Source organism: Oratosquilla oratoria, chromosome 2, assembly GCF_046742065.1.
Source record: "Oratosquilla oratoria isolate Oo_2021 chromosome 2, ASM4674206v1, whole genome shotgun sequence".
NCBI lineage: Eukaryota > Metazoa > Arthropoda > Malacostraca > Stomatopoda > Squillidae > Oratosquilla > Oratosquilla oratoria.
In genome coordinates, this window is record NC_134778.1 from 58905574 (window position 1) to 59049752 (window position 144179).

At 38.7% G+C, this 144179-nt stretch overlaps 6 protein-coding genes across 26 annotated transcripts; 1 reads left to right on the forward strand and 5 right to left on the reverse strand.

Moving 5' to 3' along the window:
* Positions 1-22559: 22559 nt before the first annotated feature.
* LOC143038885 (3-oxoacyl-[acyl-carrier-protein] reductase FabG-like) lies at positions 22560-42616 on the reverse strand. The gene is made up of 6 exons (XM_076208573.1): positions 42426-42616; positions 36864-37003; positions 36230-36335; positions 34417-34583; positions 24291-24461; positions 22560-24146 (listed from the first exon to the last, which is right to left on the reverse strand). The coding sequence occupies exons 1-6, from the start codon at positions 42466-42468 to the stop codon at positions 23988-23990; spliced, it is 786 nt and encodes a 261-aa protein (XP_076064688.1). The 5' UTR covers positions 42469-42616; the 3' UTR covers positions 22560-23987.
* Positions 42617-43339: 723 nt separating this feature from the next.
* On the reverse strand, positions 43340-44122 carry LOC143036051 (uncharacterized). The gene has a single exon (XM_076203309.1). The coding sequence runs from the start codon at positions 44120-44122 to the stop codon at positions 43340-43342; it is 783 nt and encodes a 260-aa protein (XP_076059424.1).
* Positions 44123-49437: 5315 nt separating this feature from the next.
* Positions 49438-62618, reverse strand: LOC143038890 (acid ceramidase-like). Of its 2 annotated transcripts, none has more exons than XM_076208587.1 (10): positions 62450-62617; positions 60066-60106; positions 59245-59329; positions 58988-59077; positions 58490-58683; positions 56836-56980; positions 54473-54567; positions 52852-52981; positions 50959-51192; positions 49438-50312 (listed from the first exon to the last, which is right to left on the reverse strand). In XM_076208587.1, the coding sequence occupies exons 1-10, from the start codon at positions 62525-62527 to the stop codon at positions 50220-50222; spliced, it is 1185 nt and encodes a 394-aa protein (XP_076064702.1). In that variant the 5' UTR covers positions 62528-62617; the 3' UTR covers positions 49438-50219. The 2 variants fall into 2 exon arrangements, 1 of the variants encoding a protein (XP_076064702.1); XR_012967617.1 differs by lacking the exon at positions 49438-50312 and adding an exon at positions 52218-52361 and having other exon boundaries at positions 51054-51192; positions 62450-62618.
* A 5328-nt stretch (positions 62619-67946) lies between these two features.
* Positions 67947-90747, reverse strand: LOC143038893 (eukaryotic translation initiation factor 4E type 2-like). 11 transcript variants are annotated; one of them, XM_076208661.1, is made up of 8 exons: positions 90578-90747; positions 86113-86163; positions 78797-78875; positions 77504-77631; positions 76778-76892; positions 76076-76228; positions 69506-69642; positions 67947-69166 (listed from the first exon to the last, which is right to left on the reverse strand). In XM_076208661.1, exons 1-8 carry the CDS (start codon positions 90604-90606, stop codon positions 69079-69081), a joined length of 780 nt encoding a protein of 259 aa, XP_076064776.1. In that variant the 5' UTR covers positions 90607-90747; the 3' UTR covers positions 67947-69078. The 11 variants fall into 11 exon arrangements, with proteins under 11 accessions (XP_076064776.1, XP_076064785.1, XP_076064748.1 ...); XM_076208670.1 differs by having other exon boundaries at positions 90587-90746; XM_076208633.1 differs by lacking the exon at positions 90578-90747 and adding an exon at positions 89923-89966.
* Positions 90748-102242: 11495 nt separating this feature from the next.
* LOC143038931 (AN1-type zinc finger protein 1-like) lies at positions 102243-114568 on the reverse strand. 7 transcript variants are annotated; one of them, XM_076208768.1, is made up of 6 exons: positions 114443-114568; positions 108679-109102; positions 107813-107932; positions 107552-107701; positions 106428-106604; positions 102243-105425 (listed from the first exon to the last, which is right to left on the reverse strand). In XM_076208768.1, exons 2-6 carry the CDS (start codon positions 108838-108840, stop codon positions 105225-105227), a joined length of 810 nt encoding a protein of 269 aa, XP_076064883.1. In that variant the 5' UTR covers positions 108841-109102; positions 114443-114568; the 3' UTR covers positions 102243-105224. The 7 variants fall into 7 exon arrangements, with proteins under 7 accessions (XP_076064883.1, XP_076064828.1, XP_076064838.1 ...); XM_076208713.1 differs by lacking the exon at positions 114443-114568 and adding an exon at positions 113681-113806; XM_076208723.1 differs by lacking the exon at positions 114443-114568 and adding an exon at positions 113258-113380.
* LOC143038959 (acyl-coenzyme A thioesterase 13-like) lies at positions 111321-139311 on the forward strand. Of its 4 annotated transcripts, none has more exons than XM_076208782.1 (4): positions 111321-111457; positions 135286-135401; positions 136152-136336; positions 138984-139311. In XM_076208782.1, the coding sequence occupies exons 2-4, from the start codon at positions 135318-135320 to the stop codon at positions 139135-139137; spliced, it is 423 nt and encodes a 140-aa protein (XP_076064897.1). In that variant the 5' UTR covers positions 111321-111457; positions 135286-135317; the 3' UTR covers positions 139138-139311. The 4 variants fall into 4 exon arrangements, with proteins under 4 accessions (XP_076064897.1, XP_076064927.1, XP_076064917.1 ...); XM_076208812.1 differs by lacking the exon at positions 111321-111457 and adding an exon at positions 111903-111927; XM_076208802.1 differs by lacking the exon at positions 111321-111457 and adding an exon at positions 113085-113236.
* The last annotated feature ends 4868 nt before the right edge of the window (positions 139312-144179 follow it).

The window sequence follows — 144179 nt, forward strand, 5'->3', positions numbered from 1 at the left end:
TGTTCCAAGGATCTGTTTACTGTGTGTGATGCAGCAGGCTGCCTTGTAGGGCCTTACATTTTAAGACAGGAAGAAGACAAAGAACTATACAATTATTGTAATCACAATTCTTGAATTTTTTTCTTCAAAATTTCAAAGAAAAGTTTTGTGTGAAGACAAGATATTGGGTAATTCATGCAAGTTTTGTTGGTAGAAAAATACTTGTTGGCAGAAAAGAAATACTTGTGACCTAACTCTACACAGATAAATATCAGTCTAGATTCTTCAGTATTGAAAGTTCAAGTAAAAAATAGTCATCCGGTTTGGCTTGTTAAGTCAGGTTGGATATGACTTGGGTGAATGGGTGGATGGATGGACATGAAAGAAACTTTTGTAGTGAGGACTGATGAAATTAAGTGAATTGCAATTGACTTAAAATTAACTTGTTACTTTGATCTAAATCATCTTCACAATTTTTTCCCATTTCTCCTTATCTTCATCTTTTTCCATCTCCTCTCTTCTTTCCTCACAAAATACCTCGCCTCCAACTGAGGATTCCTTGGCCATGTGTTCTCCATGTTTCCTTTCCCCTAACTAAGACAGCATGTAAGTTGTGGTGTATAGTGTCCCGTTACAGGCATGTTGAACTTTCAGGAAAATAAATCTGACATTTCCTAATCATAATCTTTTTCTTGCCTTTCAATTATGCTGCTTTTCCCATCATTTTTTGTGTGTGGGAAGAGGAGGATGAGTGACAAAAGAAGGAAGGACAGTGAAAAGTGGAATCAAAAGGTGAATGTGTTGGTGGTGGAAAATAGGTGTGCATTCAAGGAAAGAAGAAACATGAAAAGCACCAAGCAAAGAGGATGGAGGAAACCCAAAATGAAGGAGGATGGGTGAGAAAAGAAGGAAGGACAGTGAAAAGTGGAATCAAAAGGTGATTGTGTTGGTGGTGGAAAATAGGTGTGCATTCAAGGAAAGAAGAAACAAGGAAACATGAAAAGCACCAACCAAAGAGGATGGAGGAAACACAAAATGAAGAAAACCAAGTGAAAAGCAGACATGAGATATATTAGTTATTTGAGATTCTAACGAGTAAAAAGATGGTTAAAAATGAATGAAAAGAGTGAGGTAAGTCAGAGAGGAGGGTAAAACAAACAGTGGAATAATTATTAATGAAAGAGAAGTCTGTGAAAGGAGGATAGGGAAGCTGTAGTTAAAACAGAAATGGGTAGGAGAATATGATGGGAAAGAGGAATAAATAATAATAAAAATCTTTATTAGTCATGTAAATTACATGAAATTTGTCTTGTGTGTTTTCATAAGAAATCAAGGGCAATCATATATAGATAAGCTACTACAATCTTAGTGGTTATCAAAATCTCATTTACACAAAAGCTAGAAAAATACAAAAATTACCATCTGAGTTGGCTACAGCAAAAGAGGAGATGTAATTAACATTCAAAGACAAAAAATGGAAAGCCAATGGGCTAGAGGTCTCGTTTTTCTGCACAGACACCAGCTAGCAAATACCTGTGAAATTTATATCTCCAAATAGTGTTAAATGATTGTGTTGTGTTTTTGTAATTGTATACATATAGCGCTATACAGTTACAGATATAAGATAAAGTGTAAGGTTCTATTTAAATTCAAAACGGTGTTCTGTTACTGTACTCCAAAAGTAGGAGAAATAGTATAAGGTAAGCAGAGTAAGCTTCAAGTATTTAGTTTATTAAAGACCGCTTTGTTTTTTTGTTGTTGATTTGTATTTTCTCTTTGCCATTTGTATTGCTGAAGGAGGAGCAAAATGGCTTGTGAAGGTTGTGAGGAGGAAATTCATCTTCTCAGGAGTGTGCTCTGTGAGAAAAGTGAACCCTCCCCACAATCCAAAGAGCATTGCACTTCTTCCCCTTCTGTCACTGCCGTGAGCGAGTGGCACTCCGCGGGGTCCCGTTTGTCGAGCCCGCGTTCAGTAGGCGTGTGCCCTGTGGAGCAACCGCTGGCTCTAGCCAATCGTTTTGCTCTGCTGGAGGATGAAGTGGCTGAAAACCAGGAGTTCTTGGTGGTGGAGGACTCCATGGTGCGAGGCTATGACAACATCCTGCAGCAAAAGACTAAGCAACATTGCAAGCTTGTATGTCAACCGGGCCGTGGGATTGCCAATTATACCCAGTCCATCAGGAAGCAAGGACGGACAAACACAGTTACGATTGTTCATACGGGAAGTAACGATGTAGGTAGGTTGAGATCAGAGGAACTTGTTCGGAATTACAGGGTCCTCCTTCAAGAGATGAAGGAGCGTGGGAGCCATCATGCAGTCTGTGGGATTCTCCCGAGGATCTACGCAGGCTTGTGTCGGAACAGTAGAGCCATAGGGATCAATGATAGGATATTGCAATTGTGCACACAATTGGGATACCACTTTCTTGATCCTTGGTATCTCTTTTCCAGGCGTCATGACTTTTATGCTTCTGATGGGATCCACCTTACCCGCAGAGGCAAAGATGTTCTTACAAACCTCATTGTGGGAGTTTGTAATGAACTAGTTCCTTTTTTGGGGTAGAAGCCCAAAGGGAAGGGGAAATAGAGTGTATGTGGGAAAACAGAGTAGAGTATAGCATTAATGTAGAACAATATGCCAGTATAGGACAAAATATAATTTTAGGATATAATGTCGGTAGAGGACGAAATGTTAGATTAGGATGTAATGTCAAAGGACAAAATGTCACAATAGGATGAAATGACAGTGGAGGACAAAGGACCACTATGGGATGTAATGATAGTGGAGGGCAAAATATCACGATGGGATGTAATGATATTGGAGGAGAAAATATCACAGTAGGATATAATGTCAGTGGAGGACAAAATATAATTTTAGAAAGGGATGCCGGACAGAATGTCAATGAAGGCCAAAATATCACGATGGGATATAATGACAGTGGAAGACAAAAAATCATAATGGGATGTAATTATAGTGGAGGAAAAAATATCATGGTAGGATATAATGTCACTGGAGAACAAAATATAATTTTAGGAAGGGATGCCGGGCAGAATGTCAATGAACGACGGGAGGCCAGTGTGAATCACGGTGACATAGGGGGACAAAGTGTACAAAAGAGATCGGATGACCATGATCGACCAGATGTCCGTGATGGGGGAAATGTTAATTTTGATGGGAGAAATGTTAATGAGGCATTGAATGTCAATGAAGGGCCAAATAATAATATAGAGCAATGTATGAATAAAAAAAAATGATAATGTAAGACATGATATTGAAACTCAAAATGTGTCAAAAAGAAATAATCACGAGTTTCTTAAAACCATGTACTTTAATGCTTAGTATTAGGAACAAATTTCATGAAATACAGGCATATGTCAAAAGCAAAAATCTCATTATGATAGGAATAACCGAGACATGGTTAAATGGTACAGAGTTCAAAGCTGAATCTAATATTGCGGGATTTCAACACTTTCATCAGGACAGAAACCACAAGAAAGGTGGGGGTGTTCTGTTGTATGTTAAAAACAATGTTCATGATTGTGTTTTAGAGAAAGTGAAACAGGATGCATATGATAGTTTGTGGGTTGAGTTAACCCAAACAAATGGACAAAAAATGAAAGTAGGTGTAATATATAGGCCAAAGACATTATCATTAGCAGATGACAAACTGTTATTTCAAGAACTGTCTAGTTTCTGCAACCAGGATTTATTGATAATGGATGATTTTAATTTTACCGATTGATTTTCTTGGTGACAATTACTTAATTAAGCAGGTAAAAGAGCCCACAAGATATGGAAACTTACTCGATCTATTGAATGTAGAAGTCGGTGACTGTTGCATATAGCGATCACAACTTAGATTCAAACTCCTAAAATTTTTTAGAATAGATACTTGTGTTTCTAAAATACCCAATTTCAGTAAAGCTCAGTTCATAGGACTATGTCAGGAGCTTCATCTTACAGATTGGGAGGTAAAATTAAGCGAAAGACCTGTAGATCAGATGTGGGAAATATTTAAAAAATACGCTCACTAAGATGATTCATACTTACATTCCTTTTAAGGACAGACGTTCCCCAAATCAGGCTCGCCCAAAGTGGCTCGACAAAGAAACTGAAAAAAGTATTGCTAAAAAGAGACAGGCTTATAAGAAATATAAGTGTTCGGGTGCATCTAATGACTATGAAAATTATGCATCAATACAGAGAGATTTAAAAAAGACAATAAAAAAAGAAAACAACAATACGAAATGAACATCGCTGATAAATCCAAAGAGAATCACAAAGAATTCTATAGTTACATTAGAGATAAAAAGGTTGTTAGGAATCACATTGGTCCACTATTATCTGCTGATGGTCAACTTGAATTCAGGTAGTCGTCGACTTACGACCGAGTTCGGTTCCGACAGACAGGTCGTAAGTCGATCTGGACGCAAGTCGGTCTATATATATATACAGTATATATTACCCTTTATATAATATATATATATATATATATATATATATATATATATATATATATATTGTATATTTAGCATACTGAAATAATCTTAGCATCTTTGAACTATGTTGTATAGTATTTTTAACCTTTTTAATTTCATCTAATTTTCTTTGGGAAACGTAGCCTAGGCCCAAGCATATTGAATAAAACCCTATCATCTTTGGCCTATGATATTTAATACTGTATTTGTTAACCTTTGTATTATTTTACCATCAGACTTTCTTTAGGAAACGTATGCATACTGAATAAAATCTTATTATCTTTGAGCTACGTTGTTTAATATTCATTAACTTTTTATCATTTTCGTTAGGAAACGTAGCCTAGGCCTACACATACTGAATAAAGTCCTGCCATCTTTGACCTACAAATAATTTTTTGTTGGTTACATTAAAATCATTGTAAAGCAAAATTAGGAAAAAAATATTTCGAAACACATTCTTTTCGTTTACGTACTGTACCGAAAATATTGTTATCGACAACAGACTAGGCATAAACAAAGTTTACTGTTACATTTTATTAATCGCAAAACATAAAAATACAAAATGCTGTGCCGAACATTTTGTCATCGACAACAGACTAGGCATAAAAAATACTGTTACATTTTATTAATTACAAAACATAAAAATACAAAATGTAAGGCAAAATTAGGATTTTTATTTTATTTCAACAAACCATTCTTTTCGTTAGTACTGTACCGAACATATTGTTATCGACAACAAACTAGCCTAGGCATAAAAAGTTTGTTATATTTTATTAATTGCAAAACATAGAAAAATACAAAATGCAATGCAAAATTAGGAAACATTTTACTTCAAACATACAAAATGAGAGAATATTTAGCTGGCTGGGATGCAGACGCTGCCGGCAGCCTGCGAAAACTATCGTACTCGCGTCTCGCAGCGTGCGGAGTAATGTACTGCACTGCCAGGCATAACATTCCAATTCTATTACTCTATTAAATGTTAGATATTATTGCACCATCTCGTGGTCGTAAAGTCGATCAGTCGTAAGTAGCATAGGTCGTAAGTCGACGACTACCTGTATTCAAATGAAGGAATGTGTAATATTTTAAACGATTATTTTAGCTCGGTATTTGTAAACGAAACACCTCAAAGTGAACTCCAAACTGAAACCTGTGAAAAGTCTAGGGTAAACTTACTACGGTAAATATAACAAAAGAAAAAATTAAAAGGTGTATAGATAAACTCAAAGTTAATAAAACGCCAGGGCCTGACGGTTGGCATCCAAGAATCTTAAAGGAAATGAAAAATGAGATCGTTGTTCCATTTGAAATTATTTTCAAGAAATCCATCACATCCAGAGATGTCCCAAGAGAATGGAAGCTAGCTAACGTTACTCCCATATTCAAAAAAGGTGACAAAAAGAAGCCAAATAACTATAGGCCTATAAGTTTGACTTCAATCGTAGGAAAAATAATGGAAACTATCATCAGAGATGCTATCGAACATCATTTAGAAAGTAACCGTTTGATAAATGATAGCCAGCATGGTTTCAGACGGAAACGTTCTTGCGTGATTATCTTACTCGAATTCTACAACACAGTTATCTCGAATTATGACAAAAGAAACAATATAGATTTAATATATCTAGACTTTGCAAAAGCTTTTGATACTGTCCTCCACGCAAGACTACTTACTAAATTAGCTTCGCACGGAATAAGTGGTAGCCTATTAAGTTGGACTAGTAATGGGACCTTTCGCAGTGAGCGATTTGATACCGGACACCGCCAGATTTGGTAATTCTTGCCGGAAAATAAATATTTTTTGGGGCAAGTTTTATAAGCTAACAGAGGTGTATCGTTGTACATTATTGTGTCTGAAATTTAAGTCAATTAATTTCATGATTGCAAATGGCATATAGCATTGTTTGAACCTCTATTTATAATTACAGATATTCGTAAAACAGCCTATAATTGTATCAAGCCAAGCCATTTGTAATTTTCTACCGACTTCAATGGACGTATACTCATATATACTTTCATTTGAATGCACCAAGCAATAGGCAAATCCATGTAATGTATAGAAAATATAATTTCGCATCGAAGACTTAATTTTTCCGGTACAATTAACATTTGTCTTTCTCTTACTTTTTCTTGAATCTAACATGCAGTCTGCCACAGCACACGTAAAATTAGTCATATTTGTTTGAAAATAGCTCCCAGCAGATCTAAGAGGCTATTCTTTACACAAACGTCGTTCACTTCATACGTCCGCCACCACTGTTATTTTTTATCTCACTGATTATCTTCATATACAGGACGTGACAGTGATATCAATTATTTTTCAACACTCTTAGATAAAATGCACAAACCAAAATCAACACCCTCTTATCTTTACTGCTCATACTTCAGTAAAAATAATTACCTATTTTTAGTTTTACCTTATAATTAAATTAACAAAGCCTTATCACACACCAGTAAGTAAAAATTATAACATTAAGAGTCATCTTTTTAATTTTAAATACATTTATGCAGCAATTTATGTCATAACTTTTTTTAAATATCGGTTTCCAAATTAGCTAAGTCACCCCTTTGCCTCGTGAAATCCGAGAAAATTTAAAATTCTACCGCTAATACGAATCTACGAGCCTGACTGCGAAAGGTCCCATTGGTTGAATGATCGAAAACAGAGTTGTTTTAAATGGAAAAACTTCTAGATAGAAAAATATTACAAGTGGAGTCCCTCAGGGTCCCGTTCTTGGGCCACTTCTATTCATAGTATATATAAATGACCATGGACTAAAATATACTGTTTCCAAATTCGCTCATGATACAAAACTGTGCGGAATAGCAAATGATACCTTAAACCAATTAGATATTCAAGAAGATTTAGATAAATTACAGCAATGGTCTGAAAAGTGGCTAATGAAATTTAACACAAGTAAATGCAAGGTAATGCACATAGGTAAAAATAACAGTATGCACGATTACAAGTTATTTGAAAATTCGTTAAAAGTGACTAGTGAAAAAGATCTCTGCGTAATTATCAGTAACGATCTCAAATCATCCAAGCAGTGTATTTCAGCCTCTGAGAAAGCAAATAAGATTCTAGGACTGATTGCGCGATCTTTTGACTTCAAAAGTCCATCACTCATTAACAAGCTATATAAATCGTTAGTTCATCCACATTTGGAATATCCTGTTTCCGTATGGTCACCGAATCCCATTAAAGACATTGACAGACTGGAAAAAGTACAACGGCGAGCCACAAAACTGATTCCAAATATCAAAAATAAATCATACGAAAATCGACTAAAACATATTAATCTGTTTTCCCTAAAAAAGCGTAGACTCAGAGGTGACTTGATACAGATCTTTAAAATTCTAAAGGGAATTGACATCAAAAGTGACAACATTTTCACATTGAATGAATCAGACAAGAAACAATGGTCTCAAACTGTCCGGTGTGGCGACGCGCCAGACTGACCACGACGCATCCCGACCTAAGCTTTTATATGACCCATAATGGGCAAGCATAGTCAGCAAGAACGTCCGAGGGGGGCAAAGGCAACTGACCAATCAGAAGCCCGGAAAACTCGCCAGAGTCCGGTCGGCATAGTGTGTGTGTATAATTTGGGAGAGAGGCTCCCACGGGCTTTAGGTGTGAGCCCGTTTGGTGGGTGATTGTACATACGAGTGTGTGTGGGCCCAGCCACACACACTCATACATTCACAAGATGTGCACACGCATAAGAATGCGCATGCACATCTCCGTGAATGCACCCTTCTCAATATAACTGAATATGATGGTAGGTGGTGACATCTTGGTGTATATAATGTAAGAAAGGGGGGGGGTGATCCAATGTATGAGTGTGTGTGACCTTGGCCACACACACTCGTACATACATTAGATGTGCATACGTATGCAATATACGTATGCACATCACCATGAATACACCCTTCCGGACAATAAGCATATATATTGAAATTAAAGGGGGGGGTGATTCAATGTATGAGCGTGAGTGGCCTTGGTCACACACACTCATACATACATTATATGTGCATACGTATGCAATGTACGTATGCACATCGTTATGAATTCACCCTTCCGAACAGAGACATGTATATATAATAATTAAAGGGGGGTGCTGACACTCCACCAGCCGACGCAGTTCAAACGGACTTAAGTGGCTGCATAGGCGGCGCACAAGACCCTCAGATGTTGTCGGAGGCCCTCTCCTCAGAAAAGCAGTTGCGGGGCAATGCTTGAGGTAGTGGTCAAGGGTGGCTTCAGGGTGGCGGCAATGATGGCATCTTCTTTCTTCTGATGTGGGGTTGGTCTTGATTTGCCAGAAACAACGGTCCTCCAGCCGCAGACGGAAGAGCAGAGTTTCCATTTTTCTAGGTGTGGAGCGAGGAAGTACAAGGGGCTCGTAGTCTGTGACTGCCCTGTACCACCTCGCCCTCTCTGACACCTCTGCCTCCAGTCTGTGCTCGAGGAACCGTTGTACCTGGTTAAGAGCCCTGGTGCTTAGGCGCAACTGATTTCTGCTGAGAGGGACGACAACATCGACTTCAGGTCTTTTGCGCGCCGCTTCTGCTGCGGCGTCGGCTAACTCATTACCTGGGACACCTACGTGGCTTGGCACCCAGTTGAGCGTAACACTCCTGCCTTGCTGATGCAGCTTCAGCAGGAGTGCTAGGATGGAGGTCAGTAGGCGTACATTGTCGCTGGGCTGTATCGATTCTAAGCTGCCTAGCAAAGACTGTGAATCCGTGTGGATTACCACAGGACCAGCTCGAGATATTAGAGCATGCTCTAACGCTCCTTGGACCGCTATGGCCTCAGCTTGGAGAGTGGACGCATGATCAGATACTCTCCTGTCGTAGGTCAGACCATCCGTCACAAAAGCAGCCCCCGCACTGCGAGGCCTGTTGGGGTCTACGGAGCCATCCGTGTAATAGACCGCCGTTCCAGGTCTCGACAGTGCGCGGACGCCTTGTAGGGCCTGCGCTCGTACTCTTTCCTGGTCACATAACTTCTTCTTACTGGGAAGCTTTGTGACAACGAAAGTTGTAGGTATCGACAGCCATGGTGGTGGGGGCTTGAACTCTGGATGTGGAGAGTCCCTACTTTTCTCAAGGAGAGTGCTGGTGAGCTTGAAGGAGTCCAGGATCCCTGCCGCCTGTGCCAGCCAGGTATCGGAGTGGATAAAAGTACCCAACCGTCCCAGAGCTGTCACAAGGCTCTGACTCAGCTCAGTTATCCTGGGGCTCTGGACCAACTTGGCAAGAAAGTCGACCTCCAGCCTTCTGACCCTTGATGTTAATGAAGGCAACGAAGCCTCCATTCGGAGGTTAACGATCTTAGTCCAAGGTTGAGCTCCTAGGATAATCCTTGCTGCGGCATTTTGGCAAGGCTCCAGGTCTTTAAGCTTGGCAGTCGCCACATTTATGAGAGCTGGGGCAGCGTAGTCCACCAGACTGCGGACTGCGTGCACATAGAATGTGCGAAGGACCCGATGCGTGGCACCGAGTGCCTTCCCCGTCATTGCTCTCATAACTGTGGTTCTTGCCTTCAGTCTCTCCTTGAGATAGGTAAGTTCCCTCTGAAAGGTGAGCCTCTCATCAATCCAGACCCCCAGGTACTGATACTGGTGAACCCAGTCCAGCCTAAGGTCCTGGATGGTGAGGTGCTTCCCTTCTGTCCTGAGTCTCAGTGCCATAGCTTTCGACTTTGTAGGGGAGATATTTAACCCTAACCTGCTACATTCCGTTGCCACAGTGCTTAAACAGCGCTGAGCCCTGTTGAAGCACTGCCGTTTCCCAGTAATTAAGAGCGCAATGTCATCTGCATAGCAGATGACCTTGCACCCCTGTGGTAGAGGTAGTTCCAGAATGTTGGAGACGAGCACATTGAACAGAGTGGGGCTGAGGACACCCCCCCCCCTGTGGAGTGCCATTCTCCAACATTCTGGCCTCTGATATGTGACCTTGAAAGCGTACTTTCGCAGACCGGTGACTGAGATAGTCAGCAATCCAAGAAAGCAGCTTGCCTTTTACGCCCTTGCGAGCAAGGGTGTCTAATATCACAAGTGGACTGGCCAGCTCAAACGCCTTTTCCAAATCCAAAAAGACCACAATGGACGGTGTTCCACTGACAGCATTGAGGAGTGTTGCTATACTGTTTGCTGTGCCAGTGCCCTTGCAGTAAGCATGGATATGCTCATGCAATGGGCCCAGTTTCCACAGCAGCCTGTTTAGCACCATCCTCTCCGCTGTCTTTCCCATGCAGCTTGTCAGGCTGATGGGGCGGTAAGCACTAGGTTCCTTTGGCTTTGGAATTGGCGTTATGATTGCCGTCTTCCAGGCTGTTGGTAGCTTGCCAGTCCTCCAAGACGCGTTTATCACCCTTAGAAGTGCCTCGTCACCCGTTGGCCCAAGGTGGGCCAGCATGGAATAGGTGATGAGGTCCTCTCCAGGTGCCGTGTCTGAGCTGGTCTTGTGCGTGACCCGTAGCTCCTGAAGCGTAAAGCTAGCGTCAGTATCATCCGTCCGACTCACCATGTCCTCAACACCATGGCGCCTCACTCCTTGGAGGTCCTGCAATGTGTCTTGAACACACTGCGGGAGTGAGGTGCTGCTGGAGCGAGAGACAAACTCCTGCACCAGCCGCTTCGCCTCAGCATCAGGGGCATGATGAGTGCGTCGTGGTTGAGTCCTGCCAGTAGCCCTACGGAGCTTAGTCCACAGCTCTGCTAGGGAGGTGTGAGCAGTAAAGCCCTCACACCATTCAAGAAATTTAGCTCTTCTGGCATCTGCAGCTATGACGTGAGCGTCATGTACTGCAGCGCGCAAGTTGGCCAAATTGGTCTGAGTTCGGTGCCGTCGGAAAACACGCCTAAGCATGTTCACCCGATGGTTGGCCTCTCTCACCTCGGGGGTATAATACCAGCTGTTCTTATGTTCTCTGGGGGACTGGCGAGTCTTTGGGATGGCTCTGTTGGCAGCCACCTGAATGGCTGCAGAAAGGTCAGCTTCCAACGTTTCCACGTCCTGTGGTGGGACGTAGGACGCTGCCCATTCTTCAACAGACTTCTCAAACACTGGCCAGTTTGCTAAAGCTGTCTTCCACCTGGGAACAGGTAATACAGCTGGTATGGGTGGTGAATCCCGTATGTGCACAGAGACACCGAAGTGATCGCTAGTGACAATAGGACGCACCTCCCAGGTTACTCATCATAGGAGGGGACTTCAACGGTCGGCATACGAATCGACTTAGGCCTACGTTCCCGCTAGCTATAGTTGGCAAAGATAGTTAGCAAGAGCGTCTCCACCGAAAATGAACGGACCAATCAGAACCTAGGACAGTTCGCCTGGGTCCACACCAGCCTCCTTTATAAGGAGGGGGATCAAGCCGAAGCAGCAGTTCGTAGACGCAAAACGATGCAGGGAGCGTTACACGTAATGCAAATCATCCAAGACGGGGCACACGTGTGGGAGCAACAGTGGCGCATTAAGACCAACGCGTCGAAATGCAAAGCTGTATACTTCTGCTGCAAGCGAACCAACAGAACAATCACAAACACTCCTCTTAAACTAAACAACACAAACATCCCAGTGAAAGACCATAACTGTGTGCTGGGTAGCACATTTGATAGTGGCCTTACCTGGACCCCACACTTCCGCAAACAGGGAGCGAAGGCTAGGGCTGTGCTGGGAAGGCTAAGACGCTTCAAAACTGCAACACTGACCACCAAACATCGATTGTACCTAGCCCTCGTCAGACTGATTCTGTGCCAATCCTCGGGACTAAGCCAGCTGACATGTCCCACTAATAACTATGACCATCAGAAGGTTCAGAATGCCGCTGTCAAGTTCATCACGGGTTCGCGATGGAGCGACTTCAGAACCGCTGAGTCTCTACACCGAATTTCCAACATACGTCCACTCAACCAACACAAACACAAACTTTACACAAGACACCTAGAAAAACTGCACGACAGACACAAACACCTGATACAACACATTACACCTAGACCACACCGTACAGACTATCTGTCAGCTGCGTCCGTTCCACGTGCAGTGTACACGATGAGACGTGTATAACCGTACTTATCAATAATGCACCCCTTCACCAGCTTTGACTGGTGATAGCAATAATAATAATATTAATAATAATAATGATAATATTATTATTATTATTATTAATAATAATAATAATAATAATAATGATAATAATAATAATAAAATTCCATGTAGCCCATTGACAGGCTATAAGCATACCCGTTGGAGGCATCAACCCGCTATGTGTAGAATACACACAAATCCATACTGCAAACAAAACTAACACAACTACATAAACTTTCTCTTCTACTGAAATTATTTTCATTTCCAACTTTCTCTCCTACTACATCTTCTCATTTCAGTTTACCTACCACTAAAATTATTTCCAATTTCTCTATCTTTCCCTAAAACCAAGCCCCCTACTCATTTTCTAACTTTGTTGGATGAGGATAAGAAGAATAGATATTCCATGTAACCTCACGGTTACACATCAATCACAGTCTCCAACCCATACCTCCAAAGCTACGACGCCGCGGAATAAATATCCCTATACGCCCAGTGGCAAAAGCACTCTTTTATACACTATCTTTTCATTTTCTTACAGACCTCCCCTCCCACAAAAACCGATTCCGCGCAAGCGGGTGGTCTTACCTAGCAAATCGCAAATTGTTCACTCCAGGACACGACATCTTCAAGCAGCTCTTCCCATCAAGCAGCTCTTCTCTACAAGCAGCTCTCCTCTTGAAGCAGTACTCCTCTCCAAACAACAGTCATCTCCAAGCTTCAAGTTCTCTTCTGCTCTCAAGCTCATCCCTTTATGAGTTTAGAGTTAAATAAAAACCAAGTGCGTAGTGTTACCGTGAGTTTCATTTTCCTGGCTTGTCCGAACCATATCACAGCACCGGAAATAGATTCAGTTTGGAAGTAGGTAGAAACAACTTTGCCAACCATGTAGTTAATGAATGGAATAAACTTCCTGCACAGGTAGTGCAATGTAGTTAAGTTTGAAGCTTTAAGAATCATTTAGATAAACACCTAAGATGCTATAATGATTATAATTTTTTTTATTATTTGTTTTATCATTTGTCTGCTTGATTCTCATTTATTATTAGTTATATGTCAATTATTATTTACTATTTACCTATTTGTTTATTATTTAACTATACCTATGCATTTATTTATTTTATTTGTTATTTACATTATTATAGTTTTTATTTATTCATTTATTATTATTATTATTTTTTTCACATCTGACCTAGATATAGACCAAAAGGTCTCCACTCGACCTGTGGTTGAGATGGTGGGTAAATCGGAGTGGGTCACCAAAATGACCCCCAAAAACCTGCAAAATAGATTTTGGCCAAAATCAGCAGGTGCCTGATTTGCCCCAAATTTAGCCCAGAGGGAGAGAGTCAGCCACAGTGGACAGCGAAGTAGACGCAAGAAGCCTGGGCCCAATGGCATGGTAGTGGCACCCCTCCAAAATTGGGGGCTAGGGCTTTTCCCCCACTTTTCACTTTTGGGGTTTTGGTGCCTGTACTGTTGGCCTGAGTGGTGTCCAAGTGGACCCCACAGAAGACCTGGCCCCACTCGACCTGTGGGTGAGATGGTGGGTAAATCGGAGCAGGTGAACAAAAATACCCCCAAAAATCGGCAGATAACCGATTTGTCCCAAACTTAGGCCAGAAGGGGAGAGTCGGCCACAGTGGACAGCGAGGTAGACACAAGAAGTGTAGGCCCAAGGGTGTGGCAGTGGCACCCCTCCAAAATTGGGGCCGAGGGAGGGCTTTTCCCCCGCTTTTTGCTTTTGGGCCTCTGGCACCGTACTGTTGGCCTGAGTGGTGTCCAAGCAGACCCCACAGAGGCCCTAGCCCCACTCGACCTGTGGGTGAGATGGTGGGTAAATCGGAGCAGGTGACCAAATTGAGCCCTAAAATCGGTAGGTGACCGATTTGTCCCAAACTTAGCCCAGAGGGGAAGAGTCGGCCACAGAGGACAGCGAGGTAGATGCAATAAGCCTGGGCCCAAGGGCATGGTGGTGGCACCCCTCCAAATTTGGGGGCGAGGGCTTTTCCCCACTTTTCGCTTCTGGACCTCTGGTGCCCGTAATGTTGGCCTGAGTGGTGTTCAAGTGGACCCCACAGAAACCCTGGCCCCACTTGACCTGTGGGTGAGATGGTGGGTAAATCGGAGCAGGTGACCAAAATGACACCCAAAAATTCGCAAGGGCTATCTGAAAAAGTGTGGAGCACCTAATGATGTTCAATGTGTGTCTAAGGAAAGGAAGTACTGTATACTGGTGAACTGGAGGCATGCATGTACATATCTATAATACAAAGGAAGGAAAGAAGTATGAATGCAGTGGTTTAGAGGGATCAGTCAGGTAACCAGCAACAGCCTCTGGGTGGGTCCATAATTTACTCACAGAAGCATTGTGTTTATGTATTGGGATTGTTAGTGTGGGGCATTGTAGTATAAGGTGTTCTGTGTCCTGCGTGATAGTTTCATCTGGAGCAGTTTGAATCTATGTGCAATTTGAGTGCAATTGTGTCAGTGTGGTTCTTGGGAGATGCGAAAGGGTTTTTCCTGCAATGCTTACATCTGGGGACTATTGGTGGAGTATCTAGTTTGGTGGTTTGTCTTGAAGGGTTTGTTTAATGATCTGAATGTGCATGGGTTATTGTGTGGATGTTTTATATGGTATAGGTGGTAGGTTGTTATATTTGAGTAGTATGCTGCTGATGTAGGTTTTTGTGGTGTTCTGTTGGTGTTGCTTGTAAGATGTAGTGTGATGGGCGTGTGGTATTATGGGTTTTTGAAATAGATTTGTGTTCCTGTCATTTTCATGTGGTCACATGTAGCAGAGAATGGAGGAGTGAAGGATGAGGTAAACTGTAGAGTGAGGGAAGTAAGTAAATCTCTTGGAAGATTGAAAAGAATCATGAGAAATAGGTATCTGGGGATGGATGCAATGAAATTATCATATGAAGTGCTGATTGTACCCATGACATTATACCGGGCAGAAACTTGGAATTTAAGGAAGGCACAAAGTAGAACTTTGAGATAAAGTGTTTGAGAAGTATGGTGAGGATTACAAAAATAGGTGAAATGAGAATTGAGGTGGTGAAGAGGGAAGCAGGGGTGCAAAGGCAGCTGGCAGATAGGGCTGGGAAAAAAAAAAAAAGGGATGGTTTGGGTACATGGAAAGAATGAATGTGGATAGACTAGCAAAAAGTGTTTGGAAGGTAGAGGTGGATGCAGTAAACTTGAGATCAACTGTGATGGACATGGTGAAGGGGGCCTTGAGTAAAAGGGGAATGTCTGTTGAGCAGGGAAGTGAGAAGGGAAGAGATAGGTGTGAATGGAGAATAGCTTTGAATGGAGGGTAAACTGACATGGCTTGAAAGGATTTCTTCTGGTCTTTATATTTTTGCACGAAGGATAAGGAAAGAGGGTTACCAAGTAAATGAGGTGATGGTACTCTGCTGCAGATGTTTCGTATCTTGCTGCATTACTTCTGACTTGGGTAGTGGGCAAGACAGGTATGACCCTTTATCCATGAGGAGCTATGGGAAACAAATAGGTTACTGATGGGAGTGTGACTGATTTGGGGGGAGGGGGGCATGACTTGGTTGGCTACCTCCCTTTAAGGGGAAAGAAGCCTTTGGTGTATTTACCTAGTTGTATTTTACGGGAAGGGGAGCTATGCTCGTGGTGTCCCATCTTCATATCTCATTTTATCTAAACTATTTTTAAATTCATGTATTGTTTTTGCACACACCACTTTCTCATCTAACTTGTTCCAACCGTCTATTACTCTGTGAGGAAAGCTGTTCTTTTTCACATCTCTTCTATAGCTGTCTTTCTTGATTTTCTTTCTGTGTCCTCTTGTATTTCTATCATCCCATTTTATTAGATCCTCCCTATCAATAATTTCTAAGCCTTTCATGATTCTGTAGTTATCAAATCTCCTCTCTTCTTTCTCTAGTGCAGTGGTTCTTGACCCCTGGGTTGCGACCCAAATTTGGGTCGCCAAGCCATTTTATTGGGTCGCTAAGGGTTTGCAGAAAATAATTATTTTCCCACTACATATATATTATAATTATATACTGTAATGATTAAAATACATGATGCCTAGTTTTAGGATTCTAAGCAGACCATGATTAAATAAAAAATAAATAAAACCCGCTTTTAAAAGCATAATCATATTACTTATAAAAACAATTCGTATATCTATGTAGGCTTGGGTCGCGATGCTTGATTTGTGCAAAATTTTGGGTCGCTGCCAAAAAAGGTTAAGAACCACTGCTCTAGTGTCTGTAGCTCAAGTTTTGCTAGTCTCTCTTCATATGATAGTTTTGAGAGTGTTGGTGCCAATTTTGTAATTGCTCTTCGTATTCTTTCAATTTCTTTTTTTTTTTTGTACTTGGTGACCACATCGTTGCTGCATATTCCAAGCTTGGTCTTATCAGTGATTAATATTTTCTTCACCATTTCTTCGTCCAGGTATGTAAATGCCACTTTGATTGTTCTTATTAAATTATAAGGTTCTCCAAAAATCTTATTTATATGTTTCTCAGGTGGCATATTATTCATAATAACTCCCAGGTCCTTTTCATTTTCAGTTTTTTTTTTTTTTTTATTCCTTTTTCTCCCAATTTATATGATCCTACTATTCTGTTTTTGCTTTTTCCAAATTCCATTATATACTTTTTAGTATTGAACTCCATCTCCCACTTCCTATTCCATTCTCATATTTTATTGAGATCACTCTGTAGTGACTCACAATCTTCTTCCGTGTTCCCTTTTTTCAACAGTTTTGCATCATCGCAAAGAAGCTCATATGACTTTCAATTTCTTCATCCATATCATTAATATATATAGCAAACATTGTTGGGGCCAGAACTGTTCCTTGTGGAACACCACTTATTACTTCATCCCAATTTGAGTGTTTGTCTCTTATCACTACTCTCATTTTTCTTTCTTGCAAAAAGTCTTCCATCCATTTAAGCAGTTTGCCCTGTATTCCTCCTTCAGTTTCTAATTTTTTAAGCAACTTCTTATGTGGTACTTTGTCAAAAGCTTTTTTTAGGTCTAGAAATGCACAATCAGCCCATCCATCTCTTTCTTGTATTATATCTATTAGCCTTGAATAGAAACATATTAAATTGGTGACGCATGATCGTCCTTGTCTGAATCCAAATTGCCTTGGATTTAGCACGTTGTTTTTTTTTCTAAATATTTTACCCATTTACTTTTGACAATTCTTTCACAAATTTTTGCTATTGTACTTGTTAGAGAGACTGGTCTATAGTTGGTAGGGTCTTCTTTATTTCCCCCTTTATATATAGGTACTATATTTGTTTTTTTTCCAATCTTCTGGAACTTTTCCTTCTTTCAAGGAACTGTTTATTATGCTATGTATTTTGTCTGCCAGTTCATTCCTGCATTCTTTCAAAATCCAGTTTGCTATTTCATCTGGTCCATGCGATTTTCTGACATCAAGATTACTCAAGTGTTTCATTATTTCATTTTCTGTTACTTCTATTTCTTTCATAGGGGGGACTTTCTCTTTCTATTCAATCTTCCCAGGTTGTATATTCTCCCTTGTAAACACTGATTTGTTCATAATTTCTGTTCAATTCCCTCTGTGTATTCAACTCCTTGTTTTAATTTCTCCAAATCTTGTTTGTTTTTCAGTTTGTTGTTTACAAATCTGTAAAATAGTTTTGGTTGATCTTTACATTTTTCTATGACATCTTTTTCATATTTTCTCTTTTCCTCTCTGCACAATTTTAAATATTCATTTCTATAAAAATTATATATTTTCCATTTTTCAGGTCTTTTTTTTTTTTTTTTTTTTTTTTTTTACAATTTTGGTCCATGCTTTATCTCTTTTGTCTTTTAACTCCCTACAACTTTTGTTGTACCAGCACTTTACATATTCTTTTTCTTATTTTTGTCTTTTTGAAAGAATTCTCTTATATTATCAAATTTTTCTTTTTCATGCATCAATCTTCCTTTTCTATATTGTTTATTTCTTTTCATGTATTTTTCCTCATTTAGTTCCAGTTCAATTAATATGTGGATAATTTTACTTATTGTTGTCTTATTTTCAATATTTTAAACTATTATATGATAAGATGTGATAATTATGACTAGTCTAGATGGTTCTTAATTTCTATAACTAGTTTTCTCTTGTATCCATTGTGACATTTTATTGTAAATAATCATCTCGAGTAGAACATTTTCCCATGAGTTGTCTCCACCCTTATTTAATGTTATCCTTGTGTCTTCTAACATACTTTTATGTTCACTCTCTTCCCACGAGGCTGTTTTTGGAGGCACATAGTTTATTACAAACTTTCTGCTCTTCTTATCTCTGTCTTCCACTTCGATCATAATCATTTCTACTGTATTCTTTCCATATGTGACACTTCCTCACATATATATTTTTCTTAGTCAGGAACATAACTCCACCCCCTTGTTTTGTCTCTCTGTTTCTAATCCAATAATTATATGCATCATGTCCTACACTGTTGGGTGGTAGTGGACCTTTTAATTTTGTCTCTACAATTCCCATTATGTCCAGTTCTTTTTCCTTCAGATAATCATTCAGTTCATTCAATCCTGTTATTAATCCATCTATATTTGTGTAAGACACTCTTAATTTTCTGCTACTTCCATTGTATTTTCTGTTTCCCCTTTGTTTTCCTCCAGTATGGCCCATCTCCTCACTTTCATATTCACTACTCTCCAATAATAGAATTTCTCTTTTTCTGTCTCTGTTCTCATTTTTTTTCCCCCTTAGCTTCTTGTCTTTTCATTTTTTCCTCCTCTCTTTCCTCTTTATTCATTTCTCTTTTTATCCATACCTTTTTATATTGTTCACTTGCTGCTAGTTTCCCTGTTTTTGCTAAGATATTCTCTGCTGTCGTTTGTGACCTGAATTTAATCTTAATTGGTCTGGTCTTATCTGTACTATACTTTCCGAGTCTATACATCTCTTCAATTTGTTTCATGATTTCAGGTTCATCTTCCTGAACTAATTCTAGTAAACTGCTTACTTTTTCTTTTTCCTCTTTGATTCTTGTGGTTCTATTTTGGTTATATGTTTCTTCCATTCCTAATATAATTATACATTTCTTTTTATCTGCTAAGTCTCTTACTATATTCTCCTTCTGTCTCATCACTTTGATAACTGAGTCTTCAGTTTGTTCTTTCATTTGCTGTTTTATTATGTCAGTAAATGCAACTTTACTGTTTTCTTGGATTTTTTTCCAACCCTGTGCTTCTTTTGCTATGGCCTCTTTATTGTCTTTATTATTCCTCTTTAATTCCTCATTCTCATCTTTTACTTCTTTTAACTGTCTTTTTAATTCTTCTATTTCTTTAGTTAAGTTTTTGTTCACCTTCTCTAGTTCTTCCAATTTTTCAACTCTCTGCGCAATCTTTGCTATGTTACCGAACCTACTCTCCCAATGTTCGGTAATTTCTTCAAGTTTTTCCTCTAGTCTTGCTAATCAGGGGAGGTTGGTATCCCCCCCCCTCATTAAATCCCTGGAAATTATTATCTTCACCCTTCCATTGTGCTGCTCTTACCTATATTTCTAATCTTTACATTTTTGTTACTCCCTTCTCCAAAATCCTCAGTCCTCCGCTTGTTTACAAGACGCCTGGCCTCCTGGACCAAGTCCTCCCCTTCCTCATTTCCTTCCATTTCCCTCAGTAATCCCTCCCCTTCTCCTTTTTTCTCACCTTCCCACTACACCACGAGCTTTCCCCTTCCCTGTAAATATGATAAGGTACTTCCTTGATGTTGAGATCCACGTAAAATTTGATTTTTCTTCAGAACTCCAATCTTTGCCGCCCATTATATATATATATATATATATATATATATATATATATATACAGTATATAATGATCAGTCAATTCATTGCCCAAGAAATTGTCAATGTCCATCAGTTCAGTCCATAACCCACTCAGTGAAGAGTTAAACACACATACATATACCATGGCTTCTTCCCCTTTACAAGGGAGGTAGCCAAAAAGGAAAAGGCATAAAATCATTTCCATCCATTCCATCCCTGAATACACTCCACACCCCTCCTATCTAAGCACCTGGATGACGGGTCATCCCTGCACCTTGTCCACTGCCCTGGGTCAGAAGCAGTGTCGCAAGACACAGCACATCCACAGCAAGGCCGCTTCATTAAATTGGCGACCCCCCATGCATAAAAGGAGAAGCCGGGGAGAAATCCCTTCGGGCTGCATCAAATTTTGCTCACACATACTACCTCACCCCCCATCCCCACGCCCATTCCAACCTCATGCAATCACAACATCATCCATATACAACCATTCTCCATTCACCCCTGTCTTCTGTCCTCTCCCATCCTTCCTCAACAGACATTCCCCTCTTCTGTTAAACATACATACAAGAAATTCATTAGTTTACAAGTCAAATAAAACTATAAACCAGACTTCACTGAAAGACAGGCAAAACTACTGTAAGGAACGTGTGTGGAGGGGCACAAACTTTAAGACAAAACACTAAACTTTGAACCAAAGGCTAGCAGCAATGTGTTGAAGTGACCATGTTAGTTTTGAGATGTGTTTATGGTCCCTAGGTTCCTTAGTCTCCCCAAAATCTCCATGATGTAGACATTTACCTATGCATCCTTATAGATGCAGATGTCAAGAAAACCCTTTGTGATTTGGAGAGAACTAGAGTATCACTAAAGGAGCATATTGCCACATGAAAATCCAAACAATGACAAGACCTCAAAGAGGGCTCTAAAGCAAGATCATTCCTACATGCATCATTCAAGAGCCTTCACAGTGGCCACTGGCTGCGAGGTAAAAATCCTCCACTTAAATTATCTAGCAGACGAGAACATCACTTTAGGCTCTGTCATCCTTTCATACTTACAATCTCACTCCCAGTCTTTAGTCTCTCTTACATAAGAACATAAGAATAAAGGAGACTGCAAGAGACCATAAGGCCTACACTAGGCAGCTCCGTATCCATCACCACCTGTCATCCCCATCCATAAAGTTGTCCAATCATTTTTTAAAACAACTGATAGTTTCAGCACTTACTACATGGTTACTTACCTGCTCAAGAAACATTCCACTCATCCAAAGCTCCCCTGACCCCATCCATTTATCTTGCTTGTTTTGATTGTTCTCTCAAGCTCCTTCAATTTCTGATTTTCACACCCTTCTATTCTTTACGTGTGTCCAAAACCACTGTTTTGCTGTATCTGACAATCCCTTCCTACTCCTATTCTCTACCTTATCTCCACATTTCCATCTATCCTTTTAACATACATACATACATATACCAAGGCTTTTTCCCCTTACAAGGGAGGTAGCCAAAAAGGGAAAGGCATAAAAACACTCCCACCCATTTCATCCCTACATACACTCCACACCCCTCCCACCCTCCCTCTATCCTTTTAACACCTGTCATATATCTGAACCACATTTACACTATGTTGAATTAAGTCTGGCCCATATAGTCCCATGGGTACACTCTTTCATACAATGATAATCCCACGAGGTTAAACTTGTTGGTATTTCCCAATGCACTTCACTGGTATTTGCCTTTGGTATTTGGATTCAGAAATTTGATTTATGAAGAGAGGCTTAGGCACCTTAACTTACACTCTCTGGAAAGATGCAGAGTGTGGGGTGATCTAATAGAGGTGTTCAAGTGGATCAAAGGCTTTAACAAGGGTGATGCAAACAAGGTCATCATATTAAAACAACAGGGCAGGACTCGCAGTAATGGTTATAAACTGGACAAATTTAGATTTATAAAGGAAATAGGCAAGAATTGGTTTACTAACAGGGTGGTTGACAAATGGAATAAACTTAGTAACCATGTAGTAAGTGCTGAAACTATCAGTTGTTTTAAAAAACGATTAGACAACTTTATGGATGGGGATGACAGGTGGTGATGGATATGGAGATGCCTAGTGTAGGCCTTATGGTCTCTTGCAGTCTCCTTCATTCTTATGTTCTTGATTGGTTAAATCAAACTGCTATTAAGTAATCAAGTCTTTATTTCATGATAGGAGGATGACCTCCCAACAAATACATACATATACCAAGGGCTCTTTCCCCCTTACCAGGGGAGAAAGAATACTGTTACCAAGTGTTCCCACTTGGGTTGTAAAAGGCAACCAAAATAGGACAGAGGATAGGACTAGGCATCCTGCTCTCTGTAGCCCCAAAGGATAATTTCCCAACAAATAAGAAATCAAAATAGCCTTCACATGAAAGAAAACTGGTACAGTATATATGCTAGAGGCCCTTTTTCCTATATAAGGGGGGTGATATTGGACATGTCAAGGAATACAACCATATCATGTACATTACAACCCACGTAATGTCCCTCCTATCTCAACACCCCTTAAAGAAAGGGTCATCCTTGTCCTTTCCTGCACTATCAAGTTGAAGGCAATGTAGTGAAGCACTGAATTTTCACAGAAGGGTCCAACACCTGGAGCCAGTTTACCCCCCATTGCTTTCTCATATAGTGATCCCCTCCTCATCTGCTCAAAATAATTTATGGACAAGATGAATGGAGCCTAATTTTGGGCTGCCTCATCTTTTCATCCATTCACACTCCCTCCATTTACCTCTATATTTTGCACTCTCTCTCTTCCATGCTATACAAGTCTCCAGTGCCTCCTTCACCCTATCTATCTACATTATTCTTAGTCTTGCTTTCCACTCACAATATTTTACCAATTCACTTCTTTTTTATCACTATATTGTTTATTTTTGTTATGTTAGTTTAAACTTGTGACAATTCATTAACTACCTTGTCAGTATATATTGTATGCAGTGATATGTTGGCAACATCACAAAGTTTAACTACAACTGTACATATGTAAATGTGCAACCATTACAAACAATTCAACTGATGAGTTTACCTATAAATCTTTCTGTTGGACTTCCTGTTCTGGAACAAGTTTAAATTCCATTTTTGCACTGGATATAGTGAATTTGTTCATCCTGTCCAAGGGCTTAGAAACTGGAAAATGCATACAATATCTAAAAAATCATGCATGGTTATGGTGTCATCACATGACAATGGTTGTGGATAGGACCTCCAGGATTTCTGTGTCATCCTGAACAATTACCATCTCCGTACAATTCTATTAACTTTATATTTTTAGTAAGATTTATCAAGTAATCAGAAAAATCACTTCTTCTGGTCTGCTTTAGGTTCTCTACAATCCAGATGTTAAAGCTTCTTCTGCAGTATAACAGGGCAGTGGACAAGGCAACCTATCATCCTCAAGATGTTGAAATAGAAAGTGGCAGAATGGGTTTTATTATTGGTGTGTGTGTGTGTCTGTGTCTGTGTTTTGAATTCCATATCAATCAATGGTAAGATCACTGGCGCAGCAATTAACTGCACACGATCAATTTCATGTCTAAGGATTAAATACTTTTAATAATGGTTAACGTGGACACATGACTGAGCGGCCCCCATCAATGGGCAATGTAGCTCCTGTGATAAAGGAAGCATGGTCTGAAGCAAGGAAAAGAACAACTTTTGAAACTTCCTGTACATCACCAACACGGCCCATTGCATGAGTAGTCTTACTATGTTCAAGGAACTGTGGGGAGATTTCAAAAAGTTAATTAATTGGAGTTACCCTTCACTTTCTGAAGCTATTCAATTTACTTAATATCACATATCATAACCATAAATCCTTAAATGAAATTTATATAATTATAAAGAATTGCATGGGAGTACCTACTTTCTTATAAGCTTCGTCATCCACTCCTGCCCGCTTGTGAACTTCAGTTACAATCACTCCAGGATTTACAGCATTAACTCTGACACCTTTTTCTGCAACTTCAAGTGCTAGAGTGCGAGTCATCTGGTCAAGGGCAGCTTTGCTCATGTTGTAGGTAATCACACCAGGAAACTAAAAAAGAGGTTTTACATTTCAGCACATGATAGTAAACATTCTCCATAAATTATCAATCAATCTGCAGCCCCAGTTTTCTCTTGCAGGGGACACACAACCTCCAAGAAACTGGTCAAAGGCAGGTTTGCACACAAGTCACCATTAGCTGTTATGTGTCTTCCATATATTGACCTAATTGTAGCATACAGGAAAGGAGCAAAGCTCATGGGGTTTTGTCTCTTACTCTCCAACTTCTCATACCTAGCTTTAAATTCATATGGTGGAGCATCTTGTGCACTTGGTATCTGTCTTCTGTGTGGTGGTTGCATCTGTTTCAATTCTGGATGGTATCCTGAGCACAATTGTGCCAGTGCAGTTCCAACTAGATGTGGGAGGGTTTTTTTGTCTGTGGGGCTCATGTCTGGGGTTTGTTGTTGGAGTGCAGAGTTTAATTTACCTAGTTGTATTTACCTAGTTGTATTTTGCGGGAAGGGGAGCTATGCTCGTGTTGTCCCGCCTTTGTATCTTGCAGTGTCTAGTTTGTTTTTAAACTCATGAATGGTTTTTGCGCATACTATTTCATTGTCCAGTTTGTTCCAAGTGTCCAAAACTCTATGAGGAAAACTGTTTTTCTTCAGTTCTCTTCTATAGCTATGTTTTTTTATTTTCTTTCCATGTCCTCTTGTGTTTCTTTTGTCCCAGTTAAGTAAGTTCTCACTATCGAGTACCTCTGTGCCTTTCATGATTCTGTAGATGGTCAATAGGTCACCTCTCTCTCTTCTTTGCTCCAGTGTCGGTAACTCCAGTTTAGCCAATCTCTCTTCGTATGATAGGTTTGCAAGTGCAGGTGCCATTTTTGTAGCTGCTCTTTGGATTCTTTCTATTTTCTTTATATTCTTTTTGGTACTGGGGGACCACAATGTCGCTGCATACTCTAATCTAGGCCTTATCAATGTAACCAATATTTTTTTCATCATGTCTTCGTCCAAGTATGTAAACGCCACTTTTATTGATCTTAGCAAATTGTAAGTCTCCCCGACAATTTTGTTAATCTGTATATCATAGGACAGGTCGTTCGTGATAATTACTCCCAAATCTTTTTCGGATCCTACTTTCTTTACTTCTTTGGTTCCAATTGTATATTTTCCTGATATTCTGTTTTTGCTTTTTCCAAACTCCATTATGCTACACTTCTTAGTATTAAAGTCCACTTCCCATTTCTGACTCCAGTTCCATACCCTATTTAGGTCTTCTTGCAGTGCTTCACAGTCCTCATCAGTTTCTATTTTCCTTAGCAGTTTGGCGTCATCGGCAAAGAAGCTCATGTAGCAGTTCACGTCCTCATCCATGTCATTCATATAGATAGCAAACATTATTGGTGCCAGCACAGATCCTTGCGGTACTCCACTGATCACCTCTTTCCAGTCTGAATATTTTTCTCTGAGCACTACTCTCATCTTTCTACCAGTCAGAAAGTCCTCTATCCATTTTAGTAGGTTTCCCTGTATTCCTCCTATGTGTTCCAGTTTTTTTAGTAGTTTTCTGTGTGGTACTTTGTCAAAGGCTTTTTGCAAGTCTAGGAATGCACAATCAGCCCATCCATTTCTTTCTTGCACTATGTCTATTAGTCTTGAGTAAAAGCATATTAAGTTTGTGGAGCATGATCTTCCTTGTCTGAATCCGAATTGTCTTGGGTTTAATATGTCATTGTCTTCCAGATGTTTTACCCATCTATTCTTGATTATTTTCTCACAAATTTTGGCAATGGTGCTTGTTAGTGATACTGGCCTATAGTTGGTGGGTTCTTCTTTGTTTCCTCCTTTGTGTATTGGTACAATGTTAGCGTTTTTCCAGTCCTCGGGTATCTTTCCTTCTTTGAGTGAGCTGTTTATTAAGATGTGTATTTTGTCTGTTAGTTCTTCTTTGCACTCCTTTAGAATCCAATTTGCAATACCGTCCGGGCCATGTGATTTTCTGACATCCAGCCTTGATAAATGTTCTGATATTTCCTTTAGTGATGCTGTAAACTCATTCATGAGGGGAGATTTCTTGTTTTTGTCTATGTCACAATTCGGTATTTTCTCTCTGGTGAAAACAGATTTAAAGTGATTGTTCATGACTTCGGCCATCTCTAAATCTTCTGTGTATTCTATGTTTCCTTGGCATAGTTTCACCAATTCCTGTTTGTTTTTAAGTTTACCATTCACATACCGATAGAATAGTTTGGGTTGCTCTTTGCATTTGTCTATAATATCCTTCTCATGGTTCCTTTTCTCCTCTCTTCTCACATTAACATACTCATTTCTATAGTTAACATAAATTTGCCATTTGCTTTGTTTTTTGTCTTTTCTCCACTTTTTCCAAGCTTTGTCCCTTCTGTCTTTTGCCACACTGCATCTTTTGTTGAACCAACATTTAATGTACTCTCTCTCTCGCTTTTGTCTTGGTACATGCCTGTTTACCCCTTCATTGTAGTTTTCCATCAATATATTCCATTTCTCTTCCACTGCTGTTTCTTCCCTGTAAAATATTTCCCAGTTTGCATTCCGGAAGAATGTCTTTAGTTTTGTAAAGTCTGTTTTGTTGTACCTCAGTCTTCCTTTCCTATGCTTTTCGTTCCTCTCTATGTCTATTTCTTCCTTTAGTATAGTTTCGATGAGTACATGGTCACTCTTTCCAATTGGTGTCTCATACTGGACTTTATGCACTATTTCAGGCTCTGTTGTAAATATTAGATCTAGTTTCGATGGCTCTTCATTATTTCTGTACCTTGTGTTTTCATGGACCCATTGGGTCATTGTGTACTCCATGGTCATATCTAGCAGTACATTGCCCCACGAGTCATCTCCTCCTTGCACTGTCATGCTGTCCCAACAAATTTCTTTGCAATTGAAGTCCCCCATAACTACCAGATTACCCTTACCCATTAGTATCTCATTGAGTGATTTTCTTGTGTCATGAAGTGCTTGTTTAGTGATCCGAGTGTGTACGTGGTTTTGTGTAGATGTTTTGGGTTGTACAGATGGGAGGTTGTTGTAAATATTTGAGTAGTATATTGCTAGTGTATTATTATTTATTTATTTATTAAAGAAAAGGCATAAAATCATTTCCACCCATTCCATCCCTGCCTTTTCCTTTTTGGCTACCTCCCTTGTAAGGGGGAAAAAGCCTTGGTGTATGTATATATGTATGTATGTATTATTATTAAAGAAAATGGAGAAAAATGGGAGATAAGCCAGTTGTTGTTTGCTGATAACACTGTGCTTGTGGCAGGATCAGAGGAGGGATTAAGGAAGTTAATGACAGAGTTTGGGAAGGTGTGCGAAAGAAGGAAGTTGAAGATAAATGTGGGTAAAAGTAAGGTGATGAGATGTACAATGGGAGAAAGTGGCAGCAGACTAAGTAAATATTAGGGGAGAGAGACTGGAGGAGGTGGATAGTTTCAGATACTTGGGTGTGAATGTGGCAGGAAAGGGAGGAGTGAAGCTGGAGGTAGAATATAGATTGAGAGAAGTGAGTAAATGCCTTGGGGGATTAAAAAGTGTAATGAGAAATAGACATTTGGGAATGGATGCTAAGAGGAGATTGTATTTACCTAGTTGTATTTACCTAGTTGTATTTTGCGGGAAGGGGAGCTATGCTCGTGATGTCCCGCCTTTGTATCTTGCAGTGTCTAGTTTGTTTTTAAACTCATGAATGGTTTTTGCGCATACTATTCCATTGTCCAGTTTGTTCCAAGTGTCCAAAACTCTATGAGGAAAACTGTTTTTCTTCAGTTCTCTTCTATAGCTATGTTTTTTTATTTTCTTTCCATGTCCTCTTGTGTTTCTTTTGTCCCAGTTAAGTAAGCTCTCACTATCGAGTACCTCTGTGCCTTTCATGATTCTGTAGATGGTCAATAGGTCACCTCTCTCTCTTCTTTGCTCCAGTGTCGGTAACTCCAGTTTAGCCAATCTCTCTTCGTATGATAGGTTTGCAAGTGCAGGTGCCATTTTTGTAGCTGCTCTTTGGATTCTTTCTATTTTCTTTATATTCTTTTTGGTACTGGGGGACCACAATGTCGCTGCATACTCTAATCTAGGCCTTATCAATGTAACCAATATTTTTTTCATCATGTCTTCGTCCAAGTATGTAAACGCCACTTTTATTGATCTTAGCAAGTTGTAAGTCTCCCCGACAATTTTGTTAATCTGTATATCATAGGACAAGTCGTTCGTGATAATTACTCCCAAATCTTTTTCGGATCCTACTTTCTTTACTTCTTTGGTTCCAATTGTATATTTTCCTGATATTCTGTTTTTGCTTTTTCCAAACTCCATTATGCTACACTTCTTAGTATTAAAGTCCACTTCCCATTTCTGACTCCAGTTCCATACCCTATTTAGGTCTTCTTGCAGTGCTTCACAGTCCTCATCAGTTTCTATTTTCCTTAGCAGTTTGGCGTCATCGGCAAAGAAGCTCATGTAGCAGTTCACGTCCTCATCCATGTCATTCATATAGATAGCAAACATTATTGGTGCCAGCACAGATCCTTGCGGTACTCCACTGATCACCTCTTTCCAGTCTGAATATTTTTCTCTGAGCACTACTCTCATCTTTCTACCAGTCAGAAAGTCCTCTATCCATTTTAGTAGGTTTCCCTGTATTCCTCCTATGTGTTCCAGTTTTTTTAGTAGTTTTCTGTGTGGTACTTTGTCAAAGGCTTTTTGCAAGTCTAGGAATGCACAATCAGCCCATCCATTTCTTTCTTGCACTATGTCTATTAGTCTTGAGTAAAAGCATATTAAGTTTGTGGAGCATGATCTTCCTTGTCTGAATCCGAATTGTCTTGGGTTTAATATGTCATTGTCTTCCAGATGTTTTACCCATCTATTCTTGATTATTTTCTCACAAATTTTGGCTATGGTGCTTGTTAGTGATACTGGCCTATAGTTGGTGGGTTCTTCTTTGTTTCCTCCTTTGTGTATTGGTACAATGTTAGCGTTTTTCCAGTCCTCGGGTATCTTTCCTTCTTTGAGTGAGCTGTTTATTAAGATGTGTATTTTGTCTGTTAGTTCTTCTTTGCACTCCTTTAGAATCCAATTTGCAATACCGTCCGGGCCATGTGATTTTCTGACTTCCAGCCTTGATAAATGTTCTGATATTTCCTTTAGTGATGCTGTAAACTCATTCATGAGGGGAGATTTCTTGTTTTTGTCTATGTCACAATTTGGTATTTTCTCTCTGGTGAAAACAGATTTAAAGTGATTGTTCATGACTTCGGCCATCTCTAAATCTTCTGTGTATTCTATGTTTCCTTGGCATAGTTTCACCAATTCCTGTTTGTTTTTAAGTTTACCATTCACATACCGATAGAATAGTTTGGGTTGCTCTTTGCATTTGTCTATAATATCCTTCTCATGGTTCCTTTTCTCCTCTCTTCTCACATTAACATACTCATTTCTATAGTTAACATAAATTTGCCATTTGCTTTGTTTTTTGTCTTTTCTCCACTTTTTCCAAGCTTTGTCCCTTCTGTCTTTTGCCACACTGCATCTTTTGTTGAACCAACATTTAATGTACTCTCTCTCTCGCTTTTGTCTTGGTACATGCCTGTTTACCCCTTCATTGTAGTTTTCCATCAATATATTCCATTTCTCTTCCACTGCTGTTTCTTCCCTGTAAAATATTTCCCAGTTTGCATTCCGGAAGAATGTCTTTAGTTTTGTAAAGTCTGTTTTGTTGTACCTCAGTCTTCCTTTCCTATGCTTTTCGTTCCTCTCTATGTCTATTTCTTCCTTTAGTATAGTTTCGATGAGTACATGGTCACTCTTTCCAATTGGTGTCTCATACTGGACTTTATGCACTATTTCAGGCTCTGTTGTAAATATTAGATCTAGTTTCGATGGCTCTTCATTATTTCTGTACCTTGTGTTTTCACGGACCCATTGGGTCATTGTGTACTCCATGGTCATATCTAGCAGTACATTGCCCCACGAGTCATCTCCTCCTTGCACTGTCATGCTGTCCCAACAAATTTCTTTGCAATTGAAGTCCCCCATAACTACCAGGTTACCCTTACCCATTAGTATCTCATTGAGTGATTTTCTTGTGTCATCTAGCATTTTTGTATGTTCGATTTCTTTCCAAGCGCTTGTTTTTGGAGGCACATAAGTCACCACAAACTTTCTACTTTTCATGTTCTTGCCTTCGACTTTTATCATGATCAATTCAGCATTACCTTTGCCCTCTGCAATTTTTGTCACCTTTAGGTCTTTCTTGGCCAAGAACATGATTCCCCCTCCCTGTTTCTTGTCCCTGTTTTTTATCCAGTAGTTGTATAAACCTTGTCCGATAACAGTGGATGGTATTTCACCTCTTAGTTTAGTCTCTACAATTCCCATTATGTCTGGTTTTGCTTCTAACAGATAATCATTGAGTTCGTTCAGTCCCGAAATTAGTCCGTCAATGTTGGTATAGGCCACTTTTAATTTTCTTCCTTCTCCCTGGTTTCTTCTTCCCTTGTTTTGTTCGTTTTGAAGTGCCATTGTCTTAATCTCAAGTCTATTACTCTCCACTGGAATTCTTTGCATTCTGTCTCCGATCTTTTCAAGTTTTTTTCCTTTGCTTCTTCTCTTAGTGCCCTTTCTTTTTCTAATTCCTCAGTACTCATTTCTCTTTTTATCCATATCTTATTGTATTTTTCACTCTTTGCCAAGTTACCTACTTTTTCAAATATGTCTTCTACTACCACTTGTGACCTTAGTTTTATCTTTAGAGGTCGATTCCTATCCTTAGTATAGCGACCAATTCTGTAAGTCTCTTCTAAGTCTGTGCCTGAATCACTGTCTCCCCCCTGAATTTCATTAAGGATTTCTACTGCTGTCTCTTTTTCTTCTTTTTCTCTCATGTACCTCGCCAATCCTTGTTTTTCTTTAAGCCCATAAACCACAATACATTTCTTCCTATCTACTGTGTCCCTGACCCAATTTGCTTTTTCGTTAATCACTTGAATGATTGTGTCTTTTGCATTATCTTGCATTTGCTGCTTGACTTTCTTTGAAAGCAATTTCTTTATTTTCAATATTTTCTTTCCACTTCTTAATTTCCTGGATACTGTCCCCACCTAAGTTTTCTTCGATCTTTTGTGTCAATTCTTGTAATTTGTTGTTCACTTCCTGCTTTAGATTTTCGCTATTGTTATCATTAGTTTTCTTCTTTTCATTATCATTCTTCAGTTCATTTATGTCTCTTTTCATTTCTTTAATTTCGTTTGTAAGATCCAAGTTAGCTTTTCTCAGGTCAGAAATTTCATGGTTAGTCTTAGATAAACAATCAATTAATCCAATGACCTCTTTTCTTAAGTCCATGATTTCATTTTCCCACCGAGTCCTATTTTTGCTCATCTCTCTCTCTATCTCTAATAATCTACTTAAGTTCTTTCTTTCGTACTTACCAAACCCTAAGAAATCATTGTCATAACACGTGGTGCTTTGTTGATTGTTTACATCGCGGTTCAGTGGATTGCCGCCAGATGGCTCTGATTCGCAACTGGCTTTCGAGTCGTTTTCATTCATTTTTGCTAATTTCGAGTTAACACAATTAACTAGCACTGCATAGATACCATTTCGGGCACTCACGTTCACTCCCCACCCCTACAGTACAAACCAGGTTTTCCTTTTTCGTCGTAAATCCTCTTCTTCTTGGTCGCGCGACGACGGGTGGTGTTGCTTCGATGAGCGTGTGTGTGTGTGTGTGAAGGTGTCATTGTGCTGACAGCACCGTATGGGGCAGAAACAAGGAACATAAAAGGAAGAGTTTGAATGAGTTTGAAATGAAATGTCCAAGAAGTATGGTAGGGGTTACTAGGTTGGATATAGTGAGGAACAAGGAGGTGGGGGGTGGGGGGGTAGGGTTGATGAAAGAGGATTGGGATGGTTTGGACACATGGAAAGAATGAGTTAAGAAAGATTAGTAAAATAGGTGTGGAAGGTTGAGGTAGAGGTAGCAAATTGAAGGGACAACTAAGGATGAGATAGTTGAATGGGGTGAAGGGGATGCTGAGAAAGAGGGGAATGTCTGTTGAGCAAGGAAGGAAGAAGGCAGGTAACAGGATCAGAAGCAACATAGTAAGACACAGTAAATCCACAACAGGGCTGCTTCACTTACGTAGTGACCCTCCCTCCTCATTCCCTCATGAGGAAAACAGAGAAGACAGAGAGACCCTGTTGGTCTGCATCTAAACTTCATCCATTCACAACCATTCTCCACTCACCCCTATCCCTTGCCTTCTCCCTTTCCTGCTCAACAGACATTATGTATATATTATATACAGGAAAGGAGCTAAACTCATGGGATCCTGTCTTTTTTCTCATTCTATCACAGTTCTGAATTTGTTTATGGTTTTAGTATGGGCTACATCAACTTCTATACTATTCCAAGATTTGATTCATCTATAGGGAAAACTGTTTCTTCGTGTCTTTTAGATGCGTTTTTCCCCAATGACCTCTAGACTCTCTCCCTTCCTAGATCAAGAGATTTTTATAAGTTTTATGTATTTCTTTTGATACATGCATACACATATCAAAGGCTCTTTTCCCCCTTACAAGGGAGATAGCCAAAAATCAAAGGCATAAAAACCACTCCCATCATTCCATCCCCAACATACTCCATTCCCCTCCACCCTCTTCTCTTGGCTCCTCCTTTAATGACCTACATTATTTTCAAGTCACTTCTTTCTCTTCTTTCTTTTACTTTTAATCTTCCTTCAAATGTTCTATCTGTATAGCTGGATAAAAAAATCATAAATCTATTTAATTTTTTGCTTATACCCACTATGTGGACAGATACAAAAATGGGTCACTACGAGCATAGCTCTCATCCTGTAAAATGATGATGATGATATGGTTTAACGTCACACACTCCCCCCTATTGGGAGGCTAGGACGGTGCCCCTCACAGAGGGGTTTGTGGCGTGGAATTGAATGAACCATGCCCTTGGTTCAACTTCGCCGGTGGCAGGATTCAAACTGCCCTCACCTCGACCTTCATCGCAAGTAACGATGCCCTAACCCGCTCAGCCAGTGAGCTTCCTAGGTAAATAGGTAAATATAAGTTTTCACTGAGGATGTATCATGGCTTCTATGATTTTTTTCTTTATCTTATGGTGTTATCCACTAGTGAGCTTCTTTCAAACTATTTATACCATATGATTCAAGAACCTTTTCAACCTATCTATCAATAAATCAGGTCAAACATCAAGCAGGAACTAAGATGAGAGGGAGGAAAGGGTTATGGGTGGGAGTGAAATGGGTGGGAGTAGGTACATGCCTTTGACTAAGAGACCTCCCTTGTAAGGGAAAAACTTTTGGTATATAAATTTAGTAAATCAGAAAAATATGCTTCACTTTCACATCAACCAAGATTTTTTTAAAGTAATCCCCTGCATCAGTAAAATTTATTAATTTCTGCTAATGCCTCGGGTTTCCCTCAGAGGAACTGAACTGCTTGGCATAAATTATGATACAAATCTTTAGTGCAACACAAGGCCATACAGGCTGAGACTACCTTACCTCAATTGCTAGAGATAAACAAACCTGGTGGTGACGATATGGTTTAATGTCACAAACTCCCCCCTATCGGAAGGCTAGGACAGTGCCCCTCACAGAGGACTTTGTACACACATACATATACCAAGGCTTTTTTCCCCTTACAAGGGAGGTAGCCAAAAAGAAAAAGGGATCATAAAAACCATTCCCACCCATTCCATCCCTAAATACACTCCACTCCCATCCACCCTCCCTCTTATCTTGGCACCTCCCGGATGACGGGTCATCCCTACACCTTGTCCACTGCCCTTATAGAGTGAAATTTAACAAACCATGCCCTTAATTCAACTATGCTGGTGGCAGGGTTTGAATTGCCATCCCCTCAAGGAGCATGAGTACAAGTGGCTTAATAAAGTTAAAATACAAATCACTGTTCCAGATACTTACTGATCTTAATCCTGTTACTGAAGATATATTAACTATATTTCCCTTAGTTGCCAGCAGATGAGGAAGAGCCAGTTTAGTGACAAGGAATATTTGTCTAGTATTTATACGCATTTGCTCATCATAGTCTTCCATTGTCGAGTCTTCTAAAGTCCCTCTCTTGAGAATACCTGCAAATGAAAAATTTGGGTCAAAACCTGTACTCCTTTATAAATAACATACCATATCAATTCCTCCAAGGAAGGATGCACAGTACTACCTCTCATTAACGGACTAAAAGGGGGGTAACGGTGTCTGTTGATGTGAATAATCCGTTGATTTAGAGTGGTTTTTGGGTGGCATAGTGATTGCACGCACTAAACAACAGCAGGAAAAACACCGAAAACACAGTGAAAACACCGCAAACACAGCTAATTAATGTCCGTCAATGAGAGGTAGTACTGTAGTCTCGGTTAATCATTCCATTCTGACTACAGCGAGTCCTCGTTATACGGTACATATGTGTTCCTGAAAACCTTACTGCAAATTGATATTACCGTATACCGAACCCAAGTTTCGACTTATGGCAGACATACCTTCTCCCTGCTCTTTCCTCTTCAAAATACCTAATTTTACCTCCATAACACAAGCGGATACCGTATCTGTGAATTTTTCTTACCATAAATAGAATCGAGGGTAGTAATTACCAAATGCCGTAACTGTGAATTTACCGGATAAAGAATTACCGTATAAGGAGGACTCACTGTACTGATAGGTGACTTTCTCAGCTTAAAGAAACCTTCACTTTTCAATGAGTTACTCAATCTATAGACATACATATACCAAAGGCTTTTTCCCCCTTACAAGGAAGGTAGCCAAAAAATATACATACATATACCAAGGCTTTTTCCCCCTTACAAGGGAGGTAGCCAAAAGGAAAAAGGCATAAAATCATTCCCACCCATTCCATCCCTAAATACACTCCACACGCCCTCCACCCTCCCTCTTATCTTAGCACCTCCCCCTCACAAGGGAGGTAGCCAAAAAACAAAGGCATAAAATCCACTCCTACCCATTCCATCCCCATATACTCCACTCCTTCCCTCTTATCTTGGCTCCTCTTGGATAAGTGGTCATCTCTACATCTCACCCACTTCCCTGGGTCAATCTATATACCAAGGGCCTTTTCCCCCTTACAAGGGAAGTAGCCAAGTCAAAAGGCAATTACCCACTACCACCCATTTCACTCCCATCCACTACCTTGTCTTCCCTCTCATCTCAGCTCCTCATGGATGACGGGTCATCCCTGTATCCTGCCCACTGCCCTGGGTCAGAAGCAGTAGGACACAGTATATCCACAGCAAGGCCACTTCACTTATTTGGTGACCCCCACTTCTCCATCCCCTCATCCAGAAAAAGAGAAGGTAGGGAGATATTCCTTTGGGCTACATCAAAATATTGTTCATACATAACCACTCCCTACCCCCCCAATTCCCTGCCCCTTTCCTTCCTTGCATCATAGTATCATCTATACATAGTCATTCTCCACTCACCCCTATCCCCTGTCTTCTCCTTTCCTTGCTCAATACCTCTTTTCATGGATTAATGATACATGAAATAATTAAACTGCAATCTAAACTTGGAAAAATTCTATTCTGGCTCTAAAAATACATGACTTAACATCATGAATTCAACCTAAACTATCTTCAACTTGTGGTGATCACTCAAATCTATTCAATTTGTGTAAAGATACTAAGACTTTTTCCTAAATACTTTGAAACAACTCCATTTAAAATGCTATACACATATTGCAATTAAAAGGTTCTCTCTTAATTACCTGCACTATTAACAAGAATATCCATCTTACTGAAATGGCTCATAGTAGAACTTATTACTTTCTTACAATCTTCATCACGAGACAGATCAGCAGGAATTGCCAGTACCTGTAAGAGATATACACCTTCAACTAGTTATTGATCAACACCTCAAAAAATTTCTACATACTGTAGTATTCTTTCAGATAAACTGATTGTGCTCTCCTAATCCTCCTCGGATAATCAAAAGTGAGGCTCATAATCTTAGGGTTCTTTTCCAATGGAGGGATTTAATCACTCAATTCTAATATTGGGATTCTTTGATTCATGGCTGTCTGCAATGAAAAATAGATATGAAAAAAAAAAAAAAATGTGTAGAACTATATACACTATTAGAAATAACAGATAAAATTCCCAGATACATGCTATAAAGAATGCATAAAAACATATTCCTAACAATAAAAAGGAGGCTACACCTGTACAAACACAAACATATTAATTTGGTCTATCAGGCACATAATACTGTATCTGGTTTGTTTACCTTAAAGTAATCACAGATTCCCATGTGCCTATGTGATGTACTAAATAAATGAAGCCATTAATGAGGTCATAAAGAAACTAAAGAAACATTAATCCATAATCACCAAAAGAACTAACCTTGCCTTGGGGCACTCCAGCTTCATAGCAGGCCTTGGTGACTTCTTCTAATGCTGTAACATTACGACCAGTAATGGCCAGGAAACAGCCTTCTGCTGCAAAATCAAGGGCACATCCCTTGCCAATGCCAGAGGTTGCACCTGTATAATAGTTACATATAAATGGAAAACAAGCCAGTAGGAAATATTTCAGTACATATGACAAGAGTTGCATAAGCAAATCTATTAGTCATATAAAACAAGATTCTTTGATTCAAATATCCTATTTGAAATAAGTTTGCAAGTGTTTCAGATTCCCAGTGCTCGAACCCCAGCCCACAAGGGAATGAAAAACATGTGTAACTTCTTTAAATTATTACAACTAATAATCATTACAACTTATGTATAACAATGATGTAGAAACACAAATATGTACATCATAAAGTAAAGATGAGAACTGAGTTTATGATTAATAGGACTATGCCCTAACTGGTGCTTGGTAAGACAATATAAAAAAAATACATATATAAAAATAATTTATGCTTACCATTTGAAGAAAACTAACAAGTTATTATGTGCAAATACTTTCTTTCAGCTAAGCCAAATGTATTCATACTTTCTTTACATTTAGTGATAATATCTAATAACTACCTATATACCAAGGGCTTTTCCCCTTTACCAGAGAGGTAGCCAAATCAAAAAACATATACTCACTTCAAGCTGGGGGAAAAGCTCTAGACTTGGAAAAGCTCTAGACTTGGAAAAGACTTATGATAGTATAGAAGTGGTACTGAAAGTTCTGGATGCAAGGAGAAAGTACCTCCTTTGACTACCTACACTAAAGGAGGAAAGAGTGAAGGTAATGAAAATTTAAAACAATATAACAGTGGAAGTAAGTGAAGTGTTTAAATTTCTTGGGGAATTTTAAATGAAAAAAGGCCTCAGGTCCAGATGAAATCTCCAATTGGACATTCAAAGATTGTAGAGACCTAACTTCTCTATCCTATTTCAATAAATGATTAAAAACATTAATCATATGCTCTCTAGAACAGGGGTAGCGTATGCGTACCAATGGAGACGCACTTGCCCTATGCAGACACATTTGACACAAAAACTTCTACCTGCCAATGGTGAATAGATAGGAGCATAATTATAGGCTCAAAAAATCACTTGTCAGAATGGGTGGCTACATTATAATTATTGCCTTAGGTTTCATTGGTTGGAAACCCAGAGCCACACTATGGTTGGCAACAGTCATGGCCTCTAGTACTATTGTGTGTGCTGCATTAGTATATGACTGTTTCTATATACCTAGCTGCACCATATGGGATTTAGATTTTGCTCATGTGGCCCTGTCTTTGCTTCCACTTACTAAAGTTACTCAGTTTTTTTTCTGGCCTATATTTTCATCCGACTAGTTCCACAAATCCATGCTTCCATGTGAAAAGCTATACTTACTAACATCTTTTAAGCTATCCTATTTTTTCAAAATTTTACTATGACCTCTTGTTGATGTATAATCCTATAAAGCAAGTCTTCTGTCCATTTGTGTGCCTCTTTCTGATTTAAAGCATTATTATGTCACTTCTCTTCTCTAATCACCTCTTCCTAAACCTGTTTTGTTTCTCTCCATACTGTTCTCATGCATCTATTACTTTAAAAATACTTTACCCATTCTGATGTACTTCCTATGTTTTCCTCCATAATTCTAATAATCTTTTGTGTGACACCTTGTTAAATGCCTTTTCCAGATCCAGGAATACCCAACCCTCTCATGCAGAACAAAACCACATATGTATAAAAAATTATCAGCTTGATTAGACAAGACTTTTTCTTTTCTGAATTCAAACTGTTCATTAATCAGTTTAGCAGTACCTCGCTGTTTTCTCTTTTGAGTATTGGTGTCACTGCAGATTTCTAGTCCAGTACCACCAATGGAGATGCACTTGCCCTATGCAGACGCATTTGACACAAAAAACTTCTACCTGCCGATGGTTAAAAATAGGAGCATAACTATAGGCTCAAATAATCACTTAACTATCCCCTCATAATGTGACATAGTCTTAACTTCCTAATCCAAATAGGTACGTGACTGCAGGAGATGAAATAAAAAAAAAGTACTGTTTATGAAAGAATCTTTTCATCTCCTGCAGTCACATACCTATTTGGATTAGGATGGTAAGACTATGTCAAATTATGAGGGGATAGTTAATTGATTTTTTGAGCCTATAATTATGCTCCTATCTATTAACCATCGGCAGGTAGAAGTTTTTTTGTGTCAAATGCGTCTGCACAGGGCAAGTGCATCTCCATTGGTACGCGTACCCTAGGTGGTACTGGACTAGAAATCTGCAGTGACACCAATACTCAAAAGAGAAAACAGCAAGGTACTGCTAAACTGATTAATGAACAGTTTGAATTCAGAAAAGAAAAAGTCTTGTCTAATCAAGCTGATCATTTTTTATACACATGTGGTTATGTTCTGCATGAGAGGGTTGGGTATTCCTGGATCTGGAAAAGGCATTTAACAAGGTGTCACAGAAAAGATCATTGGGATTATGGAGGAAAACATAGGAAGTACATCAGAATGAGTAAAGTATTTTTAAAGTAATAGATGCATGAGAACAGTATGGAGAGAAACAAAACAGGTTTAGGAAGAGGTGATTAGAGAAGGGAAGTGACATAATAATGCTTTAAATCAGAAAGAGGCACACAAATGGACAGAAGACTTGCTTTATAGGATTATACATCAACAAGAGGTCATAGTAAAATTTTGAAAAATAGGATAGCTTAAAATATGTTAGTAAGTATAGCTTTTCACATGGAAGCATGGATTTGTGGAACTAGTTGGATGAAAATGTAAGCCAGAAAAAAAACTGAGTAACTTTAGTAAGTGGAAGCAAAGACAGGGCCACATGAGCAAAATCTAAATCCCATATGGTGCAGCTAGGTATATAGAAACAGTCATATACTAATGCAGCACACACAATAGCACTAGGTTTCTTCTTAGAAAAGTCTAAGAGGCCCATGACTGTTTCCAACCATAGTGTGGCTCTGGGTTTCCAACCAATGAAACCTAAGGCAATAATTATAATGTAGCCACCCATCCAGACAATTAGAGACCTAAGGCAATTATAACTTGACTACCCAACCAGACAGTCTAAGCCAACCAATCTACCAGTACAACTCAACCTAAACTTGTCAGCCAACTTGTAACCTAACCAAACCAATCTATACTAACAACCAACCCATCCTATATTAGCCTACACAACCCAAATAAACCAGTTTAATTAGTACTGTCTCCTCTCCGTAAAAAAAGATTATATTATATATATATATATATATATATATATATATATATATATATATATATATATATATACCGTAAGAATAAAAGATAAAATAATAATGACACAGGTAACTTTCCAAATGTCACAAATGTTGCAGACATGACATGACATTTTCAGTCAGGAAATACAATAACAAAGGAGATGCACAGTTCTGGATGAACTTCATCAAAAAAAATTCTAACCCATTCAGGCAGTCCAAGAAAAAGAAAACGCTGTTATTCAAAACAAGGGTGATGCAAACAAGGTCATCATATTAAAACAACAGGGCAGGACTCGCAGTAATGGATTTAAACTGGACAAATTTAGATTTAAGAAGGAAATAGGTAAGAATTGGTTTACTAATAGGGCGGTCAACGAATGGAATAGACTTAGTAACCATGTAGTGAGTGCTGAAACTATCAGTTGTTTTAAGAAATGGTTAGACAACTTTATGGATGGGGATTACAGGTGGTGATGGATATGGAGCTACCTAGTGTAGGCCTTATGGACTCTTGCATTCTTATGTTCACATTGCAAGGGATGTTAAAGATTGCTTTGTAATCCCCAAAATTTGCCTATTCATAGATATTGTTCAAAACTGTGTTTACGTAAAATAGCTGGAAGTGATTTCAGTATTTCAACTAACCGCTAAAGCATAGTATTAACCCTCCCCCTCTTTCTCCGTGCGTACATAACGGACTTGCATTTACTGTTACTAACTGCACGAACTGTATGTAGGCACGAAGAAAGTGGGGGAGGGGGGTTGCCCTGCAATTTAATAGATTGTTGAAATTATCATACTACTGAAATCACCTCCGGATATTTTATAAATACACCATTTTGAACAATATAAATTAATAGACAAATTTGGGGCATTACGGTTTGACTTGCTATAATCACCGTAATATGAAAACTGCGGATTTATATACAATTACTAATCGGTGAATGCATTGCATGATAACGATTTCATGTGACAATAGTGATAAATGCAAATCTCTTCATATTTTACTATATTCTGTTTGCTCTATTTTAAGAAAGTTGTATTTTGTTGATCGATTTAATCTGGGCAAGTTGGAATAGGTTTCGCTAGGTTCTGTCAAACATTTTTTGAAAATTTATGCAGTTTTACCATCAGCAATACTTATCCACTGTGACTGCCCAGACATAGGAATATCGAAATATGGCATATTATGTTGGTTCCCAAAATTCTTGTTGGACAATGTCCCACCTTAATAAAAATATTGGTACCTTTGACATATGAATATCTATAATTTTCTAGGATATAGATTGAAGCGAGGTTCATGTACGAACATATTCCGTTCGAGAACCCCAATTAACTGAATTGATCACATGCAAGTCAGTTTCAAGTCCCATACAAACCCACACAAAGGATTTGAATTATACAAATTTAATTAAATTCCTTAACGATTTAATGTTCGAATTTTAGCTCTATGTGCGAATTTAAGTTCCTTCAGAAAATCGTTCGGTCAACCTGTTCGGATAGCGAGTAATTGTACATGGAAATCGTACGATGTAGGGGTCGAATACTGGAAATACTTTTCCAGGACCATATTTGAAGAATTGAGTAGAGATCCTGCTTGATCTATTTCCATGGGCTGTTTCAGAAGAAATTATATCATCTTACAAATGACAAGGATAAAGTTTTGTGGTCATCAACCATCGACGTAAATGGATTAGTACAGTACATTTCCAGACTACAAATGATGCGCACCACGTTGTGACCCTGGCGTACTTTTGGCGGAATTTCGTCAAAAAAGTGCGTTAGATATGACAACAGTGGCTTCAATTACGGCTGTTAATGCCCTATCAAATTTTATCTGATTCACCCAGTCTGTTAAGATAAGAGAAAGGCTTTCCAAGCAAACGACACAAAGCGCCCTAACAATGCCTGACAAATCATTATCTTCGCACAGTGGAGAAATAGAGAGAGAGGACGTCTAAAATTATTACTATGAAAATAGAGCCGTCCTCATCAGTCACCTCAACTTTCAACTTCCCGAAAAATTACTGGATCAAGAACATTTTAACTTCCCCATGGGGAAATAAATGCTTCTATTTTCAAAAGAAAAATATAAATATAGAATAATAGAGGGAAATATAATGACGAACTTGAAAAGTTCTACCATATAAATGCGAGAAAAAAAAACTGAAACAGTTATACTATGAATTAACTTTAACCCGGCTCACCAGAGTACGGCGATAAACAAACTCCAAGAATTGACTGTAAGTCATACCTGTCACCAAAACAACCTTTTCTTTCAGACTTGGATAAGACATTCTTGATATTTGTCGCCCGGTACTTTCGCCGAGTCTGCTTGCTAGATGTCACGAGAGCTCCTTTCAGATTCAGGTTCAGGTTCGAGATGTTTAGCCTTTGCAACTCAGCAACTATATATGTCACTATTACCTACCATAATTGTTTATGAAGCGCTTCGTATTTGTTTTGCTTCGTTCATATATAATCCGCCCGCTTCTTTCAACTTTATTTCTCCTGCTTATCATAGTTTGTATATATTTTTTCTTTTAAACATGTATTTTTACTTTCCCTAATAAGAATTTTCCTACCGTTAACTCATCTATATCATTATCTTTTCCTCTGTTTTATTATACTCCTTTCCTCTTCTAGTCCCTGGCAGTGAAGTAAGAAGTATAACGTCTTCCTCCTCCTCAGCACTACAGTTTGCATCTTTTCTCTTCTTCCTGTTTTTTCGTACCGGTGGGCAGTTGCTCATTGCCCTGTGCCATATGACTGACTGGCCTATTATCGTAACGAGTTTCCTGTATCCATTCTTTTTATATCTTCAGTCTTCATTTCTACTTCCCTCCCCCCCCCCCATTTTTGTGATCTCGGTTTTTATTTTTTTTATTTCACTTCTATTTTCATAGCTATTGTGCTGTTATTTAGTTTTCACTCATATTTTAGTGTAATTTTGTTCCAATTACATTTTTGTCCCCAAATATATATATATATATATATATATATATATATATATATATATATATATATATATATATATATATATATATACAGGGTGATCAAACCAAGTGTAGACACACGTTTATTTAAAGAACAATACAGTTTTTACAACAAAAAATGAAACATTTAAAGAAAGATGAAGAATAAAGTATAAGGAAGCAAGATATGTAATCAATTTTCAATGTATCCCCCTTTAGCCCTCACTAAGCGCCTCAATCTGTTATGTACATCACTGCAGGCAGCACGTATGGTTCCTGGCGATATTTTGTCCCAACAAGAGCGCAGTTTGACCTTCAGAGTTTCGATATTTGCATGATTTGAACAACAAGCTTCCCTTTCCAAGATACTCCATATTGAAAAATCCATTGGGTTCAAATCAGGAGAGGAAGGCCACAATTCCTTAGGCCAAAACCCTGCCATATTCTCCTTACACCATTTCTGAACAATATTGGCTGTGTGCGATGTGGCTCCATCCTGTTGTAGGGTTATTCCATCTTCTCCGAAAGTGGCATCAATCCAGGGAACCAATTTCTCCTTCAGCATCTTGAGATAAACGTGTTGGTTAACTTTTACGCCCTCATCAATGAAGATGAGGGGGGTTTTCTGGCCAGTTGAAGTCACTCCACCCCAAACCATCACAGAAGCTGGTTTCTGCCTCCTAAACATCAGCAATTCATTTAGTGGGATGTCTTTTTTATGCACTGCATAGATCCTATCATTTTGGTGATTGTGCACAGCCTGGACAGTGAATAACTTCTCATCTGTCCACAGGACTGGTGGTTGCGTGCCGTTTTCAAGCTTCTCCAAAAGAGGCTTCCCTCTGGCTAATCTTTTGGTCTTTGTCGCTTGTGAGAGTAACTGAACTTTAGTTTTCTTGTATGGCTTGAGACACAGATCCTTTTTCAGCACATTTTGCATTGTCCCATAACTTACTCCAGCCTCTGAAGCCAACATTCTTATGCTTCTCTTTGGATTTTGTCTGATTTATTCTCTGGTGGTTTTGATGAGCTTTTGCGTTCTTACTGTACGACTGGGAGTGCTTCGTACCTTCGGAAGGGTCGAACCTGTCTCCTTCAAGCGTTTTAAAGCCTTATAAACACCAGCTCTGCTTACACGAGCTTTCAATATTCTACAGATTTCACTGGGGGACTTTCCTGCTTGAGACAATTCTTGAATAGTTGCATTTATCGTGCTCATGATAGACTAAAATCTATATTTCAATCTGCAAAGATAGACAATTGTTTAATAAACACATAAAGCTATACTCCTACACAAAAAGATTTTAAATTTCATTTCGTGAACATATATTTTTTTACAATCAAAATTTGTCTACACTTCGTCTGATCACCCTGTATATACATATATATATAGTATTGTGGTTTCACGTGTATTCTGATAGTATTTCAGTCCTTCAGAAGTATGCACAGGGTTTAAGAGTAGATTTAAGGTCCAGAAAATAATAATTATGAAACATTATATATATATATATATATATATATACACCTATACATATAGGGGAGGGGTTTTCACATTATTTCTCCTATCACACATTATTTTGTGATATGTCTCAAATTATATATTTATAATACCTCCCAATGTACATTATTTTCCTCTAAATAAGCTTATCTAGCAGTACCCAGTGAAGGGACATGTAGTTTGTGGGCAGACTGTATTGATGGGGTAGTTACCAGAATAAATGGAAATTAAAATTTTGAAAAAAAAAAAAAAAAAAAAAAATCAGGGGGCAGTTCCCCCCCCCCCCAAGCCAATGCCCTGATAAATTTCTGCTCTCACCAGCTGAAACTGTATCTGACCATATTCTGCTGCTAGCATTCAAACGGAAGGAAGGCCAAGTTAGTAGGCTTTCAATAATGTTTATTTTTATGCCGTCATGTATCTCTTTGACAGCTTTTATCAGAATGATAAAAGGTGCTCTGAAATGTCTTAAACATGGACTGTATGAACAATATTCAACAATAACCCTACTGCCCAGCATTTTGCTTCACCTTTTTCCATTACATAGAGGCAAATGATGCCTTAGTCACTAAACATGCTACTAGTCTACTTACGAGTGAAAAGTACGTGGTGTCTTGTTAACTTTGACTCTTCATCTTTGTCGCCTTGGCTCCACACTTGGGGATCCTGCTGCACACACCTCGACTGTCTCCTTTCCCCGTCTGTCAGGCACTTTCAACCAACCTTTTCCTCACCCTGGTTAGTCTCAGCTTTGTTCTCTCCTAATTGAACTCTATGTTCACCTTCAAACTGAACTTGTCTATCAACTCCTTCAAGATCCTCAATTGTCATATTACAATGACCTCTAGTCTACTGCTCCTTTTGTCCGCACTCTTTTCTCTGCAGTCAGCATCAAGTTGATCCATCCTGCCACAGTGGGTGAATCAGTCCAGAATTAAACCTCTTACAACCTCCATTTCAATGCCAGGTTGACCCCTTTTACAACCATATCCAACTTCAACACATTAGTGTGATGACAATCATCCTTCTTTCGCTGCCAAGCTCCATCTTCAACAGCAATGCCTCCTATTTCCAGGATCATGCTGATGGCTTTGCTGCTTGCATCACACCATGCCACCCCTCTATCCAGTTGCGGTGCACTCCATTGTCCTTTCACTGGATCATCGCATATCTCTTGCTGTGCGATGTTGCAAATCATTGCAAGCATGCCCTCATCAACCTTGTCTCCCCATGCTCCTCCTCCAACCTCTTAATATAGCTGCATGCCACATGGAGCCATCCTGCTATCGCGTAGTGGCCAACCAGTTTGCCACATAAGAAGAGGTCTCTCCTGCTCATTTCGTCCATTGCATCTGGGACATTACTACCTCTCCTGGATGTGCCAATTCACATTTGTAACATATTGTCTGTCCTGGCATCTCTCCACAGTCCCTTGCAAAGTGACCTATTTTCCCACAGTTGAAACATTTCATCACGGGCATCTCCCTGCATCTACTAGTCACTCCTGAACCCTCAAGGTTCTCTCTGTCTTCTGCTGACAATCTCACACCAACGGTATTCTTCCAAGTTCCCTGCTGGTCGTTCACCTGTAGCTACAACTAGGTGTTTGTTTCTTCCTACACTCATCAGAATTCTAGCATGTGCTACAGAGGTGTCAATGCTTGCTGTTTTATGTCGTTATCTGCTGTAATTCTGGAGATGTTGTCAGGAAACCCATTCACAAATGCCAATGTAACTGCCTGCTCTAAACCTGCATCCTTCCACACAGATAGTCCTGCCAGCCTCTGCAATTCATTAGTAAGTACGTCAACTTGCTCACTGTTCCATCGTAATTTGGATAGCTGACCATATGCACTGAACATACTCTGCATGAAAGTCTCTTTCAGCCTGGTGTGTATTTTCACCTTGTCCTTTTGATCAGCCTCCCAAATTTCCAGGTAGATAGCTAATGCATTACCTTCCAAGTTGAGCGCTGTAAAGCAGCCCAAAGGGATTTCTCCCCACCTTCTTTATTTCTGCATGAGAGGACGGGGTGTGTCTGTGGGGGGTGGTCGCCAATTAAATGAAAGGCTTTGCTGTGGATGTGCTGTCTTGCTGTGGTGCTTCTGACCCAGGGCAGTGGGCAAGATGCAGGGATGACCTGTCATTTATGAGGAGGCAAAAAAAGAGGGTGGGAGTTGTGGTGAATGAGAGTGGAGTGTGGGGATGAAATGGGTGAGAGTGGATTTATGCCTTTTGACTTTGGCTACCTCCCTTGTAATGGGGAAAAAGCAGCTTTCCAAGAGTGCCAGTGCTAGGAATTGCACAGCCTAATGTAAAAATTGGTAGCAAGGCCTTTACTCTACAAAATTTTGAAATTTATGTTGTATTTTAGTGTAGTATACCAGTCTTAAAAAAAAATCATTTCCATATCAAGGTTATTCCACAGATTGATGCACCTATACAAGAAATTGTGTATCTTGATATCCCTCAAGCACCCTGTCATTTCCAGTTCCTTTCCAAGGTCTTTTTTTATTTTACCCACAAATAAGAGATCTTATCTGTCAATCTCGTCATTTTACTGATCTGAACAGTTTCTATGTCACTGACTGGGAGGAAGAAAAAGAAGGGAGAAATCATGGTTATCATAATTTTCTGTGTGAAAAAATGGAAGAGAGATTGTCAAAGTTAGCAATAATCCTAGGTCCAGTCTTGAGACTGAGCACTTTCCCCATGGAGTTGCACCTCCAGATAGAGATGATGGTGTTAATGGATTTAAGGATGAGCATTAGAGAGAAGATTATTTGATGTCCATCTCACAGGCTATCCCCCCGTGTAGGGGGAAAAAGCCTTTGGTATATGTATGTATATCCATCTCACAGGACCACATCATGCAAAAAAAAAATTGTCTTTTCGAGTTTATTACAATAACAAAAAATTAACATATCCATATTCAACTGTATATTTACAAAAATAATTTCATTCATGCATAAGATAATTCAATTTATAGTGAGATAAACACTAGGAGACACAATACAACCCTTTAACATGCATTATAACTTCACTAAACTGCACACACATATTTGTACAATTATCATACACATGATAAGAGCTAAGCTCATGGGGTCCCATCTCTGTGCTTCCATTGGTAAAAATTGGCTTTATATTAATTTATATACTTTGAGTTGGAAGTAAGTTTTAAAAAGAGAGGGGCTGGAGGAAATGAATAGTTTTAGGTATTTGGGGTCACATGTGGTAGGAAAGGGAAAAGTGGAGGTGGAGGTAAATTTTAGATTAAGAAGAGCTAGTAAATGTCTAGGGAAGTGGGCATCTTGGAACAGATGCAAAGAGTTGACTATATGAAGGAGTGATTGTGCCTACAATACTGCATGCAGGACTTGGAATCTAAGAGAGGTAGAAAGGAGAAGTTAAAAATGTGTTTGAGGATGGAAGGGAATAGAAGGATGGTTAGTGAGTGGTGGGATGATGAAGTGAACAAGGTTGTAGAAGAGAAGCAAACATTCACAGACTGGTTGCAAAGAGAAACACATGAGAGGTACAAAGAAAAAAGAAGAGAAGCAAAACATAAGATCAAGGAGGCAAAAAGGAGAGATGTAAAATGGGGGAGGATTATGACAGAAAATTTAAAAGTAATAAATAGACATTTTGGAGGATGGTTGTGCCTGGATGATATTTTGACACAGCCTGAAAGAACTTCTCCCCATCTTCACTATTTTCCGTATGAGGGGAGTGGGGTTGCTGTGCAAATGAAGCAGCCCTGCAGTGGATATGCTGTGTCTTGCTGCAATGCGTCTACCTGGGCAGTGGGCAGGAGACAGAGATGACCCTTTATCCACAAGAAGCTAAAATGAGAGGGAAACAAGGGTGATCAATGGAAGTAGGTGCATGCCTTTGACTTGGCTACCATCATTATAAGTGGAAAGAAGCCCTTGATACAGTAAGTCCTCGTTATACGGTACATATGCGTTCCCGAAAACCTTACTGCAAATTGAAATTACCGTATACCGAACCCATTATAACATGTAATAATAGGATATCACAGCCATACCTTCTCCCTGCTCTTTCCTCTTCAAAATATATAGCGGATACCGTATCTGTGAATTTTTCTTACCGTAGATAGAATCAAGGGTAGTAATTACCAAATACCATAACTGTGAATTTACCGGATAAAGAATTACCATATAAGGAGGACTCACTGTATATAGAAAAAGTATTCACAGCAGGGCCACTTCACATGCAGAAAATATAGATGATGGGGAGACATCCCTTTGAGGGGTCAAAATATCATCTGTACATAATCATTTTCCATACATACATACATATACCATGACTTTTTCCCCCTTACAAGGGAGGTAGCCAAAAAGGAAAAGGCATAAAATCATTCCCACCCATTCCATCCCTGAATACAGTCCACACCCTTCCACCCTCCCTCTTATCTTAGGACCTCCTGGATGACGGGTCATCCCTGGACCTTGTCCATTCACCCTTATTCCCTGCCTTCTCCCTACCTTGCTCAACAGATATTCCCTTCTTGCTCAAAGCCCCTTTCACCCCATCCATCCATCTCATCCTCAGTTGTCCCCTTCCCATTTACTTCAGTTCCAAACTCTTCGTTCCATACAGCACTGCGGGCACAATCACTCATTCATTCTTTTTGGGAATCTTTGATTCCTGAGGTATGATTTTTCAAACTCACACTTGCTGATTGCAAAGCATCATGATCCACATTTTTTTTTTTTTTTTTGTGACTTCTTTGAATACAAAGACTACATTTCCCACCTTGAGTAAGTTGCCTTTTTCTTCTTCTTCTTCTTTCACATTTTAACCTTGACATATCTAGGACCTCACTTCTGTAGTGTTTCTTACACTGGACTTCCTTCCCACTCTGGGGTTCCTTTGCTATTTTTACTCCTCTCACCTATTTAATGCCAACCCCAATGCAATGAGTGCATGTGCATGATTCACCATGGTCTTGGATCATGTGTTGGACTTGTGATTAGCAGCTATTACACTCCCAGATGAGAACTCATATGTGACCAATCTATGGGTAATGTTGTGACCCTACACACACAAATTGGACAAAACAATAATGTGTGCAAACACCATACAAGAATTTAAGAACAAACTAGATGTTATGAGATACAAAGACGGGTCACCACGAGCATAGCTCCCCTTCCTTTATAATACAACTAGGTAAATACACACATACACACACACACAAATTCCCTGCCCACAATAGTTGGAGTAATGGCTCACAATCCAGCAAAGCTGAAATTATTTCAGCCCTGGACAGGATTTGAACTTGGACTCCTGGAGTAGCAGTTGCGAATGCTACCACTGCACTGTCAAGCTGTGGGGTGTGTGTGTGTGTGTGTGCGAACATTGTCTTCTACCACCAGATATCATTCAGCAATAAGCATTATACCTTGCCAGATATTTTGTAACAACACTTATTTGAGCAGCCTCAGTTTACTCAATTTTTCTAGCAGTTACTATGTTTTGATTAAACTGTGGCAGTGACCTTAGCCTGTGTTTATGGTTATACATATAAGAATACTTGAGTAGTATAAGGCACTTATCCCCAAAGGGGACATGGATCAGGGCAGGTTGTGATCCAAGCTTCAAGTGTTCCCCTTGAGGCATCCATGAAAGCAGAGTAAACAGTTTCCTGGAAAGAAAAATTAAAAACATCAGTCATCCTTTTCTATATAACCAAACAAAAATATGCTCATGGGATGAATTGTCTTTGTCATCTAAAATTATATTCTTTACAAAATCAACCCAATCAAAGTCCTTTAATATTATCTTAACTTACTAGTTGCTAAAAAAACTTTCTACATCCTGTTCTACTCATCTCCAAAATATGTAAAGTATCTTCTTATCTTTTCCCTCTGCCTCAACTACATATACTGTACATATATTTTCCTATGTCCAACTATTTTGTGTTCATCTTGCAAAGTTTCTGCAGATCTATGGTATATGCAGTACTCTACAATCAAAGCTAAACCCTTGATATAACAAATAAAGAGGGAGAAAGAGTCAAACTGGGGGTTGTTACCTAAGGGTCTTTTACTCAGTAACACATACCAACTCTATATCACAAACTAATTAAGGTAGGAAGGTGTTGGCAAAGCTCAAATTTTGTTATACCAGATAGTTGTCCCCCATGTTATTTATTTATTTATTTTTACTTTATTTTCACACAAATGAAAGTTGAATGTATGTCATCCAAAAAATTACCATAGATAATGCAAACCAGCATTATACAGAAAACAATGATCACATTTATTAACATATACTCAGTAGTAAATTACCTTGTTTAAGATAGGTTTAGTAGAAAGAATGCTGGAAATTAATTTGAAGCTGGTATGGTATCTACCAGCTTTCATCAAGCATTGCACTGCAGGGCCACGGCGATCATCAAAGAAGGGAGGATTGAACCAGTGGTCATAGTTTGTCTGCACTAGGAACCAAGACCCACAGCCATCAAGTTTAGAAAGGAGGGTAAATATGTCTTTGTTTTCCCTGTCTCTTGTCACAATAGCCCCCTGGAAATGTAAAAAATTGTACATTAGTTATAAAAGGATTTCAGTACACAAAATCTTCTTTTGTATGGACCATTGATGTGTATATTGTATGCCTAGTTGTTCACAGGCTTGGCTCATTATCATTACACTGTAATACATCTTGTGAAAGCAATTCAACTTTAACCTTTTGTAATTTTCCTGATCTTTGATGTTTTTTTGTGTGTACATAACTAGATAATCATAACTATTGCCTCAAGTTTGAATGACTGAAAGTCAACACTCCCACAAAGGCTGGCAATGTCCTCAGATCCCCCCATAAATATCTCTCTGGGAAGAAATATTGGACTACTGTCTGTGTTGCATTAGTGTGGGACTGTTTCTATGTCACTAGCTTATACTAATATAAAGAGAGGAGCAATGACTGGCTGTCAGCTCTTCTTATGTGAAAAAGTGGAGGAATGAAAATTCGAAGTTGTTAAGTAGCTTGGTCTGGAGACTGAGTGTTAGCCCTTCAGGGATGCATGTTCCTATGGTGTTGGCAGGTTTTGAAGACAGATGTCACAGAAATGATTCCTTCTGATATCTATCTTACAGGACCACCACTTGCAGACTCACTCTTAGTCCTATATACCTACATAAACTTATCAAGCCAAATGTTACAAGATTAAATCTACCTTGTCATATTTGATCCCTTTTTATATTTCATTCAACTTGTACAGTATTTACAGTTGTGAACTTTAAATGCTGTGTATATTTTGCCCCTTTGAAGATCTGCATCTGCTTGAATTTCGCAGTTGAGAATGGTGTTTGTGAACTGTTTATGTTGAACAATTTAGGGAATATGTATAAAAGCCAAACATTTGTTCAAACATGTGGACAGTGAGATGAAATTAATGAACTGGATAAGGAAACTCAAGGATACTAAATATTTGGCTATATCTATTTTACACACAAATAAATTCTTCCACCTTATAAGGGAGGTAGACAGCCAAGGCATGCACCAACCTCAAACCCATCCTACTCCCACCCACCACCCATTTGTTTACCTTTTATCGCAGCTCCTCGTGGATGAAGGGACATCCCTGCCCACTGCCAGGGTCACAGGAAATGCAGCAAGTCACAGTACACATACAGCCTAAGCTGTTTACCCCTATCCCTTTCATTTACTTAGTGACCCTTCCTCCTTGTTCCTTCAAGCAAAAATAGAGAAGACGAGTAGAAATTATTTTAGGCTACATCAATTTATCATCCATTCACTGCTATTTCTTACCTTCTCCTTTCCCTGCTCAACAGATATTCCCCTTTTTCTCATGGCTCTTTCCACCCCATCCATATCTCTCATATTTGGGCTTCCCCTCATGTTCATTCCACCCACCTATGCTTTTCACATTCCTTTTGCTCATCTTTCCTGACTCATTCTTTCCATGTCCCTAAACCATCCCAGTATTCCTTCATTAGCCCTACTTGCCAGCTTTCTTTCCACCTCCATTCTCCTCCTCACCTGTTCATTTCTCATTCTATCCATCCTTGTAACCCCCACCATACTTCTCAAACATTTCATCTCAAATGTATAACTTTTAATCAATGCATTCCTGGCACAAATATCCCATCATACATAACAAATCACCATACACACTGGTTCTACTAACTTTACTTCAACTGTACTCCACCAACACTCACCTCTCCTCGTTTTGTCCCTGCCAAAATGTAGTAAACTGGAGCTAAAAGACGAGAATTTGCCAGTTGGGCTCTTGCTCCGTAGAACATGTTGGCCTCTTCCATCACCTCTCGAGTCAAGAATGTTACCCACCTGTCCAAAGAGCAACATAAATACTGTAGTGATGTATGTACCTAATTATAATAAACAGGATACTGGCTATTTTCATGGGGTCCCATCTCCTTTTCCCCACTGATCAAGATCAATTATGAAATACATACACACATACATATACCAAGGCTTTTTCCCCCTTACAAGGGAGGTAGCCAAAAAGAAAAAGGCATAAAACCATTCCCACCCATTCCATCCCTAAATACACTCCACCCTCCCTCTTATCTTAGCACCTCCTGGATGACGGGTCATCCCTGCACCTTGTCCACTGCCCTGGGTCAGAGGCAGTGTCACAAGACACAGCACATCCACAGCAAGGCCACTTCATTAAATCGGCGACCCCCCCCTCTCCGTTCTCCCATGCAGAAAAGGAAAAGACGGGGGAGAAATCCCTTCGGGCTGCATCAAATTTTTCTCACACATACTACCTCACCTAATTATGAAATAACTTATGGTTTAAGATTGGACTATGTCTTCTTTTAGCATATTCCATGGAGTGAAAAATTTGTAAAGAAAACTTTCTAAATATTCGTACAGTCTTTTCAATTTGTTCCTATGAGTTTGTGACACCCTCCATCCCAAACCAAGGGACATGTCAGTTTAATCCAGGGCTTCCAGACTTGAACACCATACTTATGTCATTTCTTTATCTTCCTTTTTCCAATGATGGCAGGTCCAATACTTCTAATCTCTCTTCATATATTTTGGCTGCTGCCCAAAGTGAGCAATTTAGTAGTTCCTCTTTGTATTCTCTCAATCTTACTTACCATACCATTACCAAGGCTTTTTCCCCCTTCCAAGGGAGGTAGCCAAAAAGGGAAAGGCATAAAAACACTCCCACCCATTTCATCCCCAAATACACTCCACACCCCTCCCACCCTTCCTCTCATCTGAGCACCTCCTGGATGACGGGTCATCCCTGCACCCCGCCCACCGCCCTGGGTCAGAAGCAGTGTCGCAAGACACAGTACATCCACAGCAAGGCCGCTTCATTTAATCGGCGACCCCCCCTCTCCGTCCCCCTTTGCATTATATCCTTTAATTTATGTGGAAACTACATCACCACTGCATATTCTAATCTGGAAAAGGCTATGTTCTCTACAAGCATCTTCATCATCTCCTTCATGTACTGAAGCCACTTTTATGCTCATCAACAGTCTGTATTTGTGAAATCAGTATGATGAAAACATAATCCAAATGAACGATACATACGAATGTATGGCAAAATTTAATAAGTGGAGACACAGCTCCAACTCTGTATACTACAACAAAGTACAAATATGTAGATACATATGTCCCAATTCTTTGTCACTGGGAGCCGGTATGATTTGCAGTGACAATACTAATGACCAACTTGAGGAGATACTCATCTAATTATTCATTCAGAATATATTATCATACATTGAAACTACAAACTATAATTATCTTAATGCAAACAACAGAAATTTTCAAGACTCAAATAAGATTGCTTACTTTTGTTTGTGGTCATCAAATAAGATCCATTCTAAGAGACCCATGAAGCCACCATCAACCGCAAAACGTCTATTCACACTTAAGGAGAAATTATTCTGTTGGAAGAAAAGCAAATGTATTATTTATAATACATTTTAGTAGTACTAGCAAATCTATAATAGTGTATGTGTCATATGTGTACTGATTGGTATTACTCATGACTGTCTCTGGTCCCCTTAACCCCTATGTATGTTGTCTGTGTAACTTAGTGTAGAAAATCAGTCTATTGAGGACCACAATGGAAATAAACTTACATGCTTTTTTGTTACCCTCGGCATTTGTAATTGCTATTTTGAACTATGTGTTCTGTTCATTATCTGCACTTCATGTATATTGATTCAATGCCAAATAAAATTTATTTATTCATTATTATTTAGTTCCATTATCAATGAAAATGGGACAAATATGAAAGTAGCAGTTTTAGTCTGTTGAGTGTAGCATGTTGTAGGTGATTACACAGAATGAAGTGAGGACTAGGAAGCCCCTACACTAGATTTTACTTCTACAAAAATTCAAGCCATAAAAGGGTCTGGGAGGAGGACTACAACCAGAACCCTAGTAACCAGGTCATAAGACATGGATATAGTATGGATAAGAGCAAAAGGGAAGAGATTGGTAGTATATTTGTGAGATGAAAGATAGATATGTTATTCTTTAAGTGAAACAAAACTAAGTTTGAATGTAGTGGGCTGGGTGCCAGGAGTGACAAGAGGAAGAGCGAGATAAGGAGTGGCACTAAGGGAAGCAGTCATGACTTGTCAACTCTATGTGCAAGGGTGAAGGACATAACGTTGAAGTTATAAATAATAAATAAATAAATAATTTTATTTTGCACTGAATCAATATATATGAAGTGCAGATAATGAAAAGAACACAGAGTTCAAAATAACAATTACAAATGCCAAGGGGTTGCACCTTTAGATGGAGGCAAGGATTTTCATCTTGCAGAACCACCACTTACGAGTACTTGTTGGTTCTACAGGGTCTAACAGATAAATCCGTACAAACTTTGAAGAGGTTTTAAGCACTTAAAAAGTAACATATGGCAATTCTGATTGTTTCCAGATACTTCCATTTGTCTAATAATTTAGCCAGTTGTATACTAGCACCGGTGCAATAAACATTAAGCAATGGAACAAGCCAAACGTTCAGCCATATGCGAACTTCGTCGCGCGGGTCACACTCCTAGCGCCATAATAAGAATGCTAAAATACTCCAGACAAACTGTTTACGATGTTTGTAAACGTTTTGATGAGACCGGCGAAGACCAACAAGCTGCTCACAAGCCCAGAAGGGGTAGAATTCTAACACCTCGCTTTTTAGCTGGTCTCAAGAGAAGTGTCAATGCAAATCCAGCCTTACCATTATCGACATTGGCAAAGAAGAGAGGTGTCAGCACAATGACAATTCACAGAGCATTAAAGAAATTGGGATTAACCTCATTCTCACAAGGAAAAAGACATCTTTTGACACAAAAAATGAAAGAAATCCGCTTGACCAGGTGCCAAAAGCTGTTGAACTGGATGAAGTCGAATGGCTCAGTCATCAAGTTTTTTTCCGACGAGAAGATTTTCACGGTTGATGCGACTTTCAATAAGCGGAATGATCACTGGATAGCCTCCTCATCCTCAGAGGTTCAACACAAGACAACGACGAAGAAACCAGCAAGTGTCATGGTGCTCTGTGTGGTGTCAACTGAGGGGGACGTCTTCACTCACTTCTTCAACAACAAGGAGAAAGTCAATGCCGTTGTCTATTGCAAAGTTCTAGAAGAGAAAATAATACCCTGGATGAAAGATAAGGCTAGTGGCAACCAGTTTGTCTTCCAACAAGACTCGGCTCCAGCCCACACAGCGAAGAGGACCACCAACCTTCTCGAAGGGTCAAATGTGCAGTTCTGGAACAGAGTTGTGGCCCTCAAATTCGCCAGACCTAAACCCTTTAGATTATTATTTTTGGGCGCGAATTGAGGCCAAGGCATGTGACAAGCCACACAGAAGTATAACAACCCTGAAGACAGACATCAAGAAGGCTGTGGGTTCATTATCAAAGTCTGAGATCATCAACGCTGTATCCAAGTTTCGTAAACGCGTTGAAAGCGTCATAACAGCTGAAGGTGGTTACATTGAATGAAATCATTGTTCTTGTTGCCTTTTCTAAATATACTGAAAATTTCATAACTCTCTGTTTATTATAACCCAAGATATTATTCTTTAAACATGTGATAAGAAGTTGTACGGATTTATCTGTTAGACCCTGTATACAATCACTTAAACCATTTCAACTGTTTCTGCAGAATAATAAATTACAAGATGTGAACTTACCTCCTTCATTGCAGTAAGTACTCCAATAAATCCAGCAAAATTTATGGACTTAAAAACAGTTGCATTTTCCTTTCTCCATTCAAGCTGTACTGTAAGAGGCCTCAGCATTTCTGATACTCTCCATGTAGTATTTTTACTGTCCCATCTGTTTCACACACACAAAATTAAAATTTTCAAAGTTCTTTTAATCCTGCCTATAGGCTACTTATTTCATAACAAAACATAACCATGTTAACTTTTAGGCTACTTATTTCATAGCAAAACCATATTAACTTTTAAAATTTCATAATACATTAAACCCTTTGGGCTACAACATATATATCAATCAGTCAATCTATTGCTCCAGGTCTCTCTTCCTGGGAAATAGTAACACCTTGGTAACTAGTAACAGCCACCAGACTGGCCCAGAAGTTACTTAAAGAAGAAATACCTGGTTACTGTCTGGGTATAGCAAGGATGGGCTAGTGTAAGATAAGATATTCATTGTCCTCTGTGTGATGATTCCATCTGGGACTCTTTTGTTTCTGAAGTCAGGCCTATTCTGTGCGGTCAATGTCTTAGCATTGGATGGTGACCCAAATGCAAGCATGCCAGTGTGGTTCTTATTTCTATAGGGATGGATTTTTCTGAGGGATTTGATGGAATAGGAAGTTTGATGGTTGGTCTTGAAGAGCTTGTTCTATGATCTGAGTGTGAATGTGTTTTGTGTGATACAGGTGACAGACTGTTGTAAATATTTAAGTAATATGTTGCTCCTGTAACTTTTTGTTGCACTCACCTGGCTGCACTTGTGTGATGTAATTAGGTGGATGATTTGGGTTTGGGGCTCTTGCTAAGAACCTATCATTTCCATGTGATATTCTATAGGGAAGATCTTGGTTTCTGTGAACAGCCCAAAGGGATTTCTCCCCATCTTCTCTCTTTCTGCATGAGGGGACAGAGAGGGGGGTTGCAGATTAAATGAAGTGGGCTTGCTATGGATATACTGTGTCTTACTACACTGATTCTAACCAAGGGCAGTGGGCGGGATACAGGAATGACCAGTCATCCATGAGGAGCTAAGACGAGAAGGGGAAAAGTGTGGTGAATGGGAATGAAATGGGTGGGAGCAGGTATGTGCCTTTAACTTGGGTACCTCCCTTATAAGGGGGAAAAAACTTTTTGCATATATATAGACAGATACTGTGCAGGTGTCCAATAGGGGTGATTTTATTGCAGCCAGTTATTACTCCCAATGCTTTATTTCTATATAGTTTCTAAGGTGTTTATGTTTTGCTAATTTTGGGAACCATGATATAGAAACGTAGTTGTGTGTGGTTCATAAACACTGTTTGTAGATTGTGATTAAAGTTTCCTTATTTCAAGGCCACATGGCATTCATCCAATTCTTGCACCATTCAGGTTAAAATACTACTTGTAATGATAATTTGGTAGTCTAAGTAAGAGACCTATTGCTAAGAGTGTATCAAAAGGCTTTCTCAGTGTAGTGATGTGAACTACAACAACTCTGAACTGGTGAGGACATCTGTGCATCATATACACACTCGACATTCTAGGATATATGTAATTTTATCTAACATCATCCAAACAAGAATCAATGTCTCAGTCATACATCTGAAAAGATTTCATAACAAAGCTGTAATCTTATTCTTACCCCAAAAAAACTCCTGTATCCAAGTTTCTGCCTAGATAAATTCTCCCATCTTTACTCTGAGTGACGATGGATGTACATAATGAAACTGCCTCATAAAAAATATTGTACAAAGTTATATACGATACAGGTAAGTCTGAATACTTGGCTATGCCTTGAATTTCTTCTCTGTATGGTGATGGAAGGGATGCTGCAACCTGCGAGAACAATTATATCATAAATTTAATTTCATAGCAGGATTATATACACCAGCATATGAAAAATCACAAAATTTACACCAGATTAAGTAATCTTTTAATACATTCACTGCAACATGTATCATGTATACTTTATTCTGAAAAAAGCCATATCATGCTATTCATTAAGCAAAAATCCTATTGCAATGAAAGTGTAAAGGATAAAAACTGGTATGAAGACATTACCATATTATCAATTTACATATATCTATAAACTTGTTCACAATATGGATCATATGCTACAATGAAATAGATAAAAACTAACCTTGAGCAAATTTCTATCTATGATACTGTAAACTTTGTCACCAAATGCATACCTCACAAGGCTTTCAACATAACTTGTCACAGCAGCGATCTGAAATTTATGAAAAGGTTCTGTACAGTAAAAATAAGGTAAATACAACACACACAGAAGTCCAATCTTTCTTCACATATCTTGACATTCTAAGGGAGCATGTTTCCAATTTGTGACACTTAAGACAAACTATCATTAATAAAATAAAAATATTATAGGCTACATACTTTATTTTTCTTGTTTGTTATCAACTCTTTCCATCTCTCCTCAGGTGGTAGGTCAAGATTTATGATGTATGTTGGCATGGTTTCCCTGCAAACAATAATTTTTGTACTGTATTTACTTTCACATTTTCAAACCAACTGAACAATACTATACCTACATTAAAATGAAATTACAAAGACAGGTCACCACTAGCATAGCTCCCATTCCCATATAATCCAAGTAGGAATATTCAGAAACAATCCCACACAAATACAACACACACAGTCCAATGTTCCCAGAGAGATCTGTGGGAAAGCCTGAGGATTGGTGCCAACTACGGTGGGGCTGAGGGGTTTTCCACTTGGTAAACTTAGGGCAACAATTGTTATCACTATTATTATGTGCACAAGAATCACACCTTCTTTCCTCAGGACGAGTGATTAATGTGAGGCTTTACACTTAGGTCTTTGGTAATAGGTCTGAAGGTATCAAGAGTGAGGACCAAGATTTTTGGATTTTTTCAATAGAAGGGTTTGGCCATTCAATGTTACTACTGGATGATTCTTTGATTCATGATTGCTTGGAATTAGCAATTTTACTGATGATTTTTGAGGGAAGGCATCTATTCAGACAAGAGGTGATGTATGTAATGCAATGATTCAATTCTCTAGCAGTAGCAGGACAACCTGAAGAAACATCCAAGCACTCAGGTCTCCAGACTTTATCTATTGAACTAATATATCATTACCTGATCCTACAATGAAACTTACAAAATGGCAATATACACAAGATATTTACATAATTTCAATAAAAACATTCAAATTATTTGTACTCTTCAACTTACTTTATGTAGTTCTGAGTATCACTTCTTTCACATTCTTCCATCTATAAATACAGAAAAAAATATATGAATATAGAATCTTAACAATTTCAGAGCATAGGCTATCCTTTAGCTGAATAAAGAATGTCTGGCAAGTGGAAAAAATATTTCAAATAACTTTTTAGTTTAATGAAATAGTCTGGTCCAAGCAAGAAAAAAAATATTAGGGAGATAACACAAAAGGGAGATTAACCAGAATACTTCCAACCTCCCTAATAAGAACCATCTGCAATCAAAATTAGTTATATTCAGCTGAAACAAAATACAAAGTGTATCATTACAGAAATGGGTCCACCAGTCTGCTAAAACAAAATGAAACATTCCTGAGCCAATTTTATCATCTATGTTTAAAGGGAAAAAAGGTAGTTTTACCCTTTCAGCATGGACCAAATAACAAGAAATAATAATAATACACAGTGATAATAAATAAAGACAATTAGTACAATATCCCTTTAGACATTGTGGAGTTCACCAAGGCAAGGACATGAATTTTTTAATGTTCATCTTACAGGACCACCACATGCAGGTCATCACTGCTCCTATTACACTTCTTACTTCAGGATATCCCAGTAGTAGGCATTACGCCTGTCAGTGGTCCTAGCATATTTCTCCATCTGGCTCTATCATGGAAGGCCCCTGCCTCCCTCAGAGTTTCAACGTTGTGCAAGTCATGTCTACTGAGGGCTTCTTCAACATTTTCTTTCCATCTCTTTCTTGATTTTCCTTGTGGCCTTCATCTGGCATCCACTCCCAGCATCCCCTTGTAATTTTCTTCTTCCATTCTTTCTAAATGTTCTATCCATCTCAACTGGACAGTATCTATTTTGCATGGCATGGAACAGACACCAATGCTTTTCCTTATATCTTCGTTGTTTAGGTTATCTCTCTTCGTCTTTCCAACTATGACTCTCAGTGGTCTCATTTCTGCTGCCTGAATCCTGCTTGTCTACGTTTGTCATCACCCAACTCTCTGAACCATATGTTAGGGTAGGTGTCAAGACAGTATTAGAAATAATAATTTTCACTTCTAAAGGTACAAGTTTTCTTTTATTATTGGCCAGACAGCACCCACACTCACACAAAATTTATTCATTCTTTCTGAAATATCCCTCTTCTTTCTGCCCTCCTTAGTAACTAAACTTCCAAGATATTTATAGATATTTGTATTTTTTACCATCTTATTTCCTATGGTGATGCTGAACTCTTGTTCTTCTCTTCTACTAATGATCAGTATTTCTTACATCTGGCTCTATCATGGAAGGCCCCTTCCTCCTTCAGAGTTTCAATGTTGGGCAAGTCATGTCTACTGAGGGCTTCAACATTTTCTTCCCATCTCTTTCTTGGTCTTCCTCGTGGTCTTCCCCCTGACATCCACTCCCAGCATCCCTTGTAATTCTTTCTTCTTCCATGCTTTCTAAATGTCCCATCCATCTTATCTGGGCAGCATCTATTTTGCATAGCATGGAACAGATGCCAATGCTTTTCCTTATATCTTTGTTGTATCAATCAAGTCCAATAATTCATATGACAGTAGACCATAAGTTATTCTGATGATTAGACATAGCATAACAGGGACCAATGATGAGTTACCATATTCAAAATCCATCAACATTACCTACATCTAGAGGTGCAGCCTCAAGGGGCTGGCATTTGGTCACTGGAAATAACCCTAGATCTCTAAGTACCTTTGACTACTTTCCCCAACTTCTTCATGTAAAGAAAACTGACAAATGGTGACTACTTCATTCTTCCTCCTGCTTGCCATAATAATAACTGTTACATCGAGTCTCAGACTCCAACTCAAATCCTTACAGCTTCTGCAAATTCACGGGTCCTCCCATAAATCCCTGTTAGGAAATGACTGTTAACTGTGTTGTATTATTGTAGGTCCGTTTGTATCACTAGGAACAAGTTAGGTTGTTAGGTTAGATAGAATCATAGATTGGATTAAGTTAGACGAAGTTAGATTGGTCTTGTATGTAAGATTAGGATATCTCTAGACATAAATTTGGGTTCTTTTCAATATCTATAAGCCCCTCCCTTATATTTTTAATTATAATTTCACTCTCTACTATAGCAGTTTGAGTAAACAGGTATGAAGACAATCTACGTCGCATATTTCTGGGGTATCTACCAATTCATGTGTTGATTGTATTTCGCAACATATAATTAATGACTGTCGATATTCTTTTACAAATACGGAAATAGTGACTTTCAAATTGTGTATTTCCCTCATATACAACTGTGAAAAAATCAACATTATTCCGATGCGCACATCCGTAACTGAGTATCATTATGAGTTACGATAACATGAAAATGTATTGCTATCAAAAACATAAGAATGTTACCTCTTTATGCCATGTCATTGTTAGACCAACAGTGAACAGACATGATAAAAATAATGTGATGTCCCGGAGTTTGATCATTTTATTCCCTTCCCATTAACAATTCACACCCAAAAGTGCAACTTCTGCCCGAACTTCTTTCTGACAGGAATCCAGAACTAATGAACGAATTGAAATGTTTATGAAAGTATCGTATCAAATTAGAGAATACATCGTCAGTAAAGTGTTAAGGAAGTTATTCAAAATCCATAGCCCTCAACTGTTTCGAGTTGAGACTATATATCACAGCGTCTTTACGTCCACTATCTTAAATTAATTTAGGGTATTAGGTTGGTGATACAGTAATCCCGTAGTAGTTTTAATTCGGAACAACGGCAGGAAAAATGAAAATCAACACAAAATATCTAATCTCTTTCTTTTGGTAATTAGCCACAAGGTGCGACACTAGAAGTGTCACATGAGAAATATAGGTGAAGCTCAGACTAAGGCCACAGCTTAGTGGAGCTTATGATTGTAGCTGAACGTGGAGCCTAACGTCAGCGATGGGACGGCTAGAAGACTGGACGAGATGTGTTTTGTGCGCTGGTCAGGTACTGTTCTGCCCATCTCGGCGAAACGCCAACCTTTTAAAGGAGGCTGGCGGGAACGTGAGGAGCTTTCCAAGTTCCTGATTGGCTGACCGCTGGCTGGCAGGGACACCCTTGCGAACTACGCTTGCCAACTACAGGAACTTGGAAGATTTCTTTGATTAGTGTGTAACGGGTCGTAGGATGCATCACGTCACCACAATCCCTCCCATACCTGTCAATCTATCTGCTAAAGGTTTTTCCCCCTTTACCAGGGAGATTGCCAAAGTCAAAAGGCATAAACCCACTCCCACCCATTTCATTCCCATTTACCACCCTTTCCTCCTCATGGATGACGGGTCATCCCTGTATCCCGCCCACTGCCCTGGGTCAGAAGCAATCCAGCAAGACACAGCACATCCACAGCAAGGCTGCTTTACTTAATCAGTGACCCCCCTTTAAGCAGAAAAAGAGAAGACAGGGAATCCCTTTGGCCTGCATCAAAGTATCATTCACACATAAGCACTCCCTGACCCCCTATCCTTCACCCACCCCTTTCCTTGCATCACAGTATCATCTATGCACAGCCTTTCCTCACTCAGCCCTATTCCCTGCCTTCTCAATTCCTTGCTCAACAGACATTCCCCTCTTTCCCAATGCCACTCTCACCCCATCCATCCACCTCATCCTTGGTCATCCCCTCATGTTCAGTCCATCCACCTTTGCCTTCCACACCTCTTTCACTAATCTTTCATCACAAATTCTTTCCACATCTCCAATCTATCCCAATACTCTTTCATCAACCATATCTGCCATCTCCTTTTCCACCCCTGCTCTCCTCCTCACCTTCTCATTTCTTATTCTGTCCAACCTTGTAACCCCTATCATACTTCTCAGACATTTCATCTCAAATACATTTAAACTTTAACTCTCTGCCTCTTAAATTCCATGTCTCTGCCCCATGCAGTGCTGTCGGCACAATCACCCCTTCATATTATCTCTTTGCATCCATTTCGAAATGCCTATTTCTCATAACACTTTTTAACCCACCACGACATTTACTTCTCTCAATCTATAATTTACTTCCATCTCCCTTTCCTGCCACATGTGACCCCAAGTACCTAAAGCTATCCACTTCCTCCAGCCTTTCTTAATCACTGCCATCCTCTCCTCTTGTACATTTCATCATCTTACTTTTACCCACATTTACCTTCACCTTTCTCTTATCACATACCTTCCCAAACTCTGTCACAAACTCCCTGGATCTCCCCTCTGACCCTGCCACAAGCACAGTGTCATCAGCAAACAATAGCTGGCTCACCTCCCACTTTTCTCCCACTCCACCCCATCACACATTGAAAAACTATGGTGATGTGACACATCCCTAGCAGCCCCACTCTTACCTTAAGTGACTCTATTTCTAAAATTTTAATACAGGCTCTACTACTCATAAGCCTTTCCATAATCCATAAAAGCCCCCAAAAATATCTTTACTTTTTCCTAAAGCTTTCTCACATATCTGTCTTACCACAAAAATCTGATCCACACAACCTCTACCTTTCCTAAACCCACACTGTTCCTCACCAATTACTCCCTCTGTTCCTCTCCTAATCCTTTCAGTCAAACCCTCCCATAAGCGTTCCCAACTACACTTGACAAATTGATCCTTCTGAAACTACTGCACTTACATTTGTCCCCATTTCCCTTGTAAAATGGAATTATACATGCACTCCTCCAGTCCTCTGGTACTCTACCACCCTTAGACACACATTAAACAACCTCACTAACCAGTCCACTATTACTGTACCTGCCTTCTTTAAACATCCATAACTGAACCACCATTACCCCTTTCATTCCCTGCATATAAAAAAAATTGTACAGGAGTGGCAAAGTGGAGACTGATGGGGTGATGATTCAATTATCTAATCACCTTAGGTGCCTCTGTTCATATCAAATCTAGTCATGCAAATGTATCTTGGCCTCTATTGAGTTGGTTCCTTCACCCATTGGGTCATATTATTCATTGCCATGTTTAATGTGTTGCCGAGAAGTCTTTACTTCTGTCTGTTGCCTATTCTTTCCATATTACCTCTCCATGATTAAAGTTACCCATTAGTTATACACTTGATTCAGTTGGTTAGTTGGGTTTCTTACTTATTATCTATATTCTAATCTCTACCACTGCCAGGTCTCTTTTTCCACCCTCTTTACTCGTAATTTTTATATTCATCATCTCAGCCATTCCTTTTCCTATCATACATATACCAAAGGCATTTTTCCCCTTACACAGGGGGTAGCTAAAAAGAAAAAGGCATAGAAACCACTCCCACCCCATTCCATTTCACATATATTCCACTCCCCTCCCTCCTTCTTATCTTGGCACCTCCTATCATACCTCAATTTTTTTCTCTCATGTCCCTCCATTTGTTTTTTTCTCACCCACCATTAAGCTTGTGTATGTTTATGAATATCTACCTATTGTAATATACATGAAGGAGCAATGCATGTGGGTTTCCTGTCTTTTACTTTTAAATTGTTTGTTTGTTTGCTGTGTGTATTTACATAATTGAAGTTTACACAAAAGGAGCAGCACTCATTGGGTTTCATCTACTACTCTCCAATTATCATACCCAGCCTCAAACTCATGTACAGTTCCAACTCAATCTATATCCCTGACTTATAATTTTTATAATTAGATTTGAATTAATGTAATGTGTATGTGTATTTACCTAGTTGTATCTTATGGGAAGGGGAGCTATGCTTGTGGTGTCCCATCTTTGTATCTTGCAGTATCAGTTTGCTCTTAAATTTGTGTATAGTTTTTGCACACACTATTGTCTTATCCAGTTACAGACATCCACCATCCTGTGTGGAAAACTTTTTTTTTTCAGGTCTCTTCTATAACTGTCCTTTTTGAGTTTCATGTTCCTTTGTATTTCTCTTATCCCAATTTAGTAAGTCCTCTCTATCAAGGACTACCATGCCTTTCATGATTCTGTAGATGGCTATAAAGTCGCCTCTTTCTCTTCTTTGCTTGAGTTGGGAATTTCAGTTTTGACAATCTCTTCTCATAAGACAGTTTTGAAAGTGTTGGGCCATCTTCGTAGTTGCTTTCTGGATTCTTTCAATTTCCTTTATATTTTTTTGGTACTAGGTGACCATAGTGTCACAGCATAGTCCAGTCTAGGCCTTATCTTTGTGACTAGTATTTTTTCACCATTTCTTCATCCAAGTAGGTAAAATTCACCTTTATTGATCTTAACAAATTATAGGATTCACCAACAATTTTGTTTATCTGTTTACCAGGGGACATGTCATTTGAGATGTGTGCACACAAGTGGTGACCATGTGGCTTCCAGAGATCACTTTGTGCCCCTACCTTTGCCTTGCAGCTTTGGTTAATAAAAGGGAAGAACAAAATTATTACTAGTGTAGTAGTAAGAATTTTTTTAACAGAAACTGAATATATTGTCATTTGCTACTTCACATGTTGATTTCCTTAGTTAAGCAGTAATTAGCTATCCTCTAAGAAAGAGAGCCTATCTAATTAATCACCAAGGTGCCAAAAGTCAAATATGTTCAAGGTGCAGGAGCCCCATCATTTTGTGTGTTCAGGTTTGTACAACAGGGCAGGGTGGGGTAGGATCAGGGGGGATTCCACTGGTCTGGGAGGGTTGCCACTTGTGGAGTCTGATTCAGTCAATCAATTAAACCAAGTCATAAGTAATTTTGGGGATTTCTGTGTTCCTAAGTTTATTTTGATTGTAATTATGGGTAATCCCACTGAAGGGTGAACTACCCAGTTGTGAGTTGTGGGGGTGGGCTATGTTTAAGGCACTTTTTGCAGTCCCTTTGGATGAACACAATTGTACAGGTGGCTGCTGAACTGTACTTTCCTTCTATCCTAGCACAGAGCAACCTTCCACTCCATATGCCTTGTGTCCTCCGTGGCTAGATCCTTTTCTCATAATTACATACATACATACATACATACACAGATGTAATTACATACATGTATGTTTGTAATTATGAGAAATCCCACTGAAGGGAGGACTACCCAGTTGCGAGTTGTGGGCTATGTTTAAGGCACTTTTTGCAGTCCCTTTGGATGAACAGTTGTACAGGTGGCTGCTGAACTGTACTTTCCTTTCTATCCTATTACAGAGTGACCTTCCACTCCATATGCCTTGTGTCCTCTGTGGCTAGAACCTTTTCAAGATCATGGTCTCCTGACCCCATCATCACTAACCATCGCCATAGGAATAATTCTTTTTTTTTTTTTTTAACATTTATTAGGTTGATGAAGTCTGATGGTAAGTTATAGAAAAGTGTGGTAGTTTGAGTGCAAGCAACTATTTATGTCACTAGTGACTCAATAAGTTTCACTCTTTACACTAACTTCCCAGGTGGAAGTCAGTCCCAGGGGACACTAATAAGAGCTTGTGAGGCAGCAGTTCCTCTTCTACAAATGGGAGAAGTTAAGTCCTCCAAATGCAGGCCTATTTTATGGTCTGTACATACATACATATACCAAGGCTTTTTCCCCCTTCCAAGGGAGGTAGCCAAAAAGGGAAAGGCATAAAAACACTCCCACCCATTTCATCCCTAAATACACTCCACACCCCTCCCACCCTCCCTCTCATCTGAGCACCTCCTGGATGACGGTTCATCCCTGCACCCTGATATTAGGATGGTTTGGACACATGGAAAGAATGAGTGAAGAAAGACTAGTAAAAGAGGTATGGAAGGCAGATGTGGAGGGAGTGAACATGTGGGGACGTCCTAGGATGAGGTGGATGGATGGGGTGATGGGGGCTTTGGGGAAGAGGGGAATGTCTGTTGAGGAAGGAAGGGAGAGGACGGAAGACAGAGGTGAGTGGAGAATGGTTGTATATGGATGATGTTTATGGTCTGTAAAGGTTAAATAAAAAGAGTTTCAAAATCAAGAAATGTTTATGCTACTTTCTCAATTAAAAATTTTTGAATACATGTTAAACTAATTACTCAAACATACTGTGCATTCCCAATCTAATCCTTGTTCCTTTCTTAAAGCAGGAACAATACCTGGTTTCACTCCAGCAATAAGCTCAAGGATTCTGATGGAATTCAGAATGAGATGATGATCTAAAATTCTGCTGTGCCCCAGCAAATTGTATAACAGCTGAATGATGTACAATGATTAAAGCAAATAAAAAACTTATATTGAATTCCAGATGTCAGACCAGCTGCAACAAAAACATGCAACTTTCAGCATAATATAGGTGTAGTGTTCGGTGCAGTGTATTATACATGTCAATGTATTTATTCAATCAAAAGGATATCACACCTAATGCGCGACTGCCAATCCATTCATTTACTGTTTAGCAAGATTGCTACACATTTAAGAAAATATATCTTAAAATAGAGAAGTGCCAATTTTTTACATCACTCACAATTTTTTTTTAAATTTGTCTACAATCTAAATATTCCTTATCAATTCTTCAAATTTCACGTGACCAAATAGTCAAGTAAAAAAATTTTGGGACAGTTATCAAATAACAGCATTTTGTGCATGTTATGGTTTGAATTAAAATGTTACTTCATAATACTGTAATCATGTATGATGTCTAACAAATGAAATGACAGCTACACAAGAGGGTTAGTACCCTTTCAATAATTGGCAGTTTTGTCTACATGATAATACTACAAAATATGGTTGTACAGTATTCTCTTTGCTCTTTCAATTGACAAACTTTTCTAACACATCCAAACTCCAGAATTGCCCCTATCATCCTCCCTTTCATGTTCAAGCCATGCTCATGTATTCACAAAATATGCATGTGTAACTTTGGACCCTTGCAAAAAAGGTACAAAAAACTATTTCTTCCCATCAGTATTACTACACTCATGGCTGTAATCAATAATCTGTTCAGTGCACATATGCTTTCTTGCTAAGTTAAACAAATTTAACTCATGTCTGCCAGGTAAATGCAATTTCAACTTGAGATTTGTGTATAAACCTTCTTGGCTTGTTCTCTGTAAAATTAATTATTCGACCAAGGCAGTTACTTCAGCCCAATGCTTGTTCTACCTTAGAAAACCTTCTGCTCGACTGCTGAAGCCATCAGCTCTTGTGTTGCGAAAACTGGAATGATCCCTGGGTTGGAAAAGACAACTGGTCAAGGGAAAAATGAGAATGAGATTATTATTATTATTAATACACAGTCTTCACATTCCATAAAACAAAGAAAAAAAAAAGAAAAAAGAAAAATTAAAAAAGAAAAAGAAAATAAATTATACGAGGAATATGTATAACACAAATGTAACAAAGAAAAAAAAATTAACTTAAACAATAAATAAATAATAATAAAAAATAATTCCTCTTCATATTCAGATTGATTCATACTACACACTAAATAAATAAAACATATATGAAACCATGCATCAATACAACAAAGGAAATAATAATAAACTACCTCATTCCAACAAAGGAAGCTATTTGCCAGCTACATACTTAAGTGAATCTGTGTGAGTCTTATATTCCATAATGGTGTTGGGTGGAAGATTAAGTACTCTCTTAAGTGTATCTCGAATTTTTGCTGTAGTTATGGAGTCTGAGGCAGTTCGATTCCACACCGATATTATGTCCTCCTATGAAAATTGCAAAAGATATTATTATACAAATAGGTTATATAGAGTTCATTTTCATGCATGGTTTTTATCTACACAAGGATATATCATTACCTTCTTTGCGATCCCTTATGGAATAATTTCTTCTTGTTACAGGCTTATCCTGTTGTGTATCAACTTACCACTCTTAATTCCATTCCCTGTAGTCCAACAATGTAATTATTTCTAACCTATTTTCTTAACCTATTAATTCTACATTGCATTAGGAACCAAGATGAGAGGGAGGGAGAGGTGGTGGATGGGAGTGGAATGGGTGAGGATGAAATGGGTGGGAGTGGAATTATCCCTTTTGACTTTGGCTACCTCCCTGGTAAGGGGAGGTATGTATGTTTTAATTCTATTTTACTTTTTTTAAATAGCACTCAATCAGTAATTCATACCACTCTTTCAGAGCTATGGGTAGCACCCTAAGGTTTGGGTCTTTTAATGTGCGTGGATGTGGTACAGATGAGAGTAAAAGGGAAGAGATAGGTAGTATGTTTGTGAGAAGAAGATGGATGTGTTGGCTTTGAGTGAAACTAAGTTGAGAGGGAAAGGCGAGTGTGAGTTTGGGAGTGTAATTGAGAGGTTCTCAGGAGTGAAGAGCAGGTAAGGGAGAGAAGGGGTGGCTATACTATTAAATGAAGAGATAGGTAAACATGTAGTGGAGTGGAAGGAGGTTTCCTCAAGGAAAATGTGGATGAAGGTGAAACTGGGAAAGGAGATGTGGGTTTTTGTAAGTGCATATGGGCCTGGTAGTGAGAAGAGTGTAGAAGAAAGGGAGGCTTTTTGGATAGATTTAAATGAATGCATAGAGGGATTAGGGAGGAATGTCAATGTAGTAGTATTGGGAGAACTTAATGCTAGGGTAGGAAATGAACCAATTGACGGAGTGGTTGGGAAATATGGAGTTCCACGAAAGAATCGTAGTGGATAGTTGAGGGTGGAGATGTGTCTCAAGAGATGATGATAGCAAATAGTGTTTCGGAAGAAAGTCAAGCATAAGTACACTTGGGAGAGGGTGGTGGATGCAAGAGTGGTAGATAGAGCATTAATGGACTATGTAGTGGTAGATAGGAGTATATAGGATGAGTTATGGATGTACATGTGCTAAGGGGAGAGAGTGGGGGAATACCAGATCATTTTTTGGTGGAAGGTAAGTTGAGAGTGGAGGATAGATGGAGAAAGAGGAAAAAGACAAAAGGTAGGAAGGTGCTTAGAGTGAACTCTTTAAATGAAAAGGAAAAGGAGGAGTACAAGAAGAAGCTGAGGGAGGAGTGGGAGGGAGTGAAAGATAGAGTAGAGCTAGGAGTGGAGGAGGAATGGGGATGGTTCAAGGAGGGAGTCACAAAGTGTGCAAAAATGGTATGGGGAACAAGAAGGATGGGAGGAAATAGAAGGAAGGGTAGTGAATGGTGGGATAAGGAAATAATGAAGGTTGTTGAAGAGAAGAAGCGAGCTTTCACAGATTGGTTACAAAAAGGACGAGGGAGTCATGTGAGAGGTACAAAAAAAAAAAAAAAAAAAAAAGACGTAACGCACAAGGTAAAGGAGGCAAAGAGGAGAGCAGATGTGAAATGGGGTATGAGTATGACAGAAAATTTTGAAAGTAATAAAAAGATGTTTTGGAAAGAAATTAAGAGAGGAAGAGGAGGCAAATCAAGTAGAGAAGAAAAGGTAAAAGGTGCAGATGGAGAGATGATAATGGAAGAGAAGGCAGTAAGGGGAAGATGGGCAGAGTATTTTAGGGAGTTGCTAAATGTGAAGGAGGATAGGGAGGGCAAGATAGCTGCATTGGGAAGTGCTAAGAAAATGACCATGATGAGTGAGGAAAATGAAGAAGAAATAAGGAAGGATGAAGTGAAGGCAGTTGTTAAGATGATGAAAGCAGGTAAGGCACCTGGTCTGGATGGATGCCATGAAGAATGTCTTAAAAAAGGAAGTACAATGTTTGGTGGATTGGCTAGTGAAGTTATTTAATATTTGCTGGAGAGAGGGTAGAGTGCCATAGGACTGGAGGAATGCATGTATAGTTAAACTTTACAAGGGAAAATGGGGACAGGTGTGAGTGTAGTAGTTTTAGAGGGATTAGCTTGTTAAGTGTAGTTGGGAAGGCTTATGGGAGGATCTTGATTGAGAGGATTAGGAGAGGAACAGAGGGAGTAACTGGCGAGGAACAGTGTGGATTTAGGACAGGTAGAGGTTGCATAGATCAGATTTTTGTGGTAAGACAGATATGTGAGAAAGCTATAGGAAAAGGTAAGAATGTTTTTTGGGCTTTTATGGATCTGGAAAAGGCTTATGACAGGGTAGACAGGAAGGCACTGTGGGAGGTTTTGCAGATATACAGGATAGGAGGAAAGCTTCTAGCTGTCAAGAGTTTTTACGAGAGTAGTAGAGCATGTGTCAGGATTAGAAATGGAGAGAGTGAATGGTTCTAGGTAAAGGTGGGACTTCATCGCCCTGGCTGTTCAACTTATACATGGATGGGGTGGTGCGAGAGATAAATGCAAGGGTGGTGGGTCAGGAGTTGGAGATGGTTATAGAAAATGGAGAAAAGTGGAAGGTGAGCCAGCTGTTGTTTGCGAACGACACTGCGCTTGTAGCAGGATCAGAGGAGGGATTGAGGAAGTTAGTGACAGAGTTTGGGAGAGTGTGTGAAAGAAGAAAGTTGAAGATAAATGTGGGTAAAAGTAAGGTGATGAGATGTACAAGGGGTGAAAGTGGCAGTAGACTGGAAGTGAGCATTAAGGGAGAGCGACTGGAGGAAGTGGATAGTTTTAAATACTTGGGTGCGAATGTGGCAGGAAAGGGAGGAGTAGAGGTGGAGGTAGAATTTAGATTGAGAGAAGCGAGTAAATGCCTTGGTGGATTAAAAAGTGTAATGAGGAACAGACATTTGGGAATGGAGGCTAAGAGGAGATTGTATGAAGGAGTGATTGTGCCAACAGCACTGTATGGGGCAGAAACATGGAACATAAGAGAGGAATTTGATTGTGTTTGTGATGAGGTGTGTGAGGTATGATGGGGGCTAGGCTGGATTGAGTGAGAAATGAGGAGGTGAGGAGGAGAACAGGGGTGGTAAGGGAGTTGGGAGATAGGGTGGATGAAAGAGTATTGGGATGGTTTGGACACATGGAAAGAATGAGTGAAGAAAGACTAGTAAAAGGGGTATGGAAGGCAGATGTGGAGGGAATGAACATGAGGGGATGTCCTAGGATGAGATGGATGGATGGGGTGAAAGGGACTTTGGGGAAGGACAAGAAAGGACAGAAGACAGGAGTGAATGGAGAATGGTTGTATATGGATGATGTTGTGATGCACGAGGTGGAATGGGTGGGGGGATGGGGAGTGAGGTAGTATGTGTGAGAAAAATATGATGCAGCCCGAAGGGATTTCTCCCCCATCTTTTCCTTTTCTGCATGAGGAGATGGAGAGGGGGGGTCACCAATTTAATGAAGCGGCCTTGCTATGGATGTGCTGTGTCCTGCGGCACTGCCTCTGACCCAGGGTAGTGGACAAGAGGCTGGGATGACCTGTCATCCAGGAGGTGCCAAGATAAGAGGGTGGAGGGGAGGGGAGTGTATTTAGGGATGGAATGGGTGGGAATGGTTTTTATGCCTTTTTCTTTTTGGCTACCTCCCTTGTAAGGGGGAAAAAGCCTTTGGTATATGTATGTAGTTCATGTACATTATATATGTTTGCACCCTAGCTGGTTAACTCATGCCTCACTCAGAAAACGCACACATACACCCACATTGAGACAGAACACCATGAGCATAGCTTCCCATCCCATAAGATACTACTAGGTAAATACATACACACAAACTGGATGCGGAGGGATACAAAAGCGGGTCACTACAAGCATAGCTATCGTCCCATAAAATACAACTAGGTAAAAATACAAACTGGAACAATATATGAATTTAAATCTATAATAACTGGAGACCAAGGAGATATAACCCAAGTTGGAATCATACGTGAATTTATAGCCAGGTACGATAGTTTGAGAGTAAGTGACTGGACCCCTTAAGCACTGTTCCTTTCCTGTACACTATAATTAGGTCAATGAACAAATAACAATCACACACAAAATGGACCTAGGTTTTCTCCCAACTGAGATGGTGCCTGTCTAACCCAGTGTGACTGGGTGCAACTAACTACAACCCTTTCACATACCTACATTATTCCTTTTCTTGCACAAAAGGCTGCCCTACTAAGCAATAACTTTCTCGGATGGACATGTTTATGCTGGACCACTCTTTATAATGGATACATTCATCACATCGGGTAAAATATCTGAATAGGTAACAATTGACTGTGACAAATGTTTTGAAATTACACCTTACAATGAGTACATTCAAACCATCCAGCAACCCACCTACTATCTACCTATACAAATCAAGTTTGTTTTGATACCCATGGCAGAGAATAACCTCCTTCGTGCACTGAGACTAACAATCCCAACTACATTTTTGGATTTTGTGACAGTTTGTTGCTTCATCTTGAAAATGGCTCTCATCATCACATGCAGCATCTCTTCCTCCAGTTAAGAAAAGATCTCAAGAAATTTTGCCAACACTGAAGCTTAAACCTGCTAAGAAACTTAAGAACTGATGGATTGAACCACATCCTTGACAAATATTGCTTCTGAAATTAGGAAGATCAAAGGTAATTTGATCTATTTCACCTTAAATGTGAAAAGCATGTCACCAACTATTGCTTAAAAAATGCAAGCCAGCAATGACAAGTTCTTAGTAGAGGTAATGTATAACTCTGATCAGCAGTATTCAGCAGCAGTGATGTATGACATACCTGAAAGCCACAATATTAAGTCTTGTGAAATAATGTGGCATGCAAAATTGAATGCATCAGAAAGCTGAATCATACACTTCTAAATTCAATACAGAGTGATTTAGCCTTATTCCTTATTTTGATATGAGAATTTTGCTTATCTGTTCTGAAGTAATGCTGAACCATGAAAAAAAAAAAAAAAAAAAAGTTTGGTGGTTATTGAAATGGGGAGTTCGCAATGTTAAAACAAATAATAAAATTAATCCGCCCTATGATAGCTACAGCTCACACCCAGTAGCATTGTTACAGTTTATACATACATATTAAGGGCCTTTTCCCCTATTGTAACAGTAGTGGCCAAGTCAAAACACACACTCACCCTTACACCCTTCAAAGCCAACTCATCACTCCTACCTTAACACCTCATGGATAGAGGATCATTTCTCTCCCTTATAACACTGCTCAGATCAAAGGTAATGCAGCGAGACATGGCACCTACATATCAGGGACCAATAACCTGAACTGATTTACTTCCACTGCTTCATTATACAGCAATCCTCTTCCTCATCCACTCAAAAAATATATGGAACAGACAAGAAGAACATCCTTTTGGGTTCCATCATTCCTTCCTTCATTCTCTCTTATCTTTTGCCCACTCTTCCTGGCTCAACATTCTTTAAGCAACCAATGTCCCCTTTACCTGTCCATTCACCTCATCCTTAATTTTCAAATTCACTTCATTTACCTCTGTGTTCCATACTCTCTCCAAATGTGTTTCCTCAATCATTCTTTCTATATGCCCATCTCCCTAAACACTTTTCCCATCCCAATTTTCTGCCGTACCCCACTTCTCATTATCTATCCTTGTACCATCAACAATACTTCTGATATGCCTAATCTCAAATATGTTCAGCATTTTTCTTTCTGGCTCTCTTTAATTGCAAATATCTGCTCCATACAGTGCCATGGGTACAATCACTTCTTCAGAGGTCCTTCTCTTTGCATTATCTTCAAATATCTATTTTTCATAACACTTCATTACATTTAGATATTTACTTGACACTTTTCCTTGATAATTCACATCCAATCCTCCATTCACTGCCACATGTGACCCCAAATACAAATTTGGAATGAAAAGTGTGTGAAACATAATAGTTGAAAGTAAATCTGGGCAAAATGTAACAAACTGAATGCAGTTTTAATTATTCCTGTTTGTTGGTTTCCCTGTACTTGGTCCTCATTATCTTTTTCTTGGTAGTCTAGTCATTACACACAGGTGCATGACACCCACTGTGAGGTGACTGGGCATGAAGACTTACTGATGTCCAACACTGATTTTTGGGGTTTCAAAGTATTTTTCTCTGGCTTCTTGCTTCCAAATGTAGCATCTCAAACTGCTCAGCTAACCCTCTCCATAATACATAAATATACTTATATAAGCTTTTAATACCAACTTGTTCAACCTGCAGATCAACTGTTATTCATTAATGGCATTTTTGTTCAATTTCCTAAATATCTAGAGCATGATTGACAAATTCCACACTGAAGAATATCATGTTAGCAGGATTTTACTGTACATATACATACATTTATATATCAGTTCTGTGTAAGACTAACCCACCTGGTATCGGACGGATATAACAGCACCACAGATTTCATCACCAACCATAAATTGTTCACCTAACATCGCTAAAAGAAGATTTTCCCAACACCTTGATGCCAAGCCTTTCCGTAGTCTTACAATCCATTTTCCACCATTTTTGTTTGCTATGTCCTAAAAAGAAAGGCATCCATATAAATTATTATAACATTTATTTCAAAATGCACCTTACAAGAATAATAGTTTGTATATTCAAATTATGAATATGTTACATCATTCCAAGATACAAACTTTGCCATGTTCATTAATTAATTACTTAATCTTCTGCCTCAGGGCTCTCTTGCAGGAGACCCACAGCTCCCAAGTAACCAGTCATAGCTAAGTCTCCTTTCTGCTGCCCCTTGAACCTATTCCTTACCATTTCTATGACCACCTCTCTGTTCTGTGATCCTCTTGTTGTGGTTGGAAGGTGGGGGTGCCTGAATTCCACCACCATGTTCCTTTATGTGTTGCAAAGGGCAACTAATTGGGATGGTGAGAAGGACTAGGCAACCCCGACTGTATTTTTCTTACAGAAATCAAGGGACTGGGAGGATGATAAAGTACATAAATACGAGTATACCAAAAAGCCTTTTCTTCCTTATGAGGGCGGAAGACTGAATGCAAGCTTACATTAAGTAGTAAAGACTATTTCTAGTTATGAAAACACACACAGTTACCTACCTCCCACATTGGTTTGATTCCATCTTTAAATATGTGAATGTCAGAGTGTGATGCTAATTCTGCTGGCCGTACTAAATGGCTGTAGTAACTCCAAAACTGCTCCACCGAGGCGAATCTGCAGTTCCCACAAAATGATAAATATAAACACAAGTGTAAAGACAAAAACTAACTTCTATTTTATGGGATTTGTTTATTTTGATAAAAGTGATACTATCTACTCTAAGGCGACACTTCTCTTTATGTTCTTCTCATCTGCTTTACAATTTGTCTTAAGTGTATGAAGAGTGGAGTTATAATATGTTGAACTGGTAGGGGTAAATGAGTTCTGACTATCAGGCTCTGCTATGGAAGAGCTGTGCCTCACTGCATTGCTTCTGAACCAAACAGTGCGCCAGGGGACAACATGACCTTTCATCCACAAGGTGCTGTGATGGGAAGGTTGGGTAACCTTTTTTTTATGTGGATGAGTATGAATGGGAGTGGAGTATGTGGGGATGGAATGGGTGGGAGTGGATTTTATGCCTTTGTTTTTTGGCTACCTCCCTTGTCAGGGGGAAAAAGCCTTTGGTATATGTATGAGTATGTTTTAACTCAGCCACCCCCTTATAAGAAGAAAACCCTATGGTATACATGCGTATACTCACTAATCCCTTACAGGGGGGGGGGGGAAAGCCCATGATATATGTGTGTACATTCACCAAGTCAAATCATCAAGGAACAACGTACCTGCCCATTAATTTGAGGTTCTGGTCATAGTTCTGTGTAGTGGCTTGCTTGCCTGGTGCCCTCCTGCTATACCACAAGGAATATGTGTACTGCAGCCTGTGCTCACTGGGACCCACTTCCACTGGAGGCTGTTAAGACCAATATTACATTAAAATATTTAAAAATAAAGATATAAAAGGTCCTTTCAACTTCTCAAACATTTATACAGAAAACAAGATCAACCAACAAACACAAATTTTCATTACATCATAATCCTAACAAAAAAAAATTTACTTATTGTAAGAGGATAAAGAACTGTAAACAATTTTTTTTTTGTAAGGTTATTTGTAAATATTTTTTGTCAGGATATTTATTTTATCTATTTGAGGAGAATGGCTGTGTATGGATGATACTGTGATGAATGGAAAGGAGTGGGGGAGGTGTTTTGGGAGTGGTTAATGAATGTGAATGATATTTTGATGCAGCCCGAAGTGATTTCTCCCTGTCCTCAATGTTTCTGCATGAGGGGATGGAAAGGAGGGTTACTGATAAATGAAGCTACCTTGCTGTGGATGTGCTGTACCTTGCTATGTTGCTTCTGACCCAGGGCAATGGGCAAGATGCAGGGATGATCCATCATCCATGAGGAGCCAAGTTGGGAGGGAGGGAGTGATGGTGGATGGGAGTGGAATAGATGGGGGTGTAATGGGTGGGAGTGGAATTATGCCATTTGACTTCAGCTACCTCCCTGGTATGGGGGAAAGAGCCCTTGGTATATGTATGTCTACCTATAAATTTTCTTTTACTTTATCTAAGTCTTCTCATTTTATGCAATGGGGGGACGGAGAGGGGGGGTCGCCGATTTAATGAAGCGGCCTTGCTGTGGATGTGCTGTGTCTTGCGACACTGCTTCTGACACAGGGCAGTGGACAAGGTGCAGGGATGACCCGTCATTCAGGAGGATCTAAGATAAGAGGGAGGGTGGAGAGTGTATTCAGGGATGGAATGGGTGGGAATGATCTTATGCCTTTTTCTTTTTGGCTACCCCCCTTGTAAGGGGGAAAAAAGCCTTGGTATATGTATGTATGTAAGTTTATAGGGTTTGTAGTATCAACAATGAAAGCTCTGCAATGGACAAAAAATATCTGTTTACCCGATTTATTTATTTATTTATTTATTTATTTATTTTTTATTACTTTAAATGATACTTTCTGTGGGATCATCCAACAATTTGCTTAATTTAATTTCTGTATTTTGCCTACAATCTTGCACAAAAATCTATATATATATATTTTTTTTCCAAAATAAATTTACCAAAGAAACAATGTCTTGGTCCTTGTGTTCCCTGTTGGTAGTGGTGTCCTCTTCTCCTGAATCATCACTAGTCTTCAGTCTGTCATAATGAAAATATGAGAATTAGAATGGCATTACTTAGTTCCTGACCATGTTTTTGTTATAAAAAAGAAATAAATAAAAAAATAGACTACATAAAATTTATCACCTAAATATGAATCAAAATTAACCAATTTTTACTCCACCATGTGAAAGTTCCATCATGAAGCTGCAAGTAGCCTAGTAGTAATTCTCTCACTTCACACACAAAGGATCTAATTTCAAATTCCTGAAGCAGATACACACACAAGTGCCAGTAGTATGGCTCCCTGTGTAAACACAAAAGCTGCCCCACCCTTCTCCAACAGACACAGAAAATACTATTCAAAAATGGGAAGAGAAACAAAACATCCAGATAAAATATCAAATTACCACCTGAAGCATTTGTGCCCTGGAGCAATAAAAAATGACAGTTATCGTCAACCACTACTTGCTGCCCAAATGGCATCCCAATGATCTGGTAAAGAGCACACATAATCCCTATTCTGAAACCAACAAACTAACGGAAACCCCAGTATCCTTCAGACCTATCTCTGCCATAGCTAAACTGATGGAAAGTCTGATTTTAGAAAAGAATCAAAGTACACATACCTCCCTCACTAAAACAACATGAATGCAAGGAGGCCATTCCACTAATACATTGCTTAACAAACAAATGCCACCTGACAGAACTAATGGTGATAATAAACATGAATACAGTTTCTGACATGCACAATAATGACAAGAAATAGGTGACAAACCTGGCAAGCAGGGAGAGCAGTACCACAGAACAACCACCTATCAGGGATCTTAAGGTTGTAGAACAGAGCCTCCCAAGGACCAATACTATCACCAACTTATTCACAAGTGACCTCTCCACACCAAACCTAGCACATAATATCAAAGTTCTCATTAAAGACCTAATAATAATGGCCCAAAACTGCAACTATGGACTAATAGCCAGAAATACATAAGTCTATTAATATTTTTGCAACTAGATTTGAATTTAGGCAACAAATGCACTATTATCAACTGTGAAAAAATTGCCTGCACTTCAAAAACAGTTTCAGGAATCTTTGGAAATGTGACATTTGAGTACTCAAACATTGCTGTTCACACGCCATTGTTAAACACTGAATCTATTGAATAGCTGTGAGAAAATTTAATAAATAGTGGTCTACTGTGTAGCTGCCAAATGTAAAGATGGTTATGAAATGTACCATCGAAACCAAGACCATCAATAATTTGGATTTCCACATCTTTAAGACTAAGCTTCCAACATCTATTGATCTGCCCCCATCCTATTTCTGATGTTTAGGGATCTTCCCTTGTAATGTACAGGTAGTCGTCGACTTACGACCTATGCGACTTACGACTGATCGACTTTACGACCACGAGATAGTGCAATAATATTTAACATTTAAGAGAAAAAGAATTGCAATGTTATGCCTGGCAGTGCAGTACAATTACTTTGCACGCCACGAGACATGAGTACGATAGTTTTGGCAGGTTACCGGCAGCGTCAGATTCCCTCTCATTCAGGAGCATGTGGTATTTCTGACTTCATTCAAGGATTATATCTTTAAACTTTTTGTGCTTCAAACCCCCATGAAGATGTCTAAAAGAAAATTATCTTTCGATATTTCCAAGCCTGCCAAGAAACAAAGAAAGGTTATTGATCCTGACACGAAAATGAAAGTGATAAAACATTATGAAGGAGGGAAGAAAGTTAATGTGATAGCACATGAACTTCAGTTATCACATTCTACAGTGTCAATAATTTTAAAAAACAAAGAGAGGATCTCAATTTTGCCTTGTATTTTATATTTTAATATGTTTGGCAATTAATAAAATGTAACAGTAAAACTTTTTATGCCTAGTCTTTGTCGATAACAATATGTTCGGTACAGCATTTTGTATTTTTATGTTTTGCAATATTTTCGGTACAGTACGGAAACGAAAAGAATGTTTTGAAATTTTTTTTTCCTAATTTTGCCTTGCATTATGTATTTTTATGTTTTGCAATCAATAAAATGTAACAGTAAACTTTGTTTAAGCCTAGTCTGTTGTTGATAACAATATTTCCGCTACAGTACGTAAACAAAAAGAATGTTTTGAAATAATTTTTTTCCTAGTTTTGCCTTGCATTTAGTATTTTTAATGTTTTGCAATTAATTGTAAACTATACAGTACAATGATTTTAATTTAACCAACAAAAAAGTATTTGTAGGTCAAAGATAACAGGACTTTATTCAGTATGTGTAGGCCTAGGCTACGTTTCCTAATGACAATTATAAAAAGAATAATGAATATTAAACAATGTAGCTCAAAGGTGATAAGATTTTATTCAGTATGCATATGTTTCCTAAAGAAAGTCTGATGATAGAATAATAAAAATGTTAAAAAATATAGTATTAAATATCATAGGTCAAAGATGATAGGACTTTATTCAGTATGCTTAGGCCCAGGCTACGTTTCCCAAAGAAAATCAGATAAAATTATAAAAAAAGGTTTAAAAAATACATACAACATAGTTCAAAGATGCTAAGATTATTTCAGTATGCTAAATACAATATAGAATATACATGTATACAGTACAGTAACAAAAATAATATTTAAAGGGTAATATATACTGTATATATATAAAGTCCGACTTGCGTCCAGATCAACTTATGACCTGTCTGTCGGAACCGAACTCGGTCGTAAATCGACGACTACCTGTATAATATCCTAACATTTATAAATACACAAATTTTCATGCAGAAGGTTCCCTTATAGTATTAAAGTCCCTCCCTCTATGACTGCTGGATATTCAACAAGGCATATTACAGAGATAGGATTTTTTTTTTTAGCTTTTTGGTCATGGATTTATACTGGTTACATCATTTAAAAGTCCAATTTGATCCATTTACAGCACAATAAATGTCTCATCATTTTCATATCTCAAAATTATAAATCTAGTTGAATTTTTTTTCTTGTGTAAGACTATGCCAATTTCAGCTACGTACATTCAAGCAAGTTATGTCCTTTTCGGATATAAGAGGGCTCTGTTAAAAAAAAATCACTTTCTCACATATTGTTGGGGTAGCAAAAGTCTACCTAAACTTTTTTATCATCTCTCATGGTCTAGTTCAAGATTCTGAGGAGTAACTTTGGGGATGCTCCACACACAAGAGAACCCCCAATCCCCAGCCAAAAGACTAGAGTTCCATGTAACACATTTCATGAATCTGCACATATTATGAATTTCCATAAAATGTGCAGCACTGATAATGAATTCAAAATTGGACACACAACAAATCCATTTGACATGTATACATTATGAAGATTCATTACAAGGCTAGGTTAAGCATGGTTAGGTTAGGTTCATAATGTGTGCATCTTTAATTGATGTGTTATCTGTGCACCCAATTATGAATAAATCATTAATGCTGCACATTTTAATATTCATAATCTGTGTAGATTCACAAAATGTGCATGACAGCCTACACAAATGACATGCCTAGGCTCTATGATAGACCATGGAGCTGAACATGATTGTTCCAATACACTTTCAAGTTATGGCCTGTGTTGTTGGCCTATGCCTACATGACATGAGACTGTGACTGTCATGACTGGCACCAGGCCTAGGCCTATGGCTACTCCCAGAACCCCACCCCACCCCCTTGGCCCAGCCTGGGGGTGGGTGGATGAGTAAAGTCATGATTAGGCCTATGGCCACAGCACCAATTCATTGATTAGGTTAGCACCAAGACTAAGATGATCTAGTTTTGCCTTAAGCCTGGCCTATCCCTAGACATACCAGTCAGTGTTTGCTATTCTTTCTGTCCTGTATCCAGGTTTTCCTCTTCCTGATTCTCTTCCCACTCTCTTCACTACTATGGTTAGACTTCCCATTTTTATCATCATTGTTAATAAGGTCAACTTTGGTATGTTCAGTCATTTCCTGATCATCTTTTGAAATTTGACATCATATTATGGGCTTAAACATATATGGCTGGATGGATAATGAATGAACTCCATTATCTAACTCTTCTTCAGATTCAATTAAATTACATGACATTTTTCAATAGAAACCGCGAGTGTGTACGAAATAATAAATTTTAAGGCGGTATTATCTAGATAGATTGTTTGACTCTTATGACGTTCCGCCGATGTGTGATGAATGGCTGCATGTCATGGGGATCTTCAGAAATCCACTCTTATATTATAAACACGTATTTCAATTAAAACATGACTTTTATGATGGTGGAACCGAATGGGATAGATTACAAAACCATTTCTAAAAGGGAGTGGATAATTTAGAAAAAAAATAATTCATCTGTTGCACTCTGACCTTTAAATATGTGTAAAGAATTTGGATGACAGAAACACTGATCACTCTATAAAAACAACTCGTAAGAACCACTCATGAATGCACATCCACAACATGGTACCCAACTATTAGAGAGAGAAAAAAAAAAGAAAAAAAAAAAAATAAATAAAAAAAAAACTGACAGGCTGCAACTTACAAACAACTTCATAGTATTTTCCAGTATGAATTCTTAATCATTATTCCAAGATTTCTTTTACATCACAGAATGATTATCAAGTGGCTTCTTTGCTTTTCGCTACCGTACTCTTTTACACTATAAAGATATTGGGAAAGCGTAGTTATCTCTCAAATATCCAGGCATCCACATACATCATTTTCTCTATTTGGAAAATATTTTAACCAGCACTATTAATCCATTAACTATCCAAATCTGCAAATATCAAGACACAAATTCCTGGTTGATCTGGGCAAAGTGTTCAGACTCGTAGGAATTGAAAAATGTGAAATTTAAATTTCCAGCCCCTGCACATCATCACTGTCATGATGCATGCCAACCTGCAGCTCCTACTTTGCCTGCTATTCATAAACAACTAATGTGATTATTAGTTAAAATTATAAAATAATTGGAATATCAGAAAACAAAGGCATCTTTTTTATCTTGTTAATTTCATTATAGTACAGTACATTTCTTCTGCAAAGTACAATGTACTGAACAGTATTATTTTACCTTTACAGCGTATAGTGCTTGAAATAGGATTGGTCCACCAGGGCCACGGTAGACCAACACAATGTTGACAATGAAAACACCCTTGAGTACCACCTACCATCGCAGCATTGTGAGTAGAACTAATCATCCCACCAAAAACCAACATACTTAGCTATTGTCTTGCCGCTGTTGGGGGAGGATTTGTGCCGCAAGTGTCCCATGTGTCCTTGCCTCTCATCCCCCCCACCACCTCTTCTAACCCCTCCCAGGTTGTAAATATGGGCTCTAGTATGGATTTATTGCTGGAAAACATTGCCCAGATTGGCCCTAAAGAAATCTGGTCATATAACAAAGGAAATAGCTGAACAGGTTGGAGTGTGTTCACAAAGTGTTAGATGCTGGGTTGCCAAGTTTCACTGGGAGGGTGGGCTCTCTACTCCCACTCAGAAAGGGAGGCCTGGGAAGGCATTGAAGACCAGTAAAAGGGTCCAGACAATTGTAAAATGTCAGGTTGAGTCTAATTCCTGAGTGACTGCAAAGAAAATCAAAGAAAGTAACCTTGAACTATTTGGCAAGGTGTCGGTCTGAACTGTGAATTGAAGGATTGCAACACTTGGGTACAAAAGTCACCAACCCATTAAGAAACCTCTTCTAACCCTTAAACAGAAGCTATTTCTTTCATTGTACAACTGGATTTCTTTCGGGCTACAATCTAGGCAATGATTTCCTGCAATAAATCCTTACTAGAGCTCACACTCAAAACACTGCGGGGTTAGAAGAGGCAATGGTGAGGGTCGAGAGGTAAGGACACATGGGACACTTGCGGCACAAATCCTCCCTCCACGGTGTCAAGGCAACAACTGAGTGTGTTGGTTTCTGGCAGGATGATTAGCTCTGCTCACAATGCAATGGTAGGTGGCACATTTAAATGGCACAAAAATTCACCCCTTCAGTGTGTTTCCATTTTAGACATTTTATAGGTCCACTCCCTGGCAGACAAATCCTATGTCGAGATCTGTACAGTATGTCTTACCTTTAAATATCTTCCAAAGGATGTACACTAATGGGTAACCTTATAGGTTATGAGTCTGAAAGGACTTACACTTTATGGACATGTCTGAGAGTTGGTTTTATATCATACAGACATTTGCAAAATCAATAACAAGGTGTGCTGGTATCCGGACATGGCTTCGACTGTATCAAGACTGATAGTGCAGGGATTATAGTACTGTACACTCAGCCCATGATTTAATGGATCCTACTTAGCAGATGTAGGATGCAATGGATAAAATTCAGTAGCTCAGAATAAGTTTCTCAGTACCCCTCATTATATGTTCATAGCATCAAGAACCCATTTTCACAATCCTTGTTAAGTATGATATCAAATAACACTAAATATGTTGAATTGATTGTATTTATTGGATGCCCCTCTTCCCCTTTTGTTGATTAAATTGAGGGTTGGGTGTATAACCAAATTTAGTTACGCGACCAACCATAATACACCGAAAAAAAAGAGAGAAAAAATTGGGGTGCCTGCCAAAAGGCACTAAAGAGGATTCCCACAACTCTTCTCCAAAGCCTATCAACACCCTAACGGCCTAACCTATTACTGGAAGTACTGCCCTAAGAGGCTGGTAATCGTCTCCAGACCATTCCCAAGATCTCTAGCCTCATTAACTTCCACCATTTTCCATATTTCCATACAAGAAGGGTCAGCTACCTCCCATATGAGGGGGTAAAAGCCCTTGGTATATAGACAGTATACAAGAAGAACTGACAACCAATGACTGCTTCCCTCCTCCTCCTAACAGCTGGTGACAGAGGAACAGCCCTACACTCGTACAACACAAACTACAGGCCAACCTTTCTTCCTGCAAAAATCTACGAGAGGTCTGAGGACCACTGCTGGCTGCTGTGGGGTCCTCAGTCTCCAGTCAGAGAAACTCTAGGCAACAAATGATTGATTGATTAACACCTGAAAAAATAAATAAATAAAATGAAACAGGATATACTATTTTGGGATATAATAAAGATATTGCTAGTTTCACTGTCAGTAAAAATGAGAAGAAATATTTTGACTCACATTCTTATTCATCTGATTTTGTGTTCAAACTTCTACAGGTGCAGTAAAGACAAAAACACAATGAAAAGTTAAAGAAGAAACAGTGAGTCACAAACAGATCTAACCACACGGATCCAAGGGTATTTTGAAGTAATCAATTTTCAATAGTCCTTCACCTCTGAGTGCAACAAGTCCTAGTTGAGCTTGGCTGGGGGATGACACCTAGCCTGTTAATGAAATGCCATAAACAATCAGTACACATTCAGTATCAATTCAGGCTCATATATTCTGCCAAACTAACAAATATGCAGCTCTTATGAAAAAAAAAAAGATAATAATAAAAAATAACAATTATTAACACAATGTGATTAACTCTCCTGGAAGTTTGTTGCAATTTATGATAATTGGAGGAGATGTAACCCAAGCTGAAACCATATAAGAGTTTGAAGCAAGGTTTAATATTTGGAGAATAAGACAGGACCCCATAAGCATTGCTCCTTTCCTGTATACAACAATTACGTAAATACATTCTCACATGGGTGCTGAACAAATGTGGCAATACATTAAACTACCCAATCATATATATTTCCATTATTTCCTTTCCAACTGATGACTCCTTCTAAATGAAAACAATGTAACCAGTTTTTTTCAAATGAGGTAGAGAACAGGAGAATGTGGTGATAATAGGAAAAAAGGATGAATGGAAGAAGTGAATTGTAAGGCTAGAATGAAAGTGAGGGAAAGAGGATTAATGCTATGTTCACTAAAGTCAATAGAATTTTGTCAAAACAACTGGAATTATCCAACTACATTAAGGATAAAAAATACCTAAGGTGGTTTGTATAAAGATAAAACTTAATACAAGTACAAAGCTGGGTAGCATAACTTTGTGGTTATACAGTCTGGAGGAGTGATAGAATTGGTAAACATGGTGGAAACATGATCATAAAAGTAAACAAAGGAAAATTAAAAAGGTGAAAAAGTATAAACCCCTTATTGGGTTGTGTGATAATCCTATCTTCTTTCTAATTTCATGGGGATCCCCCTTTATATTTTCTATATTCTGCATCATTCTCCATTGTGCCTTTTCTATAGAGACAAATGATGGGTACCTACATGTGGTGGTCCTACACAACAGAGGGCAGAGAGAACCCATCTCTGCTGCCCATTTTCAATATGGAGGGGCTGGCACCATTTCCCGACTGGGCCCAAGATCTCTATCAACTTCAACTGTATTTCCTCCACTTTTTCACACGAGGACAGCTGGCAAGTGGTGGCTGTTCCCTTCTACCTAGTATTTTCTGCTAATTGCACAGAAAATGTCCCACACTAATACCACACAAACAACAGCTCAAAGATTCTTCCCAGTGAGACATGTGGGAAGGTACAAAAAAAGTTGCCAGCCACTTTGAACTCCTGAGTTTCCATTCAGTGAAAATTGAAGCAACAATAATTATTTACCTTTCTATATCATCTATATTTCTACGTTGGGTGACAGGTGGGTGCATGATTTGGATGGCTACCTCCCTTATAAGGGGGACGAAGCCTTTTGGTACATAGATATCTTTGTGGCTGTACAGTCTTCAAGTCTGTTTGCAGTATTCTAAATGAAGTCTTACCAGAGATCTATAAGGGTTTACAAAGTTGTTAATGCTCTTGTATATCACAACATTAAGACCTACTTGACATCAGTCCCACATGAAAATCCCTCTTAAGAGAAGTAAGAACTACACTAGAACACTTGCGTTCTGGATGTTATCTAGCTCTAAAGCAGTATCTCATCCTACTCTGTCCCACACTAACAGTACCTAGACAACACCACAATATATCTTCCTTGAGTGACCTATGGGCCTGCCTGGTGGCCACTGCCACTTGGACCAAGAGACCTAGGACAATGAATTGACTGACTGACCTATCACTGTATATCTTAACCAATCTCTAACAGATTTTCAACTCATCATCAATCATGTACAATTTTTGTTTAAAAATGTGTACTAAAAAAAAATCCTTTTAGAAACTCAGAAATGACCACACTAGATACAGCGAACTACAATGCTTCCTGTTTCTTAATACAGTTTCTACTCTTATGAATCCTTAGTACCATAACACAATAAGTGAACTATCATTCTACTACTAAGGCTTACTCACTGCATAACTACGTAAAAGAAAATGTTGCATTCACATAAGCTAGTACCAGTATATACATAATAACCTAAATATACATGCGAGTGTGTGTGCACATGAAGAAATACCATTTTCCATACAGAGGTAAAAATACTTGGAACAGATTGGGAGATACAGCCCAGGCTGGAACTACATGAATTCAAATCCAAATAAGATAACTGCAAGATTAGGATACTAACCAAGCTGGAAATATACATGAATATGAATCTAGGTATGATAAATAAAAGAGTAGATGAACCCCATGAGTGCCTCCCCTTTCTTGTATATCATGGTTAAGTAATAACACGCACAGTGAAGGATATAATCAAGATTTAGAGAACACAAAGAGCAGCAATTAAATTGGTTCCCAGTGTTGCAGATAAAATAACTGAGTAAATGCAGTGAATCTGCCATTATTGAAAGAAAGAAGTTAACAACTAGAAGCACACAGGTAATTAAAGGGAACACATAAAACTAACAGATCTCTTGATCTGGGACACAAGTCATGAGGCAATAGGAATATATTGAAGAGAGCACACATCTAAGGTATGTCAATAAACACAGTTTTCTATATAGATGCATCAATTCCTGAAATAGATTACAAGTTCATATAGCATTGGCTAAAACAGCAAGAGAATTCAAAACTAGGTACAATAGTTAGAGAAAATTATATATCCCATGATTGTAGCTTTCCTGTATATTACAATTAGGTAAATATAATTACATAAATGAATACAAACTATTGATAAACAAAGTCATTTTCTAGTATGGCTGAAGAGATGAAAAAAAAATCATAGAATGACTACAAACTGGTATCTACAGCGTCTACACTTAATGAAAAATAAACAAGATTAAAACAATACAACAAACAGCAATCAAAACTGGTTCCCAGCCTTACAGATAAACCATACAAGAGATGGTCAAATTTCCAGAGATCCCCCCCCCCAAATAAAGAATGCCAGACATGAACAATTTATGGTGGGATTCATGCTCTCTCTCTCTCTCTCTTTTTTTTTAAGCCACTCCCCCTGGGTTGGTGCAAAAATAAGTGCATTTCAGTAGAAATAACTGCGTCATTGGTAGTGTTAATAGCTTATTTACTTGATACTTAAGGTGTTTATTTCTAGGACCCTGCTCCACTACTGTCATGGTGCTCTGCAGGACACTACTTTATTCATTTTCAATTTTTCAACATTTGTAGTTGTCTTTAAAACTCCTTTCATTTAGGTCACAGCATTCAGCAAACAGATGATCTTCAGCCTCTTTTTAAACATTCCTTTGCTGTCACTACTCTTAGTGTCTTCAGGCAGCTTGAACACCAGCATGGTGATTGAGTAAATTGTGTTGTTGTAGCATATAATTAATTTCTAAAATGCATGACAATCACCTTCTGTCTGCCATTCTTGTTTACATGATTGGCTAGGGGGAATGCATGCACATTACAAACACAATATTACACAGCTAAAAAATCATATATATCACAAAAACTATATTTGGTGGGGATTTTCTTTTAAGAAAATTGGTGTAACCAAAGAGGTGAGTTGATCTAAAACAATAATAAAAAGAGGCATTTGGTGGACCTCTGTGGAAATTATACCAGGAGACTGGGTACCAACACTTGAAATATTAGACCTGCTATCATTAAATAACAAAAAAGAAGATCAGAGAGTCATTCCATGAAAAAGAAGTGTTCAGGTTGTTTAAGGAAGCTGACAAAACTAACAGAGAGGATCTCTAGGTTTACGGCAAGATGACATCACAAGATTGTGGTAAGAAATTGAGAAAGACCACAAGTCTCGGTATGTGTGTGCATATATATTTACCTAATTGTAATATACAGGGCAGGAGCCATGCTCATGAGATCCCATCATTTCTTTCTTCTCCATCCATCAAACTCTGCTTAAAATTGATTTAGTTTCAAATTGCACCGTCTTCTCTTAGGCTATTCCAAGAGTTGACCGTTTATTTATTTGTGTGTGTGTGTGATTCACTATGGTCTTGGATCATGTGTTGGATTCCTGATCGGTAGTTATTAACCTCCCGGATGAGAGCTCAGAGCTCGCATGACCAATCTATGGGTAATAGTGTGACATACACACACACACCCCCAACTCCCTGCCCTCGAGAGTTGGAGTAACGACCCGCAGCGCAGCGATCCTGAAATTATTTTCGCCTTGGGCTGAATACGAACTCTGACCGCCATAGTGGCAGCCAGGAACTCTACCACTGCGCCACTGTTTGTGTGTGTGTGTGCGCGTGCGTGCGTGCTTGCATGTGTGTGTTTTTGAGTGTGTACATGCACATACAGATACGGATTAGTAGTTTTACGACACTACACCATTCAATTAGGTGAATACATACACACACAATGGTTAGTCATGATTCATAAACATATGGTGATAAATATCATCCCCCAAGTATTGAAGTTTTTATTTCTACCTATGTTAATTTCCTCATTCCATAAAATACTTTACTCACGCGTCATACTTGTTAACCATGTTGTTCATGTCGAGATTCAGGAGCCTTTTCAATGTGAAAGATTTGACGTTCGTCGACTCCAAGCTTAGTATTCACTTCTCTCAGCTGACTCGCCAATAACAAATGCTTCAATATTATGGTATCTATACGACAGTAAGTGCGCCTTTGAAATGTTTTGGTTTTACGAGCAAAATTAGCTATGTACATATTTATGCATATGTATATGTATTTATCTAGTTGTTTTTACCCAATTTAAATGTACAGAAGAATTACGCTCGTAAGGTTTCGTCTCTTTGTTCCATCGATCAAACATAACCTTAGATTATTTTATAGATTTGTTTTTAATTATTTCCTCTTAATTAAGTGGTTACATAACTTGCCACAGATGATACAAATAAGTTTTTATATCCTTTAAGCACATGGTATTTTATTTTTTCATTTTCCCAAGACTTCGTGACGTTTTCCCATCCCGAAGCAATATATATCATAGTAAATATATCACTTTGTAGTGACGTGATGCATCCTACGACCCGTCACTGATCAAAGAAATCTTCGGAACTAGTTTTTCCAAGTTCCTGTAGTTGGCAAGCGTGGTTCGCAAGGGTGTCCCTGCCAGCCAGCGGTCAGCCAATCAGGAACTTGGAAAGCTCCTCACGTTCCCGCCAGCCTCCCTTTAAAGGTCGGCGTTTCGCCGAGATGGGCAGAACAGTACCAACCAGCACACACAACAAGATCTCGTCCAATCTTCTAGATGTCCCATCGAGCCTCGCCGTCATCATCTGCTACCGCCTCGCTGACGTTAGGCTCCACGTCCAGCTACAACCATAAGCTCCACTAAGCTGTGGCCTTAGTCCGAGCTTCACCTATATTTCTCATGTGACACTTCTAGTGTCGCCCGTTGTGGTTAATTACCAAAAGAAAGAGGTTAGATATTTTGTGTTGATTTCCATTTGTCCTGCCGTTGTTCCGAACTAAAACTACAACTTCTTTCTCTATTTTTTTTTTTTTTTTTTTAGTAAAATTTCCATTAGTTCCAAATTTCCCTTGAATAGGTTATCTAGTAGACTAGGAACCAATCTGATTGCTGATATGGACTTCGTTGTCATTGTTTCATCTGTAGTAAGATATTGTAATAAGATGAGTATAGTAAGGTATATTTGATATTTGTGCATACTTTCGCGCGTTCCTAGCTCATGCCTCAGTGACACGTGACATGGTTTCATGTCACGTATGCCTATATATTCCATTTAGAGCTAGTTCTTATCTTCTTCCTGTACGTATCGTAGCATGCAGATGCTCCACGTATGTGGTGGACTAGTGGACTAGCTAGGTAAGACCACTCACTCGCGCGGGATCGATTTGGCCTTTGGATCACGTTTTGGACTCATGATCGACAGCTATTTCCCTCCCGGGAGAGAGCTCAGAGCTCGTGTGACCGATCTATGGGCAATGCTGTGACATTACATGCACACACACACACACCCAACTCCCCGCCCACGAGAGTTGGAGTAACGACTCGAAGCGCAGCGATACTGAACTTATATCAGCCCTGGGCAGGATTCGAACCCTGGTCTCTAGCAACCGCGCCACAGAGTCGTGGGAGGGGAAGAATGTCTGTAAGAAAATGAAAAGATAGTCGTGTATAAAAGATGGCAATTGCCAAAATGCGTTTTTTCGTGAGTGATTAGGGGCGGTTGGTTGTCGTGGCTCGGGAGAAATGGGCAGGGAACTTGGACGGCGGCGCCGACGCCTGGGATTAGAATCGCCAAAAGTTGAGAAAATGGTAGCAGGCGTAGTGGTAGAGAAAGGTGGAAAAACGGAAAAATCCTTAATGGGAGGTAAACTGAAATGAGATGTAGTATAAGAGAAAGTTAGAAAGGAAGCTAATTTTACTCGAAGAAAAGTATGTGTAGATGTTTGTGCGTGGGGCGTGGCTATGTTCGTGAGAGGTGTGTGTGTTGTGGTATGGTTCGGACAAGCCAGGGAAATGAAACTCACAATAACACTACGCACTCGGGCCTCTATTGAACTCTAAACTCGTAAAGGGAAAAACCTAAGAGCGAAGGGGAACTTGAAGCTTGGAGAGGAGTGCTGCTTGAAGAGGAGTACTGCTTGGAGGGGAGAGCTGCTTGAAGAGGAGTACTGCTTGGAGGGGAGAGCTGCTTGAAGAGGAGTACTGCTTGGAGAGGAGAGTTGCTTGAAGAGGAGTACTGCTTGGAGAGGAGACCTGCTTGAAAATTTCGTGTTCTGGAGTGATCTGCCCGTGTCGGCTAGGTCCCCCCCTCCCCCCCCCTTATAAAGGAGGCTGGTGAGGAACCCGGCGAACTTTCCGAGCTCCTGATTGGACAGTTTAGTTTGAGCGTGGACACCTTTGCTAACTACGCTTGCCATCTATAGCGGGTACATGGGCCTAGGTCGAGTCGTATGCCGACCGGTCTCCGGCGAGTTTTCCGAGCTCCTGATTGGCCAATTTGCCTTGAACACGGACGTCTTTGCTGACTACGCTTGTCAACTATGACCAGTACATAAGCCTAGTTCGAGATGTGTCACGCCCAGTCTGGTTTTGACCAGCGGCGCGTCGCCACAATACTCCCCCCCCTTCTTTGGGGGCGATTGCCGCGGAGGGTAAGGCGAGACGCGAGTGATGTCGCAGAATCGGGCCGGCATTTTTACCACCCGACCGGAACGGGTGATTGTGCCATCAGATGGTATCTCCGGAGAGGACGGCCTGGAAAGCGGCGGCAGCGTGCTGGAGGCGTGGTCGCTGTGTTGGAGAGGGTGGTCCGGCTGGGCATGGAGCTGTCGGGATATACGGTTAGGTGAGAATTGTTGCAGTGAATGGGAGAGTGAGTTCGGAAATTAGGGTCTTGGGGGCTGGAGGGAACACTGGTGGTGGGATGCAGGGTTGGCATGGGTCGAGTCGAATGCCGACCAGTCTCCGGCGAGTTTTCCGAACTCCTGATTGGCCAGTTTGCCTTGAGCACAGACGTCCTTGCTGACTACGCTTGCCAACTATGACCAGTATATTAGCCTAGTTCGAGATGTGTCACGGTCAGTCTGGTTTTGACCAGCGACGCGTCGTCGCATGTGTGTGTATCTTTCGAGAAATGAGTAGAGTTCACTTCCCGCGTGTAGAGATGCTGATTAACTCCAGCTAGGTAGCACGTACCTGATTAGCCCCAGGTTGGGCATGAGCGTTCCTGTTTAGCCCCAGGTTGGGCTTGAGCGATGAGCGAGCTATAACAGAAGCGTAGTCAGGAGAGTGGATCCAATGGTGGTGCGAGGGTGGGGGGAGTGCTGTTTTATCTTTCTCCTTCCAAGCACAACTCTGAAAGCAGAGAATTACGTGACCTGGGGATTGTGTGTAAATGTCAGAAGTGTAAACCCGCTCGCCAGCGGCAGCGAAGAGGCCAGGCGTGGGTGCGGGCCGGTCGGCTCCCCAATTCCTCTCCCACGACCAGCCGGCGAAGAGTTAAGGGCTCTGAATCAGAGTTGGATTAAGGGCCTCTGCTAAGCCAGCGAGCAAATGTGCGTGTATCTCTTTTCTTCCAAGCACAACTCTGAAAGCAGAGAATTACGTGACTTGGGAAATATGGTCTTTGGTGTAAACCCGCCCGCAGACGTCATCGAAGAGGTCAGCCTTGTGCCAGGCCGGCAGCAGCAAAGGAGACAAGTCTCCTCGCCGCCACCGGCCGGTGAAGATCGTATGTATCTACGCCCATAACATGCGCCACGAATAAGCCTCAGTTAGCCACTTACACATTCCTGTTTCAACTTGTCGATACACCAGTGAATTGATACTTCATACTTGTATATTCACTTACTTAAGTCCAAAATAAACTTACGAAAACCACGTCACTGCCTATCATTTAACTATTCATCCGTCCATGTGGTGAGATGCCACTATGCTCGTCAATAGATTGAGAACCATACTCGACTTAGCTTCCAGATAATGGTTCACAACCAGTAAAACAAATATGAACGCCCTACAAAAATAAAATAGATAAATAAGTACACGAATAAAAATAAAAATTGAAAATAACCGGATACACCAAAAGACCCCGAAAGAACACATGAAAGTTATAAATAGTTTTAAGTACACAATTCTATGTAAGCAGCCTCAACCCTAGTTAGGCATGGGGTTGAATAGAAGATAGCGAAGCATACGACAAATACTAAATATATTCATCACGATAAGAAGTGTCATCTACATAAGTTACAAACAAGTACAGCCGGCACACTTAATGGACAACACCAGCCGGTGGAAATATTCCCAGTCTGACATTTAGTGTTAACACGAGCAAGCAAGCAAATTGGGCAGGATGAACAGCCAACGTGTACGTTAACATGAGTTGATGGCAATAGCAGCTATCTTGTCCCGTAAAATTGCACTTTTCTATGTACGAGCAGGTAAGGTGATGGGCTGTCCCGTTAGAAATACAGCGCCCGTGTTACCGGTAAGCAAGACAAGATAGGCGGAGGTACTAGTAGCCAATCCAAGGTGGGCGTGGGGTCCCACGGGGTCCTTTCCGTACATGGCGGGTCTGCTGGCACTGGAGATGCGGTGGGTCGAGGGTCCTTAGGCGAGTCCTCTGGCCAGTGGGTGCGGCGGGCGACCTGCGACAGTAGTACTAGGCGGGTGGGCCTGTGACTGATGGGCGTCAGCCGCCACGACGTCTCCCCCTGGTGCGTTGTCGCGCAGATCCTTGTCGAGAACTCCATGGAATCCATAGTCGGCGCTAGTCAATGTCTCGAAAAAAATAAAATTAAAAGGTGTATAGACAAACTCAAAGTTAATAAAACACCAGGGCCTGACGGTTGGCATCCAAGAATCTTAAAGGAAATGAAAAATGAGATTGTTGTTCCATTAGAAATTATTTTCAAGAAATCCATCATATCCGGAGATGTCCCAAGAGAATGGAAGCTAGCTAACGTTACTCCCATATTCAAAAAAGGTGACAAAAAGAAACCAAATAACTATAGGCCTATTAGTTTGACTTCGATCGTAGGAAAAATAATGGAAACTATCATCAGAGATGCTATCGAATATCATTTAGAAAGTAACCGTTTGATAAATGATAGCCAACATGGTTTCAGACGGAAACGTTCTTGCGTGACTAACTTACTCGAATTCTACAACACAGTTGTCTCGAATTATGACAAAAGAAACAATATAGATTTAATATATCTAGACTTTGCAAAAGCTTTTGATACCGTCCCACACGAAAGACTACTTACTAAATTAGCTTTGCATGGAATAAGTGGTAGCCTATTAGGTTGGACTAGTAATTGGTTGAAAGGTCGAAAACAGAGAGTTGTTTTAAATGGAAAAACTTCTGGATGGAAAAGTGTTGCAAGTGGAGTTCCTCAGGGTTCCGTTCTTGGGCCACTTCTATTCATAGTATATATAAATGATATAGACCATGGACTAAAATCTACTGTTTCCAAATTTGCTGATGATACAAAACTGTGCGGAGTGGCAAATGATCACTCAAACCAATTAGATATTCAAGAAGATTTAGATAAATTACAGCAATGGTCTGAAAAGTGGCTAATGAAATTTAACACAAGTAAATGCAAGGTAATGCACATAGGTAAAAATAACAGCAAGTACGATTACAAGTTATTTGGAAATTCGTTAACAAAAGTGGATAGTGAAAAAGATCTCGGCGTAATTATCAGTAACGACCTCAAATCATCCAAGCAGTGTATTTCAGCCTCTGAGAAAGCAAATAAGATTCTGGGATTGATTGCGCGATCTTTTGATTTCAAAAGTCCATCACTCATTAACAAGCTATATAAATCGTTAGTTCGTCCACATTTGGAATATGCTGTTTCCGTATGGTCACCGAATCTCATTAAAGACATTGACAGACTGGAAAAAGTACAACGGCGAGCCACAAAACTGATTCCAAATATCAAAAATAAATCATACGAAAATCGACTTAAGCACATGAATCTGTTTTCCCTAAAAAAGCGTAGACTCAGAGGTGACTTGATACAGGTCTTTAAGATTTTAAAGGGAATTGACAACATCAAAAGTGACCAAATTTTCACATTGAATGAGAATCAGACAAGAAACAATGGTCTCAAACTGTCCGGAAATAGATTCAATTTGGAAGTAGGTAGAAACAACTTTGCCAACCGTGTAGTTAATGAATGGAATAAACTTCCTGCACAGGTAGTGCAATGTAGTTCAGTTCGAAGCTTTAAGAATCATTTAGATAAATACCTAAGTAAGATGCTGTAATTATTATAATGTATGTTATATTATTTGTTTTTGTTTTGTTATAATTTGTCTGTGATTTTCATTTATTATTAGTTATATGTCAATTTATTATCATTTACTATTTACCTGTTTGTTTGTTATTCAACTATACCAATGCATTTATTTATGTATTTTAATTGTTATTTACATTGTTATAGTTTTAATTTATTATTAATATATATATATATATGTGTGTATATATATATATATATGTATATATATATGTATTTTTTTTTTTTTTTTTTGCATCCGACCTAGATATGGATCAAAAGGTCTCCTGTCGGCATGCTTTGCCTTTGTAATCCTTTAGAGCACAGCCCGACAGCAGCAACAGAACTTCGTGTGCACGAGAGAGAAAGACCGTGATGCCCCGCAACAGCGTAAGGTTTTACAACAATGTGAAAAGGACGCGTCCCGGCGGCAGCTACAGGACTTTGTGCGCCAGATAGTGTGGAAGGAATTTTGCCCGGCAGCACCACAGGACTTAGGTTCTGGCTCAGTGGTAGCACAGGTCTTACAGAGGCAGGGGACTTAATGGCTGACCCGGCAGTGGCAGCAGCTTCTGGACTTATAGACAGTAATGGGAGGTCAGGCCAGGCGGCAAATCATGGACTTACTGACCTCGAGAGGCCGTTTCCGCTGCCTTTTATACCGGCTGAGGCGGACGGGGGGGGGGGGGTTGCACATGGCACTTTCTGGGTCGGGTGTAGATGCTGCGTTTGAGCGGCTGATTTCCTGCCCGCTAGGCGGACTGTCCGCCACCGACGCACATCTACTCACCCATCTCATTACATTACACAAGCGCAACCAACTGAACATAAAGAAAGCGACACACTACTCAGATATCTTCAACCTACCACTAGCATCACACAACACATTCACATAAAAACACATTCACACATAAATCACAAAACAAATACTTCAACATCAACCACTAAATTACCTACTCCAGTAAATCCACCCAAAGAAAAGCAAGAACCATATTACTCTACTATGTCAAATAGGTTTGATCGGAGTACTCGGGAATTTGAGAGGGAAAACACACGTCACACCAACTAAGATGTGCTTGTTGGATAACAAGAGCACAACTAATCTATCTGAACACAAGAATAAGAAATATCACCAGTGTGATATATAGCACGGCCTACTCAATATGTACAAATATATATATACACAAACCACTCCTCGGCTCTGCAAACGCGAAGATGAATTCTCCTCGAGCGTCGATTCCTTCTCCAGACGAATCCCCTGTGTCCTTCTCCTTGGTGGACGGGCGCACGTCGCTGTGATCCCTTCAGACGGAGGTCCGTCTTCAACTATCTTCAAGCTCCTTCGTGCCCTCCCTCTGTAGAACTGGGAGGGGAAGGGGGGGGGGGGGTTCCGCCCTCAACGGCTCTCTTTCTCTCCTCGTGATCTCCTGCATCCTGGTGCCCTCCCTCTGTGGAACTGGGAGGGGAGGGGGGGGGTCCGTCCTCAACGGCAAACGGCCGTAAAGTAACTTCCTTCATCTCCATGCCCTTCCTCTACACATCCGGGAGGGTGAGGGAGAGTGGGTGGTGGCGATCTGCGCATGCGCGTAGCGGCAGTAGTGACCCCGTAGTTGGGCCTAGTTGGCAGCCCTGGGGAGCTACGCATGACCTCACATTCCTCCGGCCTGGGTCAGGTGCTGAGCGCGCCGACCAGCTCCAAGCTTCCATCTCGGGTTGAATCACGTGGTCAGCGGTGGACGAAACGTCCGCGCTGACATACTACTAGGGATCTGGAGCAATGGATTGATTCATCAATAGCCTGTATGTCTCGCCCTCACTCTTGCTGGTGTGCTTGTTAAGTATTTACTTAATATCGCTTATCCAACAGTAGTATACATACATACATACATATACCAAGGCTTTTTCCCCCTTCCAAGGGAGGTAGCCAAAAAAGGGAAAGGCATAAAAACACTCCCACCCATTTCATCCCCAATACACTCCACACCCCTCCCACCCTTCCTCTCATCTGAGCACCTCCTGGATGACGGGTCATCCCTGCACCCCGCCCACCGCCCTGGGTCAGAAGCAGTGTCGCAAGACATAGTACATCCACAGCAAGGCCGCTTCATTTAATCGGCGACCCCCCCTCTCCGTCCCCCTTTGCATATAAGGAGAGGACGGGGAGAAATCCCTTCGGGCTGCGTCAAAATTTACTCACACATACTACCCCACCCCCCCGCCCATTCCTCCTCATGCAGTCACAACATCATCCATATACAACCATTCTCCACTCACCTCTGTCTTCCGTCCTCTCCCTTCCTTCCTCAACAGACATTCCCCTCTTCCCCAAAGCCCCCTTCACCCCATCCATCCACCTCATCCTAGGACGTCCCCTCATGTTCACTCCCTCCACATCTGCCTTCCATACCTCTTTTACTAGTCTTTCTTCACTCATTCTTTCCATGTGTCCAAACCATCCTAATATTCTTTCATCAACCCTCTCTCCCAAATCCTTTTTCACCCCTGTTCTCCTCCTCACCTCCTCATTTCTCACTCTATCTAGCCTAGTAACCCCCGCCATACTTCTCAGACACCTCATCTCAAACACATTCAAACTCCTTCTCTCTTCTTCTCTTATGTTCCACGTTTCTGCCCCATACAGTGCTGTTGGCACAATCACTCCTTCATACAGTCTCCTCTTCGCAGCCATTCCCAAATGTCTATTTCTCATTACACTCTTTAAACCACCAAGGCATTTACTCGCTTCTCTCAATCTACATTCTACCTCCACCTTCACTCCACCTTTTCCTGCTACACTTCCACCCAAGTATCTAAAACTATCCACTTCCTCCAGTCGCTCTCCCTTAATGTTCACTTCCAGTCTACTGCCACTTTCACCCCTTGTACATCTCATCACCTTACTTTTACCCACATTTATCTTTAGCTTTCTTCTATCACATACTCTCCCAAACTCTGCCACCAGCTTCCTCAATCCCTCCTCTGACCCTGCCACAAGCGCAGTGTCGTCCGCAAACAACAGCTGGCTCACCTCCCACTTTTCTCCATTTTCTTTAACCATCTCCAATCCCTGACTCACTACCCTAGCATTCACCTCTCGCACCACCCCATCCATGTATAAGTTGAACAGCCAGGGCAACATAACGCATCCTTGACGAAGTCCCACCTTTACTTCAAACCACTCACTCTCTCCATTTCCAATCCTAACACATGCTCTACTACTCACATAAAAACTCTTGACAGCTCCCAAAAGCTTTCCTCCTATACCATAAATCTGCATAACCTCCCACAGTGCCTTTCTGTCTACCCTATCATAAGCCTTTTCCAGATCCATAAAAGCCCAAAAAACATCCTTCCCCTTTCCTATAGCAGTCTGTCTCTTATTCTCCAATTACACTTCATTTTGAGAATATGAACAATTCCAGGTTGGACTGCATTATTTAAGTTATTCCAGAGTTTTGTATATTTGTTTGTAAAATTACATTTATCCACATAATTCAGGCATGTGGTCTTTTTCAATCTGTTTCCAGGGCCATAGTTCCAGAACCGTGAGGGATATTACGTAATTCATTGTTAGCTGTCGGTACCAATAACCATGTTAAATCGAGCAAAACAACAAGTTTGTCCCGTGTCGGGCACTGATCGACTGGTCTAACTTGGCATGGCCGCATAGAACATCTTATTTTCAGATCAATAATCCTCGACAAGAACATTTGTTGCAATAAGAGAGATGAAGCCTACCGCATTGGCACCATCTCACCATCACAACTTCTATTACAGGGTGGTCTAGTCGGGTATATGCCTACAGATACTTCAGTGTCCTCTATTTAGCTACATGTGCCTACAACTACTCCAGCATGGTGGTCCCCATCGCTGTGGCATGACCAGTATTAGACGTAACCTTCACTACCAATCTTACCACTGCCAGGTCTCCTCACCTCAGAGAAAGCACCTAAATCTATTCAATGTATCCTGCAGTTCGCCTATGAAAAAGAAAGTGGTTGATCGTCCTGGAAGAGGGAAAGAATGTTCTAGGCACTAACACGGAGAGTCCGCGTGAGGATCCTTCTGAATCTTGTTCGACGTGTTCATGCCTCATTTGAAGCACCCCGACAGTCCGCTGCCCGGGCTTAGTGGTTTTGACAGGGGCACGTTGCAAGCCCACCCCTACTATAAGTGCCACGTATGGATACCATATAATTTAAGATTCGTTTCCTCACTAACCACCGAGCCCGAGGAAAATACTGAGCTTTAGGTATACACCTTTAACCCAACAATCCTGGAAGCCGTGGGAAAGTTTACACACCTACCGCATTGGCAATGGGGATGGACAGCCGCGGACTGTGCGGTGTTGGCCCAGGTGGTAGCTGTTTGTCCCAAGGCACCCTCAACGCTAAGGTTGAAGTCAACCAACCTAGCCGATTTGTCTCTCCGAGCTAGGATGGGCCACCCCTGAATAGGGGACTGTTAGGCAGTTGTCCTCACAGCATCACCATGAACCCGTCGGCTTGCACAATATCCCCTGGGACGGCAGTCGGCCCGATGCGAGTCCCCTAGGACAGCCGGCTTGCGCACCTGCTCGGAACAGTCCTCAGCTGCGGTGGGGTATGGCCCCAGCACGACGGCTCCCAGCACCATCACTGCCTCGTCACGAAGTCCCCCGGGACGGCAGTCGGCCCGATGCGGTCCCTTGGGACGACCAACCATACACACCTGAAGGTCCCAGCTGCGCTGAGGTCCGTCTCCAGCCATGTCGGCGCGGCTCACACAAAGCAAGTCCCCTGGGAATGTACCTACATCTGGCGTCTCCCAGTAGCGTCGACACTTCTAGCGGGCAATTAGAACGGGGGGCATAACCCGACCCAGTGAATAAAAGCTGGACGGAATTTACCGAAGTGACAGACCGCCTCGGGAGCACCACGTGTGAATATCACCACCACACCCCTCGCCGTTTTCCACTGTCGCTTTCTCGCTGCCTCTCTCGCCGTCTCCTTCGTGCAGATAATCGCCGGGAACTTCACTACGCCAGCTGCTGAAGCGAGAGCAAGCCATTACCAAATCGACCAGTCTTCTCTTCTTAGGCGCCCAACTTTTAACTATAAACTACAGTCCCGTGGGCCATGCTTATACCCATTCAATAAACCTGTTCTCCCCTCCAGTGTTTGCCTTCCGGTTAGACCCACATCCCCTACATCCTGACAATGACCAAAGAGACGTGTTAACTGCAGGGAAACTCCTCAGCCGACGTGGGTTAGTGAACCATAACAGAGCTGAATGGATATTGACTCACAAAATTCATCTGTCCTTTTTTTAAGATTTTTTTTTTTTGTCCATCAGGGTGTGTGAAGCACCAACTACACATTTTATACCACTAAAATCTTAACTGTTAGGTTTGTGAAACACCAAGTGTTACACTGAAGCATACTCAGGCTCGTGCAAGCAGTAACTGGTTAGCTCTTGCAATGCTGATGGATTGCCAGACAATACCAAACACAACAACTCCCACAATTTTGCCTCCCCATAGGCAGCAGGAAAAGATTGTTCAAATAATCTAACAACAGAAAACAAAATTCAAAAAAGAAATTAAACATGTAGATTAATATATGTGATTAATCAGCCACCTAAGGTAGAATTTGTGTTTTTGTGGGCAATGCTTCTGTGGTGTTGGTGTGGACTCCTCCAGGCATGATGCATGTCAGCCTGAAGAGTCTAAGGCATGCGTGGGCAACCTTTCTAAGTGCATGTGTCAAAATCAGCCAAATCTTTGATACAAAATTTCCTCACATGTCAACAGAGTAAAATTATAAGACTACATTCGAGTATAGACTCCCTCCCTTCACCTCCTAGGGCTCCAGTCCACCAACCACTGCAGCCTTATGGTTAACAATGGCCATACGAAAGAAGTTGAAGATTTATTACTTATTTTTTCTAAGGTGGGCTCTGGGTTTTGCATGCCAGAAAAAAGTCGTTAGTGTGCCAGGCTTTGTATGCATGTCAAAGGTTGCCCATCCCTGTTCTAAGGATTCAGATGCCTTTGGGGTGCTGTATCAGCATATGTGGAGCTCCAACACCACACCTGCTTTACACTAGATTTTTGTTAGCTGGTCCTCATCCTAGATGTGGGCTTCTGGTTGTAGTTGACATCATCGCCAGTGACGCCAATCCTCCACCTCACCCTCCACTGCCACTGCACTTGGTGTTGTCGAGCCATCCACTTCTCCCTTAGAACCAGAGTCTGATGCCACTGAGGGTCAATTTCATAATGCTGTCTGGTCGTTGGAGAGTTATCAATGCCATGGAGAGGGGGAGTGGTTAAATACTGGAACAAGGTGAGAGACACTTCATTGCTGTCCAAGCGAGATCCTGTAACATCTTTTTAGCTGTCTCCACATCAGCTATGGCTCTGCCATTGGGGAGAACCGTGCTGAGGAAAGACATACTGTGATCCATGTTCTCACACTTCTTGAGGTGCCTGAAGGAAGGTGTGCAACATCTAACCACCTGATCAACCCATCACTGTATTTCTGCACCACATTAGTTTCTACTCACTTGGCTGAACTCCTAACAGAGAAGTTTACTTGCATGGGCAATTGTACTTCTGATGTCTTTATTGGTGTCAATCTGTTTCTCTGTCCTTCAAGAGGTGTGAGGAGGTGATTCTAATTCTATAGTATCTCTGCTGAATAGACATAGAGGAATGTATTCAGAGTGGTGATCTTCACAAGTTGACAGAAGAAATGGTAACCTTAGCAATTATAAACTGATTAAGGAATGGTAGCCTTATTGTTCTTGTTATATTCCTCAATTCTCTTTGAGGGTATGCTCTCCACCATTTTGTATCCACTTTGTTAAGGGCATAAAGCACTGGTGTTCTTTGATAGGTTTATTAAAGAGGGATGGTGGGTGAGGCTCGCTCAGAGGCTCTCCAAAAGTAACAGTTTTCAAAGGGTGTACCCATAAAGCAATAGATATGTGATATCTGAATACATGAGAGAGATAGCAATGACCCCAGCTGTACAGCACCATCATGCTGGGTAACATGGATCACATGAATGTTATCATAAAATTGGATGTCATCAGAAGTCTTCAGAAACACTACTTACCCCTGACTACCATAAATCAAGGATGCACTCCCCAGTGGTCCAATGAAATGGTCAACCTTTCATGCTGAACAAAAATCTCTAAAATACTTGGCCTCACATTTCACATAAATGATGTTCACCCCATCATACAAAATACCTTTTAGTGAAGGCTGAATAGAAAATTAACATAGTTGTAGGCACGGCATCTGTCTAACATAAAGAAACACTCATCACTGTTTATAAATAACTAAAGAACCACACTCAACTGAGCTTCCACAACATAGTTAAAAATAATTAAAAAAACAAACAAGAACATACATTAATTGGTTGCACACTACAACAGTATCAACAGCATAATTACAATAAAAAACCAAAATTCTCCTCATAGAGAAGTACATAGGAATGACAGGCACATAATTCAATGCAAGATCTTTCAAACCCATCCACCACTCACATCACATCACACACTGTCCACCATACACAAGAAAATAACTCCAGCAGCATTCTACTTCAACATTTACAGTTGAGCCCCAGTGCCCCACTACACTTCCACACAGGAGAGAGAGAGAGAGAGAGAGAGAGAGAGAGAGAGAGAAATCACTGAACCACTTGCATATGGGTTGCCACCTTGCACTGAAACAGTACCAATATGATTAGCCTGGCAATACACATTAAATGGCCTGAATAAAACCATACAGATGACAGCACTTCATATTATGGTGTCCTACACTCATTCCAGACAGTTCCACAAAATCTCTTCAAAGAGTTTCTGGGCTAGTTTCATGGGGGCAGCAGGTTTCCTACAAGAGACAACAGAGGCAAAATATGGATTAATTTCTTCTTTCAATCTTCCATTTTCATGTCTGCCAGTTCTCAGATATCGATAATTTTCTATCTGCTCCAATTTCATCTATGGAACTAAATTCCACCTTTGTGCTCTCCACTTCTGGATACTAACAACCAATCCTTATTCTTTGATACATTATCTTTTGATTTTTTCAACAAACTTGACCAAATTCACTCACCAACCTCTGTCTTTGCTAACAGAACAGTGTCATCTGTATATACTAGGCTGTTTAGCATACATTCTTACACATTTTTTACAATTTCATTGGAAAGCTAAAAACTTTTTTTTTAAATACAAATAAAAACCAGTACAAATGAAATCTTATGCTTGTTCCATCCATAAGTTATTTTCCTTAACTTTTACTACTCTCTCAATCGGAATATCAAACAATTAATCTAACAATAACTATCATTAATTCACATTATTTCTTAAGAATCTGAATTACACTAAACTACTGCACTTATCATGATTTATATGAGGCATGATCTTCTAGAAATTGGCAAGAATCATTTTTATATTCTAGAATAACTGACTGTCCATTAAACACCTTCTCAGCTACAAGAAGATCTTTCAATGATGTAGACATCTGACCAAATTTTATTCCATCACTAACTGAAAACAGACTTAATTTCTCTGCTCCAGTTATATGGTTTTTATTTGGGACCTGAAAAATCAAAATGTGCACAATAATAAAATATGTTTCTAACAAAACAAAAATCTTGTATCAATCAACTATGAATTTATGAAAAACAATCATGATAAAGTTCAATGCAATAACAGTGTTCCTCAAACTGGAAGTCAATTTAGAAAACACTATTGTCATTCTTGAATGGAATGAATGAAGCATAAGGTAATGTTGCACAAGTGAAAATGAGTGCATTTACTTATTCTATCTAATCTGTATTAGGATTAGGATTAGAGGATTATGAGAGGAACAGAAGGAGTAATTAGTGAAGTACAGTGTGGGTTTAGGAAAGGTAGGGGTTGCATGGATCAGATTTTTGTGGTAAGGTAAATATGTGTGAAAGCTTTAGAAAAGGTAATGATATTTTTTGGGCCTTTACAGATTTGGAAAAGACTTATGGCAGGGTAGACAGGAAGGCACTGTGGGAGGTTTTGCGGATATACGGGATAGGAGGAAAGCTCCTAGGAGCTGTCAAGAGTTTTTACGAGAGTAGTAGAGCATGTGTCAGGATTAGAAATGGAAAGAGTGAGTGGTTCGAGGTAAAGGTGGGACTTTGTCAGGGATGTGTTATGTCACCATGGCTGGTCAATGTGTACATGGATGGGGTAGTGTGAGAGGTAAATGCAAGGGTAATGGGCTGGGGATTGGAGACGGTTGAAGAAAATGGAGAAAAATGGGAGATAAGCCAGTTGTTGTTTGCTGATGATACTGTGCTTGTAGCAGGATCAGAGGAGGGATTAAGGAAATTAGTGGCAGAGTTTGGGAAGATGTGTGAAAGAAGGAAGTTGAAGATAAATGTGGGTAAAAATAAGGTTATGAGCTGTACAAGGAGAGATGATGGCAGCAAATTGTAAGTGTATGCATGTACGGACGTGTGCACATACCATGTTAGCTCTTTTCCAGTCCTGTGTGTCGCCTAATTTGTATTGATATGTTGTAAGTATTAAACAACCTTAAGAGATCTATTGTTAGTAACAATACCTTGCACAGTTCTGCAATGCAATCAACACATCGACCAAGGGACCACTGATTTGAAACAAACACTGCTTGGGATTTTGTTTTGTGGCCTTTAGGAAGCAAGATGAGGAAATATATCCGCTCTTCCACTGGAAGTCCTTTGTCACCAATGGCTTTCAATTTTAGTTTCATCAGCTGAACCTGGTTACAAAAGAAAAGAACAAGAGCAATTATGAAAAATCTTGAATGGAGGTTTTGTGATCTGAGCCAATCTTTGAATACTGATAATACATATCTTATTGAGTAAAGACCAGTTTTATATATCTCTTATGTGAACCTGTCTTTCAATTGTACTTAAAGGTGATTACACATTGTATGAATGATTTTTGACACAGCCTGAAGGGATTTCTCCTTGTCTTCTCTTTTTCTGCATGAGGGGACGGAGATAGGGGGTCACCTATTAAATGAGATGGCCTTGCTATGGATGTACTGTGTCTTGCTGCATTGCTTCTGACTCAGGGGAGTAGGCAGGATACAGGGATGACCCATCATCCATGAGGAGCTAAGATGAGAGGGAGGGAAGGTGGTGAATGGGAGTGGAATGGGTGGGAGTGAAATGTATGGGGGTAGGTACTTGCATTTTGCCTAGGCTATCTCCTTTATAAAGAGGAAAAACCCCTTGGTGTATAGATAGATAGCATCCAATTTCAAAGCCCATCAACATTTACACCTCAATCTACAGGTGCAATCCTAAGGGGCATAAGATCTTTACATTAATTTAAACTGTATTTCCTTCATTTTTTCATATATGAAGAGCAGACAACTAGCGATTGCTCCCTTCCTTATAATATTATACACCAATGATACAGAAATAGTTCTGCACTTATACAACACAGACAACAGTACAAAATTTCTTCCCAAAGAGATCTATGGGAGAGCCTAAGGACCATTGCTTATCACTGTAGGGCTGTAGGTTCCAAGTGAGGGAAACTCAAGGCAACAATTACAATTAGTATTATATATCATTCATAACAACCTACCAAGTTTTAATGATAAATTTCAATCACATAAAAAAGATAGATACATGAAATAGGTATACTTAGACCTTAAAAAAGGAACCTGATCAGCAAAATTAGTCATAACATTACCTTTGCTGTTGTCTTGTCTGACTTGTGACCATAACTCTTTGAAGATGTGCCTCTGGCCTTCAGAACTTCAGATATATTTTGAACTTTAGCTGATGCTTCCTTCAAGCTTGAGTTGTCTGGAGCACTGAGTGCCGGACAGAGATGATCACTCTGTTGGATGATACATTTGTGAATAAGAAACCAAGACTTGTCTTTACACACTGGAAAATATAAAATAAACAAACTTTATCCAATATAACAGAAGTTACATAATGTACCCACCTGATGTCTATGAGCACAACAAAAATTTTTCTGACATCCAGAACACACCACAGGCACCAGCTCTCCATCTTTGCAGTCTGGCATTTCACATATGTGCCTATAATGAGTCTTTCCTGGGCTCTGCAAAGACAAATTCATACTGAGAAGTTGGAGTTTAATCCATTGGTAGAGTGAAGTACATTTGTTTATAATCACCAACTCTGGAGCAAAGAAAAGAGAGAGGCAACTTACTGACCATCTACAGAATCACAAAGGGCACAGAAATACTCAATAGAGAGGACTTGTTAAACTGGGACAAGAGAATCACAAGAGGACAGAAAGAAAATAAAAAAACATAGTTATAGAAGAGATCTGAAGAAAACAGTTTCCCACATAGAGTGGTGGACACTTGTAACAAACTAGATGAAAAAATAGTGTGTGCAAAAACCATTCATGAATTTAAGAGCAAACTAGACACTGGAAGATACAAAGGCGGGACACCACGAGCATAGCTCCCCTTCCTGTAAAATACAACTAGGTAAATACACCATGCAGGAGCCATGAAGTTCACTGCACTTGTACAGGCAAATTGCCACAAGGGAAGTTACTGTAGGATATTATGAATGTCTAGGTAACTTTAAGTGACCAGCACCTGAGGTTTTAAGGGAAACACCAGAAAGAAAACTTAAAGAAAGAGGCACAATATTCCTCTGGTCTTTAACATGATAGAATGTTATGTAGCTATGTTAGAAATAAGATAAGAGAATTTTCGTTTTCAGCAAATTTATATAGGTAATACAAGAATGAAATGTATATAAATCTACAGTTTTTCCATAAACTGGATTATGATACAGAAATAGCAAACTAAAGATACACCTGCTTCTTACCTTATCAATACTTGTACTTTGGATTCCAGGGCAAGAATGTGCCTCACATTGGAAATGCTCTTTACAGAAGGTGCCTTGACAAACTGCACACACTATTGGTAAGAAATCTAACTGGGAACAATGCTGAACATTGCAGTTTTTGCCTAACTCTGGTATTTCCATTTTCTTTTTTTGATGAAGTGATATTCTACTATAGTATATACTATTGAGAAACTTTACTGCTTTTGACCAATTGTTCTGACTGCACACACGTCACTTGGATTTCATAGAATGCTCTCCATTCATCTGTGTCCTTGCTATCTCAGTGTATGTAGGCTGAGGTATCCTCGTAGTCTATTATTTCAACAATGAGCACATCAGTATCTTCAGATTGCATGCAACCAGTTCTATCTGGTGGCCTGTTAGTCCATTACATAGCCTAAACCTGAAAAATCAAAATTACAGTCATAAATGACAAGTGCTTAGACCTGTGAGAAGAGAAGAAAAGAAAAAATAAATAAATAAATAAAGAAGAAAAAAAGAAAAATAAATAGAAATAATAATGAATATATAAATAAATTTAGATAAATAGAATGAAATAAAACAAATCAAGAGAATGTCACAAATTAGCATTGATACAACAATCCCTGGTAAGAACTCAAGCAGACATTTAATCTTAACCCACTCTCTCTGCAGCCATAGCCATCTTGCCCAGATATGAATGATGGATACTTGTTTGTGGTGGTCCTGCAGTAAGTGAACTCTATATTTTGTATTTGGTAGAGAACAAAGGAAATAGTGGAGTCGGGACACATGACAGAAGTGGAAACTGGGAAGGGGCTACAGCAAGGTTGCTCAAACTTTTCCAACCCTACCACCCACTGCAGTCTAGCACCCTGTAACTAATATCTTATTATTAGAAGGATAAAGGAAAGTGTATGTATGCATCTCTTTCCAGCACCCCCTATAATTTATTTCAGCACCCCAGGTTAGGAAATGCTGGTCTAGTATATCTTCAATGGTGCAGAGTAATCTATATATATATGTATATATATATGTATATATATATATATATATATATACATACACACCAAGAGCTTTTTCTACCTTAAAAGGGAGGTAGCCAAGTCAAAGGCAAGTACCTACTCCCACCTATTCTACTCCCCTCCATCACCCTTTACCCCCTTTCATCTTAACTCCTCATGGATGATGGGTCATCTCTATATCCTGCCCACTGCCCTGATTTAGAAGCAATGTAGCAAGACACAGTATATCCACAGCAAGACTGCTTCACTTAATTGGTAACCCCAACTTCTCCATCCCATCATGTGGAAAAAGAGAAGACAGAAAGAAATTCCTTTTGGGCTGCATAAAAATATTGTTCATACATAAGCACCCCATGTCCCACATCCTCACGCCTCCCGTCCTTGCATAACAGTATCATCTATACAGTCACTCTCTACTCATCCCTATCTCCTGCCTTCTCCCTTTCTTGCTCAACAGACATTCCCCTCTTTCTCAACACCTCCTTCATCCCATCTATCTCATCCTGTCATCCACTCAAGTTTACTCCCTCCACCTCTGCCTTCCATACCTCTTTTATTAATCTTTCATCACTCATTCTTCCCATGTGTCCAGACCATCCCAATACTCTTTCATCAGTCAGCCCTATCTGCCATCTCCTTTTCCACTCCCACTCTCCTCCTCATCTCTTCATTTCTTACTCTATCCAACCTGGCACCCCTACCATACTTATTAGACATTCCATCTCAAACACACTTAAACTTTTCCTGCAAAAATTGTGTATATATATAAATATACACACACACATACATGTTCCATCAAATTCCTGTATAATCATGCACTGCAAAATTACCTATATTGGCTCAATGCTTACACAAATTAGATATGGCTTTATCAATAAAAAAAATTATAGTTCAAAAATAGAAGTGATGCTAACCATAACATGCAGGGATATACCAAAAGGTCTTTCCCCCCTTATAAAGGGGTCCACCCAACACATACACTCACACTTTACCCATCCCACACTCATTTGTTATTTGTCTGAACTATCTCCCTGTAGATGCTGGGCTACAGATAAAGTAATATTTTAGGATAATTATCTGGATCAGGAAGAAAATTACCTAGGATGACTGTTGTCTTAACCACTCTGAATTTGTGATTACAGAAAGAATTACACTTAAATAGTAACCAGGGTAAAAAAATTAATCATGCAACTGAATATTTTTGGAGCCTTTATATAAGCATTAATTTTCAGTCTACCAAAGCACCCTGCTGTGTGATTAGACTTGATAATACTCTAACATTCCAACATTATAAAAATAGACCTTATGAGTTTAACTCGCCAAGAGATATTCTGGACAACACTAACCTGGAAAGCAGAATTACAATTAACCATATCAAACTATAATCCACACAAAACATAGAACATGTACACAGGCATAATAATTATATTTTCTTTTTCATGGGCAAAATTCTCAAGACATCTTCCATATATACGATTCCCAGATATGCTGAGAAGTACTTAAGAAAACCCAAAGACAATTTATTCTCCTAGAACTAGTCCACCAACCATGTAAAACATTGTAAACAAATGTGGAATAAGAAAAGTCTTGCAATACAGGCCACCGCCCTTGCTGTCATTACTTCACACTGCCGCCGCTAAGTGGCTGGTGGGGAGTCTGTCAAATGTGGTGAGTATGTAATACATGCTGCATACCCGACCTCCTGATAACAACATCCAATACCAGTGTTTATAGTGCAGCAACACTGCTTACAGGTAAGTAAATTCTGAATGGTTATACAGTATAAGAAAGGTTTCATAGGAAGTGATATAGAGAACGTTCTTGAATGGTCAATTATCCTAGGCAATGCAGCTTTTTACTGCAAGATATTATGGACACAATGTTTGTACAAATTGTAATAATACCATCAAATTTGGCATTTGGAAATGATCAAAATACGACAACCATATATATAAATTTCTTGAAATGGCAAGCCGTTTGGTATATCATGACATTAAAATAATTAAATATAGGAGCCATATTTGATGTCTCTTAGCACCATATGGTTGAAATGATAACTTTGGGTTTAGTATAAATAAAACAACGGTAAATGAGTCACAAAAAAAGTATCGCATCTGATATGTAGCCAGTATGCTACAATCGGTCTATATTGTTTCCACTTATTTCGTCGTGATTTGCACTAGACTTGTGAAAAAGCATAGTATCAGTATCCACATATTCTGCGGTAATATGCACGATTTATTTACCCAGGAACCTGTGAATAGTGTATTTCCGTCGTTCCAGAAATGGCCGAGCCCTACTTTGTGGCGTATTTTTTCGGTCAGTTACAACTGCGTTGTATTACGATGTGCAGGTGGATTCTCATACATTGAATATTGTTGAATGAAGCCCAATTTAATTCAGGACACGACAATAAGTAGCTCTAAGTTACCAAAAGAACAACATATTCAATACCTTCCACCATTTTAGAATCGCCTGCATACACGTTTGCGTAACTGCCTATTCCGTCTACCATATCAATGACACAGTATTAATATCACTGGAGCCAGAACAAAAACTTGCGGTACTCCACTATTGTACGCGTATTGGAGCGATTCGCCAATGAGTGTATAATTTCGTAATACGATTATTGGCTAGGTTTTTCAACTTTGTATGTCTGCGTATGTATACACACAGACATAATTTTGATAAAATTATTGGTTAAGGTTCTAAAACTAATAATTTTCACATTTGCATGAACGCAGGTTTGTCAGTAGTTGAGCTATCGATTCGAGTTGCGTGATTTTCTCTGTGCAAATGCGCATTTTTCTATATAATTCGTATCTATATTGAGTACTATGAAGTTTTGCTGATTTTCCCCGATTTTTGCGCTATTTTTCGGCAGTGAACTTTTTAGGGATTGTAAATATCTTCCTCGCTATTCATATACTTTTGGTGTACGTTTGAGACGGTATAATATATATGGATCTAGGAAATCCTAAAAAAAAAAAAAAATTAAATCACTTGAGAAAACCAATATTACTGCAGGTTAGCTTGTATTGGTGCCGATTTCTAGTAAGATTTTCATTTTGGTTAGGTTAGGTTGGTTTCATGATCTAGATTTTATTTTCGATTGCGTACTTGTTCGCGAACGATTTTTCCCCTCATCGCGTATTAACATTTTCGCGACGCAATTATATTTGAGGTAATATTTTCTAATATATGTACGCAGACAGAAACTTTGAGCTTTCAATTTTTGTTTTGTTTATTGCATTCGCATATATCCATAAATGTCTTGCATATGTCCTGATATATGCGTCCTACAAGATGGTAAAAAGGCTGAAGAAAATAACTCAAAAATGGCTCATTTACAACTTAAAATAGATAAAATCAAACCAAACTTCACCATGAGAACAATATTGTTACAAATTGTCAATTACTCGGAAGACTCGAAAGTGAAAATAATATACAATTACTCGGAAGACTCGAAAGTGAAAATAATATATTCTCATTGCAACATTGTACTGCAGCCAGTGTTTGGTTATTGTATGACGGTAGGTACTTCTGTTCTTTACCTTTATATGCAGGATTTCTCGCAAGAGTGGCGGGTGAATCACTGTAAACATACCACATTCACCTGTTGTTCCCACATAAAATCTAGTTTCACATTGCGGACGTCAATGTCCATACATTTTACCCGTCAGGTCAGTGTGTCTTTTTCATGTTAAAAGATTGGCTGTAGGTTGCTAATTAATATTTTTTCAAAGAATACACAATATTCTAGTATGATGTTATGAAGTCGGTGACATGCATTATTGGAAATTTCCTTGTGCCTCCCACCACAGCTCAACTGTTGGGGTTGCATATTCTGGGAGTTGGAAGGGTGTAGAACGGGTGTATTTACTAAAATAATTTACTTCGTGAGGGTAGTATATTTACATTCAGAACTAATTAGATTTAGACCGTGTTTACCAAACTTCAAACGTTTGTTTAATTACCCGTAAGCCTGTGTTGTAGCACTAAATTGTACTCGCTATCTTCTGGACCCCTAACTCCCACCGAAACTAGGACGTCTAGAATATTTTGTGCGTTTGCCATTCTCTTCGAATGGTTGGTACAAACAACCAGAAATAAATATTTGGGCTATAGTCGTTTCCAATAACGAGTCGTATGCATGGAACATCCTTGTGATATGTCACTCTCACTTTATATGAGATTAATGTTTTATGCAGTTTTTTTTTACATTTCCTCAAATACAATATCTATATTTTTATAGGTTCTTGTGCGATTCCAATTACTCATTTCTTCTACAAATCATCGATTCTCGATAGCCTTCCGAACGTCACCTATCCTAACCTTTTAAAAACGCCAAGGGGTTGGTCAAATATATGACAGGGTGATCGATGAAATTTTGTCTCCGCGTCTGGTATCGAAGACCATATGGTGCTTTATCCAAACCATCGATCACACGAAATAATTAACATCAATTCAGTAGATGTTTAAGTCGTCTGAAACTTGATGTCGATAGGTACATGAGGTACTTTGTTGAATTGGTTGTCTGAGGGTTAATTATAATAAACTATTCCAAAAATATTTATTTTGAGTCCAAATTAGATTAGAATATCTTCGTTCTACAGTAACTCGTTATTTAGTTTCCTTGTAGCAGGAACATAAACACTCGATCCGTATGGGTGCCATTTAATTTCCGTAAACCAAATTTTTGTTTTCAGAAACCTCACGTGCCTATTTCGTTTACTTACCAGTAACAGGAGTCTTCACCTACATGACACGCACAATTTTTGTTCGTATTCTGATTTCACCAAGCCTTTATAGAGGGCTGCAGTATAGGCCACATGCGTGCGACCAAGAGTTGACGGAAATGGTCAACTTATAGACATAGAAGGGTCCCGGAAGAGGCTATTAAGCCTGTGACTCCGGCTCTAAATGACTAAAACTTAGGTCATCTGGGGTCTAGTGGTCACTGTGGTCTAGGTGTTTGTTATTTATTTGAGCTGTGTAATCGAATATTTGATCTTGATGTTTCCATACACTATCCAATCTCTTTTCAAAACTCACAACTGAATTTGCATTCACAGCATGATATTGACAAAAGTTTAGTTACATTGTGACACCCTCCTGTGAAGTAATGATAATAAGTGATAGATATTACAAGGATGGTATATTTTACTTATGAACTGGAAGATTAATGACAACTATATTGCTTCAGTGGAATAATGTGAGTCACATTATTCCACTGAAGGCTTCCCCACAGTAGCTACGGAGACTAAGCCCCCTCCCAAACTATGAAGCTAAAATTTTTGTATTTTTAAGTATTTTTTCGTATACATTGATCGTCAGAATAATACTGCAGGTTTGCAGTTCGGTGCAAACTAATGGGTTTCGAGAATATTCTTTGCTGCATACGTCCTTAATTTATCATCTTAAAACTTGGCGCCACCAGCACGTGCTTGAATTACATAAGAACATCAGAACATAAGAATGAAGGAGACTGCAAGAGACCATAAAGCCTACACTAGGCAACTCCATGATCCGTACATAATATCCAATGGACTATTGGCCATTACTGATGATCATAGTGTGTGATGTGCCACAATACTTCTGTGTTAGTGTTTCCGTAAGTGCTATACAAATCAGTTATTTTTACTACGTTCAGCCCCCCCCCCCAATGTGCAGAAGCCCCCCCAAATCATTCTGGCTACGGGCTTAAATGTGACTTGGTGTATCGGACCTAGAAACTGACGTAGAGGAGGAAGATATGGGAAGTACTGGTGCAAATAAGCGGGGAACAAGAACGTAGAAATGAGTGACAAAAAAAAAAAAAAAGCGGTGGAAGATTACGTCATTTTCACACTAGGAAAGAAAGGAAACAGTAGCTTGGTGGAAGATATACAGTATATGGTATACTTTCGTTCAGTTCCCGTTTTTCTTTTCTCTTAAAACTTTTTTTTTATTGCCTAATGTGCATTTAACCTAATTACCGTTATGATTTGACAGATGACTTTTCTCACATTCTATGATGGTGATGATAATAATAGTGATGATGATAGCAAAAATAATGATATAATAATAATAAGAATAATATAAGAACAACAACAACAACGAATTATTTATTATAATAATTGTACGTGTTTGTCGATCCACGGTTATGTTATGCCGTATTTGTAAATATTGGACAGGCTCAACTTCACATAATTTAACATTGTTTCTCGTAACATTGAGGCCGGGATACATGGGGCTGCTTTTGACACTAGACGCTAGCTTCTTTATTCACTAATGAAACGCTAGACGCAAGCGATAAAGTAGAATGCAATTTTTGTTGTAAGAATACTAGCTGAAAATATTATAATTATGTTAGGGGTGCAAAAAGTTTTGTATATCTGTTTCGTGGGCTACGAAAAGTCATTTGACTATATAAGACACAATGAATTAATATAAGACACAATGAATTAACATTCATGATGAAGAAAATAGGGGTGGATGGGAACGATTTGAGGCTAATCGCAAATCTCTGTTGGAAGCAAGAAGCAGTAATGAAAATAGGAGAACTGTCTGATCGGCAAAAGATTGAAAGAGGCGTGAGACAAGGATGTGTAATGTCGCCAGACCTGTTTAATTTATACAGTGAGATAATCGTGAAAGATATTTACCATCTAAAAGGAGTAACAGTAGGAGGAAGAAATCTCAATAATATTAGATACGTAGACGATACTGTGTTACTCGTAGAATCGGAAGCTCAGCATCAGGAATTAGTTACAGTACTAGTGAAAGGAATTATAAGCAGAGGTCTAACAGTGAATGAAAAGAAAACGGAAGTGATGGAAATGACGAGAAAACAAGAATGTCCAAGGGTAAATTCGAGTAGAAGGAAGAATATTGACACAGGTGGACCAATTCAGTTACCTGGGAAGCATATTAACTTGGGATGGGAAAAGCCACGAAGAGATAAAGAGGATAACCATAACGAAAAATCATTTCAACAAAATTAAACAGTAACCAACAGTAAAATTAACATGAGAAAAAGAAAAAGATCTGTAAAATGTTACACTTGGTCAGTATTATTATATGTATGTGAAACTTGGACAATTAGTAAATAAAAACAGGACAGGATAAAAAGCAGTAGAAATGTGGATTTGGAGAAGGATGCTGAAATTTTCATGGACAGAATTTAAAATAAGTGAAGAAATACTGCAGCAAATAGGAACACAGAGAAATAATAGTAACTCTCAGGAGAGTTACACTTTGTAGAAAATGTCATGAGAAAACAACAGTTAGAAAACACGTGCCTAACGGGAAAAATAGATGGAAAGAGGACAAGAGGAAGACAACACAGAAAATATGTAGACGGGCTAAGAACATGTGTAGGAGAAGAAATAAATGTCATCTTGCTAAGAAGAGCCATATGCAGACAGGAATGCTCCATGGTGGCCAACGTCCAAGTGGATACGGCGCCTCGGTGAGGTGAGGTGAGATTTGACGCTTCCATAAAGTTAAACATGCTCAGTTTTACCGCTCCTGTTTAGCGTTTCAGTAGTGAATAAAGACGCCAACGTCAAAAGCAGCGCCGTGTAAACTGGATTTAACTTTACCGCAGTCAAACAGACGCTGCGAATTCATGATTTTAGTCGCTAGCGAATTAAGAAGATTCTCCATTAACACCAGTTTTTATCAATTAGACAAACCTCCTCTCCATATTTTCCAACTGGTTGTGTGTCCCACGATAGTATATATATATATTCCGTATTGTAGGATTGACGACCCATCTATCCAACAACAATTTCGTCTGATTGTATGGCACCAGCTTATAGCAATAGGAAAAAGTCGTTGGATACAATCTCTTTATACACGAAAACGGGAGGGAATGTAGTTGAAATTGATAGATCTTGGGTCTTCTCTAGTGTTCATAATATGTTCGGATCCATCGTGAATGACAAATGCAGACTTTATTCAAGCTGTTCCTATTCAGGGACATGCTTCGTGAACCGAGACGTTTTTGTTGCGTCGAGTATTTCTTCGTGAACTGGATCATTCGTTAAGAGACCTTTGGAAACTGAGGTTCCTCATTCAAATGTGAGGATGTTGACGGGTTTTGAAGAAAGGCATCACGGAAACTGTCTCAATGTTTCCCAGATAACAAGGTGTCCATGACCATATATACATACATACATATATATGTATATATATATATATATATATATATATATATATATATATATATATATATATATATGTGTGTGTGTGTATTTACCTAGTTGTATTTTACGGGAAGGGGAGCTATGCTCGTGGGGTCCCGTCTTCATATCTCATTTTATCTAAACTATTTTTAAATTCATGTATTGTTTTTGCACACACCACTTTCTCATCTAACTTGTTCCAACTGTCTATTGCTCTGTGAGGAAAGCTGTTCTTTTTAAAATCTCTTCTATAGTTGTCTTTTTTTATTTTCTTTCCGTGTCCTCTTGTATTTCTGTCATCCCATTTTATCAGATTCTCTCTATCAGTAATTTCTATGCCTTTCATGATTCTGTAAATAGCTATCAAATCTCCTCTCTCTCTTCTTTGCTCTAGTGTCTGTAGTTTAAGTTTTTGTAGTCTCTCTTCATATGATAGTTTTGAGAGTGTTGGTGCCAGTTTTGTAATTGCTCTTTGTATTCTTTCAAGTTTTTTTATACATTTTTTTTGTACTTGGTGACCATATCGTTGCTGCATATTCCAATCTTGGTCTTATCAGGGTGATTAGGATTTTCCTCACCATTTCTTCATCCAGGTATGTAAATGCCACTTTGATTGTTCTTATTAAATTATAAGTTTCTCCAAAAATCTTATTTATATGTTTCTCAGGTGACATATTATTCATAACAATGACTCCCAGGTCCTTCTCATTTTCTACTTTTTTTATTCCTTCTTCTCCCAAATTATATGATCCTGTTATTCTGTTTTTGCTTTTTCCAAATTCCATTATACTACACTTTTTTGTATTGAACTCCATCTCCCACTTCCTACTCCATTCTTGTACTTTATTTAGATCTCTCTGTAGTGATTCACAATCTTCTTCAGTTTTCACTCTTTTCAGTAATTTTGCATCATCTGCAAAGAAGCTCATATAGCTTTCAATTCCTTCATCCATATCATTAATATATATAGCAAACATTATTGGGGCCAGAACTGTTCCCTGCGGGACACCGCTTATTACTTCATTCCATTTTGAGTGCTGATCTCTTATCACTACTCTCATTTTTCTTTCTTGCAAAAAGTCTTCCATCCAATTTAGCAATTTACCTTGTATTCCTCCTTCATATTCTAATTTCTTAAGCAACTTCTTATGTGGTACTTTGTCAAAAGCTTTTTTTAGGTCTAGAAATGCACAATCAGCCCATCCATCTCTTTCTTGTATTATATCTATTAGTCTTGAATAGAAACATATTAAATTGGTGACGCATGATCGTCCTTGTCTGAATCCAAATTGCCTTGGATTTAGTACGTTGTTTTTTTCCAAGTATTTTACCCATCTACTTTTGATAATTCTTTCACATATTTTTGCTATTGTACTTGTTAGAGAGACTGGTCTATAGTTGGTAGGTTCTTCTTTATTTCCTCCTTTATATATAGGTACTATATTTGCTTTTTTCCAATCTTCTGGAACTTTTCCTTCTTTTAAGGAACTGCTTATTATGCTATGTATTTTGTCTGCCAGTTCATTCCTGCATTCTTTCAGAATCCAGTTTGCTATTTCATCTGGCCCATGCGATTTTCTGACATCAAAATTACCCAAGTGTGTCAATATTTCATTCTTTGTTACTTCTATTTCTTCCATAGGGGGGACTTTTTCCTTCCACTCAATCTCTTCAGGTTGTATATTTTCCCTTGTAAACACTGATTTAAAATGTTTGTTCATAATTTCTGCCATTTCCATTTCCTCAGTGTATTCAACTCCTCCTTGTCTTAATTTCTCTAAGTCTTGTTTGTTTTTCAGTTTATTGTTTACAAATCTGTAGAATAGTTTTGGTTGATCTTTACACTTTTCTATAACATCTTTTTCATATTTTCTTTTTTCCTCTCTGCACTTTTGTACATATTCATTTCTATAACCAGTATATATTTTCCATTTTTCAGGTCTTCTGTCTTTTTTCAATCTGTTACATGATTTGTCTCTTTTGTCCTTTTTGTCCCTACAACTTTTGTTGTACCAGCATTTTACATATTCTTTTTCTTGTTTTTGTCTTGGGACATACTTTTCCACTCCTTTTTTGTAAATTTTTGTCAAAATATTCCATTTCTCTTCCACTGTTGTTTCTTCTTTGTATATTTCTTCCCAGTTTTCTTGTTGGAAGAATTCTCTTATTTTATCAAAGTTTGTTTTTTCATACATCATTCTTCCTTTTCTATATTGTTCATTTCTTTTCATATATTTTTCTTCATTAAGTTCCAGTTCAATCAATATGTGGTCACTTTTACCTATTGGTGTTTTATATTCAATCTTGTCCACTATTCTAGGTTCAGATGTAATTATTAAGTCTAGCCTCGATGGTTCTTCTTCATTTCTATACCTAGTGTTCTCTTGTATCCATTGTGTCATTGAATGGTCAGTAATCATCTCAAGTAGAGCATTTCCCCATGAGTCATCACCACTCTTTACTGTCATTTCTTCCCAGCAGATTTCTTTGCAATTAAAGTCGCCCATCATAACTATTCTTCCTCCGTCTTCCATTATTTTAGTTAATGCTATCTTTGTGTCCTCTAACATACTTTTATGTTCACTCTCCTCCCATGAGGCTGTTTTCGGAGGCACATAATTGATCACAAATTTTCTGCTCTTCTTATCTCGGTCTTCCACTTCTATCATAATCATCTCTACTGTATTCTTTCCATATATGACACCTTTCACGTTTATATCCTTCTTAGTCAGGAACATAACTCCACCCCCTTGTTTTTTCTCTCTGTTTCTAATCCAATAATTGTATGTATCATGTCCTACACTGTTGGGTGGTAGTGGGCCTTTTAATTTTGTTTCTACAATTCCCATTATGTCCGGTTCTTTTTCTTTCAAATAATCATTCAGTTCATTCAATCCTGTTATCAATCCATCTATATTTGTGTAAGACACTCTTAGTTTTCTGCCACTTCCATTGTATTCTCTGTTTCCCTTATGTTTTTCTTTAGTATGTCGAACTGCTTTATTTTCATGTTCACTACTCTCCAATAGAATCTCTCTTTCTCTGACTCCGTTCTTTCCTCGTTTTTTGCCTTAGCTTCAATTCTTTTCTGCTTTTCTGCCTCTCTTTCCTCCTTATTCATTTCTCTTTTTATCCATACCTTTTTATATTGATCATTTGTTGCTAGTTTCCCTGTCTTGGATAGAATTTTCTCTGCTGTTGTTTGTGACCTGAATTTAATCTTAATTGGTCTGGTCTTATCTGTACTATATTTTCCGAGTCTGAATTTTTCCTCAATTTCCTTTATAATTTCTGGTTCATCTTCCTGGACTAATTTTAATAAACTGCTTACTCTTTCATTTTCCTCCTTGATTCTTGCGGTTCTATCTGGGTTATGTTTCTCTTCCATTCCTAATATAATTATACATTTCTTTTTGTCAGCTAATTCTCTTACTATATTCTCCTTCTGTCTCATCACTTTAATAACTGAGTCTTCATTATGTTCTTTCAATTGCTGTTTGACTATGTCAGTGAATGAAACCTTATTCCCTTCTTGAGTTATTCTCCAATTTTTAGCTTCTGTAGCTATTTTCTCTCTGTTTTCATTACTATTCTTCTTCAATTTCTCATTCTCCTCCTTTACATTTCCTAACTGTCTTTTTAGGTCCTCTATTTCTTCAGTTAAGTTTCTGTTAGCCTTCTCTAGTTGTTCCAACCTTTCAATTCTTTGGAAAATGGAGTCTACGTTACCTAACTTACGCTCCAAGTCCTCGATCACCTTATCAACTCTCTCCTCTAGTCTTATCAGTCGGGGGGGGGGTTGTGTCCCCCCCACCCTCTTTAAATCCCTGGAACATATTCTCGTCACTTTCTTCTGTATTGCTCCTCTCTATACTTCTAATCTTTACATTTTTATTAGACATGTCATCCTCACTCAGTCGTTTGTTTACCTTCCGCTTGTCTGGCTGGGCCAAGTCTACTCCCTCCTCATTTCCTTCCATTTCCCTCAGTAATCCCTCCCCTTTTCCTCTTTCCCTACTTTCCCACTACTCCACGAGCAATTTCCCCCCCACCCTGCAAAAACACTAGGCACTTCTCTTTGCGTTGGGATCCACAGACTTCAGTTTTCTTCAGAACGTCATCCAAGCCGTCCATTCGCTGAAGTGTATTTACCTAGTTGTATTTACCTAGTTGTATTTTACGGGAAGGGGAGCTATGCTCGTGGGGTCCCGTCTTCATATCTCATTTTATCTAAACTATTTTTAAATTCATGTATTGATTTTGCACACACCACTTTCTCATCTAACTTGTTCCAACTGTCTATTGCTCTGTGAGGAAAGCTGTTCTTTTTAAAATCTCTTCTATAGCTGTCTTTTTTTATTTTCTTTCCGTGTCCTCTTGTATTTCTGTCATCCCATTTTATCAGATTCTCTCTATCAGTAATTTCTATGCCTTTCATGATTCTGTAAATAGCTATCAAATCTCCTCTCTCTCTTCTTTGCTCTAGTGTCTGTAGTTTAAGTTTTTGTAGTCTCTCTTCATATGATAGTTTTGAGAGTGTTGGTGCCAGTTTTGTAATTGCTCTTTGTATTCTTTCAAGTTTTTTTATACATTTTTTTGTACTTGGTGACCATATCGTTGCTGCATATTCCAATCTTGGTCTTATCAGGGTGATTAGGATTTTCCTCACCATTTCTTCATCCAGGTATGTAAATGCCACTTTGATTGTTCTTATTAAATTATAAGTTTCTCCAAAAATCTTATTTATATGTTTCTCAGGTGACATATTATTCATAACAATGACTCCCAGGTCCTTCTCATTTTCTACTTTTTTTATTCCTTCTTCTCCCAAATTATATGATCCTGTTATTCTGTTTTTGCTTTTTCCAAATTCCATTATACTACACTTTTTTGTATTGAACTCCATCTCCCACTTCCTACTCCATTCTTGTACTTTATTTAGATCTCTCTGTAGTGATTCACAATCTTCTTCAGTTTTCACTCTTTTCAGTAATTTTGCATCATCTGCAAAGAAGCTCATATAGCTTTCAATTCCTTCATCCATATCATTAATATATATAGCAAACATTATTGGGGCCAGAACTGTTCCCTGCGGGACACCGCTTATTACTTCATTCCATTTTGAGTGCTGATCTCTTATCACTACTCTCATTTTTCTTTCTTGCAAAAAGTCTTCCATCCAATTTAGCAATTTACCTTGTATTCCTCCTTCATATTCTAATTTCTTAAGCAACTTCTTATGTGGTACTTTGTCAAAAGCTTTTTTTAGGTCTAGAAATGCACAATCAGCCCATCCATCTCTTTCTTGTATTATATCTATTAGCCTTGAATAGAAACATATTAAATTGGTGACGCATGATCGTCCTTGTCTGAATCCAAATTGCCTTGGGTTTAGTACGTTGTTTTTTTCCAAGTATTTTACCCATCTACTTTTGATAATTCTTTCACATATTTTTGCTATTGTACTTGTTAGAGAGACTGGTCTATAGTTGGTAGGTTCTTCTTTATTTCCTCCTTTATATATAGGTACTATATTTGCTTTTTTCCAATCTTCTGGAACTTTTCCTTCTTTTAAGGAACTGCTTATTATGCTATGTATTTTGTCTGCCAGTTCATTCCTGCATTCTTTCAGAATCCAGTTTGCTATTTCATCTGGCCCATGCGATTTTCTGACATCAAAATTACCCAAGTGTGTCAATATTTCATTCTTTGTTACTCCTATTTCTTCCATAGGGGGGACTTTTTCCTTCCACTCAATCTCTTCAGGTTGTATATTTTCCCTTGTAAACACTGATTTAAAATGTTTGTTCATAATTTCTGCCATTTCCATTTCCTCAGTGTATTCAACTCCTCCTTGTCTTAATTTCTCTAAGTCTTGTTTGTTTTTCAGTTTATTGTTTACAAATCTGTAGAATAGTTTTGGTTGATCTTTACACTTTTCTATAACATCTTTTTCATATTTTCTTTTTTCCTCTCTGCACTTTTGTACATATTCATTTCTATAACCAGTATATATTTTCCATTTTTCAGGTCTTCTGTCTTTTTTCCATCTGTTCCAGGCTTTGTCTCTTTTGTCCTTTAACTCCCTACAACTTTTGTTGTACCAGCATTTTACATATTCTTTTTCTTGTTTTTGTCTTGGGACATACTTTTCCACTCCTTTTTTGTAAATTTTTGTCAAAATATTCCATTTCTCTTCCACTGTTGTTTCTTCTTTGTATATTTCTTCCCAGTTTTCTTGTTGGAAGAATTCTCTTATTTTATCAAAGTTTGTTTTTTCATACATCATTCTTCCTTTTCTATATTGTTCATTTCTTTTCATATATTTTTCTTCATTAAGTTCCAGTTCAATCAATATGTGGTCACTTTTACCTATTGGTGTTTTATATTCAATCTTATCTACTATTCTAGGTTCAGATGTAATTATTAAGTCTAGCCTCGATGGTTCTTCTTCATTTCTATACCTAGTGTTCTCTTGTATCCATTGTGTCATTGAATGGTCAGTAATCATCTCAAGTAGAGCATTTCCCCATGAGTCATCACCACTCTTTACTGTCATTTCTTCCCAGCAGATTTCTTTGCAATTAAAGTCGCCCATCATAACTATTCTTCCTCCGTCTTCCATTATTTTAGTTAATGCTATCTTTGTGTCCTCTAACATACTTTTATGTTCACTCTCCTCCCATGAGGCTGTTTTCGGAGGCACATAATTGATCACAAATTTTTTGCTCTTCTTATCTCGGTCTTCCACTTCTATCATAATCATCTCTACTGTATTCTTTCCATATATGACACCTTTCACGTTTATATCCTTCTTAGTCAGGAACATAACTCCACCCCCTTGTTTTTTCTCTCTGTTTCTAATCCAATAATTGTATGTATCATGTCCTACACTGTTGGGTGGTAGTGGGCCTTTTAATTTTGTTTCTACAATTCCCATTATGTCCGGTTCTTTTTCTTTCAAATAATCATTCAGTTCATTCAATCCTGTTATCAATCCATCTATATTTGTGTAAGACACTCTTAGTTTTCTGCCACTTCCATTGTATTCTCTGTTTCCCTTATGTTTTTCTTTAGTATGTCGAACTGCTTTATTTTCATGTTCACTACTCTCCAATAGAATCTCTCTTTCTCTGACTCCGTTCTTTCCTCGTTTTTTGCCTTAGCTTCAATTCTTTTCTGCTTTTCTGCCTCTCTTTCCTCCTTATTCATTTCTCTTTTTATCCATACCTTTTTATATTGATCATTTGTTGCTAGTTTCCCTGTCTTGGATAGAATTTTCTCTGCTGTTGTTTGTGACCTGAATTTAATCTTAATTGGTCTGGTCTTATCTGTACTATATTTTCCGAGTCTGAATTTTTCCTCAATTTCCTTTATAATTTCTGGTTCATCTTCCTGGACTAATTTTAATAAACTGCTTACTCTTTCATTTTCCTCCTTGATTCTTGCGGTTCTATCTGGGTTATGTTTCTCTTCCATTCCTAATATAATTATACATTTCTTTTTGTCAGCTAATTCTCTTACTATATTCTCCTTCTGTCTCATCACTTTAATAACTGAGTCTTCATTATGTTCTTTCAATTGCTGTTTGACTATGTCAGTGAATGAAACCTTATTCCCTTCTTGAGTTATTCTCCAATTTTTAGCTTCTGTAGCTATTTTCTCTCTGTTTTCATTACTATTCTTCTTCAATTTCTCATTCTCCTCCTTTACATTTCCTAACTGTCTTTTTAGGTCCTAGAGCTATTTCTTCAGTTAAGTTTCTGTTAGCCTTCTCTAGTTGTTCCAACCTTTCAATTCTTTGGAAAATGGAGTCTACGTTACCTAACTTACGCTCCAAGTCCTCGATCACCTTATCAACTCTCTCCTCTAGTCTTATCAGTCGGGGGGGGGGGGGGGGGTTGTGTCCCCCCCCCCCACATTAAATCCCTGGAACATATTCTCGTCACTTTCTTCTGTATTGCTCCTCTCTATACTTCTAATCTTTACATTTTTATTAGACATGTCATCCTCACTCAGTCGTTTGTTTACCTTCCGCTTGTCTGGCTGGGCCAAGTCTACTCCCTCCTCATTTCCTTCCATTTCCCTCAGTAATCCCTCCCCTTTTCCTCTTTCCCTACTTTCCCACTACTCCACGAGCAATTTCCCCCCACCCTGCAAAAACACTAGGCACTTCTCTTTGCGTTGGGATCCACAGACTTCAGTTTTCTTCAGAACGTCATCCAAGCCGTCCATTCGCTGAAGTGTATTTACCTAGTTGTATTTACCTAGTTGTATTTTACGGGAAGGGGAGCTATGCTCGTGGGGTCCCGTCTTCATATCTCATTTTATCTAAACTATTTTTAAATTCATGTATTGTTTTTGCACACACCACTTTCTCATCTAACTTGTTCCAACTGTCTATTGCTCTGTGAGGAAAGCTGTTCTTTTTAAAATCTCTTCTATAGCTGTCTTTTTTTATTTTCTTTCCGTGTCCTCTTGTATTTCTGTCATCCCATTTTATCAGATTCTCTCTATCAGTAATTTCTATGCCTTTCATGATTCTGTAAATAGCTATCAAATCTCCTCTCTCTCTTCTTTGCTCTAGTGTCTGTAGTTTAAGTTTTTGTAGTCTCTCTTCATATGATAGTTTTGAGAGTGTTGGTGCCAGTTTTGTAATTGCTCTTTGTATTCTTTCAAGTTTTTTTATACATTTTTTTGTACTTGGTGACCATATCGTTGCTGCATATTCCAATCTTGGTCTTATCAGGGTGATTAGGATTTTCCTCACCATTTCTTCATCCAGGTATGTAAATGCCACTTTGATTGTTCTTATTAAATTATAAGTTTCTCCAAAAATCTTATTTATATGTTTCTCAGGTGACATATTATTCATAACAATGACTCCCAGGTCCTTCTCATTTTCTACTTTTTTTATTCCTTCTTTTCCCAAATTATATGATCCTGTTATTCTGTTTTTGCTTTTTCCAAATTCCATTATACTACACTTTTTTGTATTGAACTCCATCTCCCACTTCCTACTCCATTCTTGTACTTTATTTAGATCTCTCTGTAGTGATTCACAATCTTCTTCAGTTTTCACTCTTTTCAGTAATTTTGCATCATCTGCAAAGAAGCTCATATAGCTTTCAATTCCTTCATCCATATCATTAATATATATAGCAAACATTATTGGGGCCAGAACTGTTCCCTGCGGGACACCGCTTATTACTTCATTCCATTTTGAGTGCTGATCTCTTATCACTACTCTCATTTTTCTTTCTTGCAAAAAGTCTTCCATCCAATTTAGCAATTTACCTTGTATTCCTCCTTCATATTCTAATTTCTTAAGCAACTTCTTATGTGGTACTTTGTCAAAAGCTTTTTTTAGGTCTAGAAATGCACAATCAGCCCATCCATCTCTTTCTTGTATTATATCTATTAGCCTTGAATAGAAACATATTAAATTGGTGACGCATGATCGTCCTTGTCTGAATCCAAATTGCCTTGGATTTAGTACGTTGTTTTTTTCCAAGTATTTTACCCATCTACTTTTGATAATTCTTTCACATATTTTTGCTATTGTACTTGTTAGAGAGACTGGTCTATAGTTGGTAGGTTCTTCTTTATTTCCTCCTTTATATATAGGTACTATATTTGCTTTTTTCCAATCTTCTGGAACTTTTCCTTCTTTTAAGGAACTGCTTATTATGCTATGTATTTTGTCTGCCAGTTCATTCCTGCATTCTTTCAGAATCCAGTTTGCTATTTCATCTGGCCCATGCGATTTTCTGACATCAAAATTACCCAAGTGTGTCAATATTTCATTCTTTGTTACTTCTATTTCTTCCATAGGGGGGACTTTTTCCTTCCACTCAATCTCTTCAGGTTGTATATTTTCCCTTGTAAACACTGATTTAAAATGTTTGTTCATAATTTCTGCCATTTCCATTTCCTCAGTGTATTCAACTCCTCCTTGTCTTAATTTCTCTAAGTCTTGTTTGTTTTTCAGTTTATTGTTTACAAATCTGTAGAATAGTTTTGGTTGATCTTTACACTTTTCTATAACATCTTTTTCATATTTTCTTTTTTCCTCTCTGCACTTTTGTACATATTCATTTCTATAACCAGTATATATTTTCCATTTTTCAGGTCTTCTGTCTTTTTTCCATCTGTTCCAGGCTTTGTCTCTTTTGTCCTTTAACTCCCTACAACTTTTGTTGTACCAGCATTTTACATATTCTTTTTCTTGTTTTTGTCTTGGGACATACTTTTCCACTCCTTTTTTGTAAATTTTTGTCAAAATATTCCATTTCTCTTCCACTGTTGTTTCTTCTTTGTATATTTCTTCCCAGTTTTCTTGTTGGAAGAATTCTCTTATTTTATCAAAGTTTGTTTTTTCATACATCATTCTTCCTTTTCTATATTGTTCATTTCTTTTCATATATTTTTCTTCATTAAGTTCCAGTTCAATCAATATGTGGTCACTTTTACCTATTGGTGTTTTATATTCAATCTTGTCCACTATTCTAGGTTCAGATGTAATTATTAAGTCTAGCCTCGATGGTTCTTCTTCATTTCTATACCTAGTGTTCTCTTGTATCCATTGTGTCATTGAATGGTCAGTAATCATCTCAAGTAGAGCATTTCCCCATGAGTCATCACCACTCTTTACTGTCATTTCTTCCCAGCAGATTTCTTTGCAATTAAAGTCGCCCATCATAACTATTCTTCCTCCATCTTCCATTATTTTAGTTAATGCTATCTTTGTGTCCTCTAACATACTTTTATGTTCACTCTCCTCCCATGAGGCTGTTTTCGGAGGCACATAATTGATCACAAATTTTTTGCTCTTCTTATCTCGGTCTTCCACTTCTATCATAATCATCTCTACTGTATTCTTTCCATATATGACACCTTTCACGTTTATATCCTTCTTAGTCAGGAACATAACTCCACCCCCTTGTTTTTTCTCTCTGTTTCTAATCCAATAATTGTATGTATCATGTCCTACACTGTTGGGTGGTAGTGGGCCTTTTAATTTTGTTTCTACAATTCCCATTATGTCCGGTTCTTTTTCTTTCAAATAATCATTCAGTTCATTCAATCCTGTTATCAATCCATCTATATTTGTGTAAGACACTCTTAGTTTTCTGCCACTTCCATTGTATTCTCTGTTTCCCTTATGTTTTTCTTTAGTATGTCGAACTGCTTTATTTTCATGTTCACTACTCTCCAATAGAATCTCTCTTTCTCTGACTCCGTTCTTTCCTCGTTTTTTGCCTTAGCTTCAATTCTTTTCTGCTTTTCTGCCTCTCTTTCCTCCTTATTCATTTCTCTTTTTATCCATACCTTTTTATATTGATCATTTGTTGCTAGTTTCCCTGTCTTGGATAGAATTTTCTCTGCTGTTGTTTGTGACCTGAATTTAATCTTAATTGGTCTGGTCTTATCTGTACTATATTTTCCGAGTCTGAATTTTTCCTCAATTTCCTTTATAATTTCTGGTTCATCTTCCTGGACTAATTTTAATAAACTGCTTACTCTTTCATTTTCCTCCTTGATTCTTGCGGTTCTATCTGGGTTATGTTTCTCTTCCATTCCTAATATAATTATACATTTCTTTTTGTCAGCTAATTCTCTTACTATATTCTCCTTCTGTCTCATCACTTTAATAACTGAGTCTTCATTATGTTCTTTCAATTGCTGTTTGACTATGTCAGTGAATGAAACCTTATTCCCTTCTTGAGTTATTCTCCAATTTTTAGCTTCTGTAGCTATTTTCTCTCTGTTTTCATTACTATTCTTCTTCAATTTCTCATTCTCCTCCTTTACATTTCCTAACTGTCTTTTTAGGTCCTAGAGCTATTTCTTCAGTTAAGTTTCTGTTAGCCTTCTCTAGTTGTTCCAACCTTTCAATTCTTTGGAAAATGGAGTCTACGTTACCTAACTTACGCTCCAAGTTCTCGATCACCTTATCAACTCTCTCCTCTAGTCTTATCAGTCGGGGGGGGGGGTTGTGTCCCCCCCACCCTCTTTAAATCCCTGGAACATATTCTCGTCACTTTCTTCTGTATTGCTCCTCTCTATACTTCTAATCTTTACATTTTTATTAGACATGTCATCCTCACTCAGTCGTTTGTTTACCTTCCGCTTGTCTGGCTGGGCCAAGTCTACTCCCTCCTCATTTCCTTCCATTTCCCTCAGTAATCCCTCCCCTTTTCCTCTTTCCCTACTTTCCCACTACTCCACGAGCAATTTCCCCCCACCCTGCAAAAACACTAGGCACTTCTCTTTGCGTTGGGATCCACAGACTTCAGTTTTCTTCAGAACGTCATCCAAGCCGTCCATTCGCTGAAGTGTATTTACCTAGTTGTATTTACCTAGTTGTATTTTACGGGAAGGGGAGCTATGCTCGTGGGGTCCCGTCTTCATATCTCATTTTATCTAAACTATTTTTAAATTCATGTATTGATTTTGCACACACCACTTTCTCATCTAACTTGTTCCAACTGTCTATTGCTCTGTGAGGAAAGCTGTTCTTTTTAAAATCTCTTCTATAGCTGTCTTTTTTTATTTTCTTTCCGTGTCCTCTTGTATTTCTGTCATCCCATTTTATCAGATTCTCTCTATCAGTAATTTCTATGCCTTTCATGATTCTGTAAATAGCTATCAAATCTCCTCTCTCTCTTCTTTGCTCTAGTGTCTGTAGTTTAAGTTTTTGTAGTCTCTCTTCATATGATAGTTTTGAGAGTGTTGGTGCCAGTTTTGTAATTGCTCTTTGTATTCTTTCAAGTTTTTTTATACATTTTTTTGTACTTGGTGACCATATCGTTGCTGCATATTCCAATCTTGGTCTTATCAGGGTGATTAGGATTTTCCTCACCATTTCTTCATCCAGGTATGTAAATGCCACTTTGATTGTTCTTATTAAATTATAAGTTTCTCCAAAAATCTTATTTATATGTTTCTCAGGTGACATATTATTCATAACAATGACTCCCAGGTCCTTCTCATTTTCTACTTTTTTTATTCCTTCTTCTCCCAAATTATATGATCCTGTTATTCTGTTTTTGCTTTTTCCAAATTCCATTATACTACACTTTTTTGTATTGAACTCCATCTCCCACTTCCTACTCCATTCTTGTACTTTATTTAGATCTCTCTGTAGTGATTCACAATCTTCTTCAGTTTTCACTCTTTTCAGTAATTTTGCATCATCTGCAAAGAAGCTCATATAGCTTTCAATTCCTTCATCCATATCATTAATATATATAGCAAACATTATTGGGGCCAGAACTGTTCCCTGCGGGACACCGCTTATTACTTCATTCCATTTTGAGTGCTGATCTCTTATCACTACTCTCATTTTTCTTTCTTGCAAAAAGTCTTCCATCCAATTTAGCAATTTACCTTGTATTCCTCCTTCATATTCTAATTTCTTAAGCAACTTCTTATGTGGTACTTTGTCAAAAGCTTTTTTTAGGTCTAGAAATGCACAATCAGCCCATCCATCTCTTTCTTGTATTATATCTATTAGCCTTGAATAGAAACATATTAAATTGGTGACGCATGATCGTCCTTGTCTGAATCCAAATTGCCTTGGATTTAGTACGTTGTTTTTTTCCAAGTATTTTACCCATCTACTTTTGATAATTCTTTCACATATTTTTGCTATTGTACTTGTTAGAGAGACTGGTCTATAGTTGGTAGGTTCTTCTTTATTTCCTCCTTTATATATAGGTACTATATTTGCTTTTTTCCAATCTTCTGGAACTTTTCCTTCTTTTAAGGAACTGCTTATTATGCTATGTATTTTGTCTGCCAGTTCATTCCTGCATTCTTTCAGAATCCAGTTTGCTATTTCATCTGGCCCATGCGATTTTCTGACATCAAAATTACCCAAGTGTGTCAATATTTCATTCTTTGTTACTCCTATTTCTTCCATAGGGGGGACTTTTTCCTTCCACTCAATCTCTTCAGGTTGTATATTTTCCCTTGTAAACACTGATTTAAAATGTTTGTTCATAATTTCTGCCATTTCCATTTCCTCAGTGTATTCAACTCCTCCTTGTCTTAATTTCTCTAAGTCTTGTTTGTTTTTCAGTTTATTGTTTACAAATCTGTAGAATAGTTTTGGTTGATCTTTACACTTTTCTATAACATCTTTTTCATATTTTCTTTTTTCCTCTCTGCACTTTTGTACATATTCATTTCTATAACCAGTATATATTTTCCATTTTTCAGGTCTTCTGTCTTTTTTCCATCTGTTCCAGGCTTTGTCTCTTTTGTCCTTTAACTCCCTACAACTTTTGTTGTACCAGCATTTTACATATTCTTTTTCTTGTTTTTGTCTTGGGACATACTTTTCCACTCCTTTTTTGTAAATTTTTGTCAAAATATTCCATTTCTCTTCCACTGTTGTTTCTTCTTTGTATATTTCTTCCCAGTTTTCTTGTTGGAAGAATTCTCTTATTTTATCAAAGTTTGTTTTTTCATACATCATTCTTCCTTTTCTATATTGTTCATTTCTTTTCATATATTTTTCTTCATTAAGTTCCAGTTCAATCAATATGTGGTCACTTTTACCTATTGGTGTTTTATATTCAATCTTATCTACTATTCTAGGTTCAGATGTAATTATTAAGTCTAGCCTCGATGGTTCTTCTTCATTTCTATACCTAGTGTTCTCTTGTATCCATTGTGTCATTGAATGGTCAGTAATCATCTCAAGTAGAGCATTTCCCCATGAGTCATCACCACTCTTTACTGTCATTTCTTCCCAGCAGATTTCTTTGCAATTAAAGTCGCCCATCATAACTATTCTTCCTCCGTCTTCCATTATTTTAGTTAATGCTATCTTTGTGTCCTCTAACATACTTTTATGTTCACTCTCCTCCCATGAGGCTGTTTTCGGAGGCACATAATTGATCACAAATTTTCTGCTCTTCTTATCTCGGTCTTCCACTTCTATCATAATCATCTCTACTGTATTCTTTCCATATATGACACCTTTCACGTTTATATCCTTCTTAGTCAGGAACATAACTCCACCCCCTTGTTTTTTCTCTCTGTTTCTAATCCAATAATTGTATGTATCATGTCCTACACTGTTGGGTGGTAGTGGGCCTTTTAATTTTGTTTCTACAATTCCCATTATGTCCGGTTCTTTTTCTTTCAAATAATCATTCAGTTCATTCAATCCTGTTATCAATCCATCTATATTTGTGTAAGACACTCTTAGTTTTCTGCCACTTCCATTGTATTCTCTGTTTCCCTTATGTTTTTCTTTAGTATGTCGAACTGCTTTATTTTCATGTTCACTACTCTCCAATAGAATCTCTCTTTCTCTGACTCCGTTCTTTCCTCGTTTTTTGCCTTAGCTTCAATTCTTTTCTGCTTTTCTGCCTCTCTTTCCTCCTTATTCATTTCTCTTTTTATCCATACCTTTTTATATTGATCATTTGTTGCTAGTTTCCCTGTCTTGGATAGAATTTTCTCTGCTGTTGTTTGTGACCTGAATTTAATCTTAATTGGTCTGGTCTTATCTGTACTATATTTTCCGAGTCTGAATTTTTCCTCAATTTCCTTTATAATTTCTGGTTCATCTTCCTGGACTAATTTTAATAAACTGCTTACTCTTTCATTTTCCTCCTTGATTCTTGCGGTTCTATCTGGGTTATGTTTCTCTTCCATTCCTAATATAATTATACATTTCTTTTTGTCAGCTAATTCTCTTACTATATTCTCCTTCTGTCTCATCACTTTAATAACTGAGTCTTCATTATGTTCTTTCAATTGCTGTTTGACTATGTCAGTGAATGAAACCTTATTCCCTTCTTGAGTTATTCTCCAATTTTTAGCTTCTGTAGCTATTTTCTCTCTGTTTTCATTACTATTCTTCTTCAATTTCTCATTCTCCTCCTTTACATTTCCTAACTGTCTTTTTAGGTCCTAGAGCTATTTCTTCAGTTAAGTTTCTGTTAGCCTTCTCTAGTTGTTCCAACCTTTCAATTCTTTGGAAAATGGAGTCTACGTTACCTAACTTACGCTCCAAGTCCTCGATCACCTTATCAACTCTCTCCTCTAGTCTTATCAGTCGGGGGGGGGGGGGGGGTTGTGTCCCCCCCACCCTCTTTAAATCCCTGGAACATATTCTCGTCACTTTCTTCTGTATTGCTCCTCTCTATACTTCTAATCTTTACATTTTTATTAGACATGTCATCCTCACTCAGTCGTTTGTTTACCTTCCGCTTGTCTGGCTGGGCCAAGTCTACTCCCTCCTCATTTCCTTCCATTTCCCTCAGTAATCCCTCCCCTTTTCCTCTTTCCCTACTTTCCCACTACTCCACGAGCAATTTCCCCCCCACCCTGCAAAAACACTAGGCACTTCTCTTTGCGTTGGGATCCACAGACTTCAGTTTTCTTCAGAACGTCATCCAAGCCGTCCATTCGCTGAAGTGTGTGTGTGTGTGTGTGTGTGTATTTATATATTAATTTTCCATGAAATATTTTGTTGATCATTAATTTTAATTTTATTATAATTTTATTTGTTTATTCATGCAATTTATTTATTATCTTTTTACTTCTAATTATTTGCATATCTGGTGTTGAGTTAAATTTTCACAGTTGCAGGTTCTATTCCAGTAACACGCAAACACTTTTTTTATGGAATACAGTAGTTACATATGGAGCCATTAGACAAAAAGTTTCATGTTAGATATCTGTGCTTGTGTGTTTCTGGAATTTTACCATTTTGCCTAGATTTTGTAATAGCGTGCAGTCTCATCTTTCATTTTTTCCATGGTTTGTTGGGCTAATACTCTTTTATTTCTTTTCATGATCTTGGGATCATGTATACACATGTTAGAGTAGTTTGTTTTATTGTACAAGTATATCAAGAACATTACAGGTGCCAGAACCAATCCTTGAAGGACTCCACTAGTCACTAATCTCCATCCTAACATCTCATACTTTATTACTGTTCTTGTGAATCAGTCCTTAAGGAAATCCTTTATCTGTTCAAAGAGTCCTTCAATATCCTTCAATTTCCACAAAATAAGGGTGTGAGGTTCTTTGTCAAATGTCTTCTCTAGGCACAAGTATATTAAATCTACCCAACTTCTGTATTACATCAAATGCTCAAATCAAAACCTAACAGTTTTGATACATATGATCTTCCAGTTCTAAAACTGAATCAGTAATCTGCAGTAATGTTCTTCAATCTTCTATAGTTCTTTCACATAAGTAGCTATCATGATTTGAGTGTAGTTCAATGGATTCTCATTTCGATTTCTATAAATTTATATTATATTAGCTATTTTCCAGCCTTGTGGTGCTCTCCCTTCCTCTAATGAGCACATGATTAGATTATATACTTGCATCCAATAAATGAAAACATAAATGTATATGTGATTGTTTTTGAATTTCAGATTTGTAGTGCTTTCAGTGCAAAGTGCTAGATATGGCATCAAAGAATGGTTTACAACTAGCAAGGCAAGCAATGGCTCTTCAGATGGAAAGGGGATTTGATAAACAATTATCAAAGGTTAGTGTTGTGATCAAGTTGATATAGTGTTCAGCCCCATGATATAAATTTGCAGTTGTTTTTTTTTAACAAGTAGTGAACAATCACAACAGTGATTACACTAAATCTGAATAGTTTGAGTTATATTTCAATAGTAATTTGTTAAAAAAAATTGCACCACAATATCCCAAGGGGTCCTTTATAAGGGAAATAGCCAAGTCAAAAGGCACACACCCATTCCCACCCATTTCACTCCTATCCACCACCCTCTCCTACCTGTAATCTTAGCTCCTTGTGGATGATGGGTAATCCCTGTATCCTGCCCACTGCTTAGGGTCAGAAGCAATGCAGCAAGGCCGCTTCATTTAATCGGCGACCACCACCTCTCTGTCCTACCTTTTGTAGTGATAATGATACTTGTCACCCTGAGTTTTACTGACTGGAAATGTGTAACAGGGAACACTCCTCAGGGCCTCTGCTAGCTCTCTCTGGGAAGATAGGACTGTTGTCTGCGTTGTACGAATGTGGATCCGTTTCTGTCGTTAGTTGAAACTAATTGGAGGAAGGGAACAGTTGCTTGTTGTCAGCTCTCCTTTGTGAAAAGGTGGAAGAAATATGCCATCTGAGTATACAGTTTGCCTGTTCCAAAAAGAACCACAGTCCCAGAATTTATCAGGGGTTACTCCTGTGTTCCACAATTCATGATACTGTATTCCCTCATTTGTACTCTTTCCAGATGATACTGTATTCCCTCATTTGTACTCTTTCCAGGTTCGAATAATATCTGGAGGTGGAGGCAAGTGTGTGGCAGAACTTAAGATTGAGAAGGAGCACCAAAATAGGGGAGGAACCCTTCACGGAGGCCTTGTTGCTACACTTGTGGACACAATAACTAGTATAGCCCTGATGACAAGTGAAAAACAAGTACTTGGAACTTCAGTTGATCTGAGTGTTTCGTAAGTGTAGTTACTGTGAAACGTGGCAATGTATGAACATTTAGACTCTACAATCCAAGTTCATTTCTGTTGTCTAAAGTGAATGTAATAAACACTGGTGACATAGTGTACCAAATTTACCTACAGAACTTTTACATGTGCAAGCAGCCTCAGATGCAGCAAAATTTAGGGTAAAAGGAATCGGGAAAAGTGAATTAGCATTTGGTGAGATTGAGTTTGAATCTAGTGGCCCTAAAAGGATTTCAGTCTGACATCTTTACAATAGATCATAATGAATAGATCACCCATGTTTTGTGCTGAAATTAGTGTTATTACTCAGATTTGTTTCAGATAGAGATCTAGAATTTTTTTTATTAGTTTTTTAAAGTTTTATTATTTGTTAATTTCGGGGATGAAATGGGTGGGAATGTTTTTGTGCCGTGTCCTTTTTGGCTACCACCCTGGTAAGGGGGAAAAAAGCATTGGTATATGTATGTATGTATGTATTATTTGTTTTAAGATAATCTTATTTAGTTGTACATACATACATACATATACCAAGGCTTTTTCCCCCTTCCAAGGGAGGTAGCCAAAAAGGGAAAGGCACAAAAACACTCCCACCCATTTCATCCCTAATACACTCCACACCCCTCCCACCCTCCCTCTCATCTGAGCACCTCCTGGATGACGGGTCATCCCTGCACCCTGCCCACCGCCCTGGGTCAGAAGCAGTGTCGCAAGACACAGCACATCCACAGCAAGGCCGCTTCATTTAATTGTAGCTTCATTTAGTTGTAGCTGTTCTTTTTCTTGTTCTAATGTAGTGCTAAGACTGGTTCATTTATATATCTGTGTATATTTGTATGTTTATATGGGATATCTGGAAATCATTTTGATCATAGCTCCAATTAGATGTAGGTCATGAGGTGTACTCCCCTTTCTTCCTTGGCTACCTACATGACTTACTCCCCTTAGCAACAAGGACCAGACCCTTCTCTCCAACCCCTACCACACCCTCTATGTTAAAAAAAAAAAAAAAAAAAAAAACATGGGTGAGGCACTCATCAGGAATTGAGAAGACAGGACCACACCTTAAGCTTATCATAAGAATTCTGTATTGAGGTAAAAAGTTAGAAAACCAAGTAGTTTTCATTACACCAGAGTTATATATATATCACTGTAAACAACATCACAGTTGAATTAAATTAGCATAGGTATGTAGATGCATACAGGATTGGGAAAATTAAGTTGCTGCCAAAGTAAGAAATCAGGCATCAGTCAGGGTAAGCTGTAGCATAGCCTGCGAGTGTCATTATGGCCTACACATCATCACTGAACAGGTTAGAGGGTTTTCATCATCATGTATTATTTTTTTTCCCACCTCTTTGTGTATATATTGAGCATATATGTGAAATGCTTATGTAGTCATGGAAGGATAGTATGTATTATGTGTTATGATTATTATGGACAGATTGGTCAGAGAGCCAAGGCCCCAATGTCCAGGCCTCCACACAAACATTTCATGACATATTAGTGATAAGATTAAGAATAGCACAGTGTGGCCTGTTACTTGCCACAGCCTAGGTACAAATTTAGAGATAGGGAAAGGGATAGAGCCCAAGAGTTACCCATCCAGACTAGTAAGTAGGTATATGGTTGCATGGATTAGGTATATGAAATTTTATGTATTTTTTCTTTTGTCCTTTGCATACCTATTAATTTTTTTTTTTTTTTTTTTTTTTTTTTAGTCATTCCATGGTTGGAATTGGGGTGTGTATCCATGGGGTGATGTAATAGGTGGTATGTAGGTATTTGTGATGTATGTTATTTTCTTAACTTGTTTTTGAATGGTTATTAATTATGCTGTACTGTCTGTGAGCAATTGTTTAGTTTCTTTTGTTTTGTTGGAGAATGGTATGATCTCATGCTTTCCGGAAGAACAGATCCACCTTTATGTCATTTCTTATCTTTTGGTGGTGTAATATGAAGGCTGGTAATGTGGTCTGTTGTAAAAATTGAGTTGTGCAATGTGTAGGGTGTGTTTGTGTAAGAATTTTTGCAGCTCTGCATACTTTTTTATGATTTTATTATGTGGATGTTCTTAGCTAATTTGTGGTTGCCATCCTGAGTAAGAGGTCCAGCCCAGTAGTCAGAAGAACCAGTAGTCAGGAAGCCCACTAGTCAGAAGGACTGTTTGTCTGAAAATTGATAAGATATACTGTAGCCAAAAAATTTTTTGCTGAGGAAATTTTTCACAGTCTCAGCCCTATCAATATAGGAGAAAGGGTAGTTGAACATGTTGAAATTCCAAGAAGAATATAGATGGTCTTTGACTTCATTAAATATAAACTACTAGCTTATTGTATACCCTGATGGCCATTTGAATTGTAAAATATACGAAATAGAATATATAAAATATAGTTCATAAAATAAAGTTCTGCAAATTCCAGCCATCCTGTTCATTTAAATGATACCATAACCAACACTGAAAAAAATTCTGACTACTTGGTTTTCTGACTTGATTTCTTTCTGAGTATAAGGTGGACCCTGAGTAAGAAAACAAAATTGTTCAGTTAAAGTACATTACACACTAGCTTATTATAACTCATTTCTTAGAGAAGTGTTTTCATTAAGACTTTATAACATTAGATATTGCTTTTTGTTACAGGTTCATGAAAGCTGTTAAGGATGGTGAAGAAATTGTGATGAATGCTGAAACAGTGAAAGCAGGAAAAACTCTGGCATTTCTTAAACTGGATATCAGGAATAAAGTAACAGGTGACATGGTTGCTACAGGAACTCACACTGTGTACATTAAATAAAACAAGAGCAACAAGAGGTAGATAAGGTTTAGGACTTCAGTGGAATATACAGACGCTCCTCTACTTACGTTCATTCGTTTTACGTTTTTTCGGTTTTACGTTTGAACTGACTGTAAAAAAAAAAAAAAAAAATTGAGTGAATTTATTAGTTTAGCGCGCTCTCCGTAGTTCAAACGATACAAAGGATTACAAAGGCGGAGCATGCCGACAGGAGACCTTTTGATCCATATCTAGGTCGGATGCAAAAAAAAAAAAAAAAAAAAAAAAAAAAAATTAAAAAAAAAAAAAAAAAAAAAAAAAAAAAAAAAAAAAAAACATATTAATAATAAATTAAAACTATAACAATGTAAATAACAATTAAAATACATAAATGCATTGGTATAGTTGAATAACAAACAAACAGGTAAATAGTAAATGATAATAAATTGACATATAACTCACAATAAATGAAAATCAGACAGACAAATAATAACAAAACAAAAACAAATAATATAACATAAATTATAATAATTACAGCATCTTACTTAGGTATTTATCTAAATGATTCTTAAAGCTTCGAACTGAACTACATTGCACTACCTGTGCAGGAAGTTTATTCCATTCATTAACTACACGGTTGGCAAAGTTGTTTCTACCTACTTCCAAATTGAATCTATTTCCGGACAGTTTGAGACCATTGTTTCTTGTCTGATTCTCATTCAATGTGAAAATTTGGTCACTTTTGATGTTGTCAATTCCCTTTAAAATCTTAAAGACCTGTATCAAGTCACCTCTGAGTCTACGCTTTTTTAAGGAAAACAGATTCATGTGCTTAAGTCGATTTTCGTATGATTTATTTTTGATATTTGGAATCAGTTTTGTGGCTCGCCGTTGTACTTTTTCCAGTCTGTCAATGTCTTTAATGAGATTCGGTGACCATACGGAAACAGCATATTCCAAATGTGGACGAACTAACGATTTATATAGCTTGTTAATGAGTGATGGACTTTTGAAATCAAAAGATCGCGCAATCAATCCCAGAATCTTATTTGCTTTCTCAGAGGCTGAAATACACTGCTTGGATGATTTGAGGTCGTTACTGATAATTACGCCGAGATCTTTTTCACTATCCACTTTTGTTAACGAATTTCCAAATAACTTGTAATCGTACTTGCTGTTATTTTTACCTATGTGCATTACCTTGCATTTACTTGTGTTAAATTTCATTAGCCACTTTTCAGACCATTGCTGTAATTTATCTAAATCATCTTGAATATCTAATTGGTTTGAGTGATCATTTGCCACTCCGCACAGTTTTGTATCATCAGCAAATTTGGAAACAGTAGATTTTAGTCCATGGTCTATATCATTTATATATACTATGAATAGAAGTGGCCCAAGAACGGAACCCTGAGGAACTCCACTTGCAACACTTTTCCATCCAGAAGTTTTTCCATTTAAAACAACTCTCTGTTTTCGACCTTTCAACCAATTACTAGTCCAACCTAATAGGCTACCACTTATTCCATGCAAAGCTAATTTAGTAAGAAGTCTTTCGTGTGGGACGGTATCAAAAGCTTTTGCAAAGTCTAGATATATTAAATCTATATTGTTTCTTTTGTCAAAATTCGAGACAACTGTGTTGTAGAATTCGAGTAAGTTAGTCACGCAAGAACGTTTCCGTCTGAAACCATGTTGGCTATCATTTATCAAACGGTTACTTTCTAAATGATATTCGATAGCATCTCTGATGATAGTTTCCATTATTTTTCCTACGATCGAAGTCAAACTAATAGGCCTATAGTTATTTGGTTTCTTTTTGTCACCTTTTTTGAATATGGGAGTAACGTTAGCTAGCTTCCATTCTCTTGGGACATCTCCGGATATGATGGATTTCTTGAAAATAATTTCTAATGGAACAACAATCTCATTTTTCATTTCCTTTAAGATTCTTGGATGCCAACCGTCAGGCCCTGGTGTTTTATTAACTTTGAGTTATGCATGATGCTGCGTCCATTGTTTACATGGCACAAACGACAGACTGAACCTGCCTTGCCTCCTCCTCCTTCTCTTCCACCATCTCAATTTATGTTGCTTGAATTTAATTTATTTGAAATTAATGTTATTATTTTACAATGTTATGTTTACAATTAATTATTGAGGGGTGTTTTATAAGATACGGTAATAGAATTTATGGATGTATAGTACAGTAACAACTTACGTTCATTTTCACATTACGTTCGGCCGTTCGGAACCTAACTAAAACGTAAGTTGAGGAGCGTCTGTATGTAGTTATACTCGTATGTTTTGCATAACCTAATCACCATTCAAACTCCTAGTTTGAAGCTGCTGAATTTGTAACATGGTTACTGTCAAGGCTATTTTTTCTGTTTTCAGCATGCAGAATAAACCTGTATATACTTGTATTTTATCTTCCATAAGTACTGTAAAATTCTTATTGTATATGAATACGGTTTACGTAAATGTGGATGTACCAAATGATTATTATTACTATAGTCCCCACAAAAGAGAGGGGAGTTCTTCGTGTCTTCTCTTTTTTGAATGAGGGAATGGAGAGGGGGGGGGTTCAATGATTAAATGAAGCAGCCTTGCTGTGGATGTGCTGTGTCTTGCTGCATTGCTTATGACCCAAGGCAATGGGCAAGATGCAGGGATGACCTGTCATCCAGGAGGAGCCAAGGAAAGAGGGAGGGAGGGGTGGTGAATGGGAGTGGAGTGAATGGGGATGAAATGGGTGGGAGTGAAATTATGCCTTTTGACTTTGGCTTTCTCCCTTGTAGGGGAAAAAAAAAAGTCCTTCATACATGTATAGTCCCGAAATGCTGTATAATGTTTCATAATGTAAATAAAATGAGAATTACATCAAAGTTATTTATATTAAACTTCTTTCCCTATACAATCCCTCTATATACAAGAGATGACATAAACAGTGTGATGGGAGACAGGGATGATTTCTTATCCTTGAGGAGATAAGATGGGAAGGATAATAAATAGGTGTATGATTTGAGGACAGTGGACAAAATGCAGGGATGACCCGTCATCCAGGAGGTGCCAAGATAAGATGGAGGGAAGACAGTAGAGGGGAGTGGAGTACGTTAAGGATGGAATGGGTAAGAGTGGTTTCTATGCCTTTGGTTTTTTGGCTACCTCCCTTGTAAGGAGGAAAAAGCTTTTGGTATATGTATGATTTGAGTTGACTGCCACCCATATAAGGTGGTAAAAACCTTTTGGTATGTGTATATAACTCGAGGCAACAATTATCAATACTGTATACCTTTTCATATCCAGAGCTAACAGCAAGCACCTACTCTCCTCCTCTTTTTCCTATGAGCCAGCAACATAGAAATAGACCCACACTCGTGCAACTCGCACAACAGTCCAATAAATTTCTCAGATCTATTATAAGTTGAAGGACCATTACTTGCTACTATGGGAATGTGGGTGTATTCATTGAAACTTGTCAACAATTGTTGTTGTTGTTGTTGTCGTTCCCTAGACTGTCTGTCCGAGCAGTCCCATCTCCCCAAGGAATGCCACAGCTGAAACTGGGTTTTCCCACAAATCCTTTATAGAATGTATGTTGTGTTGTTTGCGTGCATGATTGTGTATAATGCAGTCTTCCATTATGTGTTGTATGGTATGGGGTGAAGTGTTACATCCTGGGCAGCTGTTCACAATGCAGTCATCCAGCCTCTTCTGGTAGCTTAGAAGTGCTGGGTGGTGGCCGCACCGCAGTCTGGCCAGGTGGACTCTGTCCTTTCGTGGGAGAGAGGATTCAGAAGGGTGGATATCAGGGGGTCTGGCATGCAGCAGTGTGTTGTCTTTCAGTGTGTTAATGGAGCGGTGAGTGATATGATTATGAATATGTTTCCAGAGGCTGGTATTTGGTGGTTGTGGAGGAAGAGAAGAGAGTATCTGTGTGTGATACAGGTCTTTGGGTGTTGTTTTAATGTTTCTTGGTGTGTGTGGGTGTTCTGCTATGTAGTGTAGTGGGTGTGATGTGTTTGTGGTGGCTGCAGCAAGTGTTTGTGTGCCTCTCATGTCGAGGTGGTCCTTGACTTTGAGGACTTTTGTTTCATGGTGTAAATGGTCTGTAGGTGTTGTATTTGTGCAGCCTGTAATTGTTTTTAGGGCTTTGTTTTGTATGATTTGAAGGGTGTTGTGGTGTGTCTCACTGAGATTAGGAGCCCATGCAGGACTCGCATAATTCATCACTGAGCGTATGCATTGTTTGTATATTGTTGTATTAGTTTCTTTGTTTTGTCCAAATGTTGTTCCAGTGATTGACTTAAGTGTGTTAAGTCTAGGTGTGCATTTGTTTTTTATGTTTGTGATGTGTTGTTTGAAAGACATGGATGTATCGTATGTTACACCAAGAATTTTCGGTGTGTTTGTGTGTGGTATTAGAGTGTTGTTGATGTAGAGATGAGGTATGTATTTGTGTTCTTTTGTCCAGTTGGTGAGAAGTGTTGCTGTAGATTTGGTTGGAGCTATTTTGAGTCTGTGATGAACCATGTGTTGAGTGTATCAAGGTATGGCTGGATTATTTCTGCAGCTTTGTCTGTGTTACGATGTGTGCATGTGATTGTTATGTCGTCTGCGTAGGAAGAGATTTGTATTTCTGAGGTGTCTGGTGTGGGTAAGTCATGCATGTATAGATTAAAGAGCGTGGGGGATAGAACAGAGCCCTGTGGTATTCCATTCTTAATGTTTCTGATGTGCGATGATTGGCCATTATATGACACGTAAGCATTCCTACCTGCCAGATAATTGGCCAGCCATCTTTTGGTGTTATTGTGCATGTCTGTGTTATATATTTTATTTGTTAGGTTGAGGTGGGGGATAGCATCAAAAGCTTTACTAATGTCTAATGTTATAAGAAGTGTTCTGTGGTGGGGCGTATCTGAATTGATGCCATCTAAAATTCTTTGTGTGAGGTTTATCAGAAGTGTGTTTGTGGAATGTAGTGGCCTAAAACTGTGTTGTGAGTCAGCAAGGGGAATATGTGGTGTGACAAGTTTAAGTATTAGATGTTCATTGAC

Coding starts and splice junctions, on each gene's coding strand:
- LOC143038885 (XM_076208573.1), bottom strand. CDS start 42,468: ATGTCTTATCCAAGTCTGAAAGAAAAGGTTGTTTTGGTGACAG. Junction 37,004..42,425: donor AAAGGTTGTTTTGGTGACAG/GTATGACTTACA, acceptor ACTATTATACAG/GTGCAACCTCTGGCATTGGC. Junction 24,147..24,290: donor ATGACGAAGCTTATAAGAAA/GTAGGTACTCCC, acceptor ATCTCCCCACAG/TTCCTTGAACATAGTAAGAC.
- LOC143036051 (XM_076203309.1), bottom strand. CDS start 44,122: ATGTTGGCTTCAGAGGCTGGAGTAAGTTATGGGACAATGCAAAATGTG.
- LOC143038890 (XM_076208587.1), bottom strand. CDS start 62,527: ATGATCAAACTCCGGGACATCACATTATTTTTATCATGTCTGTTCACT. Junction 56,981..58,489: donor GATACAGGAGTTTTTTTGGG/GTAAGAATAAGA, acceptor TGTGTGAAACAG/ATGGGACAGTAAAAATACTA. Junction 52,982..54,472: donor TTTGATGACCACAAACAAAA/GTAAGCAATCTT, acceptor CTCTTTGGACAG/GTGGGTAACATTCTTGACTC.
- LOC143038893 (XM_076208606.1), bottom strand. CDS start 79,766: ATGAGAACTTTGATATTATGTGCTAGGTTTGGTGTGGAGAGGTCACTT. Junction 76,893..77,503: donor AACCTCAAATTAATGGGCAG/GTACGTTGTTCC, acceptor TGGGAACTGCAG/ATTCGCCTCGGTGGAGCAGT. Junction 69,643..76,075: donor TTATATCCGTCCGATACCAG/GTGGGTTAGTCT, acceptor CAATTTTCATAG/GAGGACATAATATCGGTGTG.
- LOC143038931 (XM_076208768.1), bottom strand. CDS start 108,840: ATGGAAATACCAGAGTTAGGCAAAAACTGCAATGTTCAGCATTGTTCC. Junction 107,933..108,678: donor AAAGTACAAGTATTGATAAG/GTAAGAAGCAGG, acceptor TTGTCTTTGCAG/AGCCCAGGAAAGACTCATTA. Junction 106,605..107,551: donor CAGACAAGACAACAGCAAAG/GTAATGTTATGA, acceptor TTTTGTAACCAG/GTTCAGCTGATGAAACTAAA.
- LOC143038959 (XM_076208782.1), top strand. CDS start 135,318: ATGGCATCAAAGAATGGTTTACAACTAGCAAGGCAAGCAATGGCTCTT. Junction 135,402..136,151: donor TTGATAAACAATTATCAAAG/GTTAGTGTTGTG, acceptor TACTCTTTCCAG/GTTCGAATAATATCTGGAGG. Junction 136,337..138,983: donor TCAGTTGATCTGAGTGTTTC/GTAAGTGTAGTT, acceptor TTTTTGTTACAG/GTTCATGAAAGCTGTTAAGG.